At 37.7% G+C, this 144,179-nt stretch overlaps 1 protein-coding gene across 1 annotated transcript; it reads left to right on the forward strand.

The window, feature by feature from the left end:
• Window positions 1–29,821: 29,821 nt before the first annotated feature.
• Window positions 29,822–117,287, forward strand: MDFIC (MyoD family inhibitor domain containing; the record flags this gene model as incomplete). The annotated part of the gene is made up of 5 exons (XM_080701211.1): window positions 29,822–29,915; window positions 29,993–30,136; window positions 51,216–51,338; window positions 86,519–86,797; window positions 117,040–117,287. The coding sequence occupies 5 exons, from the start codon at window positions 29,822–29,824 to the stop codon at window positions 117,285–117,287; spliced, it is 888 nt and encodes a 295-aa protein (XP_080557337.1).
• Between the last annotated feature and the right edge of the window lie 26,892 nt (window positions 117,288–144,179).

Consider the following 144,179-nt stretch of genomic DNA (forward strand, 5'->3'; position numbering starts at 1 on the left):
CAGTACTTGAGATACTGGTCAATATGAATTATTGCATTATATACCATTAATAAAGTAGTCAGTGACACTTAAATTTATTTTTAATTTTTAATCTGAGAAGTGAATAATGGATTCTGCTTTCCTAATTACATAGCAGAGGTCACATGACCTCTTATTCAGAGCCATTGTACAACCTCACCACTGTGTATATTGTGCTATTTGTAAATTTATTGTCTTCAGCAAAGTGTTACACACACACACAAAAAAACTTCCTGAGTAATCCCTGATAAATTAAAGAAGGCTGGAAAGATTCCTAGGAATAACTAAAAAAACAAATTTGGTTTTGGTTGTGCTTTTCTTGAATTAATTAATTGCTAATTAATTAATTTATTTATATGAGCCATGATCAATTTAATTGGATGATATTTTAATAGAAAATTAAATATTCTGAATTCAGACAGTCTATGTCTAAATATATCTTTAGTAACTAGTAATCTTAACTTTTTTTAGTGTGTGGGTCTGGGGATGGAATGCAGGGGCTTTTGACCTTCAAGCTATACCCCCTGCCTTATTTTTTTATTCTTTATTTTGAGACAGGGTCTCACTAAGTTGCAGAGGGCCTCACTAAGTAGCTGAGGCTGTCTGTGAACCGCGATCCTCCAGTCTCAGCCTCCCAAATGCTGGGATTACAAGTGTGTACCACCACGCCCGGCTAGTAACCTTAACTTTTAACAACTACATTACTACAATTGTGTTTATATCAGAAAATCCAGTCAAAAATTGCAGTTTATGATAGCATGTAGCCACCCTAATGAAGTATAAAAATCATGTTCTCTGGTTCTGAAATGGAGTTTCCTGTTAAAAATCACACAACTTGAGTGCTTAATGGCCAGGGAATAAGAATATGCTAAACTAATTGTCTTGGTCAATATTCTCACTGCTATAATTAAATGCAACTGACCATACAACTTAGAGGAACAACTTTTGTTCACAGTTCTGGAGATCTCAGAGTTTCAGTCCATGTTAGGCTGCATCTGTGGAGCTCAGGGCATTGTGATAGGAAGTGGAGAGAGAGAGAGCCCAGGCTCTGCTCTCACGTTATCAAGGCCAGAAACATAGCTAGCAAGCAGGGCGATTCAGAGACAAAAGCACAGTCCCTATGTCCACACCCTGAGCAACCCACCTGCTCCAGCTACATCTCATCTGCCTCAGTCATCACCCAGTAAACCTAAACCCATTACAAAGAATCTATTTGGTTTGGAGATTATAACATTCATGACTTAATTATATCACTTAATTATATCAACTCTGAACATTAATGCATGAGCTCTTTAGGGGATGCTTTATATCTAACCAGAATAGTAATGTTCTGAGAGGCTGGCTCAAACATGTCACCAGCCAAAGAAACAAATGGGAAGGATATGATTAACTCTCTCACATACAGAATGCCAGGGTATTGTGCCTACTGATCTGGATTTAGGTACTGGCTACAAAGTATTTTGTGAGAAGAAGTTATTATATGTGCACATTAGCCTACTTTTGAATCATAAGTTTCTTTAGCAAAAAATAAAAAGTCCTCAGAGTAAGAAAGGGATTCTTGCTTTGCCACAGACATCAATGCAGTGATTAATTCTCCCACCTAAAAATCTGCCTCCTACCTGACAATCCAACTGAGAAAAATAGTTTCTCTAACCCCTCTGTAATACATATTGTTTCTTACCATGTATAAGATTTCTATTTTTTAAATTGCTAAAGCCTACATTGTTACATGAATTACTTTTGTATTTAGGGAACTTTTCAAATCTTAACAAATATCAAACTGAACATTCAATCTGTATATTTAATTCACTATTATTTGGTTTATTATTAAAGATAATTTCCAGTGATGTTTTGGGTTCTAAGAATGTACATTTTTATATGGAAGCTTTCAAGACCGTATTTCTGAAAGAATTTATAACTTTAGTTCATTAGTCAGAATTGCTTTCCTAGACACTGAACTAAATTCTTAGGAGGAACACAAATTAAATTCCTTATAGCTCATCATCCCCATTTTCTTTCTTTACTTTAAATGAGATGAATTATAATACTGGGAATTTATTATTCATGTGCAAGCAATTAGAGATTATTGTCAGTGTTTGTGTATGAGGAAGGTAGTTGTAAGATGCAAAGGAAAAGTTCTTAGAAAGTTTCTCTAGTCTTAGATATTATTTAATAAAGTACACAAACTATCTTTTATCCTCTGTAGCATAATACAATTATACTTTCTGAGATTATTTGTAAAGGTGAAAAGTCAAAGGCAATCATCCCTTTTCTATCATTAATCTCTTTATTTTCACATAAATATACATGATATTTTGGTACTGTTTTTTTTTTTTAATCAACAAGGACTTTTAAAAATGAATGACAAGAAGCCCAACTCCAACTTTTTTTTTTTTTTTGCAAGTCTGGGGATGGAACCCAGGGGCATTTGACCTCCGAGCTACACCCCTGCCCTATTTTTTATTCTTTATTTTGAAAACGGGTCTCACTGAGTTGCAAAGGGCCTCACTAAGTAGCTGAGGCTGTCCGTGAACTGCAATCCTCCAGTCTCAGCCTCTCCAATGCTGGGATTACAAGCATGTGCCATCACACCCGACTCCAACTCAAACTTGTTGAAGCTAAATGAAAATGTACTGGGTCACGGAACAGAGAAGAATGGAGGTGCTTCATTACCTGGCAAACTGAGCCTATTGGGTAGTGGCCCTCTTGTCATCTCCCCATCTCTCCTGTCAGCTTCTTTCTTTGTACCGGCTGTTTCACTCCTACTGTAAATACCTCTCATTTGGCAGGGAATATGGTAACTTGCAGTTTCAGTCAGTTTGTGAATCATAAGTAAAGAGAATTTCTCTTTTCTAGTAATTCTCTAGGAAGGACTTTTACTGAGATCAACTTCAGCCCCTTTGTTTACACAAAGATCATGTCTATTCATGTGACTGCAAGACAGAACATAGTGATTGGAAAGCCTAGCAGAGCCCTTTTGAGTTAGGGACAGGGGCATTAGTCCCTAAGGGGTATAATGCTGAGAATAAGAGGGAACCTTCTAAGAAGTCATTTAAATGTTCCTACCATATTTTGGATTTTAAATGTCACTCAAAGACTTGTGTGTTCTAGGCTTGGTCTCTAATGCTGTATAGTCCACAGAGAGGGTGCAAATTGATTGGATCATGAGAGATTAATGGAGCAGTTAGAAGGTACAGGCTAGAGAAGCCATAGAATATTGGAAGCAGAGCTTGGTGGACAAGTCTGGTGTGGGTTTGAAAGACCAGAATGCTGATAGGAATGCATTCAGTAAAGACTGTGCTCCTGAGCTTTCAGATGGGAGTGAGAACAATATTGAAAACTGGATTAGAGGTGATTCATGTTATTTTCTGGCAAAGAACTTGTCTACAAGTTGTCTATGCCCCGAGATTTTGTGTGAGGCTGAATTGAAAGGTGATAGATCGATGAATCCGATGGAGAAAATTTCAAGATAGGCAAGCACTTAAATAGTGGCATGGTGGCTTTTAACTAAGTTTACAATGGGAATTATGATCAGAGTACAGGGCAGAAAAATGTGAAAACCTTGCCCTTTGGCCAGAAAAGCATGTATAAAATTAGATCCTAAGATATGGGTAGCTGAAGAGATTAGAGCCATTAAAGGGAAATCAAGGACATTTCACTGAAAAAAGAGAAAGGATGCCTTTAGGGGATCTCAGGAATTAGCAAAACCCCACCCATCTCAGGCTCAAAGATGGAAAAGTGAAGAGTTGTTTGAAAGACTCTGCTCTGAGAAGAGAATGCCAGGAGTGCCAGGCTCACACAGTGCTGCCTAGAGAATTATTTCTCTAGGATTGGTTTCACTGTGCTCATCCATTTAAGATCTCAGAGTCCACTGAAGCCGTGGTCCAAGGCAGACCAGCTATTTCTCCTGCTAGTGGCAGACTGTGGCGTTGTCCATTTGGTGTTGGTTTTGCAAGCAGAAAGAATGTTGGGATTATGGGTTCATGGAGACTTCCACCCAGATTTCAAGGGAAGGCCTGTGAGGCCAGGCAGTGTGTGATGGGTTCAGAATCCTGCTGGTAGCTCCTGAGAGGGTGGTGCATGAAGCTATGAGAGGGAAGGCAAAGCTGCAGGGGAGACCCCAGAAAGTTAGAGATGACCAGAACATGGAGATCATGGAACACCTGAGAGAAAAGCTACAGGAGCATGTAAACCAAGAAAAGGGAGAGGCCATGTGCGCTGCAGCCAGCAAGAAAGGGCTGCTCCAGCCTCTTGGAGCTCAGGTCTTGTCACTACTTGCCCAGAATGCAAGACATGGAATTGTAGGATTTAATATTTGCTTTGCTGGGTTTCAGTCTTTCTTTGATCCCATCCCTCCTTTCTAGACCCCTAGCCCTCCTTTGGTTTACCCAATTGTATATTAAATGTATATAACATTTTTTATTTTTATACTGGCTCCCAGCTAAAACTTTGCCTTGAGTTTCAGAGGAGACTTTGGACTTGGATTTTTGAACAATTCTGAAATTGTCAAGACTTAATAGAAAATTGTCCAGAATCACAGTATTATTCTTTGTGCCCCTGAGATTTAAACATGAAACTGACATTCTTAATGACAAGGTTAGCTAACAAATGTAAATAACACAAAGCACTGATTTTCACATAGAAACATCAAATGCATTCCTGCATTCAGAAAAGCCTACAAAACTAATTTTTTGAAAGAGAAAACTCTGAAATGTGTTTATAGTATGATACTGTTCATACAGTTTCAGCATGTCTAGCAATCTTCTGAATCTGTGTCATTTCTACTGTCTACATTAGCCTTCTTCTTCTTCTTCTTCTTCTTCTTCTTCTTCTTCTTCTTCTTCTTCTTCTTCTTCTTTTTCTTCTTCTTCGGAAGAAGAAAGGGAAGGGAAAGAAAGATGAAAGGATTTATATGTCAGAATATATATAATACATAGTTATAATATATATATAAATATATAATAGTAGACTTGAAAAATCTAAACAATCTTTTATATTTATATATGAAATCTCCAAAAAGGAAACTTGAGTAATAATTAGCAGAATTACAAATAATCCATTATTTTATACAATACACACACATACACACACACACACACACACACACACACACACACACACACACCCTGGCTGATAAAAGCCTGAGAAAGGATCCATTGTGAATGTTTTTGTTTTAAAATCATTTCAGAGAACTCAAGACTAAAAAAACAAATAATCCAATAAAAAAATGGGCAAGTGAGCTAAATAGACCTTCAAGAAAGAAGAAATTCAAATGGCCAATAAATGCATGAAAAAATGCTCAACATCATCAGCAATCAGAGACATGCAAATCAAAACTACCCTGAGATTTCACCTAACTCCAACTAGAATGGCAACCATTCAAAACACAAACTATAACAAATGCTGGCGAGGATGTGGAGAAGTAGGAACTCTAGAACATTGTTGGTGGGATTGCAAATTAGTGCAACCACTTTGGAAAACAGTATGGAGGATCCTCAGAAAAATGGGAACAAATTTACCATTTGATCCAGCAATACCACTTGCTACAGCATCTCATGCACATCTTGAGAAAGCTTGATCAGGGGATCTGCGGCTTGTGAGAGACTCAAGCAGCAAAGATTTTTTCCCAAGGATAAAGTTTGGGCCAAACATTAAGTTCAAACTGACCTTAGTTTGGGCCAATGTATAAGATTAAGTTTGAGTCAGCCTTGTGAAGTGAGACAAAGCATACTATGATTATTTAAATGTCTGACACCCTGCCCTGAAGTCTGTAAACAATAACTTTTGCTGTCCTTGGGGTTCCTGCTTGCATGGCTATGCCCTTGCTTTTCTGCCAAAAGAGAAAGTATAGCTGGGCGTGGTGGCGCACTCTTGTAATCCCCGCACTTGGGAGGCAGACAGGAGGATCGCGCAGGTTCGAAGCCAGCCGCATGTGCTGGCTTAGGAGACCCTGTTTCCAAATAAAAATGTAAAAATAGGTCTGGGAGTGTAGCCCGGAGGTAGAAGAGCTTCCAGGAACCCCAGTACCACCAAAAAAAAAAAAAAAAAAAAAAACCCACACACAAAAAAAATGAAACAGGGTCGATGGATTTAAATAAAAATTAAAAAAAAAAGAAGTGTCCCAGCTGGGTGCATGGTGCATACGGAAGGCTTCCAGGAACCCTAGTACCACAAAAAAAAAGAAAAAAGAAAGTATAAAAATTGTAACAAATACTGAATAAAATGGAGAAGATTGAATCTGATCTTGTGTGACAGTTCTTCTCTCATCGACCTCGCTTTCTCTCACCAACACACGAACCTCGACTCTTGCTAGGGCTGGACCCCAGCAACCACTTCTGGGTATCTATCCAGAAGAAAAGAAACCAAACTACTGAACTAATGCATGTATATCTATGTTCATAGCTGCACAATTTACCATAGCCAAACTATGGAACCAGCCAAGATGTCCATCAACAGATGAATGAATTACAAAACTGTGGGATATGTACACAATGGAATTTTACTCAGCCATTAAAAAAACACAATTGCAGCATTTACAGGGAAATAGCTAGATCTTGAGGACATTATGCTAAGCGAGATTAGTCAGTTGCAAAACTTAAGGAATCAGATGCTTTCCCTAATATGTGAAAGGTAAGGTGAAAGGAATTATAGGAGGCCAAGCATGAGAGGGAGGGATGGGGTGGAAGTGAGGTGGGGACTGGGTGGGGGCTGGCTGGGTGATGTGTGCATTTATGGCTACACAAGTTTTTTGCTTCATTATGATGTATAAATACAATACACCAATAAAAATTTTAAAAATAATAAAAGCATTTCAGTTTATCTATGGTATTGACAATGTTAGAGCAGTCAAGCAGTCTTTTTGTTGCTTTGCACCTGTTGTAGACATAAGAAAATTCCTCCTGAGTACCATGATGCTGTCTTATCTGGAATGAAACTGATGGTGAAGTAATAGATTATTTCCTATAAAATTAATAATTGAGCCAAGAGACAATGACAATAAAGTAGAACTAAGTTACTGAGTGTGTGAAGTATAACTCCTTCTTAAAGCACCACAGCCACCCAATAATACTTATTTGTGGGTATTTCTGAGACATCTCAGTATGTTCTATTTATATTGAGAGTGTTTTGTGTTGCATTTTTTCTCTCTTAGTAAGAGAGTACAACATAATAGGGAAAAACTGTGATGCATAAAATAGAATCTCTATAAATAGAGCATATTGTGATGTCTCAGAACCTCTCAGTATCCTGTTAGTTTGGGCTAACATGCAGTTGTAAGTATGTTAGCATAATTTTTAAAGAATCTCCATGATGAAATTCTCTATGGTGCTTAATTCAACTCCCAAACTATTGCAGGTAGTTTACATAATCAAATTGATTAAATGAACTAATGCTATGTAAATTAAATTTTATAAGATGTACATACATTCAATATATGTCATATCAAAATTTTATTTTGCTTATTTTCTGTTTATTCATTGTCATTAATCATTGTGGGTTTTTTTTTTGTGTGTGTGTGTGGGTCTGGGGATGGAACCCAGAGGTGTTTGACCTCCAAGCTACACCCCATGCCCAATTTTTTATTCTTTCTTAATTTTTTGCCACAATTCAATTTTATTAATCAAAATTACAATTATGTTATAATTCACATTCACATTGAGCATAACAAAGCCACGTGCACAGTATAAAGTCAAAATAAACTGGCCAATGTAACATACTCCTGTGCAAAATCTGGGCCATGGATTCCTTTGTAGACTGGGACTATATTTTTTTAATTATTTTTATTGGTGCATTGTAATCATATATCACATTGGAATACAAGAATTGAGAGGATATACAAGCACATATCATCCAATTAGCCCTCATCCAGCCCCCATCCCATTCCCTTCCCCTCCCTTGATCCCATGCTTGTTTGGTGATTAACTTTGATACATTTGTTTATGTACCTCCTGCGTTTTAAAGAGGCTCCATCCTCCTCTATTCCATACCCTCTGATTGGTCACCTTAATTGCTTTACTATAGGGCCCTTTCTATAGCTCGACCTCTTCCTGTTGCCCCTTTCCTCCTAGTTATTGTTGATTAGGGCCCTAAGATATTTCTCTAATATCTAAGATATTAGAGATATTTCTCTGTGCATGCCGCGTTGCAAGTACCGATCCCACTCTTGATGGCCCCAGTAGTGGCCTGGCTACCCAGTGGACTGATCAAGACCTCACTGGCTCAAGCAGTGGCTTTGCCTCATGGGAGGCCCCGATTCTGGTCTCGCTGGCCCCGACATCAGCCTAACCTCTCAGCTGGCTCCAATCCTGGCCTCGGTGGCCCCAGCACCGGCCTAGCCTCAAGGCAAGCTCCAATCCTGGCCTTGGAGACCTCAGTAGCGGCCTTGCCTCATGGAAGGCTCTGATGTCAGCTGCTGGCCCCGGCACTGGCCTAACCCCTTGGCAGACTCCGATCCTGGCCTCGGAGGCCCCAGTAGTGGCTTTGCCTCACGGCAGGCTCCGATGTCGGCCATCGGCCCCGGCACTGCCTAACCCCTTGGCAGGCTTTGATCCTGGCCTCGGAGGCTCGAGCACCGTCCTTGCCTCATGGCAGGCTCCGATCCTGGCCTCACTGGCCCCAGCACCGGCCTAATCCTTCAGCAGGCTCTGATCCCGGCCTCAGAGGCTCCAGCACCGACCTTGCCTCATGGCAGGCTTCCATCCCAGCTTTGCTGTGTCTGTCGCCAGTCTCACCCCTTGGCAGGCTACAATCTGCCCAACCATTTGTCTCACGTTCTCGAGGGTGCGTGGTGGTAGCATTCTGCCTCTGGGGTTATTACTTCAAAGGTTCCAGGTGTAATGCATCAGATCTCTGCCTCCCCTGAGTACTGGCCACTGCCATTGCCACTGCCTCCACCATTTCAAATCTTTCCCAAGCTCTTTTTCCACTCTGAATGTTGTCCAGTGTTCCTAAGCATGCACGACGGCAGCATTCAACATTTGGTGTAATTTCTCAAAAAAAAAATAAGGTTGGTAGGATCCAATTTCTGCTTGTCCTGAATACAAGTCTCCACTGCCATCGCAGAGACCTCTTTCAACACCGCCTTTCTCCTTGGTCTCCGCTAACTTCTCTCCTTACAGGTGATGTCCAAGATTCTTAGCAATGTAGAGAAGAAGCAGTTCTCCTTCAAGGGGAATTTTTCCAAAAGTTCCAGTTCATTTGGATAAGTTTTGTCTGCATCTCCAGTATCCTGGCATCCTCCACGGCCTTCTTGATCCCTCTCCAATATTTTTCTTTTTTCTTTTTTTTCTTTTTTTTTTTTAATAAAAGAAGACAGTATGTGTGGTTTGAGAAGCTTGTGGGATCAGACACTCAGTAGCACCCCTGTTCGGGACCCAGGGTCTTACGACCAGGCCCGGGTTCTCCAGGGGTCTGGCATGCTCTGCGTGGTCTGGCCCAGAGCCCAGAGTACTGCGACCCGGGCCCCGCTGTTCCAGAGTCCGGTGTGCCCCCTATTCTTTATTTTTTTAAAACAGGGTCTCACTGAGTTACAGAGGGGCTCACTAAGTAGCTGAGGCTGTCTGTGAACTACAATTCTCTGGTCTCATCCTCCCGAATGCTGGGATTACAGGTATGAGCCACCACACCTGGCTAATCATTATGTATTAACTGTGTACATTTGTTCTACATTAAGATAAGTTCTAGTAATCATTCTTGTCAAATGACTGAAACAAAAAATAAAATGAAACAAATGCATGGTATCTACTATCAGAACTTTCATGTTACATAAAGTTAATAGGTCTCATTTTTTATTTGCCATGTGGGTTTCTACTTCCAAATACCTTTTGTCTATATCTAGTTCTTTGAAATTTTATCACTCTCTATAAAGAATAGGAACTTGACAATTTTTTGTAAGAATTGAAACATTTGCCTCTATCTGTCATTTCTACTTTCATTCTTTACTTCATTTTTCCCTTTCTATTTAAAAGAAAGATGAAACTAAATGATATCTTTAAATACTAAGATGACAAGTGTAATGATAAAAATTCAGAAGAAGCAATGGAGTATGTGACTAGTATAGTATCTAGTTGAAGTACAGATGTCAGAACATTTATTTTATGGGTCTACACTGCCAGACTGTGTCAAAATTATGGCAGTTTGAAAAAAAACAATTTGGGGTATCTACATTGTCATCAATTAAAAAATATTCCATGACCTGAGATATTATACAATCTATGTGTTTTACAATTATAAATAACTTAAGGGTCAATGAATTCTGGCTAGGTGGTTTTGCAGGTGAGGGAATGTGGGCACAAGGCCCAGAGATAAACCAACTTGTAAGATAGAAAAAGAATTTTGAACAGAATCTAAATCCATGAATCTCTTCTAGTCTGGAGATCTTTGTCTTACATTATATTTGTGAAAAATGCCATGTAAGATATTTTACTATTCTATTTTATGTGCCATGTATATCTTTATTCATGGTAATTCTAACATGATTCAATATATGTGGCTTTGTCTATATAACACTACATGAGGTGACAAAAAGGGGCAACATTTTTACACATTTACTCATTTCATTTGCTTAAAAATATTCAGAATACCTGCCACTGGCCAGGCACCCTGCAAGATAAAGAAAGTACTCTCAGATATAAGATAAACATGGGCACCTATCTCTGAAGCTGAGTGGCTTGTATATTGTTCTTTTCTTTGCCTCTTTAGACTCCCAATCTTCATGGAATGACAAAACCAAAATCTGAAATTTCCACAGATCAGTAAGAGATGTTAAAATAACTACTTCACTGATATTGATCTGTTTTGAATCTGGTCTTGGGGAAGATTTAATTTGAAGAAAAAAATTCTAAATGTAATATGATAAGATTAACTTATAAATAAGAAACAGAAAAAAATGATATGTAGGATAAAAGGAAAATATATTCCTATGCATTCTTAATAACAGGCACTATTTTCTGTAAAACATAAATGTATTATTACAAGCACATTTCTGATACCTTCTCTGTTTCTATTCTCAATACTAATTTCCACAGATACTTTTGATAATTTTAATAATTTTTATACTAACCTGATCACCATATGGAAGAAAGAGCTTTTTCTATATAAATGTAAATGTTTAGCACTTAAGAGAATGCTTTTTCTTGGAATAATGAGGTGGTTTTAATTTACAGCTGATATAATTTTATTTAATTAAACATTTGTTACTTGGCATTTTGTATGAATCACATGAATGGAAGAAATGACTCCTGGGTGGGGCAATACTATTTTAATTATGAAGTAACTCCGTGAGTGGTAGAGCCAGTTTTTTATGTGTGAGCTCCTGGATTTCATCTCCAGCACCAAAAGGGAAGGTCAAAGAAGAGAAGATGATACTCAGAGTCTTCTGACTAGATGTCTTAAATTCCATGATTGTGTTAATAACAATTATTATCACGTTGAGTGCAGAGAGGTTTGTTTATTTTGCACTATCATCAAATTTTATTTCATTGTGCCAATGAGACATAATTACTCTGATGATTTTCTGGAGAGCTCTTGAATTTTGCAGCTCTTCAAAGTCACTCAGACTTAAGTGAGAACCCTACAGCACTACACAAGGTATTTAGCAAACTAAAGGATATGTTGGGTTCATGTTATTTGTGGATTCTCATGGTTGATAAACAACTAGCCAGCTATGATATCATAAAATTTGTTAAGTGGCTAAAAACCTTATTGTATTGACATGTTACAGAATTTGGGAATTTTCAGATATTTATATGAACTTTTGCATCTATTTCCAGGTCTTTCAAAAACTAGAATTCAGCTGAGCATGGTGGCTCATGCTTATAATCCCAGCACTTAGGAGGCTGAGACAGGAGGATCGCATAGCCAGCCTTAGCTACTTAGTGAGGCTTTCAGCAACTCAGTGAGACCCTGTTTCCAAATAAGACAGAAAATAGGTCTGGGAGTGTAGCCCAGAGGTAGAAAGTTTCTGGGTTCCGTCCCCAACACAATAAATAAATGAATGATTGAATAAATAAATAAATAAATAGATAGATCAATAAATAAATAAATAAATAAAAACTAGAGTTCTACAACAAACTTAAAACAAAATGTGTTTACAACTAAAGTTGCTAATCTCTTTACCTATATAGATTTTATTTCGTCATTGAGAACATCAGGATTTGTTACAGGAAGGATCTATAACGGACATGAAAAACGTTCTTACTTGATAATGTCGCCCTCTCAAATCCTGGATTTTCTGCTAATTTCCATTACAAGATTTAGAAATAGCATTTAGTGAATGGTAGAATAGTAATTGGCATGTTTAAGTAAATGTTTTTTGAATATATATGTATCTATGTAAATATATTTTGTAAAGATTTTACTATTCATTCAATATAATCCCATAATATATAAATGCATTCTACTTTTAATATGCATTCACAGCATACATGGATAATGGTTCCAAAGAAACTATTATAAGATGTCCTCTGAATATGTATAAAGAATAATAGATACTCGTTATGGTTCAATAAATAGTAAGGGTTCAAAAAGAAGAATGCAAAATTTTGTTAAATCTCATTCATTGGAAACACTGAAGCAACAAAAAGAGACATATTCAGATATATTCTGATAGGTCTGAATACATATTGATTACATATTACAAACTTAGCAACCCTTAACGAGTTCCTTGATACTGCACTGTAATGCAATTGCTAGTATTTTGTAATAGAACATTAGCTAGTCCATAAACAGAAATGATTTAAATTGTATAATGTAACTCACATCTTAATAAAATGAAATACTTAGAAGACATTTGGCACCTGTGTTTGACCTATTGATCAAAGTATATGTTTTTTCCCAAATTTATGTACCATGCATAAGTCACACACACACACACACACACACACACATGCACCAATAAAACCAAAAGTAAGATTAGGATACATAAAAACAAGCAATGTTTGGAGTTTGACAAAAAAATTAATTACCTCATGAAATAAAAATATCAACACTCATCAAAGGAATAAGATAAAATCCAGAGTCAATCCAACATAACATATTTAATATCCATGATGCAATCTATAATTACTGGGCATGTCAAGAACCAGAAAACTGCAAAAAATAAAAAAGGTGATCAATAAAGATAATAGTTTTCTATTGTAGCATAACAAATTACCACATATTTAGCAGCTAAATTACCATACATTTATAATTTCACAGTACTTGTGGGTCAGAAATCCAGGCACAAGTTAGCTAAGTCCTCTGTTTAGAGTTACAAGGATATTAGTAGGATCACAACTGGGCTGTGTTCTTACCTGGAGGCACCATTGGGAAAAAAATGTGTTTTCTTGTTCATTCAATCGGTAGAATTCATTTCTTAGTATGACTGAGAGCCTCACCTTTTCATTGTCAATAGGAGACCCCTCTCAGACTCTGGAGGCTTTGCATAGTTTCTCAGTGCCATCTGCACTTCCTTTCCACATGGACCTATTCAGTATGGTTTTTTACTTTATCAAGATTAGATAAAATTTAAATGAAGGATAAATTATTCCATAATACAAAGAAGAATATGAAGCCTGGAACTTGATTTTCTTCCTTATAAGATGCTAGATCAGTTATTTACCGTTTCATTGATGCTGGCTAAAAATAGAAGACTCTAGGATTAGATAAAAATGACTTTTTTCATATAAAGTAGCGTAAGAATTAATATAATTGTATCAGTTCCCCTTGCACCCAAGTCCTGTGGAGAAAGAAGATGGACCCAGATGGATGGGCAATGTATTTGAGGACTATTGACATCGGGGATTATGCTGCTTTTAAAACAAAGAGTAAAGGAATATGATGACTTTCTGATGGTTGAGGCTTCACATTCTGTCTGTCAAGGTCACCAGAGGCATTAACAATCCCAAGAAATCACTGAGGTGAAAGAGGGCTTATGCTTTCACAGCTTGGATACATCTGGAAAAATACATAGGAACACAAGAGGCTCAAGGAGAACTGTATTTTATGAAATAGGTATCTACCACCTCAGTATCCGCATTTGAAAGAAAAACTAGACAAAATATTATTAAACACATAGAAAAGCTGAAAAATACTATAATATTTGAATTAACTGATATTTATAGAGTATAATATTTAAGTATAGTGCTTATCATCTGTGTACTAAGATAAAGTATATGCAGGGATTTAAGCAACACTTAATGTATTTAAGAAAAATGGAACCATATAGAGTATATTCTTTAGCCATATAACAAAATTAAGTTAGAAATTTATAATAATAATATATCAAAGGGAACTATGAATATTTGCAAAACAGCAGTACACCGTTAAATAATTCATGGATCATAGAAGAAATTGAGACAGAAATTAGAAATTATTTTTCACTGAGTAATATTAAAAGTACAATATATAAAACTTGAAGAGAAAGAACTAAAGCAGTGTTCAGAGGAAAAATATTAGCTTTAAATTCTCATGTGTAAAAAAAAAAAGTAAAAAAGTTTTAAGTCAATGGTTTACCTTAAGAAACTAAAAAGAGGAGGGGGAAATTAAACTCAATGCATATAGAAAAGAGAAAAATAAAGTATATAAATCAATAAAATAAATAAGCAATAAGAGTATTTTCAAATGAAAAACTGGATCTTTGAAAAGATCAACAAAATTTATATGCTCTTAACTAGACAGATGAAGAAAGTTAGAGAGATGAAGAATGAGTGATGGGTTGTCATAGCATAGCATTTAGATATTAAAAGGATAACAAAAATTAAGAAAAGCTTTATGCCAGAAATTTAATTACTTAAAATACAATTTAAAAAATTAATAAAAAATGAAACAAAAGATTTGCATTCTCATTTTAGGCAAATATTTCTTAGAAGAAAATATAAACACACAATCACATTTCAATAAATTTGTAAAATAAAATGCAGATTTGGTAAATGAATTCTTGATATTATACTTATTGTTCTAACAATACTGCTTAAAGTGTTCAAATGTATGGATTAGAAACAAAGACGATTCGCAGAAACTTTATGCTGCTTAAACATTCTGTGGCAGAAATTGCCTGACATGTCCTCCAATGACCCCATTTCCTAGTATTCAGCCCCTCAAAGTAATCCACTATATTTAATGCAGGCTGGATCTAGCAAACTACTTTTTTTTTTTGTACTGGAGACTGAACCCCGGGGCATCCTACCTCCAAGATACAACCTCAGCCCTATTTTTATTTTTAATTTAAAAATGGGTCTTGCTAGGTTGATGAGTCTCAGTACTTGCTGAGGCTGTCCTCAAACCTATGATCCTTCTGTCTTAGTCTTCCAAGTACTGAAATTACAGGCATGTGCCACCAAGCCTGGCTCTAGCAACCTACTTCTAACCAAGAGAAGATGGCAAAGGGCATAGAATATCACTTTGTGATTAGGTTACGAAAGTCTGTGTCTTCTGTTTGCTTACACTCTTGAGGATACTCTCTCTTGCCCTCTTGCTGGCTTCTTTGATGGTAGGTACTCTGTTGTGAGATAGTTTATGGAGAGATCCATGTGGCCAGAAATTAAAACCTCTACCCAATAGAAGAAGGGAAAGGATTTATGTTCCTCACACCAAACTAGATACCAGAATAATAATTTGAGTTATTCAAAATCCCCCCATAGCTTTGTGTCAAAGGTAGTTATGTTTACTTTGGGGATTAAACTCATTTTTTAAGATGGCCTTAAAAAAGTGAAAAAGAAAATCCCAGACCCTCTATAAGGGTTGATTTATAAGAAAAAGAAAAAATCTGGGTGGTCCAAATAGATTATTTCTATGTAGTTTTGGAGGCTTTCTGCCCTATATGAAGGAGGTTTAGTGTCTATAATGGTGAGTGGTCACAGACAAAGTTCATCAGCTCCTGTCTTCAGGGAGGAGCACCCTGGACCTCAGGGCAGACTCATGGGATAATTCAAAAGTCATTCCAGCAGTTTTAAGTGGCATGGTTTATTTTGATGTGGTGGTAAACATCTGTAATCCCCGTATTTGGGAAGCTGAGCTGGATGATTGCAGGTTAGAGGACAGTCTCAGCAACTTAGAAGAACCTCAGCAACTTAGAGAGTTCTTTCTTTCTTTTCCTTTCTCTCTTTCTTTCTTTCTTTCTTTCTTTCTTTCTTTCTTTCTTTCTTTCTTTCTTTCTTTCTTTCTTTCTCTCGGGCCTGGGGATGAAACCCAGGGTCATTCGACCTCCGAGCTACACCCCCTGCACTATTTTTTATTCTTTATTTTGAAATAGGATCTCACTGAATTGCAGAGGGCCTCACTAAGTAGCCAAGGCTATCCGCGAACCACGATCCTCTGGTCTCAGCCTTGAATGCTGGGATTACAAGCATGTGCCACCACACCCAGCGGGAGATCCTCTTTCAAAATAAAAAAATAAAATATCTGGAGGTGTAATCTTAGAGGTAGAATGTCCCTGGGTTCAATCCCTAGTACTAAATAAATAAAACAAATTGTTTTATTTTGTAATGAATTTCTTCATCCTTACTTTTTGTGTGTGTGTGGTACTGGAGTTCCTGGAAACCCTACTACCTCCAGGCTACACTCCCAGACCCATTTTATACATTTTTAAATTTGGAAACAGGGTTTCTTAAGCCAGCGAGGGTGGCTTCGAACCTGCGCAATCCTCCTATCTCTGCCTCCCAAGCACGGGGATTACAAGTGTGTGCCACCATGCCTGGCTTCAACCTTACTTTTTAGAAAACAATCTTTGGCATTAATGGTTATATTTTATATGGTTTAAGTAGTTTCTTTTTGACATAGGTTAATAGCTATTGCTATAAGATCCATCCCATTTCTTTTGCCTAAAATATTATCTTTTCTTTTTTTTTTTTTTTTTTTTTTTTGCGGGTTTGGGGATGGAACCCAGGGGCATTCGACCTCTGAGCTACACCCCCTGCCCAATTTTTTATTCTTTATTTTGAAACAGGGTCTCACTAAGTTGTGGAGGGCCTCACTAAGTAGCTGAGGTTGTCCGCAAACCGTGATCCTCTGGTCTCAGCCTCCCAAATGCTGGGATTACAAGCATGCGCCACCACACCTGGCTTATCTTTTCCTTATTAGTAGGCTTCTTATGATTCTGTAATTACAGAGACACCCAAGAGAGCTTTTCTGCTCTTCTGAACCTAAAAGTGAAAGAGTGTAAGAGACAACACTAACCAATGTTATTCCCCACCCAGACCACGGAACCAATGAAGCACAGCAACATTATTCAAATATTGGGGGTGCAGTTCCTCATTTAAATACAAGTAAGATCTCTAAGCATGCGCTTACCGTTCATCCCTCCCTCTCTTTGTTCCTTAGTTTCCTTTCACTACCAGGGGACTTTTCTTTTGCACACTTCCAATGGGCTTTGGTCTGATCACTGAATGGAAATTGAATGATTAGCCCTGTTGTTAGGAAATAATAAAAAAAATTACCTTAGAAAACCTGCTAATAAAATTCTGAGATGAATTCAAACCTCCAGGAATGTATGAACAAGGTCCCATTTGGATGTAGGCATTTATGCTGTAAGAAACACAATGGCGCAAGCTCAAGGTGTGGAGTTTTCTGAAGGAACTTCTGCCTCTGATGGGTCTTCACACTTGCTACTCCTCTTGGCCTTTTTCTCTGTCCTCTGGTTAGCCTATTTTCATCCGGTCATTCTTCTCCAAATCCATTCCCTTCTTCAAATTCCTTTCCCTTCAGTCTGGATTCTATGCCTCCTCTTCCGTCCTATCAATCACAGGACCTAATTCCTATCTCACAGAACAAATTGTCTTATATTTTATTCTCCCCTTTTCTTGGCCGCTTCCTCTACTTTGTCATTATGTTATTTTAGAGCATTCTATATCCCATTCCTATACTTGTACCATTCCATCATTTTTCATCACTAATTATTAGTTGTGCTTATATATTTATGCACAATCACTCAACTGATCTCTTTTTTTTCCCTCCCAGGTCTGGGAATGGAAACCAGGGCCATTTGACCTCTGAGCTACATCCCATGCCCTATTTTTTATTCCTTACTTTTGAAATAAGGTCTCACTAAGTTGCTGAGGGCCTAAGTAGCTGAGGCTGTCCGAGAACCGCGATCTTCCAGAATGCTGGTATTACCATGTCCGGCTCTCAACTGATTGATTTCTATCTGCCTCAAGGCTAAACTGTATAAAGTCAAGTCACACTTGCTTTGTTTTCCATATTGTTCCAGTGTTTAGCAGTGTACCTGACGTCTTGAAAGAAAGAATTCTGAGTTGAATTCTTGAGGTTAAAAAAATTAATTCTGAGTTGCCAAGACCTAACAGGAGATCTGAGCTAGAATATGTACTCAGCAAATATTTGGCAATTAGATACTAATTTCATCAAAAGTCTAAAGTTTTCAATTTATGAGGTGGGTGATAAGTTGGGGCCTGCACTCGTGTGACTTTGTGTCACATGACCTCTGCAGGGCAAGGTAGGGGCTGAAACCCCCGTGAGAATTGGGAGTTCCCGTGAGTAAAACCCCCTTGAAAAGGAGAGCCCGCATCCTCTAGCTTCTGACAGGAGCGCCGGCCCTATGGTGCCTCGCCCTGATCCCCGGGAGAGCTGTGCAATTAAAACTTTACATGCCACGTGTACCGGACCTTTCTCGTGTTTTTCACACTCCGCCGTACTCACGTTATTTTTTATTTTACTTGCATAATTTTTTATTTTACTTCTCAGTGGGTATTACAATACATTTTATACATAACACACAAGTTTTATCATTGGTAACAATAGTAAAATTAAAGAGTGGATGGTAAAGAAAGTATACATTTTAAAGAACTTACCTGGTGGTCATTATAACTAATGCTAAGACAATGGCTGTAGCCACTGAGGTTTGATGATGCACACATGTCAACGCGGAACAAGGTGTAAAGGTTTAGACTTGGGGATTCCCCAACCCTCACAGAAAGAGGGTGGCAATACTGAAGCCGGGCTTGATTGTAATCTCAGCTGCGGATCAATCCATTGCAATGGATTTATCTGGGTGGTGGCCCAGGCCAGTAGGGTGTGGTGGGTGAAGGTGATCCTGGGGCTACAGCTGTAGGAATTATATATGGTTCCTCTTTCCCGCACTTTGCCCTTTTGCCTCCATGATGTGAGGAGCAAAGCCATGCACTCTCCCTCTCTCTGCTTCCTGCTGCCACTCTCTGGGATCCACAGTCTCTTGGTTCACAAGGACTGAACCTCCAGATTTACAAAAACTGTAAGCAAATAAATCTTCCTTCCTCTAAGTGATTTGATAAGTCTTTTAGATTATGGCCTTGAAAATGCTAATACACACATCTTTTAGTGAAAAGATCTAGTCCTTGCAGGGAATCAAAGTAGATTGTGTTTTCTTTTACAGTAAGACATTAGTAGAATTTGAATAATTAATATTGACATATGGCTGAATTAACCTCAACTTTATATTTCTAAAGATGTTTATATTAATTTTTTTTTGGCTGGCATAACAAATTACCCCAAAACTGGTAGCTTAAAACAACAAACATTTTTTTAAGGCCAGTAGTTTGAAGTGGAGGTGTTGATAGGAATGCACTCCATCTGCCCTTTCTCAGGGAGAATCCACTTCCAGATTCCTCTTCTGGTTTCTGATGGTTGCCAGATTCCTAGGCAATGTGGCCGTTTAATTCTAGTCCTGAGCCCATCTCTTCAGCAACTTCTCTGTGCCTGTCTTCTCTACGTGTCTCTTATGACACTTGCCACTGAAACTAGGGTCCACCTGGATGATCCAGGATGGAGTATATATATCAAAACAGTTAATTTTAACTACATATGAAGAAAGTCTTTAACCAAAGAAAATAACATCATGAGGATTAGGAGACGGGTATATTTTTTAAGGGGCCACCATTTAACTGGATGCAACAGTTTACATAAGCTTGGATAAGAAAGACATGCCTTTGTATAGAGAGGCTATTTTAATCAAAGTGGTCTGGTGTTGCTGATCATGAAGAAAGATAAATTTGGAAGTTACCACTTCAGAGATTTTAGGAATATGTGTAAGGTATTCTCACCCATATATCCTTACAATATCTTTAATTAATTTGGTAATTTTATAGCATTGCCTGATAATCTACCAATACAAACGCAAGTAAGATTTATTATTATTATTATTATTATTATTATAAATAATATTTCATGTCCCTTGCTGGCCAGTATACATTTTTGAGGACAATGAATATAGTGACAGAATTATTGCTTCTGGTGTTAGAAATACAATGAGTTATTTATATCTTTGTATTTAATGTGTGAAGTCAAATTTGTTCTTTATAAAGCTTGGTACATATTTGCACCGAATCTAAAATTGGGAGTCTGGGATTGCAAGAGAAGAGTATAAATGCCTGGGGGACAGTTGGAGACTATTCAGAGAAGGAAAGAGGAGAATAACAGGAAACAGAAGAACATTCAAGAAAGATTTGCCTATTGCCAAGAAATGATGAAAGATCTCATGACTGGGTCCACAATATGGCTATTTACAATCCTGCATTTTTGTATGTAGTATCTATTCCTTTTTTATACTTTTTTATGTATTGTAATTGTACATCATAGTAAGGTATAGAGTGATTAGAATATGCGTGCACACAACACTTGGTGCATTTCTCTCTGGTTCTGACCCTCCTTCCTCCCCTTCCCTTCCCTATACATGTCATTGAGATTGGTATTGGTAATTTCATATACGTACATAGCATTATTTCAACTTCTACTTTGTTTCTATCTGCATCCCCTCTTCCTCCCTCCTCTAAGTTTTTTCCTTAACTCCACTGGAATCTTTGCTCCTCCATCTGAAGTCTCTTTTGTTTCCTAATTTCTATCTAGCTTTCACATAAGAGAGAAAACATACAACTATTTCCTTTCTGAGACTGGGCAATCTCGCCTAGCATAGTATTCTCGCATTACACCCAATTTCTTACAAATGACATAATTTTTTTCTTCTTTAAGAATGGGTTCTTAATACAAAATTTGAAGAAGTATAGACACTGGCTTAAATGCCAGTTGAAGTCTTCTGTATATACCTGAGACTCTAAATGAGCTTATGGGTCACAATAGCAAAAGAATCTTCATCTTCAGCATAATTTTTCATATTTTTTCATGGTTATCATGCTAAGATTCTGTCCAACTAGCTTTGAGAAGATCAGTGATCACTGTCCTGGGTCTCTTGTACTTGGGACTTTTCCACAATCCTGATTGTCCTAGTGTATCTAGGCTTGTTTTCTATGTATGAGGCACAAGTCTGCTCATTGTCATCTACCGCTGTGATGCCCTTTTCATTTCCGTCTTTAGCCATATTGTCCCTATCTGACATGAGCCACTGCATGCAATCACATCTCCTTTCTTTACTTCGAAGCACAAGTAGCAAAGTGTAGTGACAGCAAGGAAGGACCCTGAAGGCCAGAGGCCAGGGAAAGGGGCCAGCTGAAGGAGACAATTAGCTGTGAGCTTGGAGGGAAAGGCCAAGTCAAGCTAACTCAGCAACAGGAAATTTTGTGCAGGGATTTTTATTTTTTCTTGTCTCACATGCACAACGGAAAATCTTTGGAACTCCTAAATATAACATCAGGCATACCTCCACTTCACCATCACTTAGAAATGATGGGTTCATTTCCATGCATTCTAAAGATAACCGGCGAGGAGCCTGCTCGTCAAGCAGCTTAGGTTCCTGGTCTTGACTCTATAATTAACTCACTAAAGGAACTTTGCTAAGTCATTTAACTTCTCCGGGCTTCCACATTTATGTGTCTTCGCAGGTGTTATCTCTTCTATCTGGAATTCCCTGACGTCTTTGACAGGCAAACTTTTACTCATCAGCCACACTCAGGTTGGTATCAGCTTCTTTCTGAAACACCCTGACTCCCCCCACCCACGCCTGAGCAGTTCTGTGCTACTTCCTCTTCGTTCCTGGTTCCTGTGGGACCCTCATGACATACACGAATGTCCCTCCTTTATTGTGCTGTCTTCCTCTGCCCTTGTCCTTGCAATTCTTTTTTTTTTTTTTTTTTTAACTGCAGCAGCTACCTTGTGGTTTGATATACAGGACACAATTGATTAATGTTTGCTGAACATATAGAGCACAACTTTGTATTTCTTTATATGTCAAAAGAAGAAATAAGGCAAGATTAGTGGTTTTCAAACTTTTAAAAAGTGAAAGTACTTGGGCATGGTGGTGCATGCCTGTAATCCTAGTACTTATGAGGGTGAGGCAGGAGGGTCACAGCTTCAAGGACAGTCTCAGCAAATACTGAGACTCTCATCAACCTAGAAAGACCGAGCTAAGTAAGGGTGTAGCTCAGAGGTAGGATGATCCCCAGTATCTCTCCTCTCTCTCTCTCTCTCTCTCTCTCTCTCTCTCTCTCTCTCTCTCACACACACACACACACACACACACACACACACACACACACACACACAAGAACTCCTTTTTTTCAGTTTAAAATTTAAGAGAAAAAGACAATACTCTATTTGAAGAATGGGATTCCAGAAACCTGTCCACTCGATCTTCCCTTTTAGAACACAGAACTAGTAGATAGAAAAAAACCATGTGGCCCCAAAATCAGAATCTCTAACTTCCCTTAAAGCTACAAAATGGCCATTCTGTTAAATCACTCTCAAGTAGCAATCTTTTTTTTTAATAAAAAGTTTAATGAATTTTTCCTAAAATGTAAAAATATTGGCCTGGTTCCCTGAAAAATAGGATATAACCTAAGCAACTCTATCCTTAATAACTCAGGCCCTCATTAGGAGCATGGCGTTGCGGGTGTCACTGTGCTGAATTCACAAAGGTGTTGTTATGACATGTTTATTTTCTGGTTACCTTCCGTGTCTGTCAGCTGTCATTTCTCCTGCTGTCATTTTGACTGACCTAATAGCTCCCTTAGCTAATCTCTTCTCTCCAAAGTCCCTGCGCCCTAAATTTCCTTCTTCTAACATATTGTGAGCTGAAACAATAGGAAATGAAGTTTGTCGAGTGGTGGATAGTCACAAGGAAAAAATCAGGTTTGAAAAACTCACTGTGTTGGCACTTTGTGAAGATGATGAATGTTATTTGAGACATTTTAGATGGTTGGGATTATTTTCTGGTCCCTAAGTCCTTGGGTCTGGGAATTTTTAAAGTCACACTCTTACATAAATGAGGTATAGATTCGGGCATGGTGGCTCAACCTGTAGTCCCGCTGCTAAGAAGGCTGAGATGGGAGGATTGCAAATTCATGACAAATCTTGGCAACTTGGTGAAACCCTGTTTCAAAAATTAAGGGGCAAGAGTGCGTACACTTGTAATCCCAGTAGTTAGGAAGCTGATACAGGAGGATTGCAGGTTTAAGACCAGGCCTGGCAATTTAATGAGATCCTGTTTCAACATGAAAGTGAAATTGGGCTGGGAAGTAGTTCAGAGGTAGGATGCCCCTGTATTTAATCCCCAGTATCCATCTCAAACATAATAAAATAAATAAATAAGTAAATAAATAAATAAATAAATAAATAGGGCCGAGGGTGTATCCCAGAGGTAGAATATCCTTGGCTTTAATTCGCAGTTTCAGAAAAAGAAAAGGAAAAACCATTCTTGGTAGAATCTGGGTGGGAATCACTGCCTGAATATACCTTAAATAATTTAAAAGCATTTAAGTCACTTTATTTAAAAAAAGAAACTCATAAAATATTTGAGTGTGAGCCCCAAGTGTATGTTTACTTATAAATTATACACAAGTACTCTTGTAAAAATATGTCATATGCCCTATAATACATACTTAAAGTATAAATTTAAAATGATAACATGAAAACAAATATAAGTGCTCATTCTAACATTTTCTGCCATCAGGATGGTGGCATGTGGTGTGTAACCAAAATGCCCAGCTATTCCAGAGGATTCTAAGTTCAAAGTCAGTTTGTGTCATTTAGAAAAACAATATCTCAAAATATAATTTAAAAAGGGCTGGAGATGTAACTCGGTACTAGAGCATTTGTCTAGCACACATGAGTTCCTGGGTTCTATCTACAGTGCTGCTAACAAAACAAAACCTGCTGCCTACATTTCATCTCTCCCTATTCTCCCATTCTCTGCCTGGGATGCACATACTATTACACAGCCTATTTGTAGACTTCTGGTTTAAACATCTATTAACTTTGACTTTAGCTAAGCAGGCAAACCTTTGTCTGAATGAAAAAGAATTCTCCTTCTCCTCCTCCTCCTTTTTTTTTTTTTTTAAATATGGGAGGTTGAACCCAGAGACATTCTATCTCTGAGCTACAACCCCCAGCTCTATTTATTTAATTAATTAAATTTTTTTTTTTTGCAGTATTGGGAATTGAACCCAGGGCCATCTACCTCCAAGCTACACCCCCAGGCCTATTTTTTATTCTTTTACTTTGAAACAGGGTCTCACTAAGTTGCAGAGGGCCTCACTAAGTAGCTGAGATTGGTGGAAAATCTGCTATCCTCCTGTCTCAGCCTCCCAAGTACTGGGATTATAAGCATGTGTCACTAAACTTGGCTTATTTTTTTATTTTAAAATAGGATCTCACACCTTGCTGAGACTGGCCTCCAACCTGAAATCCTCTTCTCTCAGCCTCCTAAGCACTGGGATTAGAGGCATGCACCACCACACCCAGCCTAATTCAGCTTCTTCTGAAGATATCAAGTCACATTTCTTGACCTCAAGAGCCTAATGAAGAGCTCAGCATACAGTAGGCACACAAACAATGTTTGATGCAGGAATGATGAAGATTAAGTAGTTCATAACGATCATTTACAAACTGCTTTAATTAGTTTTTTATTTTATTTGCCATGCTCATGTCAAACATCCCTCTTTCCCAGTGTGTTTATCTATTATTATTATCATCCTTTGCGTATCACTAGTCAGGAATGGTTGTAAGGCACACTGGGTTTTCAAAGGCAGGGAGCTTTGATCTAAGGAGGGCTTTGAGCTCTACCAGAAGGCAATCCTCAGGAAAGTTTTCCTCCCATCCAGATTAATGTAAAATAAGACAAGGCTAAATTTCATTTAATAAACACCGGCCATGAACATCTGAGATCACAGGTGGGGCACTGGCAGTAGTGGTAGTTAGATAATAGTGATTTTCCAAGCCAGGTTTGTAGTGGCGTTAGGATGCTGGGAAGGGTGTGCAGAAAGGGAAGAGCCAGTAGAGACATATTTGGATTGAATTTCAGGGCCTAGATGTGTCTGAGGCCCTCTGTACACCCATTTGGGCATTATTCCTTATAATCTTCAAGTTAGTAAAGTGCTATTTATGAGCCTGTGTACTGGACAATATCCAGCAGTCTGTGGACAGTTCCAGCTACCTGTCTTGCAGGTACAATATCAATGACAAGATTCACTCAGCAGCTTTCTCCCCTAACTTACTTCTTTCTTCCACAGGGTTCCATCTTACAGTCGGTACTACCACCATCCACCTCGAAGAGCAATCCTGGAAGTGGCCCTGATTCCTCTAGCCCCTTCATCTCTTACCCCTGATTTTTTAGCTCTATTCCGACTGCCAGAATTATTCTTAGTTTTCTAATTGAACATCCTAGATCAGTCTCAGCACATCCAAATCATTTTACACATTAGGGAGTAGTTTTTATAACTATAATAAAGACAGTCCATCCCCCTTGCTGTGGTCGGAATGCTTGTGTTCCTCTAAATTTTGCATGTTGAATCTTAATCATCAAGGTGATGGTTTTAGGAAATGGGGTCTTGGAGAGATGATTAGGTCTTTCAGAGGCAGCAGAGGTAGAAAAGCAAGGCCTTTAGTGTCTTCTTATAAGGGTGCTCATCTTATGACTTAATTGCCTCTCAAAGGCTTCACCTAACATTTCAACATATGAATTTTAGGGCAACACATTCAGTGTGTGACGTTGAGCACACTAATGAGACATGGGCACTGGGGTATTCTTGGGGAAAACAAACTAATGGATCAGTTAGAATGAGCAAATGCGAAGAGAGATGGGGAAAGAGTCAGCTTGGGCAACTCTCAAGTGCCCACAGGTAACTCTGGGTATATGACATCGAGGTCACCTGCAGATTCCACTAGAGAAAAGATCTGAGTTTACCTACAGAAACAGGATAGCCTTGAAGTCAGAAAAATCTGAGTTCTAATTCCAGTAGATCAATCTTAGCAATTTACATATAGGGCTGATGTCAGAATTCACTGATAAAGCTTGTGCAAAGTACATGACATCTTTACCTGGTATTTTGATATGATCCTCATGATACAGTCATTATGCCATATTAACTCGCTAAACTTCATCCACCAAAATGCTTCTGCTATGTCGTAGTAATAACAGTTAATATTTAAAAAATATTTTTAATGAAAACGTAGTTAATTATACATGTATATGGGGTACAGTGTGATCTTTCAATACATGTATATAATGTGTAATAACCAGATTGGCATATCGACTACCTCAAATATTGATCATTTCTTTGTGTTAGGAAACATTCCAAATTCTTTCTACCAACTTTTAAAAATGTAGAAGCCAGGCATGGTGGCACACGCTTGAAATCCCAGCATTCAGGAGGCTGAGACCGGGAGATAGCGGTTTGCAGACAGCCTCAGCTACTTAGCGAGCCCCTTTGCAACTCAGTGAGATCCTGTTCCAAACTAAAGAATAAAAAAATTAGGGTTGGGGGTGTTGCTTGGAGGTAGAATGCCCCTGGGTTCCATCCTTAGTACTGCAAAAGAGAAAAAAAAGTACAATGAATTGTTGTCAACCATAGCTACTTACTGTGTGTTAGAGTTAGATATAAACTGTCCTCTAAAGAGCTCACTCATTAATATTCGGAGATGATGTAGCGGAGTCCTGAAGGTTGTAATCGCAGCAGTGGATAAATCCACTGTAATATAATGAGCTGCTAAGGTATGGCTGGAGGAGGTGGCCCCTGGAGGTGAGACCTTGGGGATTACATATAGTTTGTTCCCCACCCTGCTCTCTCTTGCTTTTGACCTCAAAATGTGAGAAGCACAGGCCATGTGCTTTCCCTCCATCTCTCGCCACCCTGTCCTGAGATCTGTGGTCCCTGGAGTCACATGGATTGACCCTGAAACCATGAGAAAATAAATCTTTTTAACTCTAAATTACATAGTCAGGCTTTAGATTATAGCTACAAAAATGCTAACGGATACACTGTGATATAGAATATGAGAAGATATTTCTCTCAGCCTGCTGCAGCCTTGCATACACTCACCATCTTCTCTCCATCTCTCTTTCCCTCTCCTCTTCCTAGCTTCTGGCAAGCACTGTTGTAGCACTGTTGTGCTACTTTGAGAATAGTATTTTTTTTTTAACCTGGGATAGAACCCAGGGCCATGCACATGCTAGGCAAGCACTCTCCCATTGAGTTACATCTCTGGCCCAATAGTTAATATTTCTAAACATTTTCTGCATATCTGACATTCTTCCAAATGCTTTAGAAACACCATATTATATCCTCATAAAAAAAAAACCTCTGAAGAATTTCTCTTATCATTCTTACTTTATGAGACAACGAAGGCATAAAAAGTTTGACTAACTTGTCCAAAGTCACACAAGAACCATGTTAGTGACTTTACAACACAGATTCCCATTTATTCCTAATATTTTTATTTGAATTTTGTTTCTTCCTTATTAAAGAGTAAAATGTTTATGTTTAATTCTAGGAGTATTTAGAAAACCACCTACTACATGTCCAACATTAAATATCATAAGAAATTAACATAATTATTTATCACTGACTATGACTGGATAGAAGCATGCTGTAATGTCTTGGTCTTCTTGGACCCTCACATCTTTGTGAAAAAATTAACAAAACTGGGCAAGGAGATTTGTAGTAAATGGATAAAACAGAATTTTCCAGAACAGCTGCTTTCTAACCAACTCATCTGAGTACAGATTATATGTTCTTTAATGGTAAGGCAGTTATCCTTAGAACCAATTTGCTTCCAACAAGCAGATTCCAAATAGTCCAGGTCTCCAGAAAATTTTTTTAAGAATAGTAATGACACTTTTATAATACCATTTCTGAAATTTCCATTTTTTTTAAAATGGCAAATATGTTAGTTCTAGGTCATTGGGCAAAATGTTCTTTGTCTTTTGGACAGCATGGTCCCAATGATTGTCCTCGGAACTTTCAAAGGAATTTTCAGAGGTGTTCTCCTTCTGAGCTACACCCCCAGCCCTGTTTTTTATTCTTTATTTTGAAACAGGGTCTCACTGGGTTGCAGTGGGCCTCACTAAGTAGTAGCTGAGGCTGTCTTCGAATTGCGATCCTCCTGTGTCACTCTCCCAAATGCTAGGATTACAAGCCTGCGCCAAGAAGCCTGCCTGCACTCACCCTTTAAAGATTAAAAATGCAAGCTGGGTGTGGTGGTGCACACTTGTAATCCCAGCATTACAAGGCTGAGATAGGAGGATCTGGGTTCACAGACAGCCTCAGCTACTTAGTGAGGCCTTTTGCAACTCACTGAGACCCTGTTTCAGAATAAAGAATAAAAAATAGGGCTGGGGGTGTAGCTTGGAGGTAGAATGCTTCTGAGTTCCTTCCCCAGTACTGGAAAAAAAAAAAAAGCATCTTTTCAATCAACTGTAATCAACATCAATGGGCTGTTTGAAGAAATGAAATTCTTGGTAAACTGTTCATGATATATTTAGAAAGGTGAATCCAATGTACATTGTCTCCAAGTTTGATAATAGGAGAGTCAAAGAATGAGCCGAGTTCTTGTGGTTGCGCTTTGGTCAGCAGAATTCTGCACGTCACTCACAATGAAATAAAGAACAAAGGTTACCTGACGACTTTATTCAAGTCCTATATATCTGCAGATAATTTTATACTTGATATTCTTGGCCCATCAGATTACACAACAATCAAAACGTCTCACTTATAAACAGGGAGTTGATCAGCTTTTTACTTCCGACCACAAATTTATCTCCCCACAGACCAATGAGGCATTGCCTCTGCCCTGGGACCCAGCCAAGGTCATCCTCAAGGGCGCTGACCCTGCAAGCCTAGAGGCCTCTGGTGAAATAGTGCAACAGCAACTGGTTTTACCTGATCTACCTGATGGGGATTCCTTTGACCCAAATAAAGAACTGAAAAATAAGGCAGAGATTAAGAGATTAAAGGCTCAACCAGGGCCAAGGTTTCAAATGCAGACTTTTGCTATCCCACCAAGAAAGTTAGATGTTGTAGTATTTTGCTTAACTCCCGGTGTCCACCTTAACGTTTTCCCTGGAGGCCTTCCTATAGCTTTGGTCCTTCTGCGGGTAGGGCTGAACCAAGGCGCTGGGGTGACTTTCCCACTGGACAGGGTGGGCTGATGTCTGGGCAGCTGGAGGCCGCCTCACTGGCTCCTTTTTTTCCAGCCCGGGGTGGGTGTAGCTCTGGACTGAGGCCCGCGCCAGCTCCTCAGACTTTGGCCTCCTGACCCAGACAGCTCGGGGCGCGAGGGAGTGCACGGTGGAGCCCGGGGCCGCCTGCCAAGAGTTCGAGGCCTGCCCGATCCGGATGTGATGAAAAGGAGCCACGGAGGGAGAAGTGTCGGAGGAGTGTAAGAGTTGTGGACGGAGGAAAGGGAGGCTGGGGAGAGGGGGCGGAGTGCGCGGAGCCCAAGCTGCCTGGGTTGCCGCCTCTGCGGTGTCTGGGTCTGGCGGGAGGGACGGCAGGGCGGCTGTCACCGTCGCCAGGCCGCCGGGGCGAGATGCGGCCGCCGCCCGGGGCTCGCTAACTTTCCGGGGGCGGAAGCGGAGGCGGAGGCGGAGGCAGGGGTTCGAGCGCCCGGGGAGGGGGATGCCGAGGTAGGTGGGACCCCTCCCCAGCGGCCCCCCGCGCCATCTCGGGTCCCGATGCCCGTGGCCGTGGCCGCTGTCCACTCGCCGGTTTCAAATCCGAACTTCCCCGGGGTGGAGTCAGAGGGAGGGAAGCGGATGGGGAGGGAAGGTCCTGCCGGGGAAGTGTGCGCGTCCCAGCAAACGTTTTCTTTCTTTTCCTTAAAAAAAAAAAAATTTTTTTTCCAGCAGAAGCAGCGAGGTCCCGGCACTGGACACCTAGCAGGCTTGCTGCCCGCGGGGCGCGGCGGCCCATGTCTGGAGAGGCGCGGGCTCCGGGGCTGCAGAGCGCGGCCGAGGCGGGCGGCGGCCGGCGGGGGCCCCCGGCCCCAGGTGAGTGCGCCCGGCGGCTGGGTGGGCTGCGGTGCGCGGGGGGCCGGCCCCTCCCGGGAGCTAGGGACTTTTGCGCAGTTCGCGTTACTCCAGCAACTTTGCGCAGGACTCCTAGCCCAGATCAACAACCCGATCCGAGGGCGGGATGGCTGGTCCCTGCCCTGGGTCGGCCCTGGGGGGAAGCGGGAGGGCTGGGTTCCTTCTTCCTGAGACCCAGAGGGGTGGGTTAGGGAGATTTCTCGGGGTCTCCTGGATTTGGTGTCCTGCTCAGGCACAGGACTGTCGCCAGCTCGCTGAACTCCTTTGCGCGCTCGTTTTTCCCCCATCTGTTTCTTGTGGGCTACTTTGCAACCCGGTTGATAATCCAGGTTTCTGTGACCAATTACTTTGGAATGGCTTCTGCGTATGTTTTCAATAATTGTTTTGTTTTGAAATAAACATGCTTTTAAAAAAAAAAAAAGAAACGTTTTCCAAGAATGAATTAGCTCCTTTGTGCTCTTCCAAAGGAAAATAAATACTCCTTGTTTCTGGGAAACTTCTGTAAGAAGCTTTTGACAAAGTTAGACATTATCTTTCTTCTCTTCAAGGTAATATGCTTCAAGTTTTAATTGGTGACAGAACAAGGACATTACATTTCTCATAGTTTCCTCTGAGGACTGTCTTAATGTAAAGGACTCTGATAATAATAAACACCAAATAATAAATAATTGTTCAGGGCTCAAAAACCTACTGTATATTCTTGATTTTAAGCATATTGAATAGCTACCTCCTTCTCCCATAATAAAGTAATGAGTTTCTTGGGAATTTTTTTTTTTTAATGGAGCAAAGAAATGGAAAATAAGTTAACCTAATGTTCAAGCCACAGTAGATAAAAGCAGAAAACATCCATGGTTAAATTAAAATGTTCTGGCATCCAGGACTGTTAAATTGAATTATGTTTATCATTTTTGCTTCGAAAGAATGACTCATTTTTTTCTATACAGAGAAAAGAAAAATGATTAGCTGCAGAAAAGCAGAGAACAAGAATGATAAACATATGTTTTCCTAGAAACAGCTGTGTTCTACACATCGTATTGTCAACACAATCATTTTCCTGTCATTAGGCATGCCCTCAGTAGTCATATCTACTCACTGATGGGCTATTTATGCTCCCATTTGAGCTGTTAACCACCATTGTTAAACAATCTTGCGTCAAATATAAACATCAAACACATAAGGAGAATTGGAAATAGTTAATACATGCCATAGACAACTTTAATAGTATGCATATTTAAAAGGAGCTGTAAGAACTTGCCTGGCCACTTATGGCACTTGTGCTATGGAGCTCTGTGGCATCATGTGATCTGCTTTAGGAAGCAGAAAGGGTCTCGGGTAGAACCTTGGCCACAGACAACACACCCACTCCCAGGGTGGAAACTCTTGAATTGCATTTCATTTAAAAAATTCCCTTCACTTCAGCAACATTGCTATGCATTGCTTTTTTTTTTTTTTTAAACTAGTTTAACTTTGACTCAAACTTTTCTTTAGGTAGGGGTTAGTGTCATTATAAATGTTACAGTTTGAAATGATGGGGTTCTTTTTCTTATTCAACTGAGGTTGGTTGAATAGAAAAATTAACGGGCAGCTCAGTGCAGCTTTAACAAATCTTTATTACAAAATTAGTAGGAAATAGATCAGTAGGAAATAGAGAAGAGAAAAAGCATCATGCTGACCTGCATGCTGGGGAGCCCGAAAATGGAACTCCCTCCCCTTTTGGGGACCTCAACCCTTAAATACATTTTGTATTGGTATCTTTCTCATCAGTGTTACCAAGGCAATGTGCTAGTTACTTATTCCTTAGCCAGGTGGTGCCTCTTTGTCTTCGACAGTATACCTACTAAGTGCAAGGGTCAAGAATCTACCTGGCCTTCTGCTCTTTTGTATTGGGCAGTATTGGTTGCTCATCAACTAGGGTGCTTTGAAACCCCACACAAAGTTTACCTTTCCTATACCCAAACCGGATCCCAGAGGAGAGGAGGTAAACAGAGGCACCGGTTGCCTCTATTGTAGTTTTAAGGCTAATGGCTTCAGTTGACTCTAAGGCTTTTACTATAGGTTAATGATTAGAAAGAAGGGCAAAGACAGAGAGGAACTCTGCATTGGAATCACTGCAGCCCCCTCCCTGTCTGAGTGCTAGCACAGCACCTAAGCTCTGACTGTATTTTACACTTTGGAAATTATCAAAGCAATTTTCCAGTACCAGCACATTAGTACATTTTGATGCCTCTTCCCAATACTGGCACAATAAATGTAAAGTTGATTTTGTTTTGTTTTGTTTTGTGGTACTGGGGTTCCTGGAAACCCTCCTACCTCCGAGCTACACTCCCAGACCTATTTTTATACTTTTTTATTTGGAAACAGGGTCTCTTAAACCAGCGCAGCTGGCATTGAACCTGCGTGATCTTCCTGTCTCCACCTCCCAAGCATGGGGATTATAAGCCTGTAACACCATGCCTGGCTAAAGTTGATGTTTTTAAAAGAGAAAATCATCAATATGTATTAAATATTTATTCAAGCAGGTACATTTTATATGTATATTAAATTATTTTTTGAGTCAGATTTTATTTCTTATTTGGAAACACAGTGTCAGTAGGTTGCTGATAGCCTCACTAAATTGCCAAGAGTGGCTTTGAACCTGCAATACTCCTGTCTCAGCCTTGCAAATACTGAAATTACAAGCCTGCACCACCATGCCCAGCTGAAAGGTTTTCTTTATTAGTATATATCTACTTCCTAAAAATTTCTACCTTTTGTTGTGAATCTGCAGGCTTTACTAATGTTTGAAACACTACAGAGCATTAGGAATCATTCCTATGTATTTTAGAGATTAGTACAAAGCAGAGACATAAGCTCAGGTGCTCCCTGGCTATAGGCAAGAACCAGGACTGGTGTCAGAAAATAGAGAACAGTGTGATTTCAGGGAACAACTGGAGAGCCCATGGGCCAGGGGCAACATTCTTCAGTTCTATCTAATTATTGCCATATGGATTAATATCTTCTGATACTTCAGGAAGAGGTTCTGGGAATCTGAATTTTTATGTATTGTCTCTCTAATTTTATTTATTTATTTATTTATTTATTTATTTATTTATTTATTTATTTGGTGGTACTGGGGTTCCTGGAAGCCCTTCTACCTCCAGGCTACACTCCCAGACCTAATTTTTTCAATGTTTTTGGGAACAGGGTCTCTTAAGCCAGCGTGGCTGGCTTCAAACCTGCCCTATCCTCCTGTCTCCGCCTCCCAAGCGTGGGGATTACAAGTGTGCGCCACCATGCCCGGCGCATTGTCTCTCTAATTTTAAAAATTGGCAACTAACTAAGTACACTTTTTGCCCAGGCAAAACAAAACAACTACACCTGCATGCTGAATATGGCATCTGAGCAACTGATTTGTTTTATCTCTATTATTAAAAATAGAAAGTGGACAGGTGATTCAAAACCATTTCCCTATTTATGACTAACTCCCAAAATGTAGAGCTGCCTTCTTGTGTAAGTTTCTGTACAAAGACTTTGATAGGTGAAGGACAGTTTGGGCCATACTGATTTTTTAAAGAGAATGGATCTTGTTTGTATAGTTTTTCCAATTTTCATTTTCTTTCTTTCTTGAATAAGCACTTTAAAATTCATTGTATTGGCTGGGTGTAGTAATCCCAGCATTCAGGAGGCCAAGACAGGAGGATTGGGGTTCTCAGCCTCAGCTACTTAGCGAGGCCCTTTGCAGCTCAGTGAGATGAGACCCTGTTTCAAATAAATAAATAAATAAACAAACAAAAAGACTGAAAAATAGGACTAGTCCAGGAGTGTAGCTCAGAGTTAGAATGCCCCTGGGTTCAATCCCCAGTACTGCAAAAAGAAAAAAAAAATTCATTTTGTTATCAAATGACATTGAAAATGCAAGTATTTATTTGCTCTTTGGTATAATAGTTGCTAGAGTCCATAAAATTGGCAAAGCCTTTTAATTAAGTAGTTAATTCATAAGTTTGTGATTTATAACCAGAGGGATCTTTAGACACAATTTAGTAGAACTCATTCAGTTTTTAGAGAATGGAAATGGCATTCCAAAATTTAAGTGACTTGCCCAAGGTCCCACACATAGTCAGTGGCAAGAAAGCAGGTGGCAGCACAGATTGTTAAATATGTGTCATTTTGATGAATGTGGTTGAAGCAGGGAATCAATACAACTTTTTCATCTAGGGTAGATGCATTTGAGTTAATAGGCTTTGGATATCGTGAATCACTTGAGCCTAATTCCATCCCAGCCCCCCACCCCGATGCATTTGCCAAGATGTAGACTGTTGGACTCTGAGTGCTCGGAATATACTTTAATGTGATAATGTGTGATTTAATGCACTCTTCTCTCTTGGGAGAGTCCTTTGAGACTATTAGGCAGACTTTTCATAGCAGGATGCAAAATGCCAGTGAAGTTAATTAAAAATAATCTAAAATAGAAGCTATGGAGAGAATCTTCCAGTTGAAATTACTTAAGAAGAGCTTTGACTTAGAAGCTTAGCTAAGTTGTCAGGAGTTTATAGGGCTAATCAAATTTCCTTCTGGGGAAGCCTGTTTATATCAGTTTATATATGGTATGCTTGTATATATCAGTATTCTTCTACATTTACCATATTGCTTTATCTTTTTTAAGGATGGTATTTCTCAAAATGTATCATCTTTGGACAGCTTCTATACAGGGTCCTCAGTTGGGGGTGATTTTGCCCTCCAGGAGACATTTGGCTCTTTTTGGAGAAATGTCTGGTGGTTCCAGTGGGATGAGGTCTGTTTACCAGCCAGTAGTGAGTAGGGGCCAGGGATACTGCCCAGCATCCTGCACTGCTTGGGATAGGTCTGGACGACCCCATACCAAACAATGATCTGGCCGCAAAAGGCAGCTGCGATGAGCTGGAGAAACCCTGCTGTGATTCTTGAAGGCGACCAGCACTTCTGGCTTCGCTCCAGCCTCATAAAATCAGATTCTCTGGATATAAGACCATAGAATTTGTGTTTAATTGAGCTCCAGGGGCTCCTCAATTCTAGTTGGGAATCGTTAGTTTAGAAAGTTCTATTTGTAAATAGACAGGTCATATTGACTGATTTTTAAGAATATAATACTTTTTTCCACTCTTTGTTTTGGAGGGGAAAGTTCAGAAAGCTCTTAAGTTATTCCTTTCATCTGTGTGTGTGTGTGTGTGTGTGTGTGTGTGTGTGTGTGTGTGTGTGTAGGGGGGTTACTGGGAATTGAACCCAGGGGTATTCTACCACTGGGCTACATGCCCAGCCCTATTTTATTTATTTTGAAAGAGCCTCTCTAAGTTGCTGAAGGCTTCACTGAGTTGGTGAGGGTTGTCTGGAATCTGTGATCCTCCTGTCTCAGCCTCCCAAGTACTGGAATTATAGGTGTGTGCCACGATCCTCAGTTTCTAAAACAATTTCTTTTCTAAGTTCTCAAATTTAAACCATAAATCACTGTAAGTAAACTTTCTACCAGTACTCTCCTAAATTTTTATCATAGGCCCTAATTCATCTTCAAAGTGCTTCTGATAATTCTAAGACAGTTTATTTCTGTTTAAAGCTATGTGTACTGTAATTATATAAATATACATATATATATATATATATATATATATATATATTAATATACTTTTATGGTACATTGTAGTTCTACATCATAATGAGGTTCAGAGTGATATTAACATATATGTACATGGCACTTGGGATGTTTTTCTCCTGAAAATGGTAAGAGAAATATAAGAGTAAGAATTAAAAAGCTTGAGATAATAACTAGAATTTTCTCCCTTTCTTTCTTTCTTTCTTTCTTTCTTTCTTTCTTTCTTTCTTTCTTTCTTTCAAGGGGACTTAGTAGACATTCTTGTCCTATACTTTTCTTTGGAGATCCCGGCATGTGACAAAGCAAAGAAAGTTGTCCTCAATTTTCACAGAAGTTTATTCATTTGTAAGTTGGACTTTTAGAATCTGGGTTTTAATTTCTCATGGAAAACAGATAAATTATATCTAGTTCCATAAAAATCTCAAAGGATCATTGGAGTTAAATTTCATTACCTTTTTATGCTTATCACGATAAATCCCAGAGAACATACTATTGCAATACTGGCAGCCACATATAAATAACCAAGAGCAAAGTTAAACTGAACAGAAGTGGGCTGCAAACGCTTTTCGAGTATGGGTTCTTGAGGAAGGACAGGCTTAATTAGAAAAATAGAGGGAGACTTGTCTGGATTTGGAAGAGGATTTTAGTGCATTTTCAAGCCCCTTAACAACTTATCGTTTTAATTCTTTTTAATGTGTAACGGAAGTAAGGTTCACCTTATAAGTTTAGTGCAAGGCTTACCAATGCAGTATTTTCACGTTTTCACTAAGAAACATAATCACATGAATAAGAGAAGGATATAACTAGGAAAGTGCTAAGAAGACAAGAAAAGAGAGAGGAAGGAAGGGGTTAAAAAAGGTAAGTCTGAATTTTAGATGGCCTTTGGAGAGGCTGGACCGTTTGAGGTGAGAGCTATGGAGGGAGGTTCTGAGGGGTGTCAGGGTGGTGAGTGGAGCAGGTGGTTGGCATGTGAAGGAAACGGCCACTATTCACAGAGGTTCAAAGAAAGTACCATGGCAGAGCTTGGGAGAGGAAAAGTGCCCCTAACTGGGGATTTGGAAGAGCCTCAAGGAAGGAGCAGAGAATGAGGGTAAAGGCAGGGAAAGCCAGTCTCAGGAGGCTCCTGATTCTCTTGCTGATGATCATGTATTTTTTATGCTTAGGGGAATGTTTTATTACCCTCCTTGTTGGGAGTGGTGAGCCATTGAAGGTGTTTGAGAAGGGGAAGTACAAGACCAATTGGTGATTTTAGGAGAATAAATTTGGTGCTGGTTCAAAGAATATTTCTGGAAGAAGTGGCAAGAGATAGGTGACAGAGATGAAGGTAGCTATTATAATAGATTGAGCAAAACACAACAAAACAAAAAAAAGTAGAGAACTGAGAGCCATACCAGTGGGAGTGGAATTGAGGAACTGGATTTAAGAACTACAGTAAAATAATCCAGCTCTACCTAGCATTGGGAGCCCCCTGAGGGCACCAGTGTCTACTTCCTCACCTCTGAGTCTCCTGAGACCAAGAACATTGTTCACGTTTTGATGAACTGAATTAATATGCTTAGGTAAAATATTTAGTATGGGAGGGGGTGGGAAGGTGGAAACTTAAAGGAATACCTGGATTTGCCTTGTAGCCTGAGTGGAAGCCTAGCAGGAATTGTTGTCTTCTTTTAATGAAGTTGATTTCAAGGAGCCAGGAGGCAGCTGGGAAAGAGAACAGGTAACAAGGACAGTGATAAAGAAAGGGTAGGCTCCCAGACCTAGAATTCAAGAGCAGGGAGCTGAGTAGGCCTAAGAGTGAGGGGGAGAACCAAGCATCGCAAAGGGGGGAAATGGCAGGATAGTGTTCAACACCTGTATTCCCAGGACTTGGAAAGCTGAGAAAGGAGGATCATAGATTTAAGGCTAGTTACAGTAACTTAGCCACACCATATTTCAAATAAGAGATAAAATAGGGCTGGCCGTGTGGGTCAGAGGGAGAATTGCCCTGGGTTCAATCCTCAGCACCAAAAAAAAAAAAAAAAAAAAAAAAAATCAATATTTGGGTGAATGTGCGTACTTTATAGAGAAGTAGCAACAAAACAAAAGAAAAATAGAAAGTGAGTCCACAATAATCCCTCACAGAAGTATTGCATCTTTGGTGGCTGTGGAGGGGAAGAGAAACTGACATTTGTTAAAGGCCAGTGGGGTGCACAGGAAGCTTCACTTGGATGGTGAGCTGAGCATTCTCACCATACACGAATGGGAAGAAAGTCAGGGGCTAGAGAGTGTGAGATCAAAGCTGTCAGGGGTAGGGGTGCGGTGGGGGCATGGTGGGTAACTGTAACTGAAAGAATATACTCAGTTTTCTTATTGCTGTCAGGGAAGTTGGGCACGCTTCCCTTCGTGATGGGAGTGGGAGAAAAGGATAGGTGATAATCTAGAGAAAATCTACCATGCAAAAGAGAAAGAGACTGTGGAAGACTGAGACCTCCAATGGTACCTGTTGCAAGGGCAGATGGGATGAGGTAAGAAAGGAGAAATGTGTGGAAAAAAGACTTGGAAGAGGGAAGAATTCAAGAGGGAGTCAATCTGGGGCAGAGAGGACTGCTCAGTAACCCAGAGCAGGGGAGACTGAACCAAGAATGAGTGGCATGCGTTCCAGTGGACGTGGATTAGCACGGCTGACAGCCTTTCTCACAAAGGAGCTTGTGGAGCTTGGGAATAGAAGCAGACAGAGTGGAATCTGGAATTAGCCTAGGATTTGAGGTTGGCAGGGTGGAAGCGATGGAAAGGACAGGGCTTGAGCAGCCTGCTCCTGTGGGTCGAGGGTGTTTGTCCTTATTGATCTTGCTTTCCAGGCTGGGAGGCGAGTCAGAAATGTAATTGGCAGGCTAAGAGTTCTGGACAGAAAAGATTGGGCTCGTTTGCTGTGTTTGATCAATTCACGTACAAAGATTTAATATATGTGCTCGAGTGACCTTTACAGGACTTCAGGGGAAGCTGTGGAATTTTGGGGTGTGTAAGAGCTTTTCCTGTTTCTTTGAACCTTATTTCCTGGATCTTGTTGAGATGATTTCATGGAAAGAAGGCCTAAGAACAGAGTGCAATTATTTTACTAGTATTATATTTTTGTAGTAATAAAAGTTTGGGGGAAAATAAGGAAACATCAGTTGACACAATCTAGAGTTATGCCATTTGCAAATGGAAAATCATGGAGAACAATAACAAATAAAAGAGAGGAAAAGTTCAATCACGTTATCTTTCTGAGATAGGTATGCCTCCTGTATAAAGGCAGAGTATAAATCAACTGATTTCTATACTACTTCTCAAAGTCTTTATTCAGTTTTTATTAAAAGAAAATGACTCTGGATTGTCTTGATTTTAGATAAAGGGTAGTTTAATGTTGGTCCTCCGTTGGAGAAGATTAAAATGGTACAGCCCTTTCCTCTTAGTGCTATATATAGGGACCAGCACGTTTTACCTCTCTTGTTTTTGTTTTTGTTTTTCTTTCTCTCCCCTCTTCTTTCTTACCAGTAACACTACTGAAGTTACTTAAACTCTTAGTCTTCTTTTTTTATTAGCATACATGCGCCAAAGGAGAAGCTTTTTAACCTTACATTTTTGGAATCTAGTTATGAGTTATATTTTATAGGTTCTACTTCTAATCTGAGGGTTCACTAACAAGGAACTCTGACAAAGTTATTTTAACATGAATTTAATTTCGTTTGTGGTTTCTACTTGCAGTCTACTTCTGTTTTCAGATTCACACCCACATGATCTGAAGTAAGATGATTCATATACATGTGCTTTTCTGCCATTTTTTTAGCAGTCCTAGGAATAAAGTATAAAACAGATTTCAAATATTATACTATTTAGCTATTTGAATGGATAACTGTCTACAAATATAGTTTCTGTGTCTACTATGTACGAGGTCCTGTGAGGATTAAGAATGTATAATATATAGTCATGCCCAGAAGGAGTTGAGAGAGGATGAAATATGAGTGTCTACCGAATTACATTGTAATCCCTCATTTAAATACCAGTTCAGTATTACTACAGGAACATGTGATAGATGAGTCGATGGCCAGTTGCCATCAGACTGGTATAAATCTGTAGCGTATACACTTAGGGACTGAGAGAGAATCTCGGGATGCCAAGAAAGAGTCAGTTTTACTGGTATTGGTTTGCTGGTGATCTCAGTTGAAGACTACAAACCGTAGGGTTTTTTTTGTTGTTGTTGTTATACTTGTTTGTAATTGAGCACTAAAAATTAGGCAGCATGTGGTCAGGCCGGTGACAGGTACTCCAAGGTTAGTGTCAGCCTCCCCTATTTACTTTCTTCACTCCAAGGCACGGTCCTACTCTTTTCAATGATGGTTCAAACTCTGACCTTTGGGGGTGTCTGTGAACACAGAAATACTCTGTTCTTATTTATTTATTTATTTTACTATCCACTCAATATGCAGGGTCTTTAGTAAGCTTTTTGGAAGGGTTTTACTATTTATTCCTGTACCCTGAAATAAAGGAAGAAATTATTGAGCATGGGAAAGGTATAAGAATTTAGAACATTAAAATCTGTACAATAATGAAATAATAACAGTTTTTCAGCAGTCTGAAAATAAGTATGAGGCTTGATCGAAAGTACAATATGTGCAGTCTTTCTGGTGGAAAAGTAATTCTGGTTGGAGAGAAACAAGAGTGAGGCACTGGTAGTGGGTATGGGAAAAAGTAGGGATTTGAGGGAAGTTTGGTAGTTATAACGATAGGATCTGGCAACTGATTAGTGTGGAAACAGGAAGTCGGGGAAAATAAAGTTACAGTGATTCTGTAACTGCCGCCCACCCAGATGCAGAGCACAGCTAGAGAAACAGGCAGAGAGAGTAGAGCAGTCCTGGTGAGTTTTGGTAAATGTTGAGTTTGGGTTGTGGTGAAGTTGAGGTATGCATATGAAATAGCTCCAGCTAGGATAATGGACCTTCAGGTTCTCTGTGGAGGAGCTGAGACTGAGGAAGTTAATAGGATTGTGAAGGTTGCAGAATCAGAGAAAATTGGCCTGGTGGGCTCAAAGGTCAGTCCAAGGAACTTAGTTGGGAGCTAGACACGAGAGGCCGAGATAGTGAATGATATGAGAGGGCTCTGTTTATGAGAATTAACAGGGAGACACACCCGAATTCATATCAAATTCATATCTGTCATTCTGAAGTCTAAGAAATCAATTTCAGTATATCTCATATACTGTGTCTTATTTACTGTGTCTTATTTGTGTCTTTACCACTATTAGAAATGGACATCTCCACCGTCTATTTACTCCATAGCTATGAAGTGCATTTATGGATTAAACAACCCCCGTTGGTTCACTTTTCCATTGTTCTTCATTCTTACCACAGTGTTAAATAAAGCTTCATCACTTAACCAGAGAGCCAGAGAAAGAAAGTGTTCTGGATCAAATAACTGTCTGAAAGCTAATAGAGAAGCTTTTTAAATTGCAGCACTTAGAGAAGCCATCCTTCTGAAAGACTAAAGATGGGTGTATACTATCATGTTATAAAAAGGGGGGCATGGTAGAGTTCTCTTCTTTTCCTTGGCACTTGGGATTGAACCTAGGGTCGTTCTATCTCTGAGCTTTCTCTATACCTCTGCCCTATTTTATATTTTATTTTGAAACAGGGTCTTGCTAAGTCGCTGAGACTCTCACCACATTGCTGAGGCTTTCCTGGAGCCTATGATCCTCTTCTCAGCTTCCAAGTACAGGGATTACAGGCCTCTGCCACCACACCTGGCTCTCCATTTTTTTTAATGAATCTCATAGAATGCTAATTAAAATAACCACTATGAGGCTGGACATGTAATCCCTGGGCTTGGGAGGCTGAGACAGGAAGATCGCACAGGTTCGAAGCCAGCCTCAGCTACTTAGTGAGGCTCTCAGCAACTTAGTGAGACCCTGTTTCCAAATAAAATGTAAAATAGATCTGGGAATGTAGCCTGGAGGTAGAAGATCTCTGGGTTCTAACCCCAGTACCAGCAAAACAAACAAACAAACAAACAAACCCCACTATGGACATGTTGTTTCTGGATTTCAGCTATCAGACTAATTCTTTTGTGAAAGATGACTTTCTAGGTATGATTAAGACTGTCGTCACTGGAAGGGCAAACAGACTATACAGTATCTGAAAAAGCATGAAACTAATGAGGGGATAGTTCAGGGAAGACAAAAGAATGTAGGGTATTTTCTAATACAGCACTATATCACATGAAGTGAGGATAAGGCCTCACCTTGTTGGTTTTTCGCAAAGGGTAAATGTGATGAATCAGTGACAATTATAGGAAAGTAGATTGGAGCCATATATGAGGAAGGTCTTTGAATCATTAAAGTAGCCCCATATTAGAGCAAGCTATTTCTTCATAGTCTGTTTTCCAACCTCTGATGCATGCTTGCTGTCCTGGTCCGGTCTTAGGTACGTGGGGTTTTGAATATTTTTCATCTGAATATATGTCATCTGGTCATCCAAAGCACCCCTAAAATTGTAACTCCAAATTTCATGAGCCTGTGAATGTTTGTCTCTAGGATGAGCAGAGTTACTATTGAGTAAACATAATTGAACCTGAATTTAAGGAGGTAGGAGTTTCTGTGCCTCAGGGCCAGTCATCCTGAAAATACATTCTTAGCATCAGGAACTATAGGTTTCTACAGAAAATGTACTGGAGAGTAAGATGATTGAGGTAATGTGTTCTGGGTCCCCAAATTGGATTGCTGTCATCTAGCCTCTCTTCCTTTTCTTAAAGAGGAAAGTGCAGAATTTCTCTTCCTCTCTTCACTACTTTAATCCCTGATTTATTGAGCCATATTTTAAACGATTGAATCATTTTATATGTATGCTTTTTCATAATCAATTGCATAAATCTACTATTTTGTAATTATTTCTCCCTTTGCTGGGTGTGTATAGTCCTCTTCCCCAAACCTGTAAACAATTGAGCACTTGCCATTTTCTCCATTCTTCTGAATCTAAACACACCCTAAGCTTCTAAATATGTAAGAAACCCTTAGAAGAAATTTATTTATTTATTTATTTATTTATTTATTTATTTATTCATTTATTTATTTATTTAGGTGGTACCGGGGTTCTGGAAACCCTTCTACCTCGGGCTACACTCCCAGACCTATTTTATATTTTTTTATTTGGAAACAGGGTCTCTTAAGCCAGCGCGGCTGGCTTCGAGCCTGCGAGATCCTTCTGTCTCTGCCTCCCAAGTGCGGGGATTACAAGCGTGCGCCACCACGCCTGGCAGGAATGCATTTTAGATCTTGGTGGGAAGTCTTACCATTTTTCAAAATACTGATAACAATACATTTTTATTAAGTTGATTTAAATGTTCAGTTCACTTAACAAACATTTATGTATCTGTGATTAAATAGTATTTTTTGTGCTTATGAAATTATGGAATTTTATGCATATGCTCAGTCATTTGTTAAAATGCTTTGGTTATCATAACATGCTTTTTTGGACAATGAGATTTTAATCTATTTTAGAATGTTAGCCAAAGTAGGTTAGTAGTTTTGCTTTGTTCCTTAAAGGTCATTAGACTTGAGGGTTTCTTTCTTTCTTTCTTTCTTTTTTTTTTTTTTTTTTGGCTTAGTAAAGAAGTGAAATTCCAGAGGGTTGGGTCTTCCTGAAAGCTGCCTTATCTTTGGTTTTTTAAAGGTTACATGTTACATTTGGGGAGCATTTGTAGAATTTCCACATTTTTTCTTTTTTGAGCCTCTGGGAAAATACAGACCCAGATTTTTTACTTTACCCAGTGATTTTAGTCTTAGATTACTCAAGATTTCATAAACTAGAATACACATTGATTGTCTGTAATAATGCTGGTTTTTGAATGGAAGAGTGAAAGTAAAATTGTTCAAAGCAATTTTATTTATAAAGGAGGTATGAATATGGATTTTGAGCAGCAATAATATACATATTTTGCAGATTATAAATGATAATGATCTGTCATAGATAATCATTAACTATTTAATTGAAGTGAATGAGCCCTAAAATGTAAAAATCCCCAAATTTAAACTTAAAAAGAGCTACTTAGACTCCTTTCTGTAAAAATACATTTTACACTGATTAAGTTTTATGAGGCTCTGTAAAGATTTCGACCAAGTGCCATCATTTATATAGTTTTTATATTAAGTAATCAAATAAAGTATGAATAGCAAGTAGAAATGTATTTGATGATTGGCTTGTAAGTTTACACACACCTTTGCTTAGTTTAGCAGAATATTTGAGGTGGCTTATAATATATTTAAAGAAAAGATTAAAACAGAATAATAGAAAATATACCTAGCCTAGTAAATCTAAGATTGGAGAAAAATCAGAATATACTAATATAGACTGTAGGGTCACACTCAGTTATTCACTTTTTTTTAACAAATATAGATTAAAAATAATCATTTTTCTAGAACTTTATTGTACACAAGGGAAAAGAAGATAGCACAGGTTACCAGAGAAAGCAGAACTTTTTTTATTCTGTCTGAAAAAAGATTGCTTCTATGGTTTTTCATATATGGATTACTAAATGGATATTTTCCTCAACAGCCTCCCTATGATACCTTTATAATAGATTTTAAAAAGATACTGTAATTACACTCAATGTAATAAGAATAACGAATGAAACTGAGCCCACAGTATAAACCAAACACTCTGCTTTCTAGGCTTTATTCCTTTTATTTCTACATTTACCTTATCAGGTAGATACTATTATTCCCATTTTAGAGATGAAGAATACAACACAAATTAATTTGCTCAGAATTCATATCATCAGAGGTGGCTCACCCTGATTTCAGAGCCTTTGCTTTTTTTTTTTTTTTTTTTTTTTTTTTGGTGGTACTGGGGTTCCTGGAAGCCCTTCTACTTCCGGGCTACACTCCCAGACCTATTTTTATATTTTTATTTGGAAACAGGGTCTCCTAAGCCAGCGCGCGCGACTGGCTTCGAACCTGCGCGATCCTCCTGTCTCTGCCTCCCAAGCGCGGGGATTACAAGCGTGCGCCACCACGCCCGGCGAGCCTTTGCTTTTAAACACATATCTAGAGAAGTACTTTAAGGGCAGTATTTTTGTCTCAGAGACCCCAGTGAAAATCTATTTGATTCAACAGAAAAGGTACAAATATCTGGATTTTATTTTTTTATTTTTTTTGCGGGTCTGGGGATGAAACCCAGGGGTATTCGACCTCTGAGCTACACCTCCTGCTCTATTTTTTATTCTTTATTTTGAAACCGGGTCTCACTGAGTTGCAGAGGGCCTCACTAAGTAGCTGAGGCTGTCCGCGAACCGTGATCCTCCGGTCTCAGCCTCCTGAATGCTGGAATTACAAGCATGTGCCACTACGCCCGGCTCAAATATCTGGATTTTAAAATGGCAATACTGTCTCTCTTTCTTAGAAAACTATGGTGTGTTCAGAACTTTATATGTTTTAAAGTTCAATCAAACATCTATGTACAGTAACTTTGATAAGCTCATTTTATCCGGAAGCAACATTCCTAGGTTTTTTCTGTTACTGTTATTTGCCAAAAGCATTCAGCTATTGAGTTAATATATTTACCTCATTTTAAACTGATGGAAGAATATCCCTCTTCAACAGTTTGAACAGTTGTCTCATAGAAAAAGTTAAGCTTACTATTTCCACCTACAAAAGGCAGAACTGCGACTAGGTATTGGTTACCTGACGGCAGATTTATGTTCAAAATAAAGAAAAAATGCTAATTACCAAAATTAACAAGAATAGAAAGGAATAGAACATGTTCTTTTGAGGTGCCATTTCTTAAGCTTTTAGAGAAAGGCTGAGTCTCACAGTGGAGCTGACCTAAAGCTCCTTTCTACTTTGTATTTTATCATCTTATTTTAAACTGAATATCTGACTGAGACTTATGCTGTTTTCTCATCAGTAAAATTGAGCTAGTACCCCCCCCCCCCTTTTGTGGCACTGGGGATGGAACCCAAGTGCATTGTACCTCTGAACTACACCCCCAGTCCTATATTTTTAGTCTTTTTATTTTTTGAAACAGAGTCTCATTTGCAAAGGGCCTCGCTAAGTAGCTGAGGCTGTCAGTGAACTGCGATCCTTTGGTCACAGCCTCCCGAATGCTGGGATTAAAAGCGTGTGCCACCATGCCTGGCTAATGCCCTTTTCACTATTACATCATTGGTAATTCTGAAGATGAAATAAATATTATACATGAAAGTCCTTTGAAAACTAAGACAGTATCATAATTGCAAAACTTCATTAATTTTTTCTTTCAACAAAAGGAAGCATTTTTATCTTTTAAAAAAACTTACCTAACAACTACATACCAGCAGAGTGGCTATTATATGTCACAGAAAATATTTTACATAAATTACTATCCAATTTATTTAATGCTCCTTAAGATTTTTTTCTCTTTTGTTAATCACCATTCAATTATTTGATTCTTCAACTGTCTAAGATAAGTAACACTGTGAAGGTTTTAAATTCGGATAATGCCGGCTAGGTGAAATATTATAGAATTTTAAATTAAATGGAAATTCTATTTACTTGAATTTTTCCCATTCTCCCTCAGTATGAATAATCAAGATTGGTTAGTGCTTCTCACTATTCATATTCCTCTTTAGAAAAATAGCAAAAAAAATGGGTATTGATTATGTAAGATAGATAGTCATTTCTGAGTAGAACATATTGTATTTAAATTGATCACTTAGAACCTTTATATTTTCCCTTTGACTTTTGCCTTTGCTTAATTCATGCTTGTCACTTTCTTTGAGAATTAACTCAAATCCAATGCCTTACAAAGGCTTTTCTATGATTTGCTCTACTCCATTCTAAACACCCTTCACCGTGTATAGGAGATTTGGACTGCATTGTTCAGCACTGTACAAAGTCAGATTTACAGAATTTGAGAGTGAGAAAGGCCTGCGCAATCATGCAGCTCAATACCCTCATTTCCCGATGAAGAGGATGAAGAGAAAGAGGCCCTGTCCAGGTCTCACAGCTGGTCAGCCTTTGAGCCAGAATTATGACCTGGGGATGTTTTCATTACCTTTTGTTTTGTAGCTGCTTGATTGATTCGTGTGTGTGTGTGTGTGTGTGTGTGTGTGTGTGTGTGTGTATGTGTGTGTGTTCTCCCTAGCTGGAAGATTTGCTGTCAGGAGCTGGCCTTTGCTACATCTGTAGGACCAGCCTTTTAGGGCAGAGGCCAGTGTTGCTTGACTCTCCTTTGGTCTGGTACTATTTTTAAAGTGTCCTCAATTTTTATTTTAATATGTAAAACATATCTCTTTTATCCAATCTATTAGTAGAACTGATTAGTATTATAAATAATTCAGGTTTGTATCCTCATAGTTGTTCTGACATGGAGACAGAACTAAATACCTTTATATTAATTAGATGATTAGATAAAATTTCACTTTCTGATTATTTGGAATCCTGGGACAAGGTGATGCTTGGCAAGAGGTGTATCTCAGTGTTTAATATGCTCTTCTAAGTTTTCCTCTAAAGAGTTGTGTGGTATAGGAGATGAGCTTACGTGGAACAGTGCTCCTTAAACCTAGTGACATGTCATGTACTTTCTTCTACCAGTACTACCTAAGTTGGGATCTCAGGTTGGGGATTGAGCTCTTTATACATATAAAGAGCTCTACAGGTGGCTCTGACCTCATAGCCACAGTCAAGAACCCTTGGCTTAGAAAAACAACATTGCTTGCTGAGATGGTGAAGTTGGGTACATGTATAGAAATCCTGTAGAAAGATACAGACCGATGTCCTACATCAGTAAGAACACTTGACTACCTGTGGGCCGATTCTTTCAGACCAAGGTAGTAATTAAAGTGCAATGACAAGCCAAGACTGAATTGGTTAAACCAAGACTGAGCCCTCTGCTTCTCAACCCAGAAGAGATACCACAGACCTATGTTGATAGCAGAAATGTGTTGTTGGAAACTGACATTTTATCATCTTAGTGAGTCGTGGCTGACACAACCATTTGAGAGAGTTCTAGCCAAATTGCTTCTGTGTTTAGATATCGTGGTGCCCATTTTATAATTGTCTATCAGGTAGATCCTGCTCTCCAGTGCTTTTCTTCAATGACATGCAAATGCCCACCATTAATGCGGTTGCTATGTGGGTTCCATTAACACGAACAAATTTAAAAAATATATTGATGAAATAATAGGCATACATATGAAAAACTCATAAAACAGTGGTCATAGTGGTCTGGTGTATACAAGTAAAGAATTGGCAAAAAGTCAATTTAAATTTGTTATTTGGAATCTTTTCTGAGCCTTGCTTTGGGCTGGGTGCTGTGGATAACAGAGACCAACTTTTGAGCCCAGACATTAGGTTTTCAAAGGAGGTAAAGTTGGATAGATTGATGTTGATGATATAATAGTAACTACATATTCTTTATTATTTTCTAATATAATGAGATAGAGCATGATAGTTTTTCTTTTCCTTTTTGACCCCAGAGGGACACTGGGTATTCTTTAATTGTGGAATTTTCCAGAAAAGGAAAACATTTCATTTTAAAGTATGATAAACTATCCCTTAAAACACATACAGTAGGAAGAACTTTATTTTTCCCCTGGTAGTGGGCTACATAATTGCAAATCCATGTGTATATGGACTGCATGGCATTTTCACTTATTCAGGGAGAGTCGAGAGGGTCTGTGTTTAGCTCTCGAATATTGGACATGATTCAAATATGAGTCAAGTGTGTCTAGAGGCTTTATTCATACCTATTTTCTTTTAGTCAGCAATGCTTCATAATGCCTTGGTTTCATGAATTAATTTTAATGGAATTAAACTTGAACAGCTCAAAATTATATAATTAATTTCATTCAGCTTCAATTAAAGTTACTAATTGAATCAAGCCTACTAGCATGACACCTGGCGGCAGTCAGCTACATAACAGTAGCAGAGAGTGCGCGGGACTCTGCTGACAGCGAGTTCATGTGTACTACTGAGTTTGTGCAAAAATCTCTTTGATGGATAATCGCAGAAAGGCTTTGAGTTGACTATTATGGTGGGAGATTTCTGGTGCTGTTTAAAAAAAATAAAGATTTTAATTGAAGCTAAGATATCTCATAAAGATTGCATTTTTTCTATGATAATACTGAGTAAATGTTATACAAATCTAGAACATATTGGCTTAACATGCTTTTAATTTATATTTTACTGCTGTTTGTGGTTTTGCTTTCTACAAATACTTAGACTTCAAGACCCTGTTTTGTTGTTTTTTTTTTCCCTCAGAGATCTTAGCCTTTGGATTTAGTCCTAAGTTCATGCCCATCTATTTTCATGTGCTGAAATGTGTTTCATGGCAGAACTTTTCAGTTGTTGTGAAATCCCCATGGTACATGAGAAATTTTTGCATGTGCAGAAATTTTTTCCTTCCACTGGAAATGTTAACACAGTTGACTAACAACTTCTGTTTGAGTATCTTTCCTTTCTTGGCTTCTATGGTTTGACATCACCCCGTTTCTCTTTCTTCTCTAACTCCTTCCTAATTGTACAGACTGTTCTCGGTAGTCTTCTTTTAACACATTAACTTCTCGATGAGTTCATTAACTTGAAAAACATCAACAATCAAGTGTAATAGATGTATTTTTCTAGTTATACTTTTTTTTTCCTTTTCTGGCTTGCAAGTTCAAATACCCAGTACTGAAATCATCCACTAGACTATAAACTCCATGAGGGTCTGGGCTCTGTCCCATAATTCATTGTATTGCCATCACCTAATACAAAGTCTAAGCATCTACTACACACACACACACACACACACACACACACACACACACGTGCATGCGAGTAAGTTGTTCACCAGATCTCCAGCTTTTCCCAATTGAGTTCAAACTAAGAACTTGGTCATCTCCAACGCTGTCTCCCTTATCTATGCAGATCACTAGTTAATTTTACCCCTTTACCCTTTTCCCATGCTGTTATTCTGTTGATTACACTCTCCTTAACTTCCATGTGAATTTGACTAAATCTCTGTTATTCTGTTCTCCCTCTTAGATATATTCATACTCCAGTGATTCTCAAGGACTCAAGTGTAAGGGAGTCATCTGAGTGAAGTCACTTCTCTAGTTGAAATAGAATTGTTGGTGATGAGCCCCAGAGATAGGCTTTTTAAAACAAAACTTTTGCCGGGCGTGGTGGCGCACGCTTGTAATCCCCACACTTGGGAGGCGGAGACAGGTGGATCGCGCAGGTTCGAAGCCAGCCGTGCTGGCTTAAGAGACCCTGTTTCCAAATTTAAAAAGTACAAAATGGGTCTGGGAGTGTATCTACCAAAGGTAGAAGGGCTTCCAGGAACCCCAGTACCACAAATAAATAAATAAATAAAATAAAAAATAAAAATAAAATAAAACAAAACTTTCCAAGTTAATTAAAGAGCAGCTAGGACTGACAGGCATACGTGTGTTAATCTTCCTAATAGATGGCTTTGCTTTGAAATGTCATAAAGCTTCAATGGCCACTTTCACTTACTTGTTTTTGAATTAGCTTCACATTTTTCACCTGTCATTCAAATACCCACACTATGTCTCTGATGAAACTTTGACAGCCTTACCTCCTAACGTCGCCCTGAAAGCACTTCATGGCTTAGAGTTGAAATCGTTGCTCAAGTGTCTGCTTTTGGAGTTTTCCCATGCTGTTTTTCCACCTTTATCCCATTTGGACTTTGTGAAGTCCTTCTAATCTTCTAAAGACCATCACATGCACCTTTTTCTATAGTGTCTTTCTTGATCTCTGAATCCTGATGAGTTTTTTTCCCCTTCTTTTGAAACCCTTTAGTGCCCTGAACCTTCCATAGCATGCCTTTTACCCCATGATGTAGGTTTTCCTTTGACTTATGTTTCTAACAAGACATTACATTTGCTTACATATTGGCTTTTTCCTTAAGAGCTCTTAAAACCTACATTTGAATCTCTCCCACTAAACACCTCTTCTCTGAGGAAGCATTATACAGTCTTTGGCTTTTTCTTTAAGTTTCCACAGAAAGAACTCTGCTTGCTTTCTTTCTCCTCCTGACCCAGTCGCTCCACATTGAACTGCAGTTGGACTTTCATCCCCGCCATTCACTGGCATCTCTTATTTGATGCTTTCCCTGATGTACCTGCCTCCCACCTATATGGACTCATTGACCGTCATCCTTGATATAATTTTTCCACATTCCTCTATCATGGCACATCACCAACTGTGTTAAAATTATTTGTTTACTATTATCTTAACAAATTAATTTTACCTCAAACATCTCTGTTTCTTTAATGCAAGCAGGTAGTGGGTGCTCAAAAAACAAATATTCTTGAGCCAATAACATAGGCAACAGTCAATAAATAGGTGAGGTAAACTTTACCTATTTCCTTAGAAGCATTAAGATGTATATGGTAAAATTATTAGAGAAAAGCAACAATGATGATAAGTGTATATTTTTTTTTATTCAGAAAAATGTAATAAAGACAATATTGAAAAGGATATAACTCCAGCTACCAATAGCTGCTTCATACATGGAGAGATGCAGGACCAGTCCATTTGGGGAAGTCCTTCAGATGGTGAACTCATCAGAAGTAAGTACTCTTTGGGGGAATTTGAGAATTTGGGGGCTATGACTATGATAAAGTTCTGAGACAGTTGTTCCATATAGTTCTGCTACAGATATATAAATCAACGGAGTTTATCTGAAAGTATTTTCATTAGTATTCTACCTTGCTTACCTAGAGGTAAGGTATAAATAACCTTGTCAATCAACTTATATCCTTTCCTTAGAAAGGGAAAATCAATCCATAGATATTGGATTCAATTCTCAGATTTAGTCAAAACTTAGTTCCTTCTTGAGCACCTCCCTCATAATTCTATGTGAATGTGGACAGTGAAACTAATAAAAAAAGAAAGAAAGAAAGATGGAGCTAAAGATAAGTCTTATCTCGATAATGCTTTTGTGGAGTGGTCCCTGTTCTTCTTGCCAAGTAATTCTAAATTTTTTTACAATTATTTTTGCATATCATTTGTGCGTATGTGTCGATACCATCTCTCTTCCTAAAAGTGTACTGTAGAACATGTACAGGAGCATTGGTATATTTCTGTTTTATCCTGGGAATGTCCTGAAAAGCTCATGTCTTTTGGGTTCTGTTTGGAATGTTGCTTCGGAGAGGTTCTGGTTCTGACCCTCCGGAGCTTATGTTCTGGTTGCTATGTCCTCCCACGTAGTTTCAAGATGAGCTTGTTGTATAATGAATTATTTCATATATCAAACACATAGATCACCACTGGGACACACTTGGAAAGGCACAAAAGAAAATCTTTTGAAATTCTTACGGGAGCTAAATTACCATGTTTCATTTTCACTTTTCAGAATGGACAAAGCACAATTTATTTTTGGGAACCAAGGGTTGGTTTTATTTTATTTTACTTCAACTTAATTCATGAGTTCATACAACTTTGTAATGGAGAGCCTTTCTTGGTTTACATTTTACCTTTCCTTATGAAACCTGGAACATTTTTTTCTTGTCTAGAATGCTTAATGCCTGGTTCTGACAGTCAAATACTGAAGCAGGAAAAAAATGGAAGAGACCAACTTAGCTGAAAACAAACAATAACAGCAAACACTATTGAATAAAATCTCTAGTTTTCAGACAAAAGCTCTGAACTGAGTGTATTTTAGTTTAATTTTAGAACCATTTTGGTTTGGATACACTTTTGTCTTGGAGAAGGGAGTAGGAAGGAAGGAAATGAGACTCAGAAATTAGTGGGGAGTAAGACTTATATAGCTTTTCCCAGAGAATCAAATAAACATCATTTCAAGTAAACATTTATCCCCAAACATATATTAGTCATCTTTTATCTAAATATTGACTCTGCTGTTGTGAAACTTAAGATTTTGGGAGATACTGGCATATATTATCTGTAATTTCCTAGCAACCGGATTTAGCAGCACTGGAAGAGGGCTGAGAGATTATTTTAACTCCACTTGTTGAGAAACATGAATGAATTTTTTCTCTTTTTTATAGTAACAGAATTTTAAGTGTGTGTTTCATGCCATTGTTTTATTTCCCTAATTTCCTTTCCCAAGGCCTACACTAGGAAAATGGGAATAAGATCTTGCAGGACAAAAAACAAAATATAAATTCTATAATTTGTTGTGTTAATGTGTTAAATGTGTTTGTGCTCTTTGGTGGAGCTCATTTTAATCACAGAAATCACACCATTAAAGAGAATGGATTTAAAATGAATGACTCAGTTGTCTATACTGGTTAAGTAGCCACTGATAAAAACTATTGCCAGAAATAAGTTCTTTATTGAGAGAATGATGCAGTCTGTGCCATGGGATACCAAAGCACTTGAGAACAAATATTTAATTTTCTACTAATATGCACTGAAAGCCTGAAGAGATAGGGAGATTTAGTACCCTTCATGAGATCATTTCTGGGAAAAAGGACAGATGAATGGATAGAGAAAAGATAATGGCCCAAGCCAGTAATGGCACTTCAACTGGAAACATGAGCTGACAGGCATTTCCAAATATTTGTGGGTGACATCCGACTCTGAATTTGGATTACAAATTTCAGAAACCCCTTACTTCTGTTATTTTCCCCAGTCACACTTTTGTAGACAAAGGGCTACTTTGTTATCAGGATCAGAAAGGGGGAAATCAGTATCTGGATTTGCAGAAATGGAACATTTTATACCATCTTGAAACCTGACTCGATTTCTGGGTAGCATTTAGAAGTTTGGTGTTATGATAGCGTCTGCTCTTCCAACTCCATGACACTGAATCTAAGTAGCTGCCTGACTTTCCCTCTTTGGACTTCCCCACAGAGTCTCTGCATAATTTCATGTCTGCCTCTCTTAACCCTGAGATTAGGGGAGATGATGTGTTTTCTTCTTGCCCCAGCATCTAGCACATTTTTGAGGCCCTGTAAATCTTTTGTAATAACAATAGGCCCTGGAAAAGGAGACTCTGGCTCAGAGCTCTACGGGGAAGAGAGGAACATCTGTGATGATTCAAGACCAGGCTGGCTCCTGTTCAGGAGTCCTGTGTGGCTCCCTGAGCACCGTGGAAGAGGCGGATAGCTGGCTCTCACGGAATTGATGTTAGTGTTCCCACTGTAGTGAGAGGTTGGCTGGATGGAGGGTTCATCAGAAAAATGAGGCCAGCTGGGGTGTGGGAACATTTTCAAATGCACAACTCCCCCCCCTTTTTTCCAAGCTTCCATGGGACAGCTCAGCTGCATAAGCAAGAAGTGAAGAGGAGTGACTGTTGAATATGACTGACTTTCTTTATTCTTGAGAGTGGTTATCCTGGGCTGGCAGCTCTTGTCTGTGCTGTCCCCGATGCCTGCTGCCTTCTTTGTTGAACATTTAAGGCATAATTTATAGGGGACTGTTAGCTGTCAGTGTGATGAGGCTGTTTTTACTTTTCTTTGCTGAGAATAACTGTGCTCTGGAAAGTCAAGGGAGTGGCCGCGTTGGAAATTGCATTCTAATTAAAGGGTGTATTCTCAGGCTTCATAAACGAGGTCCAAGCTGAGAATAATTTCCAGATTATTCTGTGAACTTTAACCTTGACCTCAGTGGACCACCCGTTTGTGGCTCACAGTTGGTTTGTGCTCCACACAGAAGATTGTACCTCGTCTTCCCTGGTCCTTCTAGAAAATATTGCAGGTGGCAGACCTGGGGTACTGAAGCCTTTTAGGACTTAGATTTCAAACTGTTTGCCCCTGAATTACTAACTTATTAGTAAAATCTTTTCTGGAAGTAATAAATAAAGAGAAGAAATCCATATGGAATCAAACATTTCGAATAAATAGGCCACACACAATCTGGTCAGGGAATGTGCATTGTGATTCTCTTTCTTATGAAATTCAAATTTAAAAAAGACAATTCCAGCCACTTAAGTTTGTTAGGAAAAAAAAAGCTTAAATCAATTTAGTAAAGAATTAAAAACATAATGGAGGTTTTGTCAGGAAATTTTATAATTGGAAAGTTTATTCTTTTGCTTTATGATTTTTAAAATCCTTTCTTTTTGCAGTTTCAAAGGCTTTCACATTCTGAGAAAAATGTTTTGGGATATAATTTAATTTCTGGGATGGAGCTTAAATTTGGGGGTTTGTAAAAACTTTCGAGAGCATTAGCTAAGACTTTGGCTTTTTATTTTTCTCAGATTAGCATATATGGTGCTGTATATAATCTGAAGCTATATCACTGTTTTAATAATCACTGTTTATTAGTAAAATAAATGTTGCAGTGAAGTGACACCCCTAATTGATATTAGTTTTTCTGTTTAACCCACAATACACAAACGCTGATCACAGGCGATAGGCAACATTTCATGTTTTAATTAGATTAGAAAAGGAACAGAAGTAACATTTTGATCTCAGTCTTTGGGGGCATTTCTAAGGTAGGAAGGAGCGTGTGTATGTGTGTGTGCATGCGCGTGTGCGCGAGCGCATGCCTGCGCATATACGCAGGCATGTATAATATTTTGCCTTAATTTAGGTCAAATTCTACTATCCTAATTATTTCCTATAAAGAGCTTACATTTTTCTTTGTTCCTCTTTGTAAAGTGCCTCAGGTCTCTATCTCAGATTTTTCTAGGTCTTTCTGAAAATTCTTATTACTTAACTTTATCCTTGGACATTGCTTTTACATAAACGTCTCCTCATTCTAAATGTCATTACTTAACTCCAGAAATTTTCCTCAGCCTCTCTTCTGAAATAAGTTTCCCATTAAACCATTTTGTTCAGCTAATTCTCTCCTTTGTGATTTTATAGAATTCCCATGATCTGAGGCAAAGTTAGACTGCTCTACTTAAATGGTAATCCCCATTCTGTTTAACCCATTTATTCATCTTGAAGAGTTTTTAGCTCTCGTAATCGTAAGCACTCAGTTGGCAGTGGAATGCAAGCCGTTCTCTGATTCACACTTGCCAACTCCTCAGGAGCGGCGGTAGCGTGCCTTCTCACTGGTCTTACTACTTGAAACCTTCCTCCTGGCGTCATCCGAATTTCCTCGCAACATCCACAGGCTGTGCTATTTAGAACCCTATTGTTTTTCTTCCTCGCTTTTGCCCATTTACAGCTGATTGCCCTTTAGTGAATACCATTTCATCAGTCCAGGGAAACCACCTGGATGTCCATCACTGAGAGAGCAGCAGATAGATACTCAGGTGTTCTGTTTATAGGCGTAGAACATTTCCTCTTACTTGGAGGTTAAGGATAAAGTATCAAAAAATTTAGATTTAAATCTCATGCATGGCTTTCTTGTTTGAATGCTCACACCTACAGGGGTTACTTGGTTCTTTGGAACCCACTTTATATAAGACAGGTCAGAAATATGCCCCCAGATAAATACCACCCAATTTTTCATGCTAATTTATTTTCCTTGCACAGGTTGGGAGGAAGCATCCTGCCATTTGCTGTGCTCAGTGTCTTTCCCTCCTCTCTGTGGCTCTCAGAAAAATTATTTTCAGAATGCTGACCAAGTTACGTGGCTGCAGTGGAGATGCCTTCATTATTGTTCTAGAGAGGAATCTTTCACCATCAGCTATTCCAAAATCAAACTAGTGGCTTGGTTTCAAGGTTGACTGGATAAATATGAGTTAATTTTGAATGGCCTTTTGTATTTATCTCATGGGCCCATGGCAGACATTCGGCCATGTTCTAGAATATAGATGAAGTTTTTTTGATGCAGGCCTTCGTTCTGTGCTCACCTGGGCTCTGTTTAGGAGACTGAGGAGAACCTTTGCCCCTATTTTTGGTTTTGAGCTTCTTGATGTTAGAAACTGGGAGGCCAATGGATACCAGTCACCAGGATCCAGGTCTTGACTACATCTTTTATCATTACTACTGGTGTGGGTGAGTTACCTAACCTCTGTGAGTTCTAATTTTTTAGATATCTCATGACGTTATTTTGAGGATTATACAAGAAAATATGTGCTATGTGCTTAATTACAACAGAACAAAGCAAGTAAATGCTCAGTGACTATCGGCTTGCATTATTATTGTCCTTGAGCCCAGGTATCTATTTTAAGACTTTAATTTTCTTACTAACCATGGATCCATTGGTTTACATGTCTGAAATGGCCATAATACACAGACTAAGTTTTGCTGAGATCTTTGAATTTATGTCCACAATATGATGGGCTATGAATTTTTAGGGGTTGAAAATCGACAAAGATGTATACAAACAAATTGGAAAAAATGTAAAAATGAGATTGTTTTGCACTTACGGAAGTAAATGTGTGTATTTATAGCTTTTTGTCTCTTCTTCCAAAGAAATATTAGGGGGGTTGTTTTTGTTTCTTGTTTTTTTTTCTAGCTCTTTATAGTGATTAAAATATGTTTTTATGAAGAGTGAAGTTTTATTTATTTATTTATTTATTGCGGGTCTGGGGATGGAACCCAGGGGCATTCGACCTCCGAGCTACACCCCCTGCCCTATTTTTTTTTATTCTTTATTTTGAAACTGGGTCTCACTGAGTTGCAGAGGGCCTCACTAAGTAGCTGAGACTGTCCGCGAACCGCGATCCTCTGGTCTCAGCCTCCCGAATGCTGGGATTACAAGCGTGTGCCACCACGCCCGGCTGACATTTGACTTTTAATCTATAACCTACTTAATGTTTTTGGTCAAAGGTTTTCAATTTCTTCCTGATTTCTTAAACTCTTTTGATTTTTATTGGGGAGACAAGATGGTCTTGACATGAAAGTGGTACATGGCAGATCATTGAGGGCCACAGACTTATTTTTTTCTCATTTGGGAGTTCTTGAAGCTTCAGGGAGAAGCAGAGGCCTGGGAACAGGCTTGGAGATCATTTCAAATATGCTAACCACTGAAGAAATAAATAAAGTTTAATGATCAAGTCCACAAATGCTGTGGTTTAGATAATTTTAGTTCTCAAACCTCAAACTTCCTGGATTTGAACACTGGACTTATACATAAATTATTTTTGTACAGTGTGTTGTCATATTGAAGTTCTGGGATTAAGAATTAAAATATAGCTTTGAAAACTAAATAAAAGAGCTGTTGCATTAAGAGTGCTAACAGTTTACTGACACTGTATATTGGGGATACAGGATCACCATCACCAAGACAAGTGAGGTTAGTCAAAATTCACAATCATATGGGAGAGATGGAGAATTTATCTTGAAACAAGAATGTGTATTACTAGCGTTCGTGGGAAAGTTCAGACTGGGGTATGTTCACATAGGAGAAACACAAATTTCCTCCTAGAAGAGGGGGGCAGAGAGAGCTTTCCAGAAGCAGTGATGTCAACGATGATACCTATAGTAGTTAGATCACTGCAGCAGGTCATAGGGGCAGGTAAGCCCAGAGTATTCACACCCAAAGCACAGTGCACTGAGGATCTGGAGGTAAGAGAGGACATGGCCAGCATGAGGAGAGTTGGAGTTTTGTGTGAGCTAGGTTATAAGATATAAGATGAGAAGTGGAGAGAGTTGAGAGGAAACGAATCTGTTAAAGAGGAAAATGACAATGGAGGTTACTGATGGGAATAGTGACCCAATCAAGTGTGTATTTTAGTCTGGCTGTATTTTAGGATTATTACTGTTGCAGTTGTTTGGAAAATAAATAAAAATGGGAGGAACGGAAGTAGTAGTTAGCATTAAGAGACCAACCGGCAGAAAGGAAGGTATCTTGACTGTGATAATGGCAGATGAGATGGGGTATGAGAATGACAGGTGTGTGTGACATCAAGAGATGACAGCTGTTATGAAAGGAGAGTGGGCCAGGAGATTAAATGGCATTGTCCAAACAGGGTTTGAAGTGATGGTCAATAGATACAAGAGAAGGAGGCAAAGACAAGACAGACCTTACAAATAAAAATACAATGGGATTAAAAGTTCATGAAGATTTCTGTTTCTTAAGAAAAAAAATGAATTTTATGTAACTGGATAGAAAACATGGAGAAAGGAGATGGGGTATGTAATGGTAAATATGAGTTTAAGATTTCTGAGCAGGAGCAGTCTCCAGTGAGGTCAAGGCCTGAGGTGTGGTCATGAGTAGAGGGGGGTGAATTAGATTCTTCCAAACCCAGAGTGCTAGGTTTGGATACACCTTTGTAGGCTTTGTAAATACTGCCATATTAAAAATATGTGAAAGCAGAAAGATAGATGTTTATTCCAGTGAACACATCCAGTAAAAGGCAAAACTGGGGTTTTATCTATTTCTGACGTTTCTCTTGAGTCCCTCACTGAACCTCAGTGTTTTAGGTTGAAGGAGCCAGTTGGTTATCTCTGCTTCTTTGTTGCCTCGTCCTAAAGTAGAACAGAGTGGAATAGTAGTTTGAGCATCTCAAAGCCAAGGCCTTTGGGATGAGTAAAAATGACTATAAACCATTTGGAGCTGCTAGCCTTTATTACTATAAGACTCTAAGGGGTCTTTTTCATCTATTTTAGTACAAAATTTGGATTAAAAAGATGAGTGAAAATGTATGTATATATTACTTTTATGTATTTCTAATACTACATGTGTGTGTTTAATTTTTTGCTTACCACAAGATATACATCCTTCTCTTTTGAATGCTTTCCTTCAAGAATTTCTATGAAATTGAGTGGGGCACTTGGAAAAAAAGGATTTCCCCTTGTTCTGTTTACTCTCTTCTGCATTGCTGATTTTATTCGGGTTGAAGTGAATTATTTTATTACATCAAAAGCAATCATATTGTAGAAAGAAAATTTTTCCATATAGCAAAAAACCATCAGGGTGAGGGTCTACTTTCCCAAAGCTGCACTACAGCGTAGTCACCTGTAGGGCTGATAGGCTCCGGGTAACAGGCCAGGAGACTCTGCCTCCTTCATCTTTTAAAAAAAAGGCAGGACCAATTATGTAATTTGGGGGAGGGGGAGTCTAAAATGAAGACACAGGCCCTCTTATTTAAAAAAACATTGTGAATTTCAAGAGAACAATGGCATAGAATTAAAGCAAGCATGGGGCTCTCCTAAGTATGAGGCTTTCTGCGACAGCCCAGGTCACACGCCAATGGAGCTGGAGGCCTTGAAAGAGTGGGGATCCAGCTTTGTAAGCAGAAAAAATTTTTCTATACTAATTTTGCATTTTATTTTTCTCAGTAAGGTCCTGAAATTGAGGATGAAGGAGTTTTTGCGGGCATGGGCAAATCAGTTAATCTGTTAGTCACAGGCAAGAGTGGCTACCATGGGCATAATGTGTAAGGTGGTGGTTCTCAGCATCTATCCAGCCTCAGCCTGGAGAAGAGGGAGACCTGCTTCTAGCTTTATCCAGGGCTGAGCACAAAGGGTGAGAGGTGTATCAGAATAGGATGAGTTGGTTAAATACCTCTCTTCTTCTTTGAGGAGCTCTCTGGGCCCACTTTGAGCACCAGTTGAAGTCAGTACTGTCACTTGGTCCATGTTTCTTTCAATTATTTGGCCTCCAGTCCTTCAGGAGTGGGTGGTAAATCTGTATTCCACAGTTCTCCATCAAAAACTGGATTCCTCCCAGTTTCTTTGGGTTCTACAGCAAGATACAAAAAAGCCAAGGGAAATCTCCTTTGAACACTCAGATGGTGGAATTAGAGGGTGAAAATTTCATTAAGTGAAACATAGAAGAGAGTGGGTGGAGAAATTTGTTCTGCTTTGGAACATACTTAATTAAATACATTTTCCATGGTTCATGAGAACTTGTGAGAACTGGCATTGAAACATTTAAGGAAAAAAGAGATTCCCACCACCTCAAAATTGTCATGAATAATTGATTCATGCCAGTGTGATCATAGTGAGACCATGCATCTCATCTTTGTTTCTTGCCCATTATACCTTGTCTTTATGAAAAAGATGAGAACACATTACTTATGTGGAAGCCTGTCTTTGCAAGTTGTCCTCACATGATTCCTTTAGGATTATAAAGGTGCCATCATAATCACAAAGGTAAATGACAATAAAACATACCAAGTAATTGTGTGATTATGAGCAACTATCTTTTTCCTATTATTCCTTATGAGTTAGTCTTATATTTGTACTTTGCCGATAGCCAGCAGAATTTAAAAGTCTTATCAAATCAAATAATTGTGCATATAAATATTTACTATTAAAATATAAAAATTAAACTCATATTCTTATATTTAGGTTTTTACTATTTCAGCCAAATTAAGGTGGTTGCTATTTTTTAAATAAGGCTTTACATTTTCCAGAGAAATAGGAAAAAGCCATTTAGTACTTCTTAAGTATGAATAATTTGCCTTTTAATTCCTAAAGGAGGTTCAATTTAAATTTACTAAATTTCAAATATTATGCATCATTGAAAAAATATGTATAATCACAAAAATCTCCTTATTAAAGAGAATTTGAATAATACTGACTTGCTGAACAGTACTTAAAAAAAAAACTAACTCACTTTCAGGCTACAAAATCTTACTATTTCAACGTATTTAAATTTGAGACTAGTTGCTAACTGGTCCTTAGACAGTTGCTGGGAAGGATTCCTAAATGATAGTGAAAATCAAATGACAGACACTTAGTCATGGAGCATGTGTGGCTCTGACTGTATCTGCCTTCTGCTGTACATGTGGCTTCACCTCTGTCCTGAAGGGCATCTTGTTTAACCTTCTAGTCCATGACTTCCCAGTTTTGGACAATTCTAGAGCTTCTTTTAATTTCTTTGAAATAATATCAATTCATGACTTCTTTAACTCAAGGAAATTTAACCTTTTCATTTTAGCTGCCTTATGGATCTGGACCTATTTTGGACTTTATTATCACCAAAATCTCTTCCATCTAAGATTTGGAAATCAGCAATTCACTTTCTCACTTCTTCCTGCTTTTTGGCTTAAAAATCACTATGCTAATCTGCTAACTGTGTTCTTTTCCTTCCTAGCATCTCATCTCCTTCTTGACTTTACCTGCTTTTTTTTTTTAAAAAAAAATGGCTAGCTGGAATTTGCAAATGATCTCTCATTATGGCCCTAAATTCCATGACCTTATGCCATGTCTGCCAGGCCTATGCTGACATTACTGCCACCAATCAGATCACACCACCAGTGTCTTCATACCATATTTCAAGGGGTGTGGATCACAGAAGAAGAATGTGATGCTGTAGAAGGATTAGCTCTTGTACAAATGTATATTCTCTAATTTTAATCGTTAAGTCCTTGCTTAGTTGATTTTCATTTTTGATCCATTCTTTCCTTTAGTTTTGTGACACTTGCTATACTACGAAGACTCAGATTATATTCTAGTTCTTCAACTCTGGGACATTATAGGTTTTAGCTAAGGTCTAGCTCTTGGTATTAAAACCCATGTCTATGGGGTGATGCCTTAATCCATCTTGGTTAAATAGTTACCACTAAAAAGTCTTTTGCTATTGATAGATCACTTTTTTAAATTAGTGAATTCACCTCTTTCCAGTTCATTTCCTTACTGAAGCATCTGACAGGATATGTTTTCTCCCCTTCTGTCATTCTTCTACTTTTTGCCTCTTGTCATACTGGCTTCCTTTCCTTCGCCCAAAGGAAACTTTGGGTTTCTTTCTACCTTTGGGCTTTTGCATAGCAGATCTTCCTCCTGGCTTAATTGTCAGTTTCCAAAGACTTTGGAGACCTCCCCGTCTAAAATGGGTTTTCCTCTTTCACTCAGCACCCTTTCCTTTTTAGCCACTGCCACATTTGGAATTTATTTGTGCAGTTATATGTCTAATGTCTGTTGGCTCTAAGTTGCAGCCCTAGCAATTACCATAATTCCAGCACTACAATAAAATTCCAGTGAAGGATTTTGGATGATTTTTGTCTAAGAATAAAACAAATCTTGCTTTTTATTTCACTACTTTCACAACCTCTGCCATAGCCAAAGCATGTTGTTCCAGGATTCACTTTCATCACCTTTCCATATCTCCTTGAGCAAGCAATGCCAGCACCATTCCCCTCTCATCAGGACAGTGTCTGTGTCTTTCCTAAAGGACACATGGATTTCCAAATTTCAGTCCACTTGTACATAATACTTATTCCTCTTACTGGAATGGGTCTCCTTAAGAACAGGGCTGGCCCCTCATTCAGCTCTGCAGCCCTCACAGCCTTTAGCTCAGGACCTTGCACAGAGTTTGTTTCCAGTACTTGTGTGTTAATTGTCAAATGAGTGAAAGTGTTTACCTTTTGAGGACATTTAACTTTTCTGTAGGAGACTGACAGCTTTGAATTCATTAAACTGTGGTAATTTGTCCTAAAATGTGGATTGATTCTTAAGGAATAGATTTTCTCAATCTGCAGTTTATGCATATCAAAGGGTATTTTCTATTTGTAGTATTGATGTTATTACTATAGCTTTTTTCTAGAGTTAATGACTTTTTATATTGATGATCTAATTTGGCCTGTCAGCAACTTTATCAGGCAGGTAGGATAAAGTATTATTATCTATAGACAAGACTGAACTCATAGCAAACATCTTATTTCTAGTAAACAACTCTTTACTAAGGATTGACTCTTAAATAGGTGATAAATCATAAGGAAAGATAGAAACTGTGATATTTGGGGTCCACTAGAAACTGCATTAAAATTACCCGGGGGGGGGGGAGCAGATCTTTTCAAATTATAACTTTATTTCAAGTCTCAAATTCTGGTTTACTTCCTTAGTAGAAAATTGCTGTTGTCTGTTACCACTATTACTGATAGATTTATCATGCCTTTGTGTTGGATCAAGAAGTTGGAATAATTGCATAGGCCAGGAATATGTTTCCATAGTCATATCCTTCTGTGGGAAACAGTAGTTCTCAATACTTCATGTTATCTTAAAAAAAATCACACTGATACCCATGATCCACCCCAGACCAATTAACTCAGGATTTTGAAGTCAGGTTTAGGCATCCATGAGCTCCTCCAGTAATTCCAAAGTGCACACAGACTGACATCCAATAAGGCTTTCCATTGAACACACCACTTTAGAACAGGTAATTTTGTAGAATAAACTGAACCTTGTGGTCTCTTTGAGCATTTGCAAGTCTTTTATTTTGGAAACTGGTTTTGTATAGATATACTGAGTGACCCATCGGAGAGCCCACTTGGTGGCTTCTTATTTAGCCTTTAGCCCTTTGGGGGAGTTATTTTCTCAAGAGATCTTTACATCTTTCAGACATGTTCTTACTTTTAGTCTCACTGTGCAGCACTTAAGTTTTTTGATACTGAAAAAGAATCATTTAATTTGCACATGTAGTATGGTTAAATGGCACAATGAAAGGACTTCATAATCTTTGAGATGTAGTCATAGAGACTTATTTGATTATCTTAGGAATCTTGATGTATTTAACCAAATCAAAGTTTATCTTATATATAAGTATAATTTTTAAGGGTGAAAACTTTTATCCATTTATTTTCTGAAGAGTTAACACATACCTGCTTTTTTCATCTTTCTTTGATACTTGTCTTGAATTGCAGTAAGCTGTCTCTTTCAGTTAAAAATGTCTGGAATAAGTGACCTTTTAATCAAGTGCTTGTAGATATATTGGAAAGAATTATCTCCCTAACTATTATAGCTCGAGTTTGTTCTTGGAGTAAAGCAAAGTCTCTTATAATAGAGATACAGTTTACCTAAGAGTCATATTAATAAGTAAAAAAAAAAGATCAGCTTTTTGAATAATATATGAATTCATATGGTATCAGTGGTATCTAGGCATTTGGGACAATACATAATTAGTTTCAATTCCCTTTGAGAGGAAGATGTGGATGTTAAAATAAATTGCTGATGAAGCATATACTTTGGAGAACAGTGTATTTCAAAACTTTGTGCAATATCAGCTATTTCTTTCAATCGTATGGAAATATAACATAAGACTGAGAAGATTTATTAGGGGTGGATTTAAACCATTCTTACTAAATAAAAGTTCAGAGTTTGCTTATTTAGGATAGTTGCTAAAACAAGGATAATAGCAAATATCTATAGGCCTGCTGGGAAAACATTACTTCTATACAACTTCTGGCACCATTGTTTGCAGTCAATAAACCAACAATAATCATTTGCTTGCATGTGAATAATCTATATTACAATATTTAAGAATTAAATAGTGCTTGGTCATTTAATTATTAAGAGTTACTCTTTTATAAATCAGGGAACAATGGATCCCTGGAGAAAAATCAGCACCCACAGAGTAGGAAAACTTAGAATAGTGAAATAAATATATTGAGGGAGAAGGGGAGGGAAGGGGACAGAACTTAAAATAATTTGATTTTATTTTTAAAAAGTGAAGAAATGACCTCTGTGAATGGAAGGAACTGTTTTGCTACCGGGAATAAATATTCTGAACTAAACTGTTCTCATGTGGTAGACATTCTAGTCAGTCTCACCTGGAGCGAGTTCCTTTAAAGGTTAGACTACAAGTTAGATTACAATATACACAACACAGAGAACGTAAATCCATGTGCAGGCAGTTTACTATCTCCTGGTTTTTCTTAGACACATAAAATATTGGACTTTCGCATCTTTTGCACAACTCTTCCAAGTCTGTCCTCTGAGATTGGTGTGTGATATTGTCGTTATCTGACACATGTTAAAGCTTTCTTCCGGAGAGATGGAGTCTATTATTACCTGAGGGTTCATCACTCTCCCTTCAGTGTCGTTCTCAGCCTCGCTTATTTTGATAATCTGTGGGCTCATGATCGGTCCCTCATCCTCACTAAGCCTGAAGAAAATGAGGGGTTTGTTGTGACACTCCTTGGGAAGAAGTCTTCAATTTAGTTTGTTTTTTCTGGTGACATGTACAGTGTTAAAGTAAAAATATTTAAGTGGCTCAGTTCACAGAGTACTCACTTAATGCGCAAAAAGCACCTATGTGTGGGAGTGTTCATTTTCTGTGTTTAATTTTTTTAAACAAAAAAACAAACAAACAAAAGTCTAACCACTGTTTCTTGTGCCTAAAAAACAAAATTGGATAATTAAGCTCTCAGAGTCAGAATCTACAGCCTTGGCATGACTGAGTAGGTATGATTACAGCCTGGCTGGTAATAATGACAGATTTTAGTGTCCATTTTAGTGTGTGAAACACTAAATTACAGTGAATTGAAAAATGGGTAGTTTATAGTCCTAGAATAGCATTTCTCGGGGGGCAAGGATGATTTTAAATCATTTGGGGATAGTTTTATTCTTCTTCCTCTGATCAAAGATACAGTATCATTCATCTCTGCATATTAATACACATGTGACAATATTTTGGGGTGGTCTCTTTGGAAGAGAGGCTTTTTATCATGCGCTTCTCCATCCTAAACATATACATATGATATTCTTCTGTCACACAACATTAAAACTCAGTTCTTTGGAAAATGTCACAAAGAAGTGTGTATATTCAGAGAATTTAATTTTACAAATCCTCCTAAGGGCTATACCTAAGAGCACGTCCAGTCATCCAGGCCTGCTGCAGGCCACTCCCATATGTCTTGGGAGCTGACTGCTGAGATCACACATGCTGCTGATGATTCTGTGTGAGGACTTACTTGGGAAGAACTGGAGTCGTTATATCACTGAGGACAGATACATACACAGCATGGTGCTTTAACAAAAAATAGGGAAATTACCCATGCACAATCCAATGAGACTGACTCCCATGTAAGTAAGCACTCCACCCCTGTGCCATATCCCCTCGATTCCCATATTCTATTTTTTTTGTGTGTGTATGGTACTGGGGATTGAACCCAGGGGCATTCTATCTTCAAGCTATACCCCCAATTTTTATTCTTTATTTTGAAACAGAATCTCATTAAGTTGCAGAGGGCCTCACACTTTGCTGAGGCTGGCTGAAAGCCTGCAATCCTCCTGTCTCAGCCTCCCAAGTACTGGGATTACACATGCACACCACCAGGCTTGGCTGATTCCCATATTCTAAGTAGACAAAAATAGTAAAAACCATACAGCATCTAGAGGAAAAGTGAAAATGAGATAATGTCCCCAAACCAGGCTCACTTGTCTATCTCCATCAGTTACGAGACACCATAAAGGGATAGGCAGCACATAAAACCAGTGTCCAGAGAAAGTGTGTGCTTGGAGAAGGTGAGGTGTGGTGCCTCATGGTTTGAATTCAAATCCTGAATAAAAGCATATGGTTTGGGATACTGGGCAAGCCACTTTGACTTTCAGCTTCTCCTTCTGTATCTTTGAAATATGACTGGGCATAATCTGTTACCTCACTGCCTCATATAGTTGGTGAAGGTTCAAACATGAACATCTAAATGGAAATATTTTGCTAAGAGTCTAAGTCTCAAGACGAGTATTAATTATGCATAATGAGGATAACCAGTGACTGGGTCAAAGGAAGTTACATAGGGCCATTTTGAACTATACCATGGCAAGAATAAAACTACTTCCTTACTATATTTTTAGGCTAATCCAGAGCTGCTAAGCAGAGAAACAGTAGGGAAAGTGGAGCATGACCCCAGGCTCCTTTCACTGACTATTTGAGAGTTTTATACTATTCTAAACATCTTTTATATTATCCTAAATATATTTTTTATTATTCTAAAAATCCCCATAAAGACATATTGACAGGTTATCTCTGCAGAAGTGAGGAAATGAACCACTGCATTTAATAAAACCTTCTATGAGATTAATGTTCAGTTTTAAATAGCATGAAAACCCAATTATATAAAAATAAACAATTATATAAATTATATAAAAATAAACAAAAATGATATTATAAGCACCAATATACCTACCCACTGCTCAAATTTAGGAAGATTAACATTTTGCCAATTAATTTTTAATAAAACATGTTTTGGTGGCCATGGTAGGTTAAACATAAACATTCCATTCTTTTGAGAAATTCCACTTAGGTAGTAGTAAGTTGAGTAATTTTTGAAAGGCAAACATTTAAGAAAATAAAGAACAGATAAATAAACAATGGTGGAGCAGCTATGTCAAGAACTCTCTGGAAAATATTAAGCAGAGAGAGAAAGAGAAAAATAATAACTGATAAATAAACTGATAAGATAAGTGATTTTGTAGCACTGAGAAGCTAGAATCTAAATGTCAATACAACCATGGGAGCTCAAGATTTGGAGGTACCATGATCCTTGGAAGCTGGGATAAAATTGGGCTTGAGGAGATGAGTGCCTAAGATTTAGACCATCAGGTTCTTCTTGGCACTGCCCTTCCTGCTTTTGGGCATTCATCAAAGGAGCATGTGGGAGAAGGTCATATAGTGGAGCTGCTCAGTTAAATCAGCTACCTGAATGATGAGACGCTCTCCTTTCTCCCCTACGACATATACATGGTCCTAACCGCCTTTCTTCGTAAACATTGATGGTCATGTACCAGGTACTATAAATTAGATAGGAAAAATGTTTATTTACACATTTTCTTTTGTTCAGTAGTTTTCCAATTGGAAAAAAAATAGCAGATTAAATCTTACCTCCTACTGGTTCCCATCATCACTAGGAGAAGCTTTGAGCTCCTGACACCTGGCTGAGAACAAAGGAGATAGGACACTTGCTCAGTAATTGTTGGCAGTGCTCAGTGTTTACTATTAATCCTGCATGTTAATCCTGCTCCCAACGGCTAGTTCTACTTAAGGTGTTACACTTCACATCCTTTTTTTTGTTTCTCTAGAAAAGAAAGAAAATTATAATGATTATGCTAGTAGATATTATTTTTTTTAATTGGTGCATTGTAGTCAAACATCAGAATGGGGTACAAGATGGTAGAGGCATACATGCATATATCACCCAATTAGCCCTTCCCCAGTTTCCACCCCATTTTCTCCCTCCTCCGTCCTCATGTTCTACTTAGTGATTGACTTTGATATTTGTTAATATACATCATGTGTATTAGGGAGTTTTTCTCTTCCTTTCTCTCTTCCCCTTTCCTATCACCCTCAGTTAGATCTTTTTATTTGCTTGTCTGAGGTTTTTCCTTATTCATATAGAGTTATTCCTATGACCCAAATTCCTCCCTAGCTTCTACATGTTAGGGAGAACATCTGACTTATCACTTTTTGTAACTGACTAATATCATTTAGCATAATGTTCTCCAGTTCAATCTATTTTCCTTTAAATGACATAATTTTGTTCTTCTTTATGGTTGAGTAAAATTCCATTGTTTTCATATCCCATAATTTTGTAATCCATTAATCTGTTGATAGACATCTTGACTGTTTCCATATTTGGCAATTGTGACTTGTGTGGCATGCATTTGTCTGATAATTTGGTTTCCATTCTTTTGGGTAGATACCCAGAAGCGGTATTGCTGGGTCGTATGGTAGCTTTATTCTCATTTTTCTGAGAATTCGCCATACTGTTTTCCAGAGTGGTTGTACTAATTTGCAATCCCACCAACAATGTATTAGAGCTTCATCTTCTCTACTCCCTTGCCAGTATTTGTTGTTTGTGCTTTGAATGATTGGCATTCTAGTTGGAGTTAGGTGAAATCTCAGGGTAGTTTGAATTTGCATCTCTCTGATTGCTAATTATGTTGAACATTTTCTATACATTTATTAGTTATTTGAATTTTTTCTTTAGTGAAGTGTCTATTTGGTTCATTTTCCCATTTTTTAAATTGGGTTATTTGTTTTTTAGCGATGATTTTTTTTGAGTTCTCTATATAGTCCAGATATTAGTCCTCTATTGGAGAAGTAGTTGATAGATATTTCCTTTCATTCTATGGGCTCTCTGTTGCGGTTCTTGATAGGTTCCTTTGCTGTACAGAAGCTCTTTAGTTTAATGCAGCTCCATGTGTTAATTCTCATTTTAATTTAATGTGTCTTTGGAATCTTGTCGAGAAAGTTTTTACCTGAGCCTATGTGTTTAAGTGTTGGGCCTATCCTCTCTTCAAGGAGCTTCAAGGTCTCTGGTCTTATTTTTAACTCTTTGATCCGTCTTGAATTGACTCTTATGCTGGGTGAGAAAGTGGGGTTTATTCATTTTTTTCTGTATATGGTTAGCCAGTTTTGCCAACACCATTTGTTGAAGAGACTATCTTTTTTCCAGTGCATGTTTTTGGCCCCTTTATCAAAATGAACTGGCTGTAAGTGTGCGGATTTGTTTCTGAGTCTTCTATTATGCTCTACTGGTCTGTGTGTCTGTTTTGGTGACAATATCATGCTGTTTTTATTACTATGGCTTTGTAATATAGTTTGAAGCCAGGTATTGTGATGCCTTCTGCATGCTTCTTGTTGCTGAGAACTACTTTACATAGTTTAGATCTCAAGGCCCTAGTGAAGTGGAGTCCTTACATTTATTGTTTCCAGACTATTTGCTAGATATTAAGTCATATGTGCATCGTTTACCTACATGTTGGTGGTGAAACATAGACCTATACTTCCGTAATATTAGGATAGGAAAGATGAGCTGGACATGATGATGCATGCCTGTAATCTTACTACTTGGGAAGCTAAGATAGGAGGATCAAAGACTCAGCAATGTAGCAAGACTCTCAGCAACCTAGCAAGTCTATGTTTCAAAATAAAAAGAGTAGAATGGGGAAGTAGAATGCCCCTGGATTCAATCTCCAGTAACACACACACACACACACACACACACACACACACACACACACAGTATCTTGGAGATCAGTGTATTTAACATCTGCATTTCTTAGTTGACAAACTGAGGCTGAACGAGGTAAGATCTATCCGACTCTACCCAGGCAGACCCAGAAGCAGGGTTATAGTTCTTAAAAATAATCTTTATTTATCGACAAGAATATATAGTAGCTATGTGTCATTTGTAAACCACAATATGTGATTTTGAAGGCTATATTAATAGAAAATGATCACTAGAAATTAATAGTCAGTTTTAAGGCCCCGGGTAGATAAATGTATTCAGTTCACGTCAAATTGTCCATTTGTTTTCCCCTGAGAGTTTGACTTTATGATAAAAATTATTCTTGGTCAGTATCTCAATCAGCCCAAGGTACTAGTATTTGAATTATGATTCTCAAGTGGTTGTGTATAAGGCAAGAGATAGGAGAATCCCGGGAGAAGGTGCATGTTTTTTTTTTTTCAAATTACATATTATATTACTCACATAATGTTTCTCGAATAAGCTTGTTGGCATTGCAAAAAGGCAAAAACTATGTGTTCTAACTGAGTAAAGGAACATGACTTAGGAAATTAGAATAAAATATGATAAAAATACAAATCAGAGTAATATTCTTATTTTTAAAATCTGAGCCGAATTATAATAACAGCAGTATGATTCCTTAACATTCTTTCATTTCACTGTCAAAGAACTTGTTCTTCTCTGAACCTAAATGAGTTTTACTGAATTTCAGTACCAATATGTTTGTCTATTTCAGAGAAATGGAGTCATGTCTTTCTTTTCAGGAAAGTACTTAAAGTATAAGATTTCTATAAGTGTTTCCTAATATTCCTAATTGTGGTTGTATTTTACATTTATATACAGTTGATGGCCATTATTGATGGGCCCTTCATAGGAGTCCTTTGAGTGTTTTGAATCAAATCAAAGGAAGTATTTAAGCCAACTTCTGGTCAGTTATACTGAAAGTGGTCTTATAAATGAATAATTTATTATTGTAATGGCTTATATGATAAAGAAACACAATATCTAGAAGAATAATTCCAGGAATGTTTATGAAAGCACACCCTATGATTTTCTAGTATATTTGTTAATGTTTGTAATTTGAAGTAGGCAATAAATATCTAGTCCAAAGGACAATGTGTGAATTCCCTAGCCACACTGGCTTCCCATCAGGTCAGCAGATGGGCTGAGAACTCTTCTGCTTTGGGCTTTTGCATGTGCTGTTAGCCTGGCCTGAAATCATTATTCCTTCTCTTTGTAAGGCTTCTTCCCATTTTGGTCTCCATCAAAATGCCATTCATAGCTGTGTAAACTAAAATATTTTCCTCTGTTATTTTCTACACCAGTAGTACTTTTCCTTTATAGTAGTTGCCATAATTTTAAATTATACATTTTGTTCATTTTTTGGTTTATTTACATGTTTAATGTCTTTTTCTTTACCTCTACTAACAGTATCTGGTACACTGTATGTATGTATTTATATATATATATATGTGTGTGTGTATATATACATATATATATATTAAGTATTTGATAAAAAAAAAATGCCTTGCGTCAAGGAAACATGATTCTATATCATGGACCCTTCCATCTACCATTGACCATAACATAAAATTATTTTTGTGATTTCAGTTGTTTTAGGAGATGCAGTTATTATTTACTATTTTTATCTATTGTTGAAATACACTAAAATTCTAATATTGACGAAGTTAATATGAGGTGCTTGGTCATGAGTGCCTTTGACATTTTCATTTCCAATTCATTTAAGTTAGGAATAATAGTTAACCTTTGTGAACTGCAGATGTGTATGGGATGTTTATAGGAGTCTGGAGGATACACTTTGTAGGAGAAATTGAGCACAGCTAAAGTGTGGGAGAGTAAGAGACAAAGATGGGGTATGAGATTGAGGTAACATTCTGAAGGGTTTGGTAAAGATAAGATTTTTATCTTAGGGATTAAATAAGTAGTAAAACATTCATCTGGGACATTAGAATGAATGTTTTATTTTTTAGAAAAAATATTTTGGTAATAATGGGGAAGAGGGGCTGGGAGAGAAAATTCAGGGGCAGAGAGCTCTCATAGGAGCCCAGATAACCTAGATATAAGATGACAAGGACTTCAACCAATGTTGGCAAGGAAGACAGAATTGGAGGTGGGGTCTAAATCATGGTTGGTATTTAAGAGATGTTTGTGTGCAAGACACACAGCATTCCTTGAATCAGGAGGTGACAGGTGATTCAGATGAGCAGAGAAATGCCAATTCTGTAATCTGGTGCTGTCTTTCAGAAATGTTCACCCCCCTCTCTCTCTCTCTCTCTCTCTCTCTCTCTCTCTCTCTCTCTCTCTCTCTCACACACACACACACACACACACACACACACACACAATCTTTATCTCTCATTCTGTTCTTTCCTTACTTTATTGTTTTTGTTCTCCCATTTTATCCTTATTTTCTCACACCATTTCTTAGTTTTATTTTATTTCTCTTTTAAAGCACTCTGATTTGAATATACCCCTCACAGAAAAGAATGGAATGCCTCTCTATACAAGATTGCAGCAAATTATCATTTACCTTTATGTATACTTGGAAAGGATGCTGTATCTAAAGATAATTTTTAAGACCAAAATCTGTAGATTTATTAAAGTTATTTTTGTCACTTAAAGATTGACAAAATTGCAAAATTTGTTTTTTGTTTGATAGAGGTGATGATTATCAGCTTCATCAAATACATTAACAAGTTCCACTGATATTGCAGAAATGATTAGAAGCCCTGGATACAAGTAAACATGATACAGATCACCCTAAGTCTCTAAAGTTTCTTATTATATAGTAGAGAATATAAATATAAAAAAGTGACAAATATAACTAGTTAAAGGAAAATCAATTTCTTTACATCTGAGTTAGTAAATGCATCTTTGCATTAATACTTCTGAAGATATGAAATTAATAAATAATTAAATATACCAAGACCAATTTTTACTTTTATCAGTGCATCATAATTATATTTCATACTGAAGTTCCATATGCTAAAACATAAATTCACACAAATGAAAAAGTAAAGTTAGAAAATAAACTCAGTACTAGTAGGATATGTTATTTTTTTAACAAAATTAGTTAAGAATGACAAAGTTAAAGGTTAGTGTTTTATACTTCAAAGTAAATGCTCAGTGGTAAGGAATGATTTGAGTCCCACTGATCTTGGTCAAGCTGAAATTGTTTGTTTCTTTGCTTCTGTTTTTTTGCTTGAGAGGGTCTGCTGGTACTGTGCTCACTTTGATGTTTTAGTGGAGAAAAGCATCATCATCATCATTATTATTATTATTATTATTATTATTATTATTATTATTATTATTGTGTGGTAGTGGGGATTGAACCCAGGGCCAAGCTACCTCTGAGCTATTCCACCAGCCCTATTTAATTCTGTATTTTGAAAAATGGTCTCACTAATTTGCTGAAGGCCTAGCTAAGTTGCTGAGGCTGTTCTTGAGCCTAAAATTTTCCTGTCTCACCTTTCCAAGTATTGAGATTACAGGCGTGCACCACCATTCCCTGATGAGTAATGCCATTTTAATGCAGTTATTTTCCCATAACTTTGGGACTTTGTCTTTAATTATGTTGAACTGTAAAATCAGTAATACTAGAACTGTCTTGTCTTTGGATTTCTTCTTGTTAGAGATGATAAATACCCTTTGGCTTTATGAGAACAAGATCTTTGTAAATTTGTTCCCCACAATATCTCTAGAATAGAGCCTGGCACTATAGTTATAATAACAAGTATTTTATAGTGAATTATTATAGTCAGTTTGCAGCCAAGGTTGCCTTGATAGGTTCAGTAAGTTTTAATGATAAAATTATAAGAATACATATTTGTAGAAATCATTTCCATCATGTGAATCTTTAAATGTGGCTCATGAGTATGTTCCTCTGTGTTTTCGCCATTTGCCACTGTGTATGTCTTGGGTAACATTTTATTCTCATGAGATTAACAATGTCTTGATATTTTGATGAACATAAGCATCTAAAATTCACATTTCCCAAATCAGGCCTTCAGATTTAAACCCTCCCTAAAAGGGAAAACAAGATATTAATCTCAGTTGAGAATAGTAAGAAATAGAGCTATTTTTACTTATTCCCTTAAATAGAAAAAATGTCTATTCTGTTCACATTGAAAAACAATTTAGAATTTGTTCATGTGAATCTACTTCTACACATCTGAAAAACTTTAGTGCACTACTTTTTTAAATATTGTTATTGATTATGTGAGATGAACAGTCTGCCCTTACTGCTTTGTGGAGGAAGCTCGCTAGGCTCTGCTGTAGGGGTTGGACATGGTTAGGACTTTGCTGGTCTCCCAGTCAATTCCTAGAACTTTTCTTCCAGTTCTAAATCTTCAGATGTATCGGAAAGAGCATCATCTGTAATAAAACTGTTATTAGAACTAAAGCAGAAAGTCTGCCTTGTCTCAGGTCATGTTTTAAGGGAATTTATTGAAGCTATCCCAATAGCCCCTACCCACCAATGAATTCTGAGGTTTGGGAGCACTATTCACACTTGGGGAATTCATAATAAAAGGATTCGCTTTTTCTTCTGATTTATTTTGTATAAGCAGCCCGCAGTGTTTTATTTTGTTGTTGTTGCTGTTGTTGCTAAATGTTTAGTTAGCAAGCCAGAGGTTCCTCTACTTGAGTCTCTGTCTCCTAACTGGAACTTCATTTGTGTTTCCTTTGCCCTACCAGTTTCACTTATACATTAAGTTGTGTTTGCTTTTATTAAGAAGTAGGAGGAGGGGAAAAAAACCTTTTAGATATGTAATTTGGTACTGATTCTTCTGCTGTTTTCAGAAAGGTTACTTAACTATTATATTTGATGCATTTCCCCACACATCCTGTGATATCTATAACTGAATCTTTAATTCCCTTGTTATAACAGCAAGTTTCTTGAATTCTGGCTACACTTCCACCATGCTCATATTATGCTTTTATAGCAATTCCCTAGACTCATGAGGTGAAGGATGAAGTTTATAATGGTACTGAATACCAAACTGTTGCTTGATTTATTCAGGAAGGTTGTTATATGCTGGGACCAAATGACAGCTTAAAAGCTAGTATAATTCATCATCATCAGTTAATTTTCACTGAGTGTCCACTGGGTGCTGAACATCGTACAATGCTCATTGTCAGCATGTATGTGCCTGATAAGGTTGATGGAATTCTAAGAATATGGGATCTTGTCCTTAAGGAACTCTTTGTGCTACCCAGGCAAGTCAACAAATACCTAGTGTTGTCAATTTCTATGTAAAAAGTGCTATGCAACTAAAACACTTTATTTTTGCAAATAGTTTGTGCCAGTAAATGGAACACCCATTCTCCTTAGCAGGAGAAAGGGATGGTGTTGAATAGACCAGGCATAGCTGTCCACTTTGGTCTTGTCCGGTGGCTGAACAGCATACTTAGATTCATATATACACTAGTGGATACATTTTGTTCTCATTCATATAATTTCACATTTTAACCTAATGAGTTGTATTACTGTTCTTATAAGCATGTATATACTTCATCATCATTCTCCAGTGGGGGAAAAATCAAAGCCCCATCCAAATGATTTATCTAGAGCCGGCATCATGTTCCACAGAACTCTAGGTCGTTCTGTCCTCCTTAGAAACAATTTGGAAACCTGCCCTCGATCAGATTTGTATGTGACTCTTCATGATCCTGTGAATTATGGCTTCATACCTAGCTGCGTAATGGTGAGAGAAGTGAAAGGGAGCCACAGTGTAATCCTAAAGTACAGCACTGGGCTAGGGAATATGTGAATTCTCTCTGGTCAGGGATGGTACTGAAGATGGTGAGACCAGGGCCTCTCCTGAGCTTCTCCTTGTCGATTTCCCCCTTGATGTTGGCTTGAGTTCTCTGGACAGCAAATCTGTGGATTTTTTGTTTGTTTGTTCTGTTTTGCAGGTCTTTCTGCTAAGAAGATTTCTCTTCCTTGTTGTCCTTTTTGGCTATCTTTGAGAAAAACAGTTTTGGGCAGGGTCCCATGGCAGAGTAACAAAGACTCAGATTTAGGCATTGCCTCAAGTGAAGCAGTCACAAGCCTTTTTTTTTTTCCTAGGCAGTGGATTTTTTTCTGGAAATATAATTTCATTAATGTTTTATTGGTTGCTTACCAATGTCCCTGTTTCGAAGGTGGTTGTAGAGGATTTAATTTGCTAGTGACAACAAAGTTTGGCTACAACTGCCTTGCCACTTTTATTTTTGAGTTCTAGGCTCTCCCTAATGCCTGTATTTAATGGATCCCCATCACTATCTCTACCTGTGTGGGCACTGATGTTTGACCTGGGTTGTTGCTCCTTCCCCAGACTTTACTCATGACCAGGAACAGGGAGGCACTTGAGCATCCCAGAATTTCAAGATTATACAATTCTTTTTTCCTTCCTAATATCTTCTCTTCCATTTTCCAGAACTTTAATCAGCATGCCTAAATTGAGGTGGTAACAAATAATCTTTGTGGTGCAATTTAACCAACATAGGCGATTAGCCAATATTAGTCATTCCAGGCCTGTTGCTTATACTGGTATGTCTGCAGACTGCCCAAAGGAATGTGAGGCTAAATTCACGTCTTTTCTCTGTTCATCAAGGTATATTCTCTGGCTTATATGACTTTTGAAATTTGCCTGTACAGAGGGTTGCACTTTTTTTGGATTTATACAGTAGCAAATTCATTGGCATGTTGCTAGTAATTGCTATGTTGCTTGGGAATGAAACAACTTTTAATAACATTATCTGATTTTGTTAGCTGTCTTTCTTCTGCCACAAATGAAATTTGTTGTTTTGTTAGAACGAGTGAAGAACCTAAGAAGCCTCGTGTACCAATCTATGAGCAATCTCCTGCAGAGGACCCTAGCCCTCCAGCTTTAATATGTGTACAATCTGTATCTCAAGAACTGATGAAGAGCTTACATTAACTACATACTTTACTGCTGTTTAATATTGACTGCTGGTTTTTCAGCTATCATGGATGGATTCCTGTGCTTTCATTCTTGCCTTTCTTAGAGGGGTTCATGTTTCAACAATTTATTCCTGATGTAGATTTTTCATATGGAATCAAGGCTTTCTAGTTTCTAGCCTTTTGACTTGCATCCTTGCCCTGAGAGTCTGTATCACAGGATAATGGGATCCAAAAGCATGGCCAGGCCTAGAACAGGTATCAGCTAGGTTGAAAGTTATGAATGCTGCACACTTCCTCATGGGAAATCTCCTCCATGCCTTGTGGTCATTGAATGCTATCATCAGTGTGTAAATCTCCTGGGTGAATTCTGAAGTTTCAAATATTTGAGGATTGCGTTTATCCTTTATTATTACCCATTAAAGTATTATCCACTGTAATTTTATGGAGGTATACATTACTTAATGTTTGTATATGCAGAACATGATTAAGCAAAGTATTGCTGAATAGTTTATAAAGATAATACTCCAAAATGTCTTATCCTATTATGCTTCTTTTAAGTGACTATTTACAAAAACAAGTTCAAATAATAATTAGTCTGTTTTCTATAAATTTTATGGTGAAACATTAACAAAATTAAAGAGGTGTGTGTGTGTGTGTGTGTGTGAGAGAGAGAGAGAGAGAGAGAGAGAGAGAGAGAGAGAGAGAGAGAGAGAGAGAGACAGACTAGGGATTGAACCTGGGGGCATTCAACTTCTAAACTATACCCCTAGCCCTTTTTATTTATTTATATTGTGAAATAGAGTCTTGTTGGGTTGCTAAGAGTCTTGCTACATATTTTAGGCTGTGCTCAAACTTGCAGTTCTCCTGTTTCAATGCATCCCTGACACAAAGTACTGGATCATAGGTGTGTGCCATCATGCCCAGCTTACTGAAGTATTTAATTAATGGTCTAGATATAACTGTAGTAGCCATCCAATACTTCTTGCCTTGCTACAGCTTTTAGCATCTTGAGAAGAGCTTCTGTATAGTGGAACATATTCTAGTAGCAGTAGACTTTTAAAACTTTTGCTTGCCTATTAATTGATTAAGAAACAAGAAAAATACCTGTTATATCTTTTTTGAAGAAACATAGATGTATTTTTACTTAATATGCCCAATTACTACCTATTAGGAAACTTAATGACAAAGTAAGGCTGGGATGTATGCTGTTCCTACAAAACTACTTGATACCGTTTTTCCACCCCATTAATATTCAGATTTCGTATAGTAAACATTGTCTACTTTCTGAGACCTTCCATAGGTTGTGTATTTAGCAGGGGTCTTTCTAATGCTATAGTTAGATAGCAGACCTTCAGTTAAACATTTCTCCATTTGGATATGGGATGTCTTTTGAGTCATTTGGGCTAGGGGCAGTTTATATAGATCATATTCAGTTTATATAGATCATATTCAGTTTATATCAGAACACACACATATACATTACACACACACACACACACACACACACACACACACACATTCACTCCACATAGTGGTTATTGACCTTGATAGACATTTCAAATGTTTTATAGTGAGTCCCAGCATCAATTCTGCAGCTTCAGTCGGATGGAAGCTACTTTCTTGTGCTCACAGTGGCAGATGAGCAATCCCACTCTGGGTGGGTGAGAGGCTCTGCTCTCTGTTGCCATGCAGCTTCTTTCTGTTGGGTCACTCAGTGTTCCTTAGGAAATTTCTCTAGCTGTGGTCAAAGACGGTTTGCTACCAAGTACGAAATGGAAAGTAGAGAGAAGGCACACCTAAATCTTAAAATTCAGAAGTGACAGAGATAACTGCTCTTATTCTTTCTGAGGACACAGGGATAGGTATCTGAAGAAAACTGCAAGGGAAGGCTTGGAAATAGGGTTAGCCATTTGCCTTGGGCAATGGGAAAATAGATTTGGGGGAAAGCTAGCAGTCTCCTCCTCCAGGCATCGTTTAGATACTTTAAGTATTTTATAAATCTTAACAAAATGCAGAAAAACAATTGCCTCTCAAGCAACTTTTACCATTCTACCTTTTGGTTTGAGTAGTAGTATCTACCTTCTTTTGCCACCTGATGATTTCTTTTGCAACAATTGAAGCTAAATTAATATTGAAATGATGTAAAGTGTGATTAATCCTGGGAGTTTTCTCCATTCTGTGAGTTCCCATTCATGGGGTGACAGAGTTTGACTTGGATCTCTTTCAGTCCGCATCCGACACTTGACACACAAAAGCTTAGAAGAGGAAAGATTTCTATTCACCTGTATGTGCTCTATTTGCTCTGGCTGTCAAGCCTGAGCCTGGGCTCTAGGTCCGTAGGGCATGATGGTGGGAAGCAGAGAGAGGAAAAAGAGGGAGAGGGTGAGGGATATATGTAGTCCCCAAGGCCACACCCCTGAAATCGACCTCCATCCACACCTGCCTTCAGAGGTCCTCACTAAGGATCCACCTCCCAGTATGGCTGCCTCCAGAGCAGGAGGTCCTAGGACATTTTACTTTCACACCTAATAGGATCCTCAAATTGATTAATGATCCAAAACATTTCAGAATTCTAAAATACATTTCAACACTTAAATATATACATTAAAATAAAGTTGGAAAATAGGATATGTGACAAGAATCCAAAAGCTCAAAAGATAAATTAAAAAAAATGTCAGAAGTTCCTTGGAAAGGAATGAAGGAAACCATGATAGACACTGCCGGGTGCCTGCAGAGTGTGTAATTATTAGGGTACAGAGTTCACCCAGCACCTGTATTTTCAGAAAGGCTTGGGTTGAGCTGATGAAAAATGGGGTTTTAGCACATTTATTCTAGGTAATGTTAGCATAAATTCATATTATATAGCAAAAACTGATATAGTTTTATAGTTTTATCATATGATAGTTTTATCATATGATATAGTTTTATCATATGATTCACAATGAAGCAACATTTTTATCTATTCAAATCTTTTGTTGTATATAAATGCACACTGAATATATATTAATTCATATTAACATTGCATATTAATTATATTATGTTAATATATAATTAATATGCAATATTATATATTTGATAAATAATTATATATATGAAATCTCTACCATTTCTCTGTGCATGTGCATGTGCGTGCGTGCGTGCGTGCGTGCGTGTGTGTGTGCGTGTGTGTGTGTGTGAGATAATGACCCTTGAGTAGCATAGTAGTGGTTAACTGGTAAAAACTTTTTAACTGTCCCTGGAAATGTAACTTAGACTAAGTTATCTCCCTCACTCCCTTATCCTATACTGATTCTTTTCTTGCAGACAATTTTAAATTCTAGGCACTTAGTTTTGATTTTTCCTATGTGTACATCAACCATTTAAATTGACTATGTGGCACGAGAATGCTTTTGAAATTTTATTAAATCTGACTTGTGTAAAGAGACCAGCAACTGAAGATGATTTGCACAGGCTAATAGATTATAATGCTATAGGAAAACGTTGCTTTCTATTGCTACGCCAGCTGCTGCAGTTTCAAGTATAGTTATTACTACCTACAATATCATCATTTTTTTAAATTGTCAAAAGAAGTTCATGCTATTGACCCATTTACTTACAGTTTTATTATTATTATTATTGAAAATCACTAGACCTAATTCTATTGGGTTCCTTCCTGATTGAAAACGTTTAAACCTAGAAAGCACACTATTTCTTAAGACATTTGTAACTATTCATCATGGATATTAAAATCACAATCCTGCTGCAATGTGTGAGCAATGATTTTTTTTTTTTTTAATCTTTACACATATGGTAAGCGGGTGACCAATGCTATCCAGGTTTGAAGGTGCTGAATGTTCTTATAACTGGTATTTGAAATTTTGATGTGTACTGCATTCGTTACTGAATATCAAGAATACATTTTTCACTCTTATAGAGTAAATTTGAAATGGGGTCTTTTGTAGAAGCACCCGTCCTGTTTAGAGTGATATAACAGATGCTGAATGTTCACATATCAAACAAAATGCTAGCTTTCGGTAGAAAAGAGGTGTCAAAAAGTTTCTTTGTACCTTTAACGCATGTGATTATGTAGTACAAAATGCAGAGTTTGTAAAATTTCTTGAATATACAGGCAAAAAAATGAATAATTCAAAACAACTCGTAAGTTCTATATTCTATTGTCCCTTTATAACGCAGGCAGAAGATAGCAGTGCGCTCCCAATAGAGCTGAATTTGCACAAGTTACACCTCTGAAAATGCCAGATGGTCTATGGTCTACTTTTGAGAGCTGTCACATATGTAAAGATTTGAAAAAAGAAAGACAGCTGAATGAGAGCGGCGGATCATTAAAGGCAGAGCGAGGGTCCCTCGGCATCACTTGTGTTTTAAGAAGCATTGTGTCGTTCTCATAGTAGCATGCTTTTTTTTTTTAAAGCCATACACAACTTCTTCACAAATAAGGAAAAGAAATATCTCCTTAAAACTAAATAGTTGTGGTTTATTCATTCAGATGGTGGTTTTGTTCTGCATTTGAAGATAAAATCATGTTTCCTACTTAGATTTAAATGTAATTTTATCATAACATTGAAGTCACACCCATGAATACGATCAACAAAGTGAATATAATTCCTCTTCTGATAACCTAATACATCTAAGGCTTATTCAGTTTTGATTTGACTTACTGAACACATCTGAAAAAATTATTCAGTGAAAAAATTGTTTTAATGTTAAAAAACTGGAATGAAGAGATAATATGTGGGTATCTGACTGTAATATAAACCATAGTAAAAATAATTAGGTGCCAGTGAAACAAAAATAATGTACTATCATTTATCTGCCAACAGAAATAGATATGGGTTTGAAGACTGAAATGTAGCTAAATCATTAAGGGTATGTTAGACTATCACTCCAGCCATATCCAGTAATTTGCAAAGAGTCAATTTTGATAGCAGAAAAAGGTCAAATTTGTCAATTTTATAATTTGGTGACAGGACACAGTTGTCTTTTAACACTTTTGTTTTTACTTATGGAGAATGTATTTTGATTATGAACTATAGATGGGCATTTTTGATTGATAGTCTCTCTAACATTGGTCAATGACATTTAAACTTAACTGAGCTCTCAGAGTCCTTGAATTATTATTTTTAAAGAAAATGTGGTCCCAAACATTGCATTTATTTGGAGGAGATTATTAGAAAGTGCTCTGAAAAGAACACCAAATTAGGTTTAAATGTCTTCTTTGACATCCTTTTCAATACATCTGCATAACTAGCTGTAGTTTCAATAGCAGCCATTAGGATGTCATTCGACTTGCTACAAGAAGGCATAGGAGCTGAGAATTAATCTCTGAATCAGTTACACTCCCATAAGAAACTGATATCTATTGTAGATGCCTTGATTGTAGATTTTTTATTATGAGAAGAGTATGGATATAGCTGCTTAACAGAGAAGTAATTTTTATTTCGGTTTCCTTTCAGTCCAACATAAAAGTACTTGGATAGATTTTAGGACCATTACATTGAATATTCCCAAATATTGATGTTTTTAGACAAATATTTCACTTTGTTTATCACTATAGCACTAAAAAAAAGCAAAGAGGACTTCATATATTAGTTTTATAAATCAGGTAATAATGTTAATAGACTTGGCATGAAAGCATACTTTTTGTTAATAAAAAGATTCTTTTTCTTGAAATATATACATTTATGAGTAGAATATTTTTATATGCTAGATGTTTTTCTTTGTGAGATGATGCAAACGTAGGCTATGTGAACAAAAACTGAAGTAAACAATAGGGTGCTAAGGACTTACTCAAATACATAGTCTTTCTTTTTGTCAAATATATACAAAGTCTTAACTAGTCCCCAGATAATAGCTAATCAGTGACCCTTGGGTGTTTATCAGCACCATGTATAACGATAACAGCTTTACATGCCACACTTTTCTATGGGAAGCTTTGCGTGCAGTACTTTTTCTAAATTGAAGAGCTCTTGGTAGTAATAAATAATTTACACTTTATAATTGTTCATAAACATTTACAGACTAAACAGCTTTAGATTTTGAAACACCAGGCACAATTAAATGGAATAGTAAAATTTTTGCACCAAATATTTGTTCTTGTTGCTGATTTTTTCTTTTTTGCAGAAAATCTGTTATGTATAGTTTTATGTGAAGATCTACACAGTCAAGTTAAAAGTGCACTTTAATACTAATCTCATTACTTAACCAGTGTAAACATCTTGTGGGGAGAGGGGGATCAGGGTTGCAAAATTCAAGATCCATCTTGGCCTAATATAAATAGAAAACAACTTTATAAGCAGAACACAGACTCTCTCAGAGTGCCACAGACCAGGATCATGCCTTTCCATTCAGTTGGGACTCTGTTGAAAATCCCACTACTAACTGGGAGTGGTGGTGCACTCCTCTTCTCCTTCTTCTCCTTCTCCTTCTCCTTCTCCTTCTCCTTCTCCTTCTCCTTCTCCTTCCCTTCTCCTTCTCCTTCTTCTTCCTTCTTCTTTCTTCTTTCTTCTTCTTTTTTTTTGGTGGTACTGGGGTTCCTGGAAGCCCTTCTACCTCTGGGCTACACTCCCAGACCTTTTTTTTTATATTTTTATTTGGAAACAGGGTCTCTTAAGCCAGAGCGGCTGGCATCGAACCTGTAATATCCTCCTGTCTCCGCCTCCCAAGCAAAGGGGATTACAAGAATAATCCACCATGCCCGGCGGTGGTACACACTTCTAATCCTAGTATTTGAGAGAATGAGACAGGAGTATCGCAGGTTTGCAGCCAGCTTTAGCAACTAAGTGAGGATCCCCACAGCTTACCCTGTTTCAAAATAAAAAATTAAATAGGAGTGCTGGATGTGGTGGCGCATGCTTGTAATCCCCGCACTTGGGAGACTGAGACAGGAGTATCACACAGGTTCGAAGCCAGCCTCAGCTACTAGTGAGGCTCTCAGCAACTTTGTGAGACCCTGTTTCCAAATAAAGTATAAAATAGGTCTGGGAGGATAGCCCGGAGGTAGAAAAGCCCCTAGGTTCCACCCCCAGTACCACACACGCACACACACAAGGGATGGGGGATGTAGCTCAGAAGCAGAGTGTCTCTGGGCTCAATCCCTAGTAACACACAAACACACACACACACACACACACACACACACACACACACACAAGGGATGGGGGATGTAGCTCAGAAGCAGAGTGTCTCTGGGCTCAATCCCTAGTAACACACACACACACACACACACACACACACACACACACACACACGAAAAAAAGAAAGGAAAATTTCTGAAGCCAGATCTCACTGCCAAGGCCTAAAATGCCTCTCTACTGGCTAAGCCCAGAGGCTCTACCTCCCTTCTGTGTCTGAGACCTTGCGTTGGTCACCTTCTGAATGCAAGCTCTAAGTTTGCTTAGCAGAATTTAGTTCATATGCCTGTCCCCTGGCTGCAGAGGACTCAAGGGATGCAATACAGGAATTTACAAAAAAAAAGAAAAAAGAAAAATGTCATTATGTTTAGAACTGCTGTGCAATGCAAATAATGAATATTCATCTGCTTGTTTTATTCTTTATTATCTGAAGCATCAAGTTAACTTGTTCTTCTTAGTATCATGCTAGTAAAACTGTCTCCTTTATTTTTACCTTAAATTAGAATTTTGCTTTTTATATAGACATTTAATATATCTGGAGTTTATTTGTATGAAGCATACATGCATATGTATGCTCATACACCTACATATTTGGGAGTCTACTGTCCCTTTGGTTTATGTATCTATTCCTGGCTAAATGCTATTCTGCTTAGTTACTGTAATTTCATAATATGATTCATACCTAATAAGGCAATTCCAACTTTTGTCTTCCTTAAGATATTCTTAGTGATTCTTGATGAATCTTTCTTACTTTTGTATCAGCTTTCCACATTTCATAAATAAGCCTATTGAAAATGTTAGTGGAAATTGCATCAGCTATATCAATTGGAAAGAATTAGCATGATAATGGAATTGGTATTTAGACTCCTCATTTGTGTTTAATATTTTTTTCAGTATTTTTTGCCATTTTTTTTGCCATAAAAATCTCTGCCTATTTGTTTCCTAGTTTAATTCTAGGTACTAACATGCTTGCATTTTTAGATTGGAGGAGGGGAGTGTTTTTGGGGGGAGGAAGCTTTTTGTTTCTTTTCTTCTTTTGTTATGGTGAGGAGTTAATTTTTTCTTGTATCTTTGTTAAATGGTTACCATTGGTATATTGAAATAGTGTTAATTTTTATATGGTTTATTCTGTATAAATCTTGCTAAATTCTTATATTTTTTAGGTATTGGGGATTAAACCCAGAGGAATTCTTTGATCTATACCACCTACCCAATTTTTTTTTTTTTTTTTGGAAACAGTGTCTTTCTAGGTTGATGAGAGTCTCATTATTTGCTGAGGCTATCCTCAAACCTCTGATCATCCTTTCTCAGCCTCCCAAGTACTAGGAATACAGGTGTGTAACATCATGCCAGGCTTCAATTTTTAATTTTTGAGAATTTATAATTTCTTAGATTGTCCCAGAACATTCAAATCTGTGCACAAATCAACAATTTTGTCTCTTCCTTCCCAGAACACAGACCTATTTTTTTCTTTTCTGTATTTATTGCTTTTGCCAAGGCTTCTAGTGTGATGTTATTTAAGAGGGGTGAAGGTGGACATTCTTTGCTTGGTCCTGACAAAAATAGGAGTATTCTAAAGTGACAATGTTTAATTTTGGCAGCTGTGTTGTATCAGTTTTAAAAACTTCCCTTGTTTTCTAACTTTCCATAAACTGTTTATTTAAAAATCAAATTAAAAAATAAATATAGGAAAGATTTTCTTTTCTAGGATTTTAAATTGCCTAGGGGTGAAAAAAGAAAGAAAACTATATTTTCTTATTTATTATCCATCTTTGAATGCTTAAATTCATTGTTCCTTTCATTTCAAAAGATAATTGAATTATTTATCATTATTAGGATATTCAAATAGTACTGTTGTAGCTACAGCACCCAAAAGAGAGCCCAGGATCTAGAAAATAATGAATGTTTGCTGAATGAGCATGGGATTACGTTACTTGATTCCTAACTTACTAGAAAATATACTCTTTCTTCTCTACTTTTTATATCTTTGTATAAAGTAACTTTGGATGACCCTCTTTCCATGTTTCTTTATAATAATTTTACTTTTTTTCCTTTTCTCCCTAACTGTCCTCTTCAGTTTTATTATCATGGGTAAAACCTCAAATCTGAGTTACTGAATGCATTTTTATTTTATTGTAAACACTAACTTCTTAACTAGATGAACTCTTCCTCTTTTTTTTTTTTTAAATGTAGCTCAACCTCAGCGTTTGCCTCAGCTGCAGACTTCAGCACAGGAACCCAGCGAAGAGGAAACAGGCAAGATAAAGAGCGGAGGCCACAAGAGTCTGAGCAATGGAAATGGAATTCACCACGGGGCCAAACATGCCTCTGCAGATAATTGCAAACTCTCAGCTCCTGTTTCTCAAAAAATGCATAGAAAAATTCAGTCCAGCTTGTCTGTAAACAATGATATCAGTAAGAAGAGTAAAGTAAATGCTGTCTTTTCCCAAAAGACAGGCTCTTCACCTGAAGGTAAGTGTGAGATATATGCATATTTTATTTGACTCCATGTAAAATCATATTCACGGTTAATGATTCGATCAAGCAAATAGGATTGGAGCTTCTTGCTTATCCTTCAGACAAACAGAAATTTTGGTAAAATGCTACTTAACTTCCCCAAAGGAAACTACTGGCTAGAAGCTAGCAGAATTGGAAGCTGACACTCTGCCTTCAGCGTATCCTCTTCCAGAGTGAGTAGCCATTACTTTAGATATAATTGCTGTAGTGTTACTTAAATGCCACATTTAGGATACTAGTGCAACATTTTGGTGGCATATATAAGCGTGTCTATTTTTTCCCTTGTTGATGCAATATGCTATTCTGAGATAAGAATACCTGCTTGTATTTGTGTTTTGCAAATCAGTTCTTAAGTATGCAAAGCTCAAATAAGCAAAAGATTGGATGGTTTGTCTTGCTTTTATCAGGGAATGGACTGTCTGGTTTCTGTCACTTGCTGACCATCACCATCCAGCTTCCCATCTACTACTATAGGGCTCCACCCTGCCCCATTCCAACCTTACTGTGTGCAGTCCTCGGCCCCTCCCCTAGACACACTTGGCCCTGCTCTTGGGCCTTTTGGGAACTAGTTACTTCCCTCCACCTCTACCTCATCCTGTCTTCTGCCAGGTGAAAATCAGGTTAAATACCTGAAAAAAATTCTTTATTATAAAACAAACTTATGATGACAATTAATGTCCAGACTTCTTTTTAATATGGCTCATTTTATTTTTTTATTTTTTATTTTTTGGTCGTACTGGGGTTCCTGGAAAGCCTTCTACCTCTGGGATACACCCCCAGACCTATATTTATATTTTTTTTTATTTGGAAACAGGGTCTATTAAGCCAGCGTGGCTGGCTTCGAACCTGCGCGATCCTCCTGTCTCTGCCTCCCAAACGTGGGGATTACAAGCGTGCACCATCACGCCAGGCTAATATGGCTCATTTTAAAAAGGAAAGTCTCTCTCCATAGTTCAGATTCCAGATTTATCTCAGCATATCTCTGGTTCTCTGTTCTTTTTCTCTTCCCTTCTTAGCAGTTCTTGGGGATCTAAAACCTTCAATCCGTGTGAGTATGCGTGTGTATGTGTGTGTTCTTATTTCTTTTACCTATCTATTTTAATTGCCATGAAATTTTAGATGAAGAAAATTCTGTGGGATGCCTCTGTGAAGTTGGCCGTGCCTGTTCATAGAGATAAATTGAGTTGTAAATAGGAAATTGTATTGAGAGTTACCAGTAATGAGTAGGAGAAAGGATATTACATTTTGGCTACAGGTGTCTTAAACTCAACTGAGGCAAAGTGTTAGGTTGATCAAATGATATGATAATAAATGGTCTGCATAGTTCCAGGTCAGTGACACTACTTTCCAAACTAATTAGATTGAAAGGGACATGATTGACATTTTAAAATGAGTTTGACATGTAAGCTGCATGGTCATCTCTGAAGTATAGGTAGGCTGTTAACTAAACTGCCTCTCCAAGGAGTTGGGGAGGCAATGCAATTTTCTTTAGAGGATCTTCACTTCGAGGTGATTGGGTGAAATAATTGAATGCAATTGAAATCTACTTGTTTTATACATTTGAATTTACTTATTATGTCTCTAACCTCTTATTTTTCCATTTGATATTTACTTATTTTAGTATTAGAGGATGGTAACATTTGCATATCAGTCCAACTGGAAATAGCATATGGAATTTTTCATTATTGCTTGCTTTTAATATAATGTCTGAATTTATTTCTAACATCAGAATGTAGCTTCATAAGTAACATATAAAGGAGGATGAAGATCAACATTATGTGAACTAAATATAGTTCTACTACTCTTCTTCTTTCTCTCCCTAGTCCCTGTTTCCCCCCACTTCTTTCTCCCCTATTTCCCTCTTTCCATCCCACTCCCACATATGACTGACCACAAAAATCTAGTTACAGAGAGTCCCTTATAATCTTTTCTTATCAGAAAATAACATTCCAAACTGAGCTGGGGCATGAAGAATATGAAAAACACATTACAGTGTATAAGTGTATTGTATGAAATCCAATCCATATTTTCACTGACAGCCTATAAAATTAAGCTAATTATCAGTTTCGTCTGTGATTACTAATTTCTGTTGTCCCACTTCACATTTTTCTAAGTTAGATGTCTTGGTGAATTTTGCCACCTTTTAAGGCACAACCTTAGAAGTTTGTGCAACCTTATTTTTTGATATTCAGTTTTGAAGATAAGTTTATTCTCTATTAATGTGCTGTAATTAGAAAATAACAAATAAGTAAGCACATTCACCGAACTGATAGATGACAAATCGAAAGGAAAGACATCACCAACTAGCTGGAGACTTGGTTTCTCTGGACCTGTTTTTTTTTTTTTTTTTCCTTCTCTTTTTCTATAAAATGAAGGGTTTTATTAAATAATTCTTTTGTGTGGTACTGGGGTTCCTGGAAACCCTTCTACTTCCAGGCTACACTCCCAGACCTATAAGCCAGCACGGCTGGCTTCAAACCTGCGCGATCCTCCTGTCTCCACCTCCCAAGCGCGGGGATTACAAACGTGCGCCACCATGCCCGACTTTATTAAATAATTTTAAAAATTAAGTTTGGCTTAAAGATTTTGTGATTCTCTGTTAATAGCAAACCTACTTCAATCTCAGGACAGATCTTTTACTCCATAGAATATTCAGTCTCTTATTGGAGAGAGACCTCAGATCTGCTGAGCAGAACCAGGCAATGGCTGAGACAGTTTTGGTCAAATGAAATAGCATTTGATTTCTGGAGACCTGTTTATCAGAACCATAGATTTAGAATAGGTTTGATTTGTTCCATGAAAAAAAGACAGAAATAAATTTTTTTAAAATGCAGTAACAATGGAGTATTTAATAGCTAAGCAACTCTCAGTTTTGTGGTTATTTTTGTCACATTTTTCTTAGGTTTTCATCTATTCCTATTCTTCTGATGCAAGTTGCAAAATAATAATATTAAGGAAAAACCTCAAAAGCAGCTAACCATGACTACATTGACAGTGTGTGTTATTTTTAGTCACAGGATACTGGTGCTTGTGTTTAGGACTTTTGTGTTGTTAGTAAACAGTAGTGAGAGGTGGAGGGACATTTTTCTGGTTAGGAGCTGGAATTAAAGTCCACTGACCGAGAGTAGAGAGTGGAGTTAGGATGTGGGCTCATTGTTTGTATACAGGTAATGCCTGGATAAGCCACATCATTAAATGTGTGGATTGGTATGATATTTTAGTCTGTCTTTAGCTGTGGGTTACCTAATGTCAAGAGCAAATAGGCATGCACTCCATCATTCTTTTTATGCTGTGTTGGTTTGTTTATGTAGTTAAAGAGTTATTTCTATGTCCCAGAAACTGTTCCACCTGCTTTACTCAAGTGAACCTGTTTAATCCTCCCAACCACACTGTGAATTATATACAGTTACATACTTGTAAATGAGGAAGATGGGGTACAGAGGGGTTCAGCAGAGCCACAGTCAGACTGGTTCAAAGTAAAATAAAGATTCAGAAGCAGACATGCCGGCTCCTCAGCACCTGTTTTTATCCATGATGCCATTTGCTTTATTAGAGTTTTCTAATAAAAAGATATTTACTGGTCATTGCAATGTCATATCAGAAGTTAATGATGATACAGCTCTGGGCCAGGAAGGGATCTTCTTTTTGGACTACATTTACCTTCTGGAAGCCCTTTCTGTGAAAAATTTAAAAGCAACCCTTCCACCTGTACACTATATTTGTTTTTCTTCTTTACTAGATTGTGTATTTTTGAAAATGCTGTACTGGGTCTGGATGCTTTTCTCTTTCTTTTTTTTAAATTCGCAGTGGCACCCAGCATGATAGCTTCATAGGGTTTTTCCTGAGCTAATAAGTAATACCATGCTTTATTTCAAACTACTTTATTCTGCTCTTCCATGAAACCAGCACTGGAAAGTAAAATATATGCTCAAATTCACCAACAAATGTTCTTTCAAAAAGTTCCTCTTTTGCATTAGAGGAATAAAATATTCATGTGGGGAAATACTGCACATTTTCCTTAAAGGTTATTAAATTAGTAGATTTCTACTTGTTTTGTATAATTAAATATTTTCATACATACTTAAATTTTCTGATTGCATCACCCAGGTAGAGAATTTTAAGACTAAATGTTTAAGATTCTTGACCTTTGAAATAATTATAGTATAATTTAGTATCATATAATATTCAAATTGCCAAGGGTTTTCATTAGACTCCAAGACATTTTTCTTATCATAGGAATGGTACCTCCTAATATGTTTTAGGTGTGCCATTTATAGCTATATATTTTTGTAAAAATTAGGTTTCGGGAACATTTGATAGTTAATTTATATTCCACACTTTATTCTAAATTTAGTATTTATAGAGAAATACATATTCAATTTTATCATATTGTTGAGCACAAATGCTGATCAAGACAGTGAAGACGGTTGTATATGTAGCAGTCCCTAAGGGCATCTCATTTTTAATCACATAGAAGCAGTGTGGTCTTGTAGCTAGAAGAGAGACTCTGGAAATAGTCTGCTTACATTCACATATTGGCTTTAACAGTGACCAGAGATGTGTCCCTGGACACATCACTTAACCTTGCTGTGCTCAGAATCTTCTCTGTAAAGTGAAGATATTTTTGATACTTCAGGAGATTGTTCTGCAGAAGAGTTGATACTGCTTAGTACTTGGAACACACACTGGCCCAGTTGAAGGATCAGTAACTCTTATCTGCTGTTCTGATCATCATTTTTAAGGAGCACAGAGGGGTCATGAATGTTTGCTTCCTGGAAAAGGCAATGCCTGGATGGGAACCCGAAAGATAAGGCAGAGTTAGAGTTGATGGAGGAGGGAAGCAGTCAAGGCTGAGCAAGCTTAAAGAATCAATGTTTTGTTTAGAAAGCCATAAATAGTTGGATATTACCATGAATTTGAATTAGGAGAAATGAGACTTGAAAGAACTAAGAAAGGACCAGTTCATAGGTAACCTGGGAAGCTATAGCCATGGTCTGTATTGTTAGAAAATATAGGGACAAAAGGGAACACAGCTTGACAGCAAGGAACAGGCTTTATTTAGGAGTAAAAGCTGGGAGGGAGGATCTGACTTGGGAAAGAACCAATGAGAGGCAGGAGGCTGCTTTCTTACAAACTTAGAGCTTTTTTATGAGGCTAGGAAGAGAGTAGGGTTACAAGAACAGTCCTGTATTTCTCCAGTTGGTGGGCTTGGCACCATGTCAGGTTTGGTAAAATTAATGGGCTGGAGGCAGGAGGATGGTAAGGGATGTTTCTCCCTGCTTTTTTTTTTTTGCCATTGCTTGGGTCTTTTTGTGTTCTCAGTCTCCTTTGGCAAGACCTTACATCCAGACCTCACAGTACCCACATAAATGATGTCTCTAAGAACTTTATTTTATATCTTGTGAATACTTTTTGAAAAATGATGTCTTTTCTCCCCATGAAACAAAAATTTCATGGTTGCAATTATATAAAAATATATTTAGAACCTGGGTGCCTTCTCGGGCAAACACTGCAGTACATTAAGCACCTTCCTGAGTGCCTTTGCCATCTTCTAGTTGTACTTCAGTAATGAACTGTTATCATAAATAAAATGGTGAATTCTTTAGAGTTGTAGATCTTGGGGTGCTAAAAAGCTCATCTAGAGGCATTTGAACTTGTGGATGGACAGAAGCGCAGTCCTTATCTTAGTGGTTCTTTCTGCTACCTTTCCTTTAATCTGTTCTCTTAGTTTCAGACCTCTATGACTTTCTTTCTGTCTCTATAACTTTTGAGCCTCTTATTTCTTCCTTTTTTGGTGCATTTCCCCTTGTATTTATAAGTGGCAGTTTTCTGCAATATATCAGAAGGTCAGCCATATTTCAGGAGAAGAAGGACATCCGTGATCCCCCAGGAGACTGCCACCAACCACATTAGGTTTTCTCTTTATCCAAGATGGTTTTCAGACAACTATACATTCCCAATCCTAAAACTAGGGGAAAATAACAAGGTAAAACTGATAATCAGTTGTTTGTTCTCAGTTTCAGTTGTATAGTAAAAGCTCATAATTTTTTCATAAAAAGCCTTAATTTTGCTTACAATTGTAGAAGTTACCAGTAGGTAGTAGAAGAGTAATAATAGGACTTTATGATACAACCACAGTGTTATAATCAGAGCTTCCAGAAACAAATTTTCTATGACTCTCAAGATGCGCCATTGCATTTCTCAAAATATTTAATCTGCTTGGATGCTATTTGGTTTTCTTCTACTTTCTCTGGCACAGTGTCTTCTATTCCATGACAGAATGATGGTGTGGGAAAAAGATTTAGAACTATACTTTTCAGCGCAGTGTTTGCCAGTTTTGTGGAAAACCGGATTTTAACAAAAAGCTCACTTATCAACCAACACACTATGTGGAACAACAGAAATACAGAAATACAAGATATGTGCATGTATATGTGTGTGTGTGCATGCTTGCATGTGTGCCCACATATATGTAAGTAGCCTTGAGCAAAGTAGACAATGCCAAAGAATAAATCATTCTGCACATATAAAGTTATTGCTTTTTGTTTGCTTGAAATATTTAATCAGCCGTCTTAAAAATTAAAGCAATTATCAGAAGTATTTACAAATAGTAAGTGTTTCTGTAGAGCCCAAAGTAAACATTTAAATCCACTTCCTTTAGAGTTTAGGAAAATAAGTTCACTATGTAATTTGTACTCTCATATCCATCAACTTGATGAAGAGCAAAGAAAAGAGTGACAGGGTTCTGAAATATGTATAATTTAACCTTGAAACATAGAGATACCTAAAATTTGCCTTAACTCTCAAAGCTTGTCTTTTATAATAACCTATAGCTTCATGGGCTGTCTTAAATGGGAGATAGATGCTGTCTGCTATATGTGGACATCACCTCCTATACTTTGGGTATTTTGGGTATTTTGGCTGCCTTATGCCATTGCTCTAACAGTATAAATGAGCTTAGCATTCACTCAGGAGATGGGTGGGGAGGAAATAAAACAATAGAGATACAGATAGATTGGCCAGGAAGCTTTAGGGTGTGGGGTGTTGGGTGAAGAGACTATTTGGAAACAGGAAATTATAATAAGTTAAATTAAAAGAACTGAATAAATCTGCCTCCCTTTTAATACGCCAATGTTTTTATTTTACTTTTTAATGCAGTGGGGAAAACTGTAGGACCTTTTTTTTTGGGGGGGGGGTAGGAGGACCAAATGACATCAGGTAGGCCCAGCAGCCAAGTTCAGTTTTAATCCTGAGTTGTGTCACCTACAGCCAGTGGAGAACCAGAAGGTTGTCTTTTAGGAGTTTAAGATTGAATGAGGAGTCCTAGGCCTAGGCAAATTCTAGGTAAAATAGGAACAACAGCCAGTTGTGCATTCTGAGTAGGACTGTCATTAATTTTCTAATTAAATTAGTAGGAAAATGACTATTAATTAGGAAATCAGGAAGCAGAGACAAATGTATTTGGTACTGGTCATGAGTTGCTTTAGCACATGCAGTGTTAAGTGCTGATATTCCAAGGTGAAAGTTCCCAGGTGTAGCCCAGCGTGGTGGCGTACACTTGTAATCCCCATGCTTGGAAGGCGGAGACAGGGGGATCGCGTAGGTTCGCTGGCTTAAGAGACCCTGTTTCAAAAAAAAAAAAAAAAAAAAAAAAAAATATATATATATATATATATATATATAATAGGTCTGGGAGTGTACCCTGGAGGTAGAAGGGCTCCCAGGAACCCCAGTACCACTAAAAAAAAAAAAAAAAAAAGAAAGTTCCCAGGTGTATTTGGAAATCAGCTATTAGAGCTTGAGAGAAGGTGTAGAAGCAAGCATACTTACAACATTCATTCTCACAGAGGAGATATTTTAAATGATGAATCCTGAGTTTTCGCAAGTGGAGATTTAAGAGAAAAGGTCAGGTATCTGAGAGCTGAGTGACTCAGCCGTCACTGGCAGTCAGCCAGCTTGGTGGGGATGAGTGTGGCTCAACTTGTGGGCTTGGAAGATGATCCCATGGAAAGTTCAGACTTTCTTCCAGAGGTGATGTCAGATAGGAAGTAAGTCAGAATAAGGCCCACTGACCACGTAGCCTAAGGGCGAAGTCAGAGTGCAAAGGAGGTCAGAGTGCAAAGGGAAGAGGAAAATTATCTAGCTGGGAGGAAGCAATTAGACAGGGGAGGAGAGAATCAAAGCTGAGAGCATGCTGTTGTCAGGGCAGCCAGGAAGAGAAGGTTTTAAGAGAAGGAAGAGGACCATCCTAAACTACACCAGGTATTGCTGATTGGTTCAGTAGATCAGTTTTGAAATCATTCTGTTGGATTTATCAACACGGATATCATCTAGTGAGCTAATTGAGAATCATTGTCACAGAGAAACCAGAATAAGGTAGGCTATCAAATGTGATGAAATACAGCAATGTCAACACTTCTAAAAAAGCCAACGTTCAGGACAAAAGTGCGGGTACAAAAATGTATTAGTCAATTTTGTGTCATTGTGGCCAAAATACCTGCTAAGACAAATTTAGAAGAGGAAAGGTTTATATTGACTCATGGTTTCAGAAAACACGATTCATGTCAGCAGGCTCCAAGGCAGAAACATCCTGGCAGAGGGTGCAGTGAGGAAAAGCTGCTCAACTCATGGCAGCTGGGAAGCAGAGAGACAGAGAGAGACAAAGATTGATAAAGAGGGGATAAGAGACCAGTGACATACAATCTCTATGCCCCCCATGGTGTCCTTCCTCCAGCCATACCATCCTTTCTAGATTTTTATCACCTCCAATAACCTATTCAAATCATTAATTCATCAAATGATAACTCTACTGATAAGGTTACAGCTCTCACCATCTAATCAATCGTCTAAAAAATCCCCACCTCTGAACCTTGCTGCATTGGGGATCTAGGCTTTCAGCCCATGAGGTTTTGTTATGTTTTTGGTGGTACTGGGGGTGGAACCCAGAGGCTTTCTACCTCCAGGCTCTACTCCCAGACCTATTTTGTACTTTATTTGAAAACAGGGTCTCACTAAGTTGCTGAGAGCCTCACTAAGTAGCTGAGGCTGGCTTTGAACTTGTGTGATCCTCCTGTCTCAGCCTCCCAAGCGCTGGGATTACAAGCATGTGCTACCATGCCCGGCCCATGAGGGTTTTTGTTGTTGTTTTTTTTTTTTTAAGGCATATTCCACATTAAAGCCATGACAAAGAGGCTTGTATTGTTTAAATTATATTACTTTGTTTCTAGATGGGAAAGATTTGAATGTCTTTATATGTAGATGGAAAAGATCCAGGTGAGAAGGAAAAATTGATAATAATGATACTCTTTTGACAAACTGGTTTCTTTAGAATTTAGATCTTTAGTTTTGAACACTGCACCAAGTGAGTATATAAACATCAAAGCAGGAGAACTGAGCAACCAGAGAAGCATTTGCTGAATCATTTTCCTCAGCAGCTCTGCTCTGTATGGCTGGTATGGTTGATTAATTTTAGAAGACTTCTTGAGTAACTTCTATGGAATGACTTGGTATGAGGAAATGTTAGCCTTGGTGATTAAAAAAAAACAAAAACCTCTCTCAAGTCCCTACTCCTACGTCATTCCATGAGCACTGATTGCATTCAAATGGAAGGCATCGATAGGGCCTTATGATTCTGAGTTCCACATTTCTGACTTTTGTGTTTTAGACCACAAATTGATGGAAGCTGGTAGCTTTTTTTATACTTTATATTCATAAGGGCCTTAGCTGAATTTACTCAGAGCTTTTACAGAGTATAGTATAAAGAAACCAAAATAAACCATACACAAGCAAACAAGTAGTTTTGACATAAGTTTAGGAAAAATGAATAAGGAAACGAGACATAACCCAGACAAATAGAAGACAGTAGTTAATTTTAAAATATGTTTAAGATAAATCTATGTTTTTTTATGACTTATTCTTCATTGAATTGTTATCATAAGCAAAAACTTGTAAAAGCTAAGACTTAACTGAAAATACACTGGAGTTTTGATAATTCACAAAAGTCTCCTAACAGTGATTCTGATCATTTTTGTTTTCATGGATTTCCTTTCTTTCTTTCCTTCCTTCCTTCCTTTCTTTTCTTTCTTTCTCTCTTTCTTTCCTTCCTTCCTTCCTTCTTTCTTTCTTTCTTTCTTTCTTTCTTTCTTTCTTTCTTTCTTTCTTTCTTTCTTTCTTTCTTTCTTCTTTGTGGGTCTGGGGATGGAACCCAGGGACATTCAACCTCTGAGCTATACCCCTTGCCCTACTTTTTATTCTTTATTTTGAAACAGGGTCTCACTAAGATGCGGAGCACCTCACTAAGTGACTGAGGCTCTCCGTGGACTGCGATCCTCCTGTATCAGCCTCCTGAATGCTGGGATTACAAGTGTACACCACTACACCTGGCTTCATGAGGTTTTTTTTTTTTTTTTAGAACCTGATAAAACATCTGTTTTTTTTTTCCTCACCTAAATGTTTAAGAAAGGTAACAAAATCATAACACTTGTGTTGTCCTTGGAAATGACCAAAGAGATTAGATACTTTCAGATCCAAATAATCAAATGTTCCTAAGAATTGAACAGATTATAGTCCTAATAATCTAATTAATAATAGTTCACAGTAAGGTTTTTAAATTTGAGGTAGGAGCCTGAAGCAGATATTGAGAAGCTGACTGGCATGCGTTGACTTACTGTTTTTCTGTGAGAGTAAAGTGATGATCCAGAGGATAGGATTGAACGAGGGTGAAGGTGGTGGAGGTGACTGGCTGTTGTTGTAAATAGGTATATGGAAGGTAGAGAGTGTTTTACAAGTGAATGGGATTTCAGTGTGAGAGAAACACGGGTTAAAAATGACTCTCAGGGTTTTGGCCTGAGAAAAAATGGAGATGCCATGAACTAACATGTGAAGACTGTGGATAGAATAGGATTTGGTTCTTGGAAGAAGATCAAGCTTGGGTTTTCAGCAGGTTGGGTTTGAGATGCTATTATCTATACAAGTGGTAAGCAGAGAATTTGGATGAAGGGAATAGAAAGTAATGTATAACTTCAGGCTTGGCCCTCAGAGTGTGTAATTTTGATTCATTTGGAATAGAGTGTGTCAAAGGAATCAGCGCATTTGAAAGTTTTCCATATAATCTTAATATGAATGCGGAGTTAAGTACTGCTGCCCATAAAGTCAATAAAGTACAGAAGTATTCGAGGAACTGAGCTTTGGGCCACTTCATCATGGGGAAATCAAGAAATGAAGAGGAACCATGAAAAAAGTGAGCCCGACTAGGTGGTGATCAAAAAGAAATAAAGAGGGGGAGCTTGGAAACCAAATGAAGAAAGTGTTTAAAATGGCGGAAGTGAGCCAGGCATTATGGTGAAGATCTGTAATCCCAGTAGTTGGGATCCTGAGACAGGGGGATCATAGGTTTGAGGATAGCCTCAACCTGCTGAAAACCCAACCTTGATCTTCTTCCAAGTTGTAGAGGGCTTCACTAAGTAGCTAAGTATTTCCCCCAATACCAAAATTCTCAAATTTTAACATTTTTGTGTATATTTAGCCAATAATACAATAGGGTAAGTATACAGAGATAAACATGGGGACACACAAAACATCCCATCTCTACACAGAGCAGGCCACAAGTGTGGAGGACAAGTCCTCTGTTTCATTTCTCATAAGAGGAGTGTCCGTCTGTGGAGATCTGGCTTTCCATGTCCCCAGGTTACTTTGCTGCACTTTGGGTGTTATTCCAGAATACACCTTCTGTATCTCTATCTCCCCTTCCCCAAATCTCTCTCCCTTATCTCTCCTCCCTGTCTCTTATATTTTTCATTCTTCGCTTCCTCTTTTCTCTTTACCTGTTTCCATTGGAATTTTTGCATGATTTTACTTAATTATTTACTACAATTTATGGCAAGTGAAGAGGCAATGATTATGATGTTTTTCATTGTAGTGTTCAGTGTTTCAGTTTTATTTTTAACTTTTGTATTTGTGAGGACAGGTACATAGCTTAAAAGAATAGCACCAGAAATCTCTATCTCAGAGCTGCAACAATAATGTTTTGCTGTATTGAATTAGATTCCTATGGCATTTGAATTGATTTCTATTCTTTCAGAATACATAGTTACTTAGCTATTTGTAGGGCTTTTAAAAAAATTACATTCCCAAATCATCCTGCCTGGCTCCCAAAGCTAATTGAAGTAACAGAAATACTAGTTTCTCTTCTGTTTTTGCTCTTTGAAATATTAATAATGTTAAACTATTATAGTTTGAAGAAACTCTTATAATTAATATGTATAAATCTCAGCTAGTATATTATGAAGTAGGATAGAGGGGAGCTTGTGGTAGCAAGGAAATATATATGTATGTATATATATATATATATATATATATATATATATATATAATGTAAACCTCTATATGTGAATATATTACAAATGTACTATACTATATATAAATATATACACATATACATATGATACCATATAATTGAACTTTACTATACTAGGAAGCTGTTTGAAAGATTCGGTTCTGACTTTCCATCTATGCTTCCTAAGCCTTGGTGGTGGAGGTGGGGTGGATATCATGACTTGGATTTAAAAAAATCATCTTCACCAACCTTTAAACTTAAATAAAATCTACTAATTCTCTTAATTATACATATAGGCAGTAAACCTCAGTAGCATTAGGAACACCTTTGACTTTATCCTTAACCTTTCCATATCATATCACAGTTGTAGATAGCAGGAACTATTTTTGCATTAATCATTACTTTAAAATTATAGTAGTTATCAAATTGGCATTAGATCTTATTCTTTGAATATTTAAAAAGAAGTACAGCCGGGTGTGGTGGTGCACGCTTGTAATCCCCATGCTTGGGAGGCGGAGACAGGAGGATCGCGCAGGTTCGAAGCCAGCCGTGCTGGCTTAAGAGGCCCTGTTTCCAAATAAAAAAGTATAAAAATAGGTCTGGGAGTGTAACCCGGAGGTAGAAGGGCTTCCAGAAACCCCAGTACCACCCCCCAAAAAAAAGAAGTACATATTTATTATACCTGAGCTTTTGATCTTAAAACTGTTTTGACATGATGCATTACCTTTAAAATCCTGTGTATTTTATTTTATGAATTTAAAAATATTTTGTGTCCATGGTACACACACACAAAACAAAAATACCAGCTCTTGTTCATTTCATCCTAAACATTCTTTATAGTGAAAATAATGCCTTTCTAACCTACTTATCTTATACATTTGCATTCCACAATGAGTAATACACAGAATTTTAATAACTATTTTGTTAACATTCAGTTGAAATGATAATAAAAGACATATCCACATTTCTCCCTTAAAATACTGCATTAAATGGAAATTTCCGGAGTAGCTATTGTTTTTATGTTTACTTTTTAATGCAATACTTTTAACAACATATAGTCAACAAAACCAGGATACCAATGGATGGAGTAAATTGACTTTGTGGTTTTTGTATGACACAATTTGGGCTATTTTTATTTAGCTGGCCATAAATAAGTACAAGAGAAAACAGAGGAAATGCTTTGAAGTCAACAACCTGGTACTACAATTTTTTTTTTTCCAGGGCTTTCAGGCAAATCTTCCGATGGGATTTGAATTGATAGGCAACATAGTGTGGCCTCAGGCCCCCTTCCCCGCACAGGGCTTTAGTAATTTGTACTGCCTTCCTTTCCTCTTGTATACTTGACTGAGGGGAGAATGGAAGGTGGTAGGCTCCCTCTCAAGTGGATGTAGGAGGCAATTAAAAGAATAACACAGAATAATTATAAAACAGTTTGCTCAGGGAAATTAATCCTGCTCTCCATTTTGAAGGAGAAAAATATTCATACACATAAATAGTAGTTGTCTTTTAGAAAACTGATGAATCCCGTAGTGTGGGGGGAGATGTGAAGATAATTGAAAGAAAAAAGCAAAATGGATTAATATACTAGTTTTCCAAAGACATATTAAACCTGCCTAAGTTTTGACTCTGACTTCTCTTGGGAAATCAAACGGGTGGAACTGGATCTCTTGGGGGATAATATCCCCATAGCATAACGTAATTTAAAGTTGACACTAGAAGTTGAAGTTTATTTTTTTCCTAATAATTATGCTCAGCGAGAGATGCAGAAATTGCATTTTGGAATGACAGAAGAGCAGTTATTTTAGAAAGAACATTTCAATAACTATGGTAGATATCTCCTGGAAAATGTGTTTCACGGAGTGACAGGCAACGTTGAAGTAAAACCACAAGCCATCTTCACCTCAGGCTATACAAATGAATTGTGTCAACAGATGTTTATTAAGGGTTCAGCACATACCCCAGCCGGTGTGCCAGATCTATGGAGAGTCTTATTTTATCAGTTTAAAAAAATATTATTTATTGGTGCATAGTAAGTATGCAGAAGAGTGGCATATTTATAATGCAGAAGGCATAATTTGGCTGATATTATTCCCCAATATCTTCTTCTACCTTTCCTCTTCCTTCTCTCCTTCCTCTACTCAGTAGTTTTCCTTGTATTTCGATAGAGATCCCTATTTTTCCCCTCTAATTTCCACACATGAAAGAAAACATAGTATACTTTTCTTCCTGTGTCTTATTTTATTTAACATGATGCTCTTTAGTTCCTTCTATTTTCCTCCTAATGACATATCTTCATTATTCACTATGGCTGATTAAACTCCATTGCATATAAATGTCTATTGTCCCTTATCTATTTATCTGCTGATGGCTGTCTAGGCTCATTCCATAACTTGGCTATTGTGAGTTGTGCTGTGATAAACAGGAGTATGCAGGTATCTCTAAAGTATGCTGACTTTAATTCTTTTAGTCATTACTGAGGAATGATATAGCTAGGTCATATGTATAACTTTTAGTTTTATTAATCAAATACTTTTTTAGTTTTATTAATCAAGTACTTTTGATTTTTTTCTGTTGCCTTTAGAAGATACACTTTTAGAAATAAGCATGAGCCTACTGGCTCTTGAACACCAACTGACTGTGGAAACAAAGATATCTATGGCTCTGGCTATATTTACATCCATATCTATGTCCCTAGCTATCTAAAAATATATATATATCTATGAAACTTCTAACTTGCTTTGGGCCTGGGCATTCTGGCATACTTTAAGAACCGGAAATCCCAATGGTCTTTTTACCTTCTTGTTTATACCAGGAAGTGACACTGCTGAAGAACTTTTGATGATCATAAAGAATGCCTTCACTGCATGTGTGCCCTCAGGTCTCAACAGGGTTCTTCAGAATCCCTCAGTAGATCCTCAGCATGTCCAGAATTCATTCATCACTTCATTCTTAAGCACTTGCTCTGTGGCAGAAACTCTTCTAGGTTCTAGGGTCCAGCAGAGAACTGAGAAGACAAACTGACCAGCCTGCTCCAATTTCCCACATGGCTGTCTCAATTTGTTACTATTCTCATTAAAGCAGCTCTCTGCAGCCTTTCCTCACTCTGCAGGAGCAGAAGAGGCCTTCCAAGTTTCCTCAGGGTCTCTCTACCCGAGCCCCACCATCACTAACCAAAAACCAGGCACCTATTCGGACCTCTGCTTCAAAGGAGGGGGTGCCTCTCTGCAGCAGCATGCAGCAGCACACAGCAAGCATCCTGTCTGCGGAGCCCTCCTGCCACTCACTCCAACGAGTAGTGTTTGAGCTCTTTTGCAGGGGCTAGCAAACATGCGTGGGGCTTTTCTATCTAAAACTGTAAGTGTGGTGAGTGTGTGTGTATGTGAGTGAGTTGTGTGTGTGTATGCAGTGCACATCCCCTTTCTAGATGCTGCATCCCTTTGCCATTTTTACTTCTCCCAGCCCTTGACAGGTTTCTTGGAAGGAGATCTGCATTCGTGGCCCCTCAAGTTCTGCCTCATCTCATGGCTGTTCACTTTCATTCCCACCACATCGCTGAAATTTCTCTGGAAGACCTCCTGGAAATATTTTTCTCTCTTGGTTGATGGCAACCTCCCACTTTGCTAGTTTCTACTCCCAGGTTAAATCCTCGGGTTCCTCTTCCAGCTCTTCTTTCTCATTTCTTTCCTCCTGTGTCGTTTTCTCTTTCATCTCTGTTCACTCCCTGTGTTGTCCCTGGACAAATGAGTCATGTCATTCACTGTGAAATTTCAGCCACTTCTCACTCCCTGTCCAGATCTTCGTGTCCCAAGCTCCAAGCCAATCTCCATCCACTTCTGAAACTCCTCCCCTTGAGTGTCCTCAGACGAACTATATCTCACAATTGGCATCGGTATATCATTTCATGCAATCAGTTTTATATCAAACCATTTTTCCTGCTAGATTCTTTCCTTGGCAAATGGCTACGGAAACCAAGGGGCCAACCCTGACTTGTCTCATCCTGTCACTGCCTCAGCCAGAGTCTTGTCTACTGAGGCTCACTCTGCACCCCTTGTGTTTCTTTGGATTCACCTGCCTGGCCCCACTTGCCCTATTTGATTGTCACTGCATGCTATCCTTGCTCCTCTCATTTCTGATGTGGAAGCCTGAAGCCGTTCCAACTGATGTCTCCAGCTCCCACAATCCCCAGCCACTCACATCTCTGATACTATCAAGTTCTTGCCTCCGTGCCTTTGAATAACTTTCCCACTGGCTGGAACATCCTTTCATTTTTCCGGGTCACCTACACTGTACTGCTTCTTCAAGACCCAACTTGGGAATCATGATGAAACCCTCCCTCCACTTGTGTTGTGCTCAATCCTCCTACCTTTCAGTGCTCTGTCTTACAGGTCTGAATGGGATATTGAATGGTCCATTCATCTGTGCCTTGGCTTTCTCATCTGTAAAATGAGATTAATAATAGCATCTATCTTATAAAATTGTTATGAGAGTTCAGTGAACAAATATTTGTAAGCTACTTATAGCAGTGCCTGGAAAAGAGCCAGCAGGATATAAAAGGTTTCCAAATAAAAGTAAAGTAAAATAAATCATGGAGACCATATATCTTGTGATGAGAACACCCTTTGGAATCACAGATCTGAATTTGAAGACTGGACCTTCCCTTTCCCAGCTTTGTACCTTGGGACAGTTATAGAAACTTTTTGAACCTCAGTTTACTAATCTATAAAATGAGCCAAATATGTAGACCATGAGCTTCTCTGATAGTTCTTAATTTGTTAATATTTATTGATTGTTACTACTCCTATCATACCCCGGGCTTCTCTGTATCACAACAGTTACCAAGCTTTGTTGCAGCCATGGTTCTATATAACCACACATTGTGTCCTTTCAATTTTTCTTTTTTTTTTTTTTTGGTGGTACTGAAGATTGAACCCAGGGGCATATTGCCTCTGAGGTACATCCCCAGCCCGAATTTATTCTTTATTTTGAAACAGGGTCTCACTAAGCTGCGGAAGGCCTTACTAAGTAGCTGAGGCTGGCTGTAAATCCAGATCCTCCTGTCTCATCCTCCCAAGTACTGGAATTACAAGCCTGCCCCACCACGCCCAGCAGTGTTCTTCAAAATTTGATTGTGTGGTTAGAACAGTGTTTGTCATGGAGGCCAGTGCTCAAGGAAGTTTTGCTGAATAGATATTTAGTCACCAAGGTTTTGTCTCTGGGTTCCTGGGCTACTCAGGAAATTGCATTAATTCAATTTATTCCCACTTCCTATTACTGCAACTCTGAAATCTTTTGTGGAGCAGAGTGTGCAGTTTATACTTGGGCCATTGAACGTTATCTATATGAAGCTTACTTTCTAGGCTCGCGTTTAGCATCTGTAATAAGGCTCTCTGGGCTTGTGGCTCCATGGTTTCTGCAGTCTGGCCATCTGCTCTTGGGGCTTAGCCAACTTACAGTTAAATTGTATTAAGCATTAATTAACTTTTTACTGCGTTTGGAATGTTGCATTAAACCCTAGCCCAATAATGGCTCTGTTCAAGCCCAAGAAAGAAAAGATCCGGAGCTAGACTTAAGTCACCTGGTTATAGATTAATAGTAGATTATATCACCCTGGAATTTTAGTGCTTGAGAAGAATGTTGTGAACATTTCTCTCTCTCTATTGTATGTACCGCAACACCAAGGGAAATGATTCCTTCAAGATTACTCAGCCGATCAGTGACAGAGTCAAGGCTAGAGCGTTGGTTTTAATTCCCTTTATCACACTCATCAAAGAGGGTAGTACTTTTTTTTTTTGTTTGCAGGTCTAGTGATGGAACCCAGGGGCATTTGACCTCTGAGCTACACCTCTGCCCTAATTTTTATTCTTTATTTTGAAACAGGATCTCACTGAGTTGCAGAGGGCCTCACTAAGTAGCTGAGGCTGTCCGCGAACCGCGATCCTTCGGTCTCAGCCTCCTGAATGCTGGGATTACAAGTGTGAGCCACCACGCTCAGGAAGAGGGTGGTACTTGACTGTCTGTTCCACTCATAAAGATCGAAAGGTGATTGGCAGTTTAAATACCTTTGTCTTGATGACCCCCGAGTATGTTATTTTCCTGTTGTTAATGGCCTTATTTCTATCAAACTCAAACAGCAGAAATAGCCACAGAGAGCTACAGCATCACAATTTGCACCTCTGGCATTTGGCTGCCCATGTGGTCATAGCAGATAATGAGCAATAACTCAGGACCAACTCAGTTGGGGAGAGCCTAAAGGAAATGCTAGAACTGGGAAGCCGTACCTCAGTAAGAGGGGTTTTATTTTTATCCCCTCTTCCACAGTTTAAAGTAATACACAAGGCTACAAAATATTTTTGTAGGATAAATCCAGGTTTATCTGCCTTTGTCACTTTTAGAATACTCGCAAACATGTTAGTGAACATTTTGGGGGCCTGCAACGATTTGTATAGCAAATTAAGATGGTGGCATTTATACTTTAGGATTTTAATCTCATGCTGTCCTGTTCATCTGAGGCCTGTGATAGTGCCTTAAAAAATCAAAAGGTATTAATAGATAACATGATGGAGAGAGAGAGAGGGATGTGGAAAGAGTAACAGTGCCATCCTTGATTCACAAATTAATTCCGTAAATAATAGGATTTGCCTCCTGCGCCGTGCTTTGAAAGAGGCTTTGGTGTCTGGTTTCCCTGGAACTTTTCATTCTGTTTGAACCTCTTCATCTTGCCTGGTGTGCGCATTAGACCGCTGTGCCTCTTTGGTTGGGGCCTGTCTCTTCTGTCGGTGCCAGGGCGTGCATCCTGGGCTTTGCGTAGGCCAGCCTCCTCCTGCTCGTGGGAGGCCGGACCTTCTGTGGGGACTCTGCCCTGGCTGCTTGGGGGCCCGCAGGACCTGCCTGCTGGGGACCTCTCAGCCTTTGCCTTTTGGACTCCTGCTGAACCAACTCAGTTAAGTGCCTGCAGCATTTCTGTGCTTGGTGCTGGACCCGTGACAGTGCCAGCGAAGGGCTGTCAGCCTCTGCTTAGGGCGACAGTTTACCCCCACTAGCTGTGAAGACTTCCTGTCATAGGTGACCTGGCCAATTCCCTGAGTCTTTGTAATATGGCGAGGGTGTGAATTCACTCTTCCTCCTCCGCATCAGTGTAAACTTTTATAGAATCACTCAGTGTGTACATTATGTGTTTTAAGAACCCTGATTGTATTTTTATAATGTAACTTGCACAATATTTAAACCAAGGACAAATAAGAAGAAAATAAAAGTAGAAGCCAAAATGTTGTGAAATAAACACAGTTCAGAAAACATGGAAAAATATCAGAAATGCGTGGGAGAAACTTTTTTAACTTAATTTTTTTAAACTAAATTGCTGAGGTTATCCTTAAATCTGAAATCTTCTGACTTCAGCTGCCCGAGTACTGGGATTATAGGCATGCACAAATACACATTTTCATTAAAACTAAAGGATTTACCTTCATTTTTTTTTCAACTTTGCCATAAAGGGTATTGTTGCCAACTTCAGAAGACTGTTGGACATTTAATTTTTCTAGGAAAGTGTTTTTAAGATCTAAAGTAAATTTGTATTAGCCAATGATTATATTCAACCTTGCTATTAATTATATATGTATAACTCTTCCTGGGCAGATTTCTGTTTTACTCTACTGCAAATGCTGTCTCCTAGTTGCTTCTTGTTTCTTTCTCTTTTATTGTGTTCAAGCTTTGGACAGAGCCCTTTACGAGCTATTTTGGTTATAGTAGAATATATTCTTGGGGTGGCAATCAATGCGAATGGAACATAAGTAGGAGTGGCACATTCTAGGATAAATATTCTGCCGTCATCATCATCACCATCCAAAAGTATTTTGCGAGTGCTTTCCTGTTAAATTTGCTATTGAGGTTGGGCGTGGTGATGCTTGCTTGGAATCTCAGTACTTGGAAAACTGAGGATTGCAGGTTTGAAGCCAGCCTCAGCAATTTATAAAGGCTCTCAGCAACTTAGCAAGACCTACTTCCAAACAAAAATAAAATGGTTCTAGGGGTATAGCTTGGAGGTAGAATGATCTTGAGTTCAATCCTCAGTAGCACAAAAATAAATAAATGTCATTATTGAATACTTTATATATATTCTCTTTTAATCTTCATCAGAATCCTCTGAGGACAGTAATGTCTTTACTAGCTGTTAAATTTGTGGCCTTAAAGTGTGATACAGATTTAGTATGCAAATGCAAGTATTCTTTGTGCCATCCATACTTTTCAATCTTTCTTTTCATCCTCTCTACCCAAATACTTTACCTGTATTTTTAATTTAATTTAATTTAATTTAATTTGTGGCACTAGGAATTGAACTCAGGAGCATTCTACCTTTGAGCTGCACGCCTAACACTATTTTTATTCTTTATTATGAAACAGGGTCTCACTAAGTTTTGGAGGGCCTCACTAACTAGCTGAGGCTGACCATGAACCCACTATCCTCCTGTCTCAGCCTCCCAAGTACTAAGATTACAAGGGAGTGCCACAACTCCTGACTCTGTAGCACATTTTAAATAATCACCTTTAATAGTAAAACTCTTACCCTTTTCAGATCTCTACATTACGTTTTAGGAAAACACTCTTCTGACTTATGTGTTATTGCCCAGTCTTGGTAAAAAAAAAAAAAATCAACAACAACAAAAAACGTTTGTTGTTGTTTTTGGTGGTACTGGGGTTCTTGGAAGCCCTTTTACCTCCGGGCTACACTCCCAGACCTATTTTATATCTTTGAAACAGGGTCTCTTACGCCAGCGCGGCTGGCTTCGAACCTGCGCGATCCTCCTGTCTCCGCCTCCCAAGCGTGGGGATTACAAGCGTGTGCCACCACGCCCGGCGTCAAAACATTTTTTTTTTTAAGCAGGACTTTTCTTTGGGGGGGGGGGCTGGGTCTGGAACCCAGGGACATTGACCTCTGAGCTATACCCCTTGCCCTATTTTTTTATTCTTTATTTTGAAACCGGATCTCACTGAGTTGTGGAGGGCCTCACTAAGTACCTGAGGCTGTCCGCGGACCACAATCCTCCTGTCTCAGCCTTCCAAATGCTGGGATTACAAGTGTGTGCCACCACGCCTGGCTTTAAGCAGGACTTCTCTAACCAGTGCTATAGTCACATCAGGACCAAATAAATCTGGACCACATTTCTCTGAGAGTTTGGAATATTTAATGCATCCACCACAGATTGGGCAACAGGACAAACGAAAAAGAGAATCCCCAAATCTGATCAACCCACTCGCTGTAATTTAAAATACAAATACCCCTCCCACAGAATGGAGATGGATTTGGACTTATAATAGGAAAGTTATAGAGAAATATTTTCATGGGGCATGGGAAGACAGACTGGTTATTTTTGCTTTTTTTTTTGCATTTATTGAGAAGAGAGATGATTGTAAAGATTATTGTTCAGTGTCCCAAAATATGCCTCCTTTGTGCTGCAGTGGAAAATATAGCTCTTCTCTGACAGTCTTGTTACCTCCAGACTTACCTCACTTTCTTCCCCACTAGGAAAATATTGACTGTCTTCTGGCTCAGGCTCAGGGCCTCCCGGGCCAGCCATGTGCCAGAGGGCTCAGTGGAGGAGGCCCACTTGAGGACAGTTTATTCAGGCAGCAGGTCAGGCCGGGGCTGTCGGCCAGACTTGCCGCGCGTCCCCTGTCTTAGAGACACGAAGCTTCTTGGAGTGGAGCTACTGTGTGACATTAGTAATTATTTCCTGCCTGCGCATGCAGTTGTGGAGCAGAACTCCCTGGAGATGTCTGCATTTCGTCCCTTACAACTGGATTTTCCCAGAGGCTAGAGACTCAGCCATCTTGGCTGTGATTGTGGATAATGAAACCCATGTCTGGCCTGCTTTTTGATCCTGTTTTGAGAAACAGCAGCCCCAGTCAAACAGTCTCTGAGAACAGGAGTGACCCGCCCAGTAGGGTCCCTGCAGGATGAGGGGCATTGCTCTACCAACAGGGCAGATGAGAGTCTTAGCAGCTGAGGAGAGGGCACAGCTCCAGGTGTTCGGTGTCTTTCATGGTAAAGTCATAGACTCAGGTCTGATCTCGAAGCAGTTTTCTAAATTACTAGTTACCCATAAGTTTGTTCTATTGCGAAGCCACAGTTGCTTTTTGGCGTAGCATCAGCATGTTGGGTGCCAAGGAAGCTCTTTTTCTCAGTACATAGCTTACATAGTGGAGACTGGGTGAAATATGTATTTTCAAGCATTTTTAACTCATCGGAAGCCTTATTCGAGATGAGTCAAGATAAGAGACACACACATCTCCATTCTCTCAAAAATAGGTTGTGGGTTATTCTCAGAACTCACTGCTCTGTCTTTCCCTGTATTCCACTTAACTGTTCATTATCTTTTGTTCCAAGAAATTCAGAGTGCCTGTCACACCACATCTTAAAGGAAAGGAAGCCGAAGATATTAAAAAGACTTGTTTACAGAAGAGCCAAGCTTATTGCACACATAGTTTTCGGATGGCTCTTAATCGGGGCTCTTTTTGCTCAAACTATCTCCTTCAATCCCAGTGTATTTTTGGCTGTATACGGAGTGGTAAATTAGTTAGGGACAATTTTATTATAAACTGGCCGTTTTTACAGAAACTAACCTTCAGTCTCATTTTACACAGAGCAGCGATCCTTAGGTCAGTCACAGCTCTTCCCACCAGCTGTCTAAGATGCTGTGAACGTGAGTTTCAGTTCTTACCTTAATAGCTCTGCACATTTGCCAGCAGTGTGGGCTTAACAGCAAAGCCCATTCCCAGGACTCAAAGGTTTTGTTTGAGGCTGTGTCTGCAGTAATTTATAACAGTTTTTGTTTAGCTTTGCTTTGCTTTTTGAACCAAATGTTAGACTAAAGATTTCTTTATTTTTCTTTTTCTTTCTTTCTTTCTTCTTTCTTTCTTTCTTTCTTTTTTTTTTTTTTTTTAGCAGTTTGGCCGCTGGTGGGTTTCTTTTTTTCTTTTTTTCTTTTTCTAAACTTACAGTAGTTGTCAGTTTTCTGCTAAATTCTCCTCTTAGCTCACTGAGTTGTGCAATTCTTGCTTGGCCCAGTTTAGGACAGGCATCCTTCCCAGAACCCAGTTGGCTTCTCAGAGGTTAAACACTTTTGGCAAAAATGGCAAATCATGACTGAATAAAACCATAAAAACTGAAAACCTCCAGAACAGGGGGAAAAATAATTATTTCTGAGAGTGAGCCACAGGGATGCAGAGAACTCATTTTTTTCAAAAAGTTTGTTTCTCTACTCAAATTTTCCTGAGTTTGGAAATTCTTATAGTCTTTTTTTTTGTTTCAAATAAAACCGCAATGCTAATGTCTTTTATGACCCTTGATTCCCCTTGGCAGTGGTGAGAGCAGAACTCTTAACAATGATTTTTTAGTTTATTTTAGCCTGTTCATTACCCTGAGACACACTAAAAGTACACTTTATGGGGTACAAATTTGAAAAGAAACAAAACACTTTCTTGATAAGAAATACAAATTAGGCTAAGTAATTGATTTGATAGAATTAGGGATCCATTTTGTTGTTATTTCTCTACTTATAAAGTAGAGAAAATATGTGTAGAAGATCCATCTTGCTATCATCTCTATAATCTTTAAAATCCCTATTGGTTTGTGGCTCTTTTAGGTGCTCACTAGTAGATTTGGCTTTTCAGAGTAGACAAAAGCACTTTTATAGCAAATCATAAAAGATCTGTGTTTTGAGATGATGCATGCTCTTTTGTATATTTTTAATATCTGCTTGAAGAGTTTAGTCTTCTGAGGTCTCTTTCATTACCATATGTTTTGCCACTAAATTCCTATTGTAATGTCCACACTGCTATTGTTCAAAGAAATGGGGACCTTTATTTCTGTGCTTTAAGTTTACAAATTTGTTTTTTAATTGAGACACCATCTCTCTCTAGGCTGTGTCTCTTCTTTATATTTTAACAATGTGACTAGTAGTTTATCAGTTCTCCATCTCAGCGATAACTATTCTCTTACTTGTTGAAGGTTAACATTACTAAAACTCATTAATAAAACTAAATTTCAGAATATTCTTTAGAAAGGAAAAGAAACATGGATTATGACTAAAAACAGACAATAAAGAAAAAAAAAACAGCATGTGGTTTGGGATTCATAACTGATCTTTCTCCAAGGTCATCTTTTAGAAGTTAGCCAGGTATGGTGGTGCATGCCTGTAATTCCAGTACTTGGAAGGCTGAGAGAAGAGAATCACAGGGTCAAGGTCAGCCTCAGCAACTTAATGAGACCCTGTTTCAAAAATAAAAAATATAGCCGGGCGTGGTGGTGCACGCTTGTAATCCCCGCGCTTGGGAGGCAGAGACAGGAGGATCGCGCAGGTTCAAAGCCAGCCCCGCGTGCTGGCTTAGGAGACCCTGTTTCCAAATAAAAATGTAAAAATAGGTCTGGGAGTGTAGCCCGGAGGTAGAAGGGCTTCCAGGAACCCCAGTACCATCAAGAAATAAATAAATAAATAAATAAATAAATATTAAAAAAAAATAAAAACGTTTGAGAATGTAGCTCAGAAGTAGAGTGTCCCTGGGTTTTACTCTAGTACCAAATAATAATAATAATAATAATAATAATAATAATAACGTGTCTTACCCTGGTGGTGGTAGCATGGTGTGTCGTATTCCAGCACAGTGGGCTATCTAGGGCAAATCCTGGCTCTGCTTCCTACTGCCTCTATGACTGTGGCAAAAAAAAAAAAAAAAAAAATCTGACTTTTCTGTAGGTCAGTGTCTGCATTGGTAAAGTAGGGATCATACCAGTAGTACTTCTTCGTAATATTAGTATTAAATCAGTCAGTATACAAAAAGATCTTGAGATTGAGTTAAGTATAAAGCAAGATTTTAAAATAAATATTTCTAAAAACAAGAGTAATAAAAACATCTTTTTCTCCTGAGATAATGTATTCTTAATTCTGAAAACAAGTAAATACTTTCACTGAATTAATGTTAGCTTTTCTATTCAATGTAAAGCAACCATTCATATTTATGAGTTAGAGAAATAGTTTATGTTCTAGAAAAGGAGTAGTTGAGCTACTTGGATCTAAGAACACTTATTTTATTCTTCCTACTAAGAATAAAACAACCTTTTAAGATACTTACTTCATTTGTAAATCTTGCTAGCTAAAAGGAGTTTGAAGAGATCCACTTCTTAGCTTGGGGCTCTTCTTTTTTTTTTTTTTTTTTTGCAGTGCTAGGGATTGAACCCAGGGGCATTCTACCTCTGAGCTACACCCCTAGCTCTATTTTTTATTCTTTATTTTGAAATGGTCTCACTAAATAGCTGAGGCTGGCCGTGAGCCTGTGATCCTCCTGTCTTAGCCTCCCAAGTACTAGAATTACAAGCATGTGCCACCATACCCAGCTAGGGATTTTAATTTCTGAATGATATGTGTCATTGCAGTCAGTGATCTAGAAGAGATGGTAGTTCACAAGTGAGTCCATTCTCTGAGCAGGAATGTGATGTGTCTTTTAGTGTGGGATGTCACTCTGTTGGTCTCCATCCTGAGAGCTGTGCATTTCACACTAGTCACATCCCTCCTCTCCCCTCAAGTGTTGGTTTCCTCCCCCTCTCTGTATATTGGCATAGACAGACTCCCTTGTTTAGAATAAGACATGCAACTGTTTTTATTTCCTTCTGCTACCAAACCTTGTCCCTTCCCTTTTGTTTCATTAATTGATTTGCCAGATTTGTCCACCTGCTACCTCAGTCTCTTAGCCATGTAATCCCCAATCTCCAGCCAACTACATGGTTTGATTTGAATTTCTCTTCATTGCAGCAAAATGACAAGGTCCAAATATTAACTCGTCCCCCTCTTATGCTTTTAATGAAGGCAAGTCAGATACTGACAGAAGATGCTCTTACTGACAAAGGTATCTTGGATATGTAAACACTGCTACAAATCAGTAAGAAAAAGGTGGCAACTCAGTAGGAAATTGAGAGGACAACCTGAACACACAACACTCATCTCAAAGTGGAGGGAACCTGAGTGGACAACAGGCATGAAAAGATTTTGAATTAGTAAATGTATTAGTAAACAAGGAAATACAAAGTGAAACTGCCCTCAGATGTAGTTTCACACTCAACTAAATGGCATATATAAAAATGTGAGAGTTTCATTGATTGTGGAGCAGGGAGCAATCCCAGACTTGGTTGGTGGACATAAATTTTACAGCAATCATTTTGGGAGCAAATTGAGGATTACCCATAAGATTAAACATGAGAAGTCTTGTGATCCAGTAATTCTGCTAGTTATTTAGCATATGTGTTCTAGGAGAATTGCGCAAATTGTTTTAAACAGCAATGTGTGCAACAGCAAGAACACTGGAAACAGGCAAAACACTCATAAATAATAGAATGATAAACCAGTTGAGGTATATTATTTCAACAGGATAGTGTACTCCTGGAAAATGAGTAAACTATAGCTACAGGAATCAACATGGATGCGTCTCAAACACATGATATTGAACAAAAAATGCTACTCACAGAAATTCATATGGTATGATTTTTTTCTGATAGATTTTGTAGAAATGAATATTATAACCCTCTATTTCTTCTTTTTTTCTTTTTTTTCTTTTTTGGTGGTATTGGGGTTCCTGGAAACCCTTCTACCTCCAGGCTACACTCCCAGACCTATTTTATATTTTTATTTGGAAACAGAGTATCTTAAGCCAAGGAGGCTGTCTTTGAACCAGTGTGATCCTCCTGTCTCTGCCTCCCAAGCGCAGGGATTACAAGTGTGCTCCACCACGCCCGGCCTATAACCCGCTATTTCTAAGGTTTAGTGGGACAAACATCCTTCTCCTTTAAAACTGATGGATCCATTACATATAATTATATGTATGGTATATTTTATAATTAATATATAAACACTATTTTCTTATAGTGGATAGAGTTATCACATATTGTTCTGTGTATGCAGTATTTTATGATTAGTATATAAAGAATTTATGTGCTTAATAACTATTCCTAATGTTTTAAGAATACTCAGTTGAAAGTCTTCAGTATCAAGTGAATGTTTATAGATTCCCTCTCTGTTTTTAAATTTAAACAGTACATAGTGGAATACAAAGTTAAACTCTGTGTGTGTGTGTGTGTGTGTGTGTGTGTGTGTGTGTGCCTGAATTGAACCTATGGTCATTCTACCTCTGAGCTACGCCCTTAGCCATATTCTTTTATTTTGAAACAAGGTATTATTAAATCACTACATGCTGGTCTTAAACCTGCAATCCTTGTTTCAGCCTCCTAAGTACTCAGATTACCGTTGTGTCTACCATGCCTGGCTTGGAAAAGAAAGTTAAAGTCTCAATGAAATATTGTTGGAATCAGTTAGTAGATATATTTGTTTGAAGGCATATTGAATAGAACTGGCATCCTCCTAGCTAAACACTATTTTCTTAATAATTATAAGGTACTTATTAGTAACATCTAAAATCATGATGGTAATATAATTGTGGAAAAATTCAACTGAACAGACAAATATCCAACAAATATTGAGATAAAAGTTTGTCGAAAGAATGTAAAGAGTTTGTAATCCCAGCGTTTGGGAGGCTGAGACCGGAGGATTGTGGTTCGCAGACAGCCTCAGCTACTTAGTGAGACCCTCCTCAACTTAGTAAGACCCTGTTTCAAATTAAAGAATAAAAAATAGGGCAGCGGGTGTAGCTTGGAGGTCGAATCCTCCTGGGTTCCATCCTCAGGCCCACACACACAAAATATAAAAATAAAAATAAAATGTAGCTGGGCATGGTGGCGCACGCTTGTAATCCCCGCGCTTAGGAGGCAGAGACAGGAGGATCGCACAGGTTTGAAGCCAGCCGTGCGTGCTGGCTTATAGGAGACCCTGTTTCCAAATAAAAATGTAAAAATAGGTCTGGGAGTGAAGCCCGAGGTAGAAGGGCTTCCAGGAACCCCACCCAGTACCACCAAAAAAAAAAAAAAAAAATGTAGACAGAGGGAAACCATAGACTGTCTAGAAGCCCAGAATTTTACAAGGCAGAGGACATAGATTCATGTAGGTTGCGTTGAGGATGCTTCTAAAGTGATCCGATATTACCAAAAATCAACACTGGGAAGTGATGGAGAGACCCAGAGACTCTCACAACTCCAATTCCAATTCCGAACTTCCAATTTCTGCATGGACATCACATATGAGAGTGGGCTTGGCACTGAAAAGAACCAAAGGAAAGATTGGTGTGTTCTTTTAGCATTTAATTCTACAAATGGCTCTGTAATTTCCCTTCTGAGTTCTCTTGTGACTCTTCTTTTTGCCATTTGGCACACCGAGTTGAACTTATCTCTCCACCAATTTTTTTTTTTTTACCCTCTGAATTCTCTACAAAGGTAAAGATTGAACAGAAACGGAGTATTCAAGGAATTGGGGGGGGGGTTAATGAAGAGCTGGTTAGGGATAGGCCTATTGCAGGGGTTTCAGTGCCTGCTTTCCTTTACCTCACCTAAATGTAGCAGGGATGCTGGAGGGGTTCTGCCAATTCACATCTACATGCAGGATATATGGCATTATGGAGGAAGGAGCATTTGTCCCTATTAGAGCGGGGCTACCAAAAAACAAGTTTATTTGTTGTTTTTGTTCTTTTCCTTCATCCTTTCGTTTTCACACAATTTGTGGAAACTAACCCAAGGCATGCAGTTTGAATGCCAAATACAGAAACACAAAGGACGTGTGACAGCGCGATAAAGGTGGGGATGCTGTGTCTTGTTATTTTTGCAGGGCATGGAATCTCTTATTATAACTCACATTGAATAAAATACAAAAATAAGCAAAAGTCCCCACGAAATAAGCCAGAAATAATCATGGAAAAAATTCACAAATATTTCTGATACTGGACAAGTGTCTCCAAAATTGTTCTTAAGTGATTTTACTACATGTGCTGAAGTCCTCCAGGATTAGAAATTTCTTTCGATTGCCTCTCCCAGTTGCTCACTTAAAAAAAATTATTTAAAGAAAAATATTTTAGATTATGTTGTAGTAAACATAGTAGACTATGGTTAGTTTCTCACTTTTTGTCAGTTTTTGAAAGCTGGTAAACGTTGCTGTTGAGAGACATCAGAAAATAACAGAGATGTAAAATACCTTGGCACTGAAGGAAGTGGGAAGGACAAGTTACTGGGTCATTATTCACATATGCTAATCCCTTTGTTATGAATAGGCAGAAGTGTTCCATTAATAGTGGTTGGACCCAACCGGAGAATCTCCCCATTTTTTTTTTCTTAATTCATTTGAAAACATGAAATTAAGTCAATTGGAAAGTGAAAAATGTGAATCTAGTTCAGTGGGATCTGGTTTAACTAATGAATCAATTGTTTAATAATAATCCAATATTTATATTTTATTTTTTTCTAATTTTGAAGCATGCATGTGGAACAATTGAAGCAATCTCCCATTTAATAAATGTCATGGAACTGTTTTAGCCCAGCACTATAGAGAGCAATAGATTATAGAAATGATGGCAAATAAAGAATGGGTACCTAGGACCAAGGGCCAATGCGCGGTGTGTCAGAGTAGACAGCTGGCACACATATGTATGGACAACTACATTATTGTCTGCTAGTGCAGTATCCACTCTTTAAGAATCTACTAGTTCCTACAGTATCTACTCGTATTTACAATTTCTACTGATTTTAGATTAGCCCCTTTATGAGCTTCCAGCTCTCTCTCTCTGTCTCTCTCACACACACACACACACACACACACCCCAAACTTGTAGGGCTGTATGTCATTTGGATTGTAACTTTGATCAATTCTTATGTTGTCTATTGATTTGTCTGTCTTTCATTCCTTTTCCTTGCTGGGTGGTCTCCTCGAAACTGAAAATGAAGATTGCTGTGTCCACTGTATCCTGGCCTGCTTGTTCTGTGAATTTCTGACCCTCTGCAATATTGTCTTGGGACAAGCTTCGTGTGGCATCTGCTCGTCGGAAGCCTGCTGCTGCTGCTGTGGAGACGAGATGGGGGACGACTGCAACTGCCCTTGTGACATGGACTGTGGCATCATGGACGCCTGTTGTGAATCCTCAGACTGTTTGGAAATCTGTATGGAGTGTTGTGGGATTTGTTTTCCTTCATAAGTATTTATCTTTTGTTTGTGTTAAAACTGGAGGACTTTATGTTTTTTTCTTTGAAAGGGGAAGAAAAGCACATGGTAAGATTCTCACGAAGCAACTCGGTATTTGCACTGTTAACTCGTTATTTTAAGTAATCTCTGAAAGGCTTTTTTTCTCACCAAATTTATGTGGTTTAATATGTGAAATTTTAGCTACTTTAACTAGTATTTGAAAACTTCTTATTAGATTATAATAACCGAGGGACATTCTGACACATACACATACACACAAAAAAATGTTAAATGTCTCCTCATCTTTTTTTGTTGTTGATTTTTTTTTCCTGTTTCTTCTAACCATTTTCAGGAGCATATTGCTCCAGAATTTTCAGTGGGTGTTTAAACCAGGCCACTTACCGATGTTTTAATGTTCATCTATGAGCATTTAAAAGTTAAGCATTCTTTGTTTTGCAGTGAACTTTGGGAATCACACCCACACAATACTTGGGCACCCAGTGCTGGTTTCCGTACTCCCACCTCCTGCCCTACCTGATCAACAGGTGTTGAGGGCTGACTGTGGATGTTCTCACGTCCAGACCTCAGAGGATGGACAGCATTCCACTCATCCACAGCAGTCTGCAGTAGAGCAGAGGACCTGTACAAAGTGAACCATACCAAGGCATATAGAAGTGCGAATCTTAAACACAAAAAGACATAGGAAAAAACAGAAAGCAATTACTGGAATATTCAGGAAGTCTTCAAGGAGGATGTAGAATTTGAATAAGCCTCTTACAATGAGTGATGCATCTGCTATCTGAATGAGTTATTTAGATGTAGGACAAAGTTTGGGGTGGACAGTCTGAACTCTGTGTGCCCTTAACCAGTTAAAAGAAAAATGCCTTTAGCACACTTTATGTTTAGTTGTAGGAATACAACTTTTTATTAACTGTAAAATTTAAGTTAACTAAAATAAACATTTTCTTAGACATAATTTAAAAGTTACGGTAAAAATTTGTTGGAAGCACAATATCTGATTAAAATTTGCATTCTATCTAATTTCATTTAAATTAGGAGATTTTTTTATATGAAATCCTGGTATTCTGATTTTGATTTATTTAAAGAATTTCTTTTATTTTGAGAGCTTTAGGCTTTGGGGGTAAAGGTGTTGTCTGTTTTCATTTGTTTTGTAACCAGGTTGTAATTCATAAATATAACTAGCTCTATATGCACGCCATTCCTTCCGAATGCAAAAGGAAACTGGACATACACTACTGTGACCAAATTTCAGTATTGCAATTTTAAGTTAAATTAAGGCAGTATGGCAGGTTATGAAGATTCATGTGTAAAGAAGCAGGTCAGTTACAAGACTAAATCATACAGTGTTTGAGCCATAGAGACTCTGTGTGGCTCAGATGAAAGGGAGAGTAAGTTTTCATATTATATGCTCTTCTATGAGTTTGATCTCTCCAAAATTGTAGTTTGATTTAATTCAATATAATTCCTTATAGAAGTTTTAGAAGTATACTTAGGAAATAATAGATATTTTCAGTTCTTCTGGGTGAATGTCAAGTTTATTGTAATAACAAAAGCATATTTTTAGGAATACTGCACCAAACCTAGACTTTTAAGAGTTTTTAACCTGAAGCATGGGAATGCCACTTGTGGTTTTCCTTTGAGATGAAACCTAGTTTCTAATTATATTGTTATTTAAAAGGCTTTAAAAGAGAAAAATATTCAAACTCTTCCCTTTAATGCCATGTACATACCCCCAAACACAAAACCATTAAATTTAAATTTGGGGTTTAAATGCAGTTCTAGTAAATAGCTCTTTCTCTTCTAAAGAGTATCTTTTATTTGTTACAGTGAATATAACCAGACTTTGAATATTTACATATACCCAATTTTAACATGTTCATCTATTAGGATATAAGATTAGCATCTACTTATAGACACATGGAGCCTTCTAATAACCTGCAATTGTTGCAATATTTGACTTGTTATCCTTTGAAGTTTTTCAACCAAGTATTTTGTCTGATATTTAAATATATCCTGCTACTATTTTTGATGGAGTATTAACACATTTGAAATAATGTTTCTCTATAACTGAAAACATGAATGGATACCAGGATTTTATTTTCATACCTATATGCATAGTACATCTCCTCCATTGCCTCTTCAAGCTATCCTTCCATAAAGCATCGTTTATACTTAAAAAGAAAAAAAGTAGCCAAATGTGAAAATAGTTTCAATATACTATAGAATTTCTGTATGTAAAAAATTTTTTGAATTGTATGACCATCATTACAGAGTGCTGTAATTTACAGTTATAAATTGGGTCTCTTTTTTAAATATGGAAAGTTAATCTTAAATATTTTTAAACTGGACTTGTATTATTCTGAATATAGTATTTTAAAAAGTAAAAAAAGACTATTGTGTCTTATTGTCCTTTCATATCTAATTGACATATTAATTCATCTATATTTGAATGAATTCAACTATAATTTAAAACCTGAAGCCTTTCTTTATCCTGTTACACCTCATTCTGGTTTCCTCATCTCATTATGTAAGTCACATGACTCATGACCTTAACTACACTATGGAAGATTTAAAACATTATATAGTGCAAATCTTATTTGATATATGATATCAAAATACACAATTCTTTTCAAACTTCATATCAAATACAAGTTTTACACTTCTTTTAGTAACTGATTTTACTTATTTACTTTGAGAATTAAATCTCAGCTTCTAAAATTAAGGATTTTTTAAATGCTGAGGTTGAACACCAAACTAAAAATGTATCAGAAATTTATAAAATTCGGTACTGGATTTAATGAGTTTCACTTAAAAATAAATATTCAGAAATACTTTCATGTGAGGTTTTTAGTGTCACAATATTTGAAAATGTTTTAGAGTTAGTGTTTAATTAATATAAGACAATATAACCATTTAGGATAAGGCTTTTTATTTAGAGAAATAATTTTGCTTTTGTGTTTTTACTGGGCACCAGCTATATCCATTCTTCTCACCAGAACAGTGTTATCTGAGCAGATCAAGGAATACTCAAGGCAAACTTATGTTCTAACTTTCCATCTTTCATGCATAGAAGTGCTATCAGTACCCTCAATGCTAGGTTATGTCAAACATCACTGCTTAACATAAGCAAGAGTCAAGTTCAGGGACTCTAACTTGTCTTCCTGAATGCTGCTCAAGTGTGTAAGTTTACTCATCTTCCTAATGAGTAGCGTATTTATTACAAAGATTATTTCTCAAATTATTATAGAACGCTGTTCTTCTTCCAATTCCTTGTGACTTGTAAGATTATATAATTGCTACATCTAATCTGAGAGGCAAAATAAAATTTTATCAAATATTGCAAAATACATTTTTCTCTTCTATTTGCACCAGTACAGTAGAGCATACCATTTTTGTTTTTTAAATTATGGTTAATATATTGATAGGACTTATTTCTTACTTACTATTTATATTTTTAACCAAGGAGTAGATGTTTCAAAAAAGTCATTTCAACCCTTCATCTCTGCGTGCCCCTATCATCAACAAATTTACTGTGAGGTTTTCTCTGTAGTTGGTGCGGTACTAGGAACCTTAGGAATATCACATCACTGTAGGAAGTGTTAACTCAGGGCAGAAGTTTTGCATCTTCTATAAGAAATAGCTCCCACACTGGGGCTACTATTGTTTATGTAGCTATTTAAGATTACTTTTAGAGGTTTAGGTTTAAAAAGGAAGGGGTAGTAAAGAGGGAAGAGCCTTATAGTACAGTGAGAAATTGCAGAGGGTGGGGTCTAAAAACTGTCACTGGTCACTAAATCCATCCATTGTTTTCCCACTTCACAGTTCCCTATGAGCAGTGAGTGGGACTTTAAAAGATTGAACTCTAAGTATTGCATAAATGATCAAATTTTTATGAAGTCAATAGGAATCAGCAGGTGGAAAGGATTATAAGGGCAGCTGTGGCCAAGCCTCACCTGGAAAGCAGAAATATTGTACTACTCTATTCTCCATCTAGCTGTGACAGATCATGACATTTTTCACTGGAGCCACAACTATAGCTTTTAAGCAGCCAGGTGTCAATATAAGTAGTTTCCTGCCTCCCGATTGAACTGTGATTTGTAGTTCTGGTTCCATTGTTTGTTTATTATTTATACCTTGGATCCCTCCCCTTGTCCTATTCATTGTGTGCTAAAAGAGAATCATTAACTTAGTTGTGAGGTGGTCTTGAAGAATCATTTTCGAAAATTGTCCTTTGACACACTACCAATAGAGATATGAATATGTGTTAAAGACAATGAATCACCTTACAATTAGATGTTCACGTCCAGGCAGGTCTTTTTGTCAGATTTAGTTGAGAATGTAATTATTAGAAAATGATGAAAGGCAAACTCAAACAAATTCTAAGTTTGGCTTAAAAAATTGAAAAGGTTCTTAAGTTCTGTCTGATGCATAAAGGGGTAGAAAAGCAAAGGAATTACATTCCAAAGCCAAGAAAGAGGGTGTACAAAAGCAGCTGATCCACTTGACATAGTTCATAGCCTTTTGCAAAGGAATAAAAGCCTGTTGAGCAGGGAACCAAGAGATCTCATTATAGGATGAAGCCAAGCCATATTAAAGCTTGTGCACTAGTAACTATGTCTAAAAACAGCCTGCTGTTTTATATTGAACCAATACATTTCTTAACTTGGTAGGTTGCAGTGTAAAGATGTACAGAGCCTGTCTGCTGGATGCTATGCCAATTACAGATGTGGCAGAGTGGTGTCAAACACCTACAAACAGTATCGCAAGCAATCTTAGAGTGAAACAAAAGAAGTTCTGAAATGTCACCTCAAAACCTAGAAAGCACAGTTCATCATGTGTGTCTGACTCTTAGAGTTTTAAAATCACCTTTATTATATAATTTAATGTGGACATCATATGATCCCTCAATCAGAAGGCACAATTCTTTTAAGAACATGAATAGTGCCTGAAAGATAAGGAGAGTATCTTTTAAAGGTAATGCCTTCAGATGACAAGACATCTCTGATCAGCTCAGCAGAAACGTTTTTACTGGTGTTGAGGTGAAGGAAGAATGAAATACCCAAGAATACGTATTATATTAGATTTTTTTGTTAGATCACCAGAAAGAATAAATGGGCATATTTACACAATTACATTTTAGTAAACTACCATGCCCCCTAACTATAATACAAATGCTGATAAAAATACATTAAATTGCAATCTAAAAGCAATTTAGCTGCTGAGGACGTTATTTTTTATCTAATTATTCACAAATTAATGCGTAAAATTAAATTCCAATCACTGAAGAAAATGAAGCAATGGTGAGAATCAGAACCACAGATTAGTTAAAGCAAAGATATGCAATGCATAACAGAATTAAAGCATTTCTTTTATTCAAACTCGGTGCTTAAAAAAGAACAAATCCATCATCTTGAAATTTGACTTGTAGCTTGACATTAAAAATAATATGAGTAGAATTTTCAGTGGGGTAAGCACAAAACTAGTTCAAGTTGTGTCACTCTCAATTACTGTACTCAGGTGGTGTACCCATTAAAATTCCCACTTGTGGGTTTCGCTCACTATGCAAATGGGGTCATTACCTGGAGAATTTAATTGGTTATGACACTGGGAGTAGGTCTTTTCCTTTCAAAATAAACCTACTTACACACATTTTCACTAGAAATTTGATTGTTATATATACTTTGGATTGTTTTGCTCTATAAATATTTACTAAAATTAAACTGTCCTCACTTTACTTATTTCCTACGCAGAATTCAAAACGGACCCAAATTACATTGATAGGTTTTATTTGTTTGTCTAGTAGGCTAGTTTGAATGAATCTTATGCAATTCCTTGCTTACCAAACATTACAAAACATGTTTGTATCTTTCAGACTACCCATCCCAGGTGGGTACATTTCCAGCAAAGATTTTTTTATATTATTTAATTATAACATTTTCTCTTTCATAATAGTTCAAAGTACTTATTTTAATTTTCTTTTCCTTCGTATTGACCTTTTAAAAATATATAGTTATCACACCCTCTGTTTTCGTCAGTTTTTTTTTTTTGTTGCTGTGATTAAAATATCTGAGAAGCAAAAATCAGAAAAGATATATTTGGCTCACAGTTTCAGAAGTTTAGTTCATAGTTGGCTGGCTCCAAGGCAAGAACATCATGGTGGTACCATGTGGCAGAGCAAAGATGATCAGGGCAGCTAGAAAGGGGAGACAAACAGACAAACAGACAGACAGACAGACACCAGAGGCAGATTCAGTTTCTAAAGTCACACTTCCAGTGACCTACTTCTTCCAGCCACATCTTCCTGCCTACAGTTACCACCCAGGAAATCCATTCAAATTATTAATCCATGAATGTGTTTACCTACTGATAAGATTAGAACCTGGATTTAATATTCAATTAAAAAAATTTTTAATTGGTGTATTGTATTCATACATCTTAATGGGATGCAAGATGATGGAGACATACGTGCACACCCTGACTTAATATTTACCTCTGAACATCTATGTATTGCGAATAGAAATTTTCCTGGGGGACATTTTATATTGAAACCACCACATCAACTTAGATTCACACACACACACACACACACACACACACACACACACACACCATTCTGAGCTGCCATGTCTGTAACTCTTGCAAGGTCTTCATATTTACAGATAGGATAGAGTGGGAATATTAAGCTGTTTGTTCTAGTGAGTACTAGAGATATTTCCATCAACAACCAGAAGACTATTAAATTTAAACTAAACAAACAATGAATTGGTATAAAATTTCAGGGCTTATTATACCTACCAAGGGTTTTTATTGATTACAAATATTTCAACTGGAGAAATGTACCTAACTAACAAGAATATTGATAATGGCCTGAATTGACAATGACCACTGAAATTACACTGCGGTTTACTGGATATAATATCAATCTGAAGGTAGGCTTGGTGGCGCACGCTTGTAATCTCAGCACTTGGGAGTCTGAGACAGGAGGATCTCAGGTTCTTGGCCAACCTCATCTACTCAGCTATTTAGACCCCCAACTTAGTGAGATCCTGTTTCAAAAAATGGGGCTAGGGGTGTAGTTCAGAGGTAGAATGCTCCTGGTTTCCATCCCTAGTTCTGAAAAACAAATCAAAAAACCCAAAACACTAATCTGAGCATCCAGAAATTTAGTTTCTAGATACTAACCCTAATAGTAGTCCCCACAGTGGACTCAAAGTAGGAACAAGGTTGCTTTATTAGTGGGATAATCTCACGGAAGCACAAACAGTTCCTTGAAAGAGAGCTTACACAGTCTAAATGTTATTACTCTACCAAATTGTACAACAGCCAAGATTTTATCACTGGTTTATCTAGACTGAAAAAGAATGTTCTTCTTATAATGTAATGATAGTCTAAAATAAGAGGTAAAATAATTCTAAGGATATAGAAGAGGAAATACTACAAATTTATAACAGGACTATTGGGCAGGATTTTTAACATATGTAACTATGGGAAATTTTCCATTGAATATCAAATATGGATCCAAGTCTCTGACATTCATTTTTCTATGATATTTCTAATTGTGCCTGGAGGATAAGAAGGAGTTGGCGCATCCAATAAATATAATCATTTACATGCACGGAGCTCCCTTTGAAGTTAATAGGACCTATGGAAAAGGGAGTTATGCACCACGAAAATGAAGTTCAACGTGAATCTAGTTCTTTCTTTTTAACATGCAGTGGTATTGCCAACACATTTGGATTTTCTTACTGCTTATCTTTCCTTTGTATGTGATGTTTAAGTTGGAGTTGACGGAAATGCTCCATGTGTAGAGGAAAGATAGTCAAAAAGAGAGGATGTGATGATTGGCAAACATATATCCAGGGACCAGCTTTGCAAGATAGCATCCAGAAGTGATAGAGCCTGACATTTGTGGAACTTGTTTAACTTTTCAGAAGGAGCCCATATCCATTTTTTTTATTTGATCTTCACAAATACTAGGACTCTTCTAGGATACATACTTTCATTTCCATTTTACAGATGAAAAAAACTGGGAGAGATTACTTAATCCTACTTATGAAAGTCACATTGTTAGTGACTTTTAGAATAGACCTAGCAAACTTAATTTATCTTCTAGGATCTTTCCTTTGGTTTGGTCTATTTCTTATAAAATCTTATGTATCACTTAACACCATCAATAGATTTCATCACATCTATTCTACTTGAAGTCGGGCTGGGAAACGGGAATCTGAAATCGTGCCTCCTTTGTTTTTTGTCTCCCAGATTTCTTACTTCAAATGGGTATCTTGGCTTGGATTTGGGGGGAGATTGGCAAGTCATAGGTCATTGCACTGTTTATCTCTCATAATGTATATATTATATGCGTTGACCCCAAACTCAGTCAACTGCCTCTGTGTGCTTCACTTTCTGATTTTCAGTGGGTGTTGGTTGCTAGGAGGCAGCAGTGGGAAATCAAAGGGGGAAGAGAGAGAGAGCAAGGTGTTGATTCCCATCCTGTTCCTGGGTCCTCTTCCTGTTAGGCAGTGGTTGGACAGTAGCGCTTTTCCTCCGCATGCGGCTCCTGTGTGGTGCCTCCTCTCCTGTGGCTGCAGCTCTCTCCTTGTGGCCCTTCAGGCAAGGGGAAGTAATAGTTTCACACTGTTGCTAGTTCCTGACACTTCAGACTCCCTTGTTGGTTTCCTTACAACTGATTGTTCTTCTGCAAACAGTCTCTTTTATTAAACTCCCTTCCATTAAGCCCTTGGAGCGAGCCATCTGTTTTCTGCCAGTATTCTGACTAATGAGGTAGTAAGGAAGAGTGAGTTTGTGTGTGTGCAAACGTACAGGTTGTCTGAATCCAATCTTGGCATTGTATATTTCTAAGATGTATCAAAATAATGCAAATACCAGGGGTTGCTTGGATGTTTGTGTCTCTTTAACTTGGACAGTTAGTCAAATATAATATAGCAAGAACTGCACAACACACTTCAGAAATTTCCTCTGTAATTTTGGTTCAGTGATCACCTATTACCTATACTATCATTTGACAACCTAACAAGCTGGGGATGAGAGAGGCAAAGAAAGAAGGTGTCACTGCTATGAATAATCCAAAGATTATGATTCAGTTTACAAAGGAAGATCGAGGGTCCCTAGAGGTGAGGAGGTTTTTCTTTGTTCCTTGCAATCCAAAACGACTCAATGTCATTATCAATATAAGCAGATCCACAGCAGGAATTCTCACCTAGAAATTATTCCCCCCCAGAAATGTGCTATGGGAGGATTCTATATAAATGTAACCAATAAGATAGGCTAATATGACATTTATATACCATTTATATCAGTGGCAAACACTTCTAAACTAAAGAAGGTTCAGTATCAAGCAAGCCTTCAACATCAATTCTACCCTAAGTTAGTAAACTGTAAGAATTTAATTCATGCCTCAAACTTTCACTCAGTTCATCAAGAAGCATCTGACTATGACCACCTTGGTGGGCCAGATTTTTTGTGCAAGTAATGAAAGCACAGGGTTTGTGAACAAGTTCTCAGTTTAGAAATAAAATGCACATCAATTTCACAGAATAAAAGTGTTAGAATAGAGACAGGCAAAACTGCTATGGGAGAAGAGAGAGGAGCATGATCAGGCTCCCTCAGAGTCAGGGAGCTTCCCCAGAAGAGGAACCGTGCTCTACAGTTGCAGTCATGTTGGAAATGGAGACCAAACACTGATGAAAAGCAGAGCTGAGTCCATCAAGGCAGCACCTTGAAGGCCCTGCTAGAGGCTCCCGAGCTTTGCCCTGCAGGGAATGCCAACCTTTCTGGGGATTTTAATCAAGGACATACTGACATCGAATGTGTATATTTTATTCTTATTTTTATGAGGGCAGCAGTATGTCCATACCAGAGGGAGTGAAGAAGAAACTTGGATAGTCAGTTGAAAGGTGGTATATGCATTAACATACACAAAACTGTAGGGGCAGATGAGGGAGACGGAACTAAATTAAACACTCTGGAAGACAACTGAAAGGCTGTACCAAGTGAACATGGACATGTTACATGTACCCAGTGTTTGCATTCAAAACCAACTCTATGAAAGTTAAATAAAAGTCACAGTCATAGGGGTTTTAGAGAATATTTCCATTTCAAGCTGTGAGTGTCATGTTTTCCTTAAGCGTGATCTGAACATGCCTCGTGAGTGCTTTCAGTAGTCTTAGCAACCATCATCAGAATTCCTTTTAGAGTCTGTATGGTAGCAGTGGTAGTGTATGTGTCATCAGGTGGGTGAACTAGTAACATAAATGAGCCAGAGTGGAATCTTGCAGTTCTCTAGTATGCTAATGCTGTGTGTGAGCCAGGACTTATGGGGAGGGAAGGGGAGAGTCAAAGAGGGAAAGGATGACACAGAGCAAGGAGAAATGGACGAAGGACATCCAGAGTACCTGGCAGGTGAGAGATGTTCAGTGCATGTTTTTTATTTTATTTTATTTTATTTTTTTGTGGTACCATGGATGGAACCCAGGGATATTGTACCTCCGAGATACACCCCCAGCCCTATTTTTTAGTTTATTTATTTATTTATTTATTATTTTTGATGGTACTGGGGATGGGACCCAGGGGACTTCTACCTCCAGGCTACTCTCCCAGACCTATTTATTTGGAAACAGGGTCTCTTAAACCAGCGAAGGCTGGCTTCGGAACCTGCGCAATCCTCCTGTCTCAGCCTCCCAAGTGCGGGGATTACAAGCGTGCACCACCACGCCTGGCTAATTTTTATATTTTTTGAAACAGGGTCTCACTGAATTGTGAAGGGCCTCGGTAAGTAGCTGAGGCTGTCCGTGAACGCTGATCCCCTGGTCTCCGCCTTCCAAATGCTGGGTTTACAAGCGTGGGCCACCACGCCCGGCTCATGCTTGCTTATTTTTAAGTGAATGAATTAATGAATGTGTGTGCATATGTATAGCATGCAGAATTTTAAAAATGGGCAACAGCAGATATGGAGTACCAAGCAGCACATTGGGTGAGACCAGCATAATAACTGAAAGGAAAAAAATTCTGCTGGGTTACAGACACTCTCTGACTTGGCCTATTTTTTTTTTATAATAAATAAATAAATCACTAACCAGTTACTGGTTACTAAGGGACTGGGTAAATGAATAATTCTGTAATTAGCTCAATGAGTAAGTCTAGTGCTAGTCATAAGTCTTAGGTACTGTATGACTCATATCTTTTCAGTTGGCCTCCAGTGTCTCTAGAATTAGTAAGTGAAATTTCCGAAGTTGCTTTCTTGCCAGCCTTTGTCTTTTTGCAAAACTTGATTCAGAGTCTCAGTTGGACATGTTTCAGTTTTTGCACCAGTCTCAGGGGTATTTACTGGCCCTGCAAGGCTGCCTCATTTGCCTGAAGTTCTGCGCATCTCACATTATATTGCCTTAGTTTTAAGGAAAGGCCCCCAAGGCTATTTTAACTATTTTTATTTTCACAATAAGTTATGAAAGGATCCTGGAACGAAATTTTGTTGCTTAAAAATAATTATGGTAAATGTAAATATTTAAATTCATCTGGCCAATACCAATGAATTTTCAAGGAGGTCTTTAAAGAGTTTTATAAAGAAGAAGAAGAAGAAGGTAGCCACCTGGGCAGGAGCCAGTGACGACGTGGGTTCTTTGGCTTGCTCATGGTGGAGGGTGGCTTGAAGGGTATCACCATGCAGTCACTCAGGCAGTTCAATTTGCACCAGCAACCAGATCATCAGACAAGAGCTGGGTGATGTTTTCTGTTTACACAAATATTTATTTTGAAATAATTGTTGGTAGTATAGGAAGCAATTCAATGAGAACATAAACCATAATGTGAAAGCTTAAATCTGTCAGATTCATAAAAGCACCTCTATTTTGATTCCATGAGCTTTTTTTGTTTTGAGTGAGCATGTCACAGAACAGAAGTCACATGCTGAGGCTTTCCATTTGTTGGGAAGTCAAAACGTTAGCATTCATTTGGATTGCATTTTCTTTTAAGCAAAACATTTTAGCCTCTTAGACCTAAAATCTGAGAAACTGTACTGAAGTATATAGATAGCATATGTAGATGGTACAGATATTTAAGTAGAGGTTATCACAAAACCTATCTATTTAAAGCATATTTTAATGTATACTGTTGGCATTTTAACCATTCTTCTTTGAAGAAAATCATTCACCTGGGACAAATGACTTCTTCCATGGGGAGCAAAGTTAATATTTAATAAGAGAAAACATTTCCTTTCCATGCTTTCTTAAATTTCAACTGGCATATGATTTTGAAAAGTATGAAAATGCCTGAATATCTTTGAAATGAAAAAGTTATATTTTTTCTACATTCATTAAAATTTCCCCATTATTCATAGGTTGGCAGACTGTTTTCAAAAAGTTGTTCTAGATGAAAAAAAAATATGGTGGGATAGCACATTGTATAATTACACTCCGGGTTTGCATTAATAAAGTATTATACTTGTAAGTTTTACAACTAGAAGTAGCACTGTGGTTGTCATATATTACAGTACACACAATTTGATTGTTACCGGGTAGACATCTGCCAGAAACATTTCAGTTCAGCATGATGAATTTACCTTAGCCCTGTCAAGAATCACATTACAATGCCAAAGTATTGCTTTGAATATATGTTGAAAAACAGAAATAAATTTGTTGAGGTAGGGTTTCAAATCCCCTCAGGATCATGTCATTACTGGTATTGTGGCTAGGCACATGTGAGCTCCAGTTACTCTGTGGGGGATTTACCAATAGTGAATGTCACTCATTTAATCAGGACAGCTAAAGAAAAGATATTGTTGACTGTGGGTGATACAAGGAGTTTATCAGCATCACAGCAAGGATTCTAGCATGCTCAATTTACATAAAAGTGTAAGGATATTTAAAACATAATCCCTTTCCAAGCCACTTAAGCATATTCACATGAGAAGTCGCTTATCTGCAGCCCTTTCTACTGCTGATGGTAAACTTCTCTGGAAGATTTAGCCTAACTCCGTTTGCCCTATTTGCTTCAAAATGCTGAATTATAGCCTTTATGCAAATATTAAAATGTGCAGTTTCCTTGTGTGAAAAATAAAGTTATTGTAACATAGTTGGTAGAAGTTAAAAACAACAGGCAGATTTTTGTAAACGCACTCAGAAACCACTGCCAAGCTCATTTTCAATGTCTTTGGTAAATCTAGTTAGACTCTGGTCCCCTCTGCAGTGTGCCTTGGTAATGCCGGGATGTTTTACTGTTATTTCTTGAAAGGCCTGTGAATTCTATCAAGAATTTGCTGCACACTTTGGAGAGATTTTACGGTGTAGACATGACCACATGATAGGTTTCTTATATCCATAGCAACTTTTAAAGTCTAAGATGCAGAATAAAGACGACTGCCTTAATAATACCAAAGGGGCACGTCCACGTAACCAAGATTGTGAGCCAGGTTCACAGTTTAACTACCATAAAAATCAGCTGCCGCTTTCATTTGAGAAATATGGCGGATAAAAGCAGTTTCAATATTCCACCATTGCATTAATGTAGATATCTCTCAGATAGATTAAATTTTTTCCTCTCAACACCATGCTCTAAGAAAGTAGTAAAAGTATTATTTGCATGAGACTGATTTGACATGTAGTCTGAGAAATATATGAAATGTTATATTTTTAAAGGACTTGGCTTATGCAAAGTCATATTTGAAAGAGTGTGGAATCAATTCCCAGGGATAGTTTATGGTCTATGAACTTCTATGATGTAATGGGAGAAACTGGTATGTGTGTAGACACATACATATATAGTCTGAAAAATGAAATATTAATTTTCTATATTGACTTCATCAAAGAAGAAGAAGAACCATACAATCACTTTCAAAGTTTATACTTGTAAAATGTCAACAGTATTCGCATAGCCCCCAAAATATGCTCATGTCATTTTCTAGTTTGCATTTTGTATCTTTTAGTTGCTTACAACCCAGTTGGAGATACAGATTTCAATCATATTCTTTTTAAATGTTTTTACTGTTGCATAGTAGTCATACATCTTAATGGAGTACAAGGTGATAGAGGCATACGTGGACACATCCCTTATGTAGCCCATCCCCAATGAGTTACTTGTATATGTGTGTTTCTATATTTGTTTTATTATATTTACCTATATCCTGGGAGCCATCCAGAATAACTGATATTAAGACATTTTGCTGACATTTATTTCTGTAGCAAAATCTGACTATACTATTGAGACGAGAATTCTAGTTGTCTCCTCCTAAGAAAAGAAATCCATGGCAAAATTGCCCAAGTAAACAGGATAAATGTACTAGTAAAGAACAGATAAATACAATCCTACTGTACTAAAAAATATTAACAGAAACCATTGACAATATTATATATAAAAAGAAAAAGATCTGTAGAACCTCTTATTGTGGCCCCATAGACTATCATATCATCACAGAACAGCAGAAAAAGAACACTGCACTCATGGGAGAAACATTCTTTCTATAAGAACTATGGGAAATCCTTTTTTCATTTGAATGCAGAAAGGTGGGACATTATAACAAGTCTGATATCTCTTCAACATAGCTTCAGTATTAAAATGAAAAAGGACTCCAATCTCTTCTATTTGCCTTAATAGATTTGGGCAAAAAGAGCTAACACTATAAATCAAAGTCATGTCTTCTGAAGCTAACTTCTGTGATGAAGTGAGTCGAATTTGTGATTTGGGACAGTTTCAGAGACTTTTTGGCAGCCCCTTGATGCTACTTGCAGAGCCCCATCTCTGGCTTTTGAATCAGGTAAAATATGAGAAACTCAAAACTGGATGGTCAGTACCTTTCCTGATACTCAAGCACACAGCACCAAGGCTCCCAAAAGGGATATGGTGGTTTTTAAAACATTTCAAAAATAGAGAAAAACATTTATATCACATAGCATTGTTGAATCTGTGTTGCCTTAATGGACACGGTAATTTTTAAGGATAATTTGAAATAATGAGCTAAAGTAATCTTGAGGATATAGTAGTTTTTTTTGGATACACAGCAGCAGTCCTTTAGCAATCTAGTACCAGCGACTAGGATATTTTCTTTTTTAAATCCTATCAACACATCCCTGAACATGAACATTTGCCCTCATCATCTGCATCACCCTTCATAGGTGATGAATATTTGTCATCTTATAACTTCTGGCTTTACTTGTATCTTCACTTCCCTCAAATCGCCTCTTTATAAATATGTTTTTCTCAGCCCATCCCCTTCTTTTCCCTGAGCCTTTATGTAATATCTGCTTCCCTCTAGACCTCTTCAGAACCATTCCGTTCAGTTTGGCCACATTTTTTATGTGGCCTCTTTCTTCTATCCGTAGGAAAGGCAAAATTTAAATTAGAGTTGGCTCCTGCAATCGTAGAACACACAGTGAACTCAGGGAAATAAGTGAATGGCTCAGCAGCATAGCGAGATTCTCAGCAACTCAGCAATCTAAGAAGACCCAGTTTCAAAACAAAGAAAAAAAATTTTTTTTTTTTGGTGGTACTGGGGTTCCTGGAAGCCCTTCAACCTCTGGGCTACACTCCCAGACCTACTTTATATACGTTTTTATTTGGAAACAGGGCCTCTTAAGCCAGCGCGGCTGGCTTCGAACCTGCGCGATCCTCCTGTCTCTGCCTCCCAAGCGCGGGGATTACAAGAGTGCGCCACCACGCCCCGGCAAAACAAAGAAATTCTAAAAAAGGACTGTGGTGTAACCTTAAGATAGAAAGCCCTCTGGGTTCAATCCCCAGTACCACAAGAAAAAAATAATAAAAAAAAAAGAAGTGAACAAATTATTTAAAGATATTTTCAAACCACATAGAGAAATGTGAAAACTGATAAGCTTGAGCAAGAATTTGATGGAAATGTCATTTGAGTTTGTTCTTGAAAGACAATTTGAAGAAGACAAGAGAGAGAAGAGAGGGCCATTCAGGCAGAAGGACGGCATCTACAAATCCCTTAAGTGACCAAGAGCACAGTGTGGTCTAAGTCCAGAGACCATTCAATGTGGTTACAAACAATCCTTAGGAAGGACAGGATGGAAGTCGAGACTGAAACACGAGCTCTGGTTTAACTGGCGAGGGTTTTCCTTGTTTGTTTTATCTTATTTTTTAATGTTCATGCCAAGTGCTCAAATTTTATTCTATATATTAATTTAAATCATAAAGTGACAGTTTCAGATTTGGGTTTCAGACTGATCATTTAAGCAGAGTGGAAGATTGAAATGAAGAAGAACAAAGAGAGAAAGTGAGACCAGACATGGCTATAAATATAGAGAAGGAAACCATTGAATAAACACCACTTCTACTGAAGCTAGGGCAATAGGGTTGGAGAGAAGAGGGCGAGGCAGGGTAATGGACATTCAGGATATGAAGTAATGATCAGACACCTAGAGAACAGTAAAGGGAAGGAGAATGAGGAACAGGAAAAAGCAAAAATGACACCCAGTTGTTCCTCTGGCAGATTTCTCTCAAGATACTGCCTTAACTAAGTGAGATGAGGAACATTAGATCAATGGATCGTGCTCATGAAGGACCCATCCAATATGAAAGTTAAAGTGTTAGGGGGAGGTGAACATGCAAGATGGGATGTCAGAGAAAGAACGGAATAAAAATAAATGTTAGGACTAGAAGAACAAATTCGAGAGTTATGTTAGATTGGAGAAGGGGTGCACTTAAGAGTTTGAAGAACTTGCATTTAGATAATCTGAGAGGGATCCTGAGAGCAGGACTGAGGGAAACTGAGGAGAAGACAAAGCTCATTTCAGAGTATCACTGAGAGCCAGGTGTGGTGGCCTATGCCTGTGATCCCAGTTCCTGGGAGATGGAGACAGGAAGATCTCAGGTTTGAGACCAGCCTCAACACTTAGCAAGACACTTGGCAATCTGGCCAGATTCTTTTTCTAAACAAAAATAAAATAAAATAAAATAAAATAAAATAAAATAAAATAAAATAAAATAAAGAGGGCTGGGGATGTAGCTCAGAGGTAGAATGGCTCTGAGTCCAATCCTTAGCCTGCGTGCACACACACATGTATCACTCTGTGCAGTGTGACTCAATTCCACCTGTACCTGCTGATAAGAGTGCAGAATGCTTTCCAGAATTGTGTACCTGAAGGATAGGAGATAAGGACATTAATCTATAAATTCCTATCCATTCACTAAAATTGTTTTCAAGGGTGTTATACGCCAAATATACAAACTACTTAATCGGGCCAACCTACCTCTTGAAGTAATTTGAGCTAGAAGCCCTGGTGTGGAAAACTAGCAAGGGGTTACTTGATGTTAAATTTCATCTGCATGAAATATAAGCCCTCATGGAATTATCTACCCCATTCACAGCTGAACACAGAGGTGGCACTTTTAGGATGTGAATCAAGACACCGGATGTGTTTCTCCTAGTTGTCTCTAGGAGACAACTACAATAAATGATAGCTGAAGTCATTGGACCTGATAAGACCACTAGAAAAAGAATGCAGACCAGCTTCTTTTGAAGTGACCAGATTATTATTATTTTTTTAATTTTGTTTGTGGGTCTGGGGATGGAACCTAGGGGGCATTCGACCTCCGAGCTACACCCCCTGCCCTATTTTTTTATTCTTTATTTTGAAACCGGGTCTCACTGAGTTGCAGAGGGCCTCAATAAGTAGCTGAGGCTGTCTGCAAACCACGATCCTATGGTCTCAGCCTCCCAAATGCTGGGATTACAAGTGTGCGCCACCACGCCCGGCATGAAGTGGCCAGGTTTTAATGTAAATTTATAGTAAGTATAAAATATATGTTAGCCAGGTGTGTGCATGTCTGTAATCCCTGTACTTGGAGGCTGAAACAGAAGAATCACAGGTTCAAGAACAGCTTCAGCAACTTAGGAAGGCTCTTAGCAACGTAGGGAGACCCTATTTCCAAAAAAAGTAAAAGTAAAAAAAGGACTGAGGGTGTAGCTCAGAGTTAGAAAGTTCTTTGATTCCATATAGCCCCAGAAAGGAAAACATATACTGCTTTTGTGGAAAATAAATCTACAGTTTTCATTATCAAATTCTCAGAGAAACTCGATCCAGAAAAGCTTGAGAGACAAATTTGCATTAAGAATAAGAGCATAAGAAAAGAAATTGGAAGGTGGGAGGGAAACAACATTCAAGAGTCAGAGAGAAGACAGGAAAAGAAGTACAAGGCTTTGGAATCAGAAATCATCTCCTCCTTCTTCCTTCTCCTCCTCCATCTTTTTTCTCCTTTTTTTATATTTTGTTTTCCACATTGGTATGTGTTTGGGACAGAGGATGATCTCAAAGAAAAACTTAAAATGCTACCTGAACTAGAAGCAAAGAGATCAAAATAAGATCAAATTTAAACAGGACTGTTGAAATGCATGGGCTGTAATTCTTTATAATGACACCTAAAGTTTAGAATTAGTTTCCAGTTCGATTTAAATCAATGGAGTTCTTCACTTCTATTTGGCGATCATATTTATTGTTTTTATGAAACTATTGACTGTATTCCCAGTCTGAGAACTTTCTTTCATGCCTTCACAATTTGATGACTTTAAAACACTATATACTTGCCATATTTTAAATATTATTGTCAGGCCTAATAAGTCATAATTTCTCAGAATCAAGACCCAACTTCCTGTGTGTCAGAGCAGAGAAGGACCAGGAATTAGAAAACTCAGTTTAAGTATGCCAGTCCTGTCAGTATTAAACATGGAAGATTATTTTTTTTCCCCAGACATTCATAATTATCTGTGTATCCAATTTAAAAAGTTAAAAAAATAAGAAATAGCATTTAGACAAAGCTCAAAATTCAATAAAAACTATTTTATCATTGGGAGTTATGAAATATATAAAGAAAATAATTTCTCTTTTAAGAAATATGGTAACTCAAATACCATAAAATAGCCTTTAATTTTCTATTATTATTTATAAATGATGTAAAGCATAATTTTAAAAAAGGCTTCAAAATTTGAATAAATTGTTAGGCACAATTAGTGAAGGACAATGCAATCAGACCTTGAAGGACTTTCTTTTCTAATACTGTGTACTTTTTACTTAGATTGTCACTTATCTGGTAATGCGAATTAAAATTAAAAAAACATATATATAATTAAAAACAGAAGACCTACATACCCAGATGGGGAAATAAACATAAAAACTTATGTCCTTTAGCTGAATATTCATATTAAAAAAATCTACACTCTCTTCCCATCCTGTTTTTGTGATTTTTGCATAAACAAAAATAATGCCCTTTAAAAGTTAAGATGTATTGGAGATTTTTTTAACTGAAATTCTCGAGAGAAGTCAACAGAAATTTTATTAGCTATAGCAATCAAGTTGCTACTCCATACTGTTAATATTTCAATTAAAATGGTGACCCTGAAAAGGCAGCCCATTTCTGATGTTTAGCCCTTATTTTTCTGAATCTTTCTAGAACCTCCTAGTATACAGAAGTTTGAAAATCAAACTTCTAAATTTCTCACAGCAATAAAAAATACCAGAACAGTTTTGAGAACATACATAAGATTTTCAATTATTTTGTTTTGTTATGAAAAGGTATTTTTAAAAATGCTGACTAATATCATCAAAAGAGTCTTTTAACAGGAGTATAAAATTGATCAAGAGGTGGGCCTAGTTGATCTTGTCTGGCTACTTCTCTCTCTCTCCATCTCTTTCTCTCTCTCTCCAGGCCATCATGAGCTGAGCAGCTTTCTTTTTTCCTTTGCCACATCCACCTACCCTCCATGATGTTCTATCAAACCTCAAAGCCAAAGCAATGGAACTGGCTGGTCTTAAACTGAAACTTCTGGAACTGTGAGCCCAATTTCTTCCTTTAGATTGTTTTTCTTGGGTATTTTGTCACATTGATAAAAAGCTGACTAAAACAGTAGGTCAATGAAATTTTTCTATTTTTATTTTTGATATGGGGGAATGAATCCAGGGCATTCTGCCTCTTAGCTATGCCCCCCCCCAGACCTTTTCTTTTTTAAATTTTGAAACAGAGCTTTATTAAATTGCTGGGTCTAGCCTTGAATTTTAGCCTCCCAAGTATGGGGAAAACATGCCAATACCATCACACTTGGCTAGGTCAATGGATTTTAATGCAACATGCAACAATACAAATATTTATTGACATGATTTCAAATTCCCAGTTGCACTTAATCATTAAGGAAAAATATAAATAAAATTTTGTTTTTGAAGCATTAAAGAACAATAATCAAAATTATTTAAAAATATTATAATAGTCTCTCTAGCAATACATACACATGAAGCTATATTTTCCTTTTTTATTTCAAACACGAATGCCATATTACAACATATTTAATGCAAAAGCATATATTAGACTGACTCATCTATAAAGCCATAAATGAGTTTATAAAAACATAAAGCAATGAAACTTTTCTATTTGAATAATTTTTTCTTTAGGGAAATACTATTTTTTTCAACCCAAAACATGGCATTTGTGTTAATGAGTTTATTGTTGTTATTTTTAAGTGAGTTAATAAATGTTTTAATTTTTCTTGTAACTTCTAATGAGGGAACTATACATGAGATAACCAACATCAACAATAGTTTTTTTTTTCTTTTCTTTTTTTGGACTCTCAATGAGTTTTAAGATCATAAAGAAAACCTGAAACTGAATGTTTGAAAATTGTTTCTTCAAGGGACTTTTTTGGTCAGGTCACTGCCTTTTATATCCATCTGTAGTGACTTTTTTAGGTTTCAAAACAATGGAAGAAATCATTAGAAAAAGTAACTGCTATTGAGTCACAAAAATGTAAATGACTATGGCTAAAAACATAAAAAATGAAATTATGAGGCAGAATGGCTAACTGGTAAATTGTTACAACAAATATTGAGAAGTAAGGTATATTTTTATATGAGAACACATTGTTTTTGTAAAAACATGGTCAATCTCCAGTTTAATAAAAGATTCACTCTTAATTCTTTGTTCTCTATTTATGAAGAAAATATACTAATACTTGATAGTGTTTGTATATAGTGGGTGAGATTAGGATACTTTTAGTGATATTGTCCTTGCTTATGTAATCCATAGTCACCAATTTCCTATATTTTATGCCAGGAAAATGTTGCTACAATTATGTTTATTTGCCCGAGATTTTCAAAGTTATTTTTAAATCGATAGTTTATTTAGGCTGATATTACTTATTATGCAAAGCCAGGAATCAATCGTTTTGAACCTTTGCAATTATTTTAATATACAAGTTAAGGGACTTCCGGGAAGATGGCGACCGAGAAAAGCGGGGCTTAAGAGTCCCGCTAACAACCAATCTCCATTACCACAAAAAGAGCGCCTTTCATAGCCAGAAAACACCATCACCAGAAAAACAAAAAAACCACCAGGCTCCAGAGAGAAAGCGGACTGAGAACAGAGCTCAGGGCCACAGAGGAGACACACGCGCCCGAGGACGCGGCAGCAGCGCCATACTGCCGGCGGCAGCGGCGAACTCAGCGGACGGCTACAGCAAGCCGAGGTGAGCCGATGCGGAACAGCCAGGCGGGATCTTTCTGCGCAGACAGCATTTAAAGCTCCCAGTGGCTGAGCTCAGCACACGCTGCAGGGATTCAGAGTGGAAATCAAAACCAGAGAAGAAAAAATACGCCAGCCTCATGGCCGAGGGCGTGGCAGAGGCGCCATATTGCCACTGGCGGCGGCAGCAGCAGTGAATTCACTGAGTCCAGTACAGCTACATCTACATACTCAAGAACAGTGAGTAAATATTGCGGGCCACAGAGGAGAAATCCCAGTATTGTGCCTCCTGGGACTTGACCCAGTGAGGGAGTGGTGGTGGCAGAGATATCACACCATAGGAGAGCGTGCAACCTGGCACCCCCCATAGTTTAAAGCAGCCTCTATCGACTCCCTGGGTCGGAGACTCTGTGATACAACCCAGTAAAGGAGTAGTAGGGTCTGAGATAATACAGACTCGAGATCCAGAGCACCTTAAGTGAAGCCATAGTGACCCAAGGGAAGAACCCAGAGAAGGCACAAACCTCCGAAATCATGGGAAAGAGGAATAACACTGAAGTAATGAATGTGCACAACCCCACAACATCAGAACCTGATAAAACAGAAAATCAGAGATTTCTAGAAGATCAAATCAGGAAAATAACTGTAGAAATAATAGAGGTGCTTCGAAAAGAACTCAGAGAGAGCCAAAAAGAGATAAAGGATGCAATTAATGAAGTAAAGGCCTCAATTCAAAGCACAAACAACCGATTAGACCACATGGAGAACAGAATCTCGCTCTTAGAAGATGAGCAATCCAAAAATGAATGCATAGTTTCTAATCTAGAAAAAGATATCCAACAGCAGGAATCTGACATTGAAGAAATATGGGCCCATCTTAAGAGAGCTAACCTAAGAATAATTGGAATAGAGGAGGGAAAAGAAAGTGATACCAAAGGGATCAACAATCTCTTCAAGGAAGTAATAGCAGAAAATTTTCCAAATATAGAGCAAGAGGTTGATACACAGATCCAGGAAACTTATAGAACTCCCTTTAGACAGGATCGGAGAAGAGGATCCCCACGCCATATAATTGTCAAAATGACCAATGTGGAAGCCAAGCAGAGAATCTTAAAGGCAACAAAAACAAAGGGCCAAGTGACATTCAGAGGCAAACCAATTAGAATCACTCCAGACTTCCCAAACCAAGTCATGAGAGCCAGAAGGGCTTGGAGTAACATATTCCAAACTCTGAAAGAAAACAACTTCCAGCCAAAAATTTCCTATCCAGCAAAACTTTCTATCAAATTAGATGGAGAAATAAGAAGCTTCCATGACAAATAGAAACTGAAGGAATTTATGTCTTCAAAACCAGCGCTAGAGAAAATACTCAAAGAGATTAACTACAAAGAAGAAATAGGTAACACTCACCAGAACCAGAGAAACAAGAGTTTCCATCCAACAGACAACTAAGATTGGTTATCTGTGGAGATTCATTATTTATGTTAGTCTTTTACCTATCTCTAAATTGTATTGTTTGCCTTTATTGTTGTTAACTTTTAGGATTTCTAGTTGGAATATTAATATACCTTCAGATATAGCATTTGGAAATATTTTATCCAATTCTATTAGTAACTTTTAACTCTGTTTACATTGTCTTTGGATATACAATATTTTCTTTTATTTTTTAGGGAGTTTGTATATTCTTCTGTTGCCTGTGCCATTGAAATCATATCCAAGAAATCACTGCCAATTTCAATGTTATGAGGTTTTATGACCCAGATTTTCTCCTAAAAGTTTATAGTCTTAAGATTTATATTTAGGTCTTTTATCTAGTTTGAGTTAATACTTGTATGTGGGATTAGGTAAGGGTCCAATTTTATTCTTTTCCATGTAATTATTATTTTTCAACAATATTTAGTTAAAAGATTATTATTTCCACCACCAAATCTTCGTGGAAACCTTGTCAAAAATAACTTGACAATATAGGGAAGAAGTTAGCTCTAGGCTTGTATTTAACTCCAATGGTCTATATATCTGCCTTTAGAACAGTACTACACTGTTTCAATTATTGTAGCTTTATATGGTTTGAAATCAGAAAATATACATCTTCTAGCTTTGTTTTTGCTTCGAGATTGTTTTGGGTATCTAGAGTCCATATTCCATATCAGGATAGATTTTTTTCTGAAAAATAAATATATGATAGTTTCACCTAAAAAAAAGAAAAAAATATTCTCTGGTAAGAAAGAAAGCAAAAAGAAATATTGAAATGTTATCTTTAAGTCATCAAAAGCTTGGTATCAGACAAATGAAACTGTTATGTGAGATTATCATTTTTAATTTTGGATAAATTGCTATAATACTAGATGTCAACCACTAAGCCAAGCATGGGAGGGAGGGATGGGGAGAGAATGGGGTGGGGATCGGGTGGGGGTTGACTGGGCGATGTGTGCATGTATGTCTACAAAAGTTTGTATCCCACTATGATGTATGAATACAGTGCACCAATAAAATAAAATTATAAAAAAATAAAAATAAAATAAAATAAAATAAAATAAAAAAATAAAAATACAAGTTAAGATTGCTTGAGTGCATGGCTTTCTTATGAACATTAATAGCTACAGGTATTTTACATGCTTCCTCTAACCAATTAAAACTTTTTCAACAATGTGGCAATTATATATAACTTTTTAAAAGTACAGAGTATCAGTTTTTAGTGTATTTGTAAGGTTCTGCAGCTATTAGCAGTGCTTTAAAAACAAGGATTATTTGAAAGTTAAAAACTAAAAAACATAACCGGACATGGTGGCTCACGCTTGTAATCCCAGCATTTAGGAGGCTGAGACCAGAGGATAGTGGTTTGTGGCCAGTCTCAGCTACTTAGTGAGGCCCTCCGCAACTCTGTGAGACCCTACCCTGTTTCAAAGTAAATAATAAAAAATAGGGCAGGGGTGTAGCTCAGAGGTAGAATGTCCCTGGCTTCCATCCCCAGATCCACAAAAAAACCCTAAAAACATTAGATTAAATAGATGTAGAAAATGGATATTAGTTATTTCTTATTTGTGTGACAAATATTGATTTTATTGCTATCCAAGTACTCTATTATCAAGACCAATTAAGAATTATTATTTACCTAATTTTAAGGATTGGCCCAGCTATTTGAATCATAGAAAAATTTGGGTTCAATTTTATATGTGTTTACTATATTTACTTTTATTTCAGTGTAAGATGATAAATGAGAAGGCAATATTTCGGTTTAAGAAATATATCTTCTTATTTACATAGTAGATTTAAATATTTCTATAATTTTTAACAATTAAAAATTTCAGCCGGGCGTGGTGGTGCACGCTTGTAATCCCTGCACCTTGGGAGGCTGAGATAGGAGGATCACACAGGTTCAAAGCCAGCCTCAGCTACTTAGTAAGGCTCTCAGCAACTTAGTGAGACCCTGTTTCCAAATAAAATATAAAATAGGTCTGGGAGTATAGCCCGGAGGTAGAAAGCCTCTGGGTTTCACCCCCAGTACCACACACACACACAAAAAAAAAAAGAATTTAAAAAGCTAAATTTAAAATGAAAGGCACAACAACCTATTTTATGTCTCCTCTGTAGTGAAGTCCACAACGCTCTATAAACCATCAAATCTGCCAGCAGAACATTGTGGATTATGGATTAGAAATGTGGTGCATGTATGATTCTTATTCTTGATAATAGAGTTCTCATAAAATATAATAACTAATTATGCCGGGCGTGGTGGTGCACGCTTTTAATCCCCGTGCTTGGGAGGCAGAGACAGGAGGATCGAGCTGGTTCAGAGCCAGCCTCGCTGGCTTAAGAGACCCTGTTTCAAATTAAAAAATGTAAAATAGATCTGGGAGTGTCGCCAGGCTGTAGAAGGGCTCCCAGGAGCCCCAGTACCACCAAAATAAATAAATAAATTAATAATAATAATAATAATAACAACAACAACAACAACAACAACAACAACTAATTATACTCTAGCAAATTTCACCAAATCTAACCTATGTTTTTCCTAAACAGTTCATGGCTGTTTGAAAGGATGTACTTTGGGAGAACTGGAAGTGAATGGTTTGGCAGTATTCTAAGCTACCCTTTAATATTCTGAAGTTCTCTGAGAAGTTAGGTGATGAGTTTACCAAAATCCTAGATTTCAATTCTAGATTTCTGTCCTGAGAAATTGTAGTTCCAAAATCTGAAAAAGAGTTGTGCTCCTAGTGATTGTGCCTATGAAATGTCTTTGTGAGAACTGTCTTCAGGAAACTGTGCATATGATATATTCAACAGCCACCAGAATATTCTCCTAGGCAATTATATTACAATTATATATACTGATTTTCTTTGTGACTTTCCCAATAACTAATGTTTTTATATTTTCATTTCTACTGGGCAGCAAGTGATTCCATTTTTATGACAGCTGTCTATGGTTATGAGCCAGAAGAAATTCCTATTAGAACGTTCTCCCTTTATGCTGAAATCCAGCCCCAATTTCTTTTCTTTATTTCCCATTCTTCTATTTTTCACCTGCTTTTGAATTTCTTTCCCTTAGTTTGCCCAGTGTTCACCCCTTGTCTGAGAAGGCTGCCTCAAAATAGATTGTCATTAGGGCAGAAGTAACAAGCTCCTTTAACTAGAGTTTGCCTTTCAGCTTTCTTAGCTAAGCCCATTGAACAGATTCCTATTTGTTGTTGGGGAACACTATAGAAAAGAATGACTTATGTAGGGGTAGTTCAACTCTTGAGGATTATTCTCCTAAAAGTAAAAATCTGAAGGCAGTTGAAGGAAAGTTGTTGTTTCTCTCTCTCTCTCTCTCTCTCTCTCTCTCTCTCTCTCTCTCTCTCTCTCTCTCTCTCTCTTCTGGTTGGTTTCATCAATATGTCTATCCTTGTAGAGGTATTGAAGAGGTCTCAATTTCATGTTTATTTCTCCCCAATGAAATAAAACTTTTTGTGCGCCTTCATTTAACTTTGCTCCTACATACATTTTTTTAAAATTTTAATCAAAAGCTTTCTTGGAGTGAGTGAAAGCCACCTACAGAGCTAGTTTATGTCTTTAAAAGCTTTGTTTATCACCCAGATAGTCTATCATAGCAATTCATTTGGTCCAAGGACAGATTGTCTTGATTGGGCTTATACATCAAAAGACAGAATTAAAGCGATCTGATGAAAACTTTCCACCTGACACACAGGTGGCTGAAAGTATGTGCTATCCTTTCTTGGGTCCTTTTGTCACCTTTCTTAGCTTTCTTGTTTTGAAACATGATAATAGTAGTATTTGAGTTTTCTGGGGATTTTTGTTCTATATTGCATGCTGTGAAAGGATTTTTCTAGGTTCTGCTTCTGGGCTCCCTCTGATCTTGTGATGTTAAACACGCTGCTGTCTTCCCTCGGCATTACTCTCATCATTTTCTTCTCCA

Source organism: Muscardinus avellanarius (genome assembly GCF_963383645.1).
Source record: "Muscardinus avellanarius genome assembly, chromosome: 9".
NCBI lineage: Eukaryota > Metazoa > Chordata > Mammalia > Rodentia > Gliridae > Muscardinus > Muscardinus avellanarius.